The sequence below is a fragment of the Schistocerca serialis genome, chromosome 7 (assembly GCF_023864345.2).
Source record: "Schistocerca serialis cubense isolate TAMUIC-IGC-003099 chromosome 7, iqSchSeri2.2, whole genome shotgun sequence".
NCBI lineage: Eukaryota > Metazoa > Arthropoda > Insecta > Orthoptera > Acrididae > Schistocerca > Schistocerca serialis.
The window spans coordinates 287,749,756-287,893,934 of NC_064644.1; the positions used below are offsets into that span (position 1 = coordinate 287,749,756).

At 42.2% G+C, this 144,179-nt stretch overlaps 1 non-coding gene across 1 annotated transcript; it reads left to right on the forward strand.

Moving 5' to 3' along the window:
- The first annotated feature begins 52,942 nt into the window (after positions 1-52,942).
- On the forward strand, positions 52,943-53,016 carry Trnas-cga (transfer RNA serine (anticodon CGA)). The gene has a single exon. It is a non-coding gene; the product is annotated as a tRNA-Ser (tRNA).
- The last annotated feature ends 91,163 nt before the right edge of the window (positions 53,017-144,179 follow it).

Here is a 144,179-nt window from a genome sequence, read left to right on the forward strand (position 1 = left end):
GGTTTACCAGCACAGTAATTCATAAATTTTTCTAAGAGGAAGGTTCAATATAATGAAAACAAATGTTAATGCATCGGAACTAGTAAGTAAAAATTAAATCAATAGACATCAATAAATTCTGCCTGGGCCGCGCTAGAGGAGCACCAGGTACAGCACGGCAATGTTTGCCTCCACTATACAATATCTGTTAACTGCGAACTAGTGGGAGATAGGACTCTATTTGCTCCTTTAAAAAAATCCGTATGTTTGCCATTTTCTATGTAGTAATGTAAAATAGGCAGAGTACACATTTGCACTGGAATTTCTTGGCATTAGGTACGACAGTCTCTTTTATTTCGATCTATTGAACTGACAATGACCAAAAATTAAGAGTGTGGTTTGATTACCTATCTCCGCTGCGAGACTCTAACGTGAAATAGGATAAAGTACCAATCTGGCTTCAAAGCTTTTGGTAAATACAGCTCAGTGGAGACAATTCACTGGTTAAGAATGGCTGGTTTTTACATATTTTCCAACAATATTCAACCGTTTGCATTGATGCAGTTATGGCTAACTTGCATCGTCATCAGTAGCATCAAGACAGACAGCTTTCAAGGATCATAAAATTGATTTTTCAAGCTCTTCCTGTGCTCTTCCCCTTCTACGTTTCCAATGATTTAGTAATGATAGATTACTTTTATTCTTTAAACATGATCTTTCCCAAGAATCAAAATGTCCGGTTTCTTTAAGGGAGGGTGGGAGGACGAATCAAAATAATTCCATTATATACTATGATTTTTTTTTCACATTTAGTCTCAGAACCAGGTTTCATCGCATGTAACGCCCTTCAAATACACTTTGAAGTGTGATATATGTTTCAGCAGCAGGCGTTTCCTTCTTTCATGAGGAACCCAATGAAAGCGCACTACTGAAACTTACCCTCGATCTAAACATCGATGTCGGCCTCCTGTCGCTTGGTTGCCTTTGTGATGGAAGGCCTGGGTAATCAGAGCTTGAGCAACATTGGTGACAAAAATAAATTTTAAATACTGGTTATTAAAACCACCAAGTTCCTTGACAATGTAAAAATTAAGAATGTAATAAAAATATGTCGACTGAAGTTGAAAAGAATAACTTTCTACTCCGATGCCGCCGGTTAATCGGTACGCTTCTCATTCTAGATTGGTCAAGGCACTCAGACACCACCTGATTCTAAAAGACAGACGTAACCTTGAAATGCGTACAATAACACAATATCAACAGATCATGTTAACACTTTACACACGATAAAGGATCACACGAGTCTTTCTTTCGAAAACAGATTGAATTATGCTTGATTGGACTCAGTCCCAAGAATTCTTATTATTTATTTATTTATTTATTTTGCAATGCACAAGCATCAAAACGACGAGGAAGCTACACACCTTAACCAATTATGAATCAGTTCAGAAGGCAAATTAGATGTACGCAAACTTTAACAACAGTGTCACATGTGCTCAAGCAAGAGTTAGAATGATCGCTTCAAACTACTCAACAAGTTTTACATGCATAAAAATATAGTTAAAACTGATTTCAAACCTCAGGAAGTTTACTGAACACAGATGCGCTTGTACTTGAAATATGTCTTTATAGTAGGATACATACAGTCTACTGTAATAGAACATGCCGACACTTCTGTTGATGTAATCACGTCGTCACTTCTGGTTGCATATTCAACACTTGCTTGTAAATGAAGTACACTTGTAAAATTCAAGCACATTTGCTTTATTTTCCAGTATGTGTGTGTATGGTTTGTCGTTGGGGCCCCTAGACCCTACCCCAGACCTACTGTTGCTGGGTACACCTTTATACACTGCTGTGGATGTATTGTGGGCGGATTCTTCTTCGAAATCTTTCCAGGCCATAATGCATGGTGGATCCGCCTTTGAACCCTAACCCAAATGTAACGCGAGGTGGATCCACAGTTGAGATCCATCCTGGGCATAAGGTGTGGTGGATCCACAGTTGAATCTTATCCCAGATCTACCCTGTACTGAGGAAGTACCCAGTGAAAGACTGATACACACTCACACACACACACACACACACACACACACACACACACAAGAGAGAGAGAGAGAGAAATGGCGCAATTGCACTACATTTACAAGTAAATATACAATACTTGATGACAACTGACGTCATGGTCACGTGAGCGAAGTGTCAGCAGCATTGTGTCTTTAATATATACATATACTGGAAGCTTTCAAATCTGGTCGCTCTGCAACATAGTGGGTTGTCTGATGGTGATTGGCAAGTGTGTGTGTGAAAGTGCCTCTGTAGAGCTTCAAACTTTTCTTTTTTGTACGATATTTGTAACCTGTGGAGAATGAAAATACTCCTACACTCATCTCCGGAACCAGGAACGTTGTGCAGTTCAGCGTGCGATCTGTGAGAGATTAAGTTAGCTCACCCTAAGCATAGAAAATGTGGTGTGACGCTGGCATCTTTGAATAGTTGGTCTCTCAGCTTTTAAGCAAAGTCCTGACAAACTAAGTGACGATGGGTTCTTTTACAGCGCTGACGGAAATGAAACAATGTGTTTCCTTTGTTGTGGTAGGCTGAAACAGTAGGATTAATCGCACAAACCATGAGCTGACCATTTTGTGTGTTTTTCGAAGTACATGATTGTTCTGCAAAAGGGCTACTTTTATATTTGTCAGAACAATGACGCAAATATTACTGCAAAGGATGCAGTTGATATTAAACGTCCATCATATCTTCCGAAAGCAGCATCAGAACACCATGTTACTGTGAGAGCTTCTGAAAAGCTCATCTGTGTAAAACCTACATCTGAGAAAGAATGAGAGTACTATTCTTTCTCTGCAGGTTTATTGATGTTTGCATTAAGTGTGGACACCCTCTTTCTTTGAGTGCTATGTGTCACAGACTTGTTTTAGCTATAGTTACAGCATTTTTGCCGAATGCAGAAATATTATTGTTTTCTGATATATTTTTATACATAGTTGACACACCTTATGAAAAGGATAGCATTATGGTTAAGAAGCATTCTTTACTTGTTTTTTCCTACATCAGTCACCTTTAGGATTGCTCTTAATATGATAGCCATGATTACGCCGTGATCTTAACATCTCCTGGCCCACTTTGAAGAATGCTGATTCTTTTTTACCGCTGAAAGATAGAGAATACCACCGTACGTTCTGTATTTATATATCTAACTTAGTCTCCAGCACATAACATGTTGAACTGCACCTTGAAACTGAATCTGGAGATGAATATGGGAGTACTTCCCTTCTGCACAGTTATAAGTATCACACAAAAACAGAAAAAACAACAGTTTGACCCACCACATAGATACACCCACCCAACACCAATGTTCTGACCAATCGGAACATAGATTTGATACATGATACCAGCATTCTGTCAACGTATGCAGTTTCGCATGATGTTAAAAAGAACATTCCGCTCCCCGGCAGAGTACTATTGTTAAGACCTGAGCTACATAGTGGCATATGATCTAGTAACAGGGGCTACGTGACATTTACAGCCCAGTTAGTAGCGACCAAATAAAGAAAATTATTGAAAATTATGGCAGAAAACAGATTATTTGTTAATTATTGAGCAAGTTACTTAACGTCACAGACGATCGCGATGTAATAAACATTCTGAGATAAATTTGCAGTGTAACATATGGAACTTCAGTGCCCTGTGATTTTGTCGCCGAGCTGAGGACGTGAAAGTCCATTGATACTTAATTACTTTGTTTATTTATTCATTATTTAAAAGAGGGAGTCAAATGATAAGGTCACATATTTTTAAATTTTTTTATTGAGCAGAAGTGGAATACAAATATATCAGTTTTCAACATAGTCTCCTTTTCGTTCAACAGATTTCGTCCAGGACGTAGGAAGCGCACGAATTCCACCAAAAATTCCTTTCGGTCGTGTGTGCAGCCACTCGTGCACTGCCTGCTGCACTTCTTCACCAGAACGAAATTTCTTTTCTTCCTTGGCCTTTTTGAATGGTTCAGACATGTGTGAATCATTCATTGTGAGGTGTAATGTGTATGGCGGGTGCGGTATAATATGAAAGAGCAGGCCATCGATGGTTGCAAGTGTTGGGCAGGCAGTAGGAGACTGAGCATTATCATATTGCAAAACAATGTCTGTAGTCGTAAGTCCACGTAGCTTTCATCATGTCGAAGGCTGCAGCCGATTTTTTAACGTATTGGAATACGACACAATGGTGACAGTGTTTCCCCTAGTCGTTCAGTGTTCCGAGACAACGCCTCGATCGTCCCTAAAGAGAGTCAGCAATACCATTTCCAACAGACGACTGCGTCCAGAGATACTTGGGTTTTGTTGAAGAGGTATGCTGTCACTCCTTGCTCTTGCTCTCCTTGTTTCAGGTTGGTGGTAGTGCACGCATGATTTGTCTCCTGCACTGATTCTCGAGCTGAAGCCAACATACTCTGCTTCAAAGTGTGCAGTAACTTTTTAAAGACCTCAGCACACCACTCTATCAGACCTGGAGTGAGTTTCCGTGGCACCTACGTTATAGAAACTACACAAAACTGAAGCACTTCATAAACTGTGTGATGTTCTGAGCCACGGCTAACATTCCGATTCGCGGCTATTTCTTCCAAGTGTACCGACCCGGTTACTGAACATACGTCACCCTAGTAACGCCATTTGTATACTCTCAGCTTCACTCATACTGCAGTGATAGACGTGCTTCTGCTTATTGGGCCTTCACTCGGCGATGGATTTCTATAGCCTTCGCACTCGCAGTGCTCAGAAAATGTATATAACATAACGCTCTTCCACCTCGGTTCATGTAGTAAGCGAGGCAACGTTTGAACTGGCATTGTGGCCTGTCCGTATTATGCTGCCACCCGCAGTCCATTCGTTACGTCATTGGTAGCAGTACTGCCAGCTAACGAAACAATGACCAAAAATGTCGATACTTAATTACACGTTTAAGATTATTCACTTGTCTTACTCTCGTACATTCCTCCTATTTGAGATGGATCGGCAGAAATCTAGCTGCTGTTCTTTAGTCATTACTGAGTCGTCACCAGACGTCAAACGTACGTTGCAAATTGCAAGGCCAGCAGAATAGAGCTGCGCCAATGCTACATCGCAAGAATTCCGACAGCGGGAGCGCCGCTAGGCCAGCGTCATCCTGATCTAACGCGGGAAGCCGCTGTAATGGAAGAAAAGTATGTTGAGTACCACCGAGAAGAATATTGACCACCAGAAGGCAGAATCTTCTAGAACGTCAAACATGAGGCATTGGAAGACACGCTTGGGCGGGCATTCGCTGCAGACTGCTGCCTATAAGAGCGTGTTGTTTGATGGACACAAGTACAGCATGTACTGCGCAGTTTCAGTAAAGCAGTGCTTACAGGAATGTGTGAACTGGGCTTTGTGTGTGTGTGTGTGTGTGTGTGTGTGTGTGTGTGTGTGTGTACATCCGTTTCACATGCAGGCTACAGAGATGGTGTCTGTCCGTTGCACGGATAGTATCGCATTTAAAGGAAACAAACAGTGGTAGTGTGTGCGGGTTGTACACGCCATCGCTCTGTGCGAGCTTGACTATATTAATTTGCACAACTCGCAAACGATTATGTGAATGACTGATCACAACTGATTTTCAGTACAAGGTTAAAGCCGAGTTGATGGTTTACGGAACGGTGCTCAGGGAATCAAATTGCGTTTGTCTTGCTGACACGTATATGTCTGGGGAATCAAATATATAGAGTGTCTTGCTGACACGTATGTGTCTGGATAATACACTCTTAGACATGTATCAGGCATTGTGGTAATTTTACTTAATTGGAAGTGTGTAATTCAGCAGGGCTGTGGTGTCCTCTACATAAAGTTGAACTTCTTATATATTTTGTTTAGAATAATTTTATTTGGGTCTTTGCTTTTATTGACTTTGGGTGTGAGTACGCATAACTATGGAGTGAACATAGTCTACTGTGCATATTCTCAAAATCAAACTGAGCTAGTCCCACGATTATCGACGACGCTGCTTGTCTACAATTTGCAGTAATAGCGAAACTTGAATATTACACGTATTCGCCTTGTTTTATATATATTTCTACACGTTTGAGTCTTAAGAGTGGGTATGGTGCAGTACTGTCGTTGCTATAGGTGTAAAGAGAAGTATGTGAAAGGAGGACCAGTTTCTTTTCATGGATATGTACAACAAATGTATAGTTGTAAATGTCGTATCCATATAAGGAACTTTATATACTGAAAAATATCGAGACACAGTATCATATAGAGATAATTTCTGCGATTTTATGACCATGTATTTACAAGTGCTAGATTAATTTGTAAGTGTGTGTGAGTGAACTGCTAGTCAGTGTACATATGTTGGTGCTATGTTCATATACAGATAAAATTTATGCATGACAGTCTGATTAATTTCCTGCAATTTACGCAGGTTGTAAAACCACATGTGTGTACTTAAGTATTTCTGTATAATACGACACACTGGTGACGGTGTTTCCCCTAGTCGTTTAGTGTTCCGAGCAACGCCTCGATCATCCCAAAAGCGAGTCAGCAAAACCTTCCCAGCAGACGACTGCGTCCAGAGCTTCTTGCAGTGTCACTGCAACATAAACAGGTTCGACACTGTGAATCAGTGCAATAGAAAACCTAAACAAAATATTGTTGGCTGTCACTTCTTTTATTACTCCAAAATCCGAGCACTGATCATTTATTTTTTATTTTTTTGTGCATGGTGTATGGTTTTACTTTTCCGATGAGGCGGCGAAGACAATTTACGGGCATTTTATTTGTCTATCAAAAGCAAAGGGGAAATCAAGGGTAATTGAAAATAATAATGGACAAGAAGACGATACAAATCGATTACCGTGTTTACTGTAATTGCGTTGTTTTTTTTTCGTGACACTTCGGCGCCTTATACAGCGACATTGTTACTTAATTAATTAGAACAGAGATTTGACAATACGAATAAGTGTAATACGAAACTTTAAAAAACATAGCTTGGCTGTCACTTCTTATCACGTTATCGGAAAAAATGTAAATAAAGTGGCATCTGAGGTACGATGCCGTATCGTAGAAGCCCAATATGATTGCTCTTGACATCTTTAACCCAACTTCAGTTCTATGTATCAGTTTGTTAAGATGTCTCTGAAATGCTTCACGGTACTTGTGAAGGTGATCATCTGTAAAAGCAAAGTAATGACACTCAAAATGCGCTAAGCGCTACACGGGCTAAAATGCACCGTCTCAAAATCACGTGAGTTGAGCTGCAGGAGATATTTGGACAGAATTCCCGTTCTGCTCATCTTAATGCTTGCTCGATAGATATTTATACTCTCTGAGTGAAATAGTGTAAATTTATTCCCTGCTTTTAATATTTATGATTATTACTGGTTTTATTTTTTCGTGTTAGCTCGTCACTGTTGGTACATCTAGGTAGCGATTTTGTCGATCCTTCTTTACACTGATTGCATACATATTTCTCATATCCTGGGCTGATGGTACGTTTAAGTACAAGTTTATGTTGAGTCAAACATTCAACTGCAGTCTGCAGTATATTTCGTTTGCTAGTCGACAAGTATCTTTGCATAATCTTTGCTGACAGCTGAAGGTTTGGTTTGGAGAGCCCGTATTTGTTTTGTTTGCTTTCATACAATTTATAGCAATTTGGGCATTGTCAACACTAAAAGATAACGGGATTGTTGCAGTTTTCTGAAAGATTTACCAAATGATAATGATGTTACGAAAGATGCAATGATGAAGGCAATGATACTGATGAAAATGATTATAATAATCCATCAGGTTTAGGTTTTGACGAGGTTTTGGAGAAAGCTTTAGATTTTAATATAATTTCAGAAAGAATTTTGATAGAGTGTGCACGAGTTGATCTCAAAAACAGTATACCTGAAACTGTATAGTAACGTGTAACACAAAGTATAAATGACTGCTTATATGAAAACCCTCTCAGAAGTATAAAGATATTTGAGACTAATATAGACAGAAGGTGGAAAAATGGAAGAAATTCGGTGAAACAGTACAATGAAATGAACTCTGCATAACGCACTTATAAACTGTGGCGTACTGCACGCCCGAAATCTTACATTCTTGCGTTTGATTTTCATAAAGGGAAAAATGAAGATTTTTAGACGGAAACTGAAATTTTTGTGTTCGTGTAGTTTTGTTGTTCAAAAAAGTTTTGGAACAAAAACAGGAGGCAAGACTTTAAAAACTTTTTATTTTTATCTGCCTGGAGGGGAAGCGTAGGGAAAATTTTGGTTTGTGACATAACGAAGACAAATAGGAAAAGTTTCTTATCATGTATTTCATCTTGTAAGGAAGTGGAAGGAGAAGATTTCAATGTAGGATGTCATCCTCTGAAATTTGGATACTTTTTTGGAAGCCCGAAATAAAGTGTGTCTGGTTGTGAATTATCTTGGAACTAATGTAATATTTGTCTCCAGTAAGCAGAGGACAGTATTAAAATCAGCACTGAGTGATCTTGTGCAATAAAGGACTACACTTGTAATTGGGATTTGTGATCCGTATTGATAGACTTAGATCCGCTTATGGAATGGGAAGAAAATCCAAAAGGTATTTGTAAGTTACTGTGATCTGTTTAGATGGATTCCACTTCTGGAGTTTAGGAGAAATGTTGACAAGGGCTGACGGGACAGATGAGTGCGAAATACTTCAATCCAAGAGCTGCAAGCTAAGTTCTGCAAGAAAGCAATACAGGCAACAAAAGGAAGAAATTAGTGCGAAATGATTTAAGATCAGCAAAGAAATGAGTAAATTTTGTCACTTTTGTGCTAAACAGAGGAAGATTTGATGTATGCAATAAAAGAAAATTTCAGTCTGGTCCACACTTAGTCAGCCGGACGGAGTGTCCGTGCGGTTCTAGGCGCTACAGTCTGGAGCTGAGCGACCGCTACGGTCGCAGGTTAGAATCCTGCCTCTGGCATGGAGGTGTGTGATGTCCTTAGGTTAGTTAGGTTTAATTAGTTCTAAGTTCTAGGTGACTGATGACCCCAGAAGTTAAGTCGCATAGTGCTCAGAGTCATTTGAACCATCCACACTTAGCCTTTTGTTGCCTGAACTCTGAAACATATAAATTTCCCTGTTTTTTCATGAATAACAGCAGTGAATGGTAGCAAACACTGAATTTTTTCGGAATTTAAATTTCACTTTCTTATCATTTTATGAGGGGGGTACTGTTGGATACCGTCTGTCACTAGAGTGGCTATCTGACCAACTGTTCTCAGAAGAGCAGTTTTCCGAAGTGACGAAACCAAATGTGTCACCATGCACAGAATCCTGTACCGCACGTGCGGTTAAAGGCGCTGCAGTTTGGAACCGCAAGACCGCTACGGTCGCTGGTTCGAATCCTGCCTCGGGCATGGATGTTTGTGATGTCCTTAGGTTAGTTAGGTTCAACTAGTTCTAAGTTCTAGGGGACTAATGACCTCAGCAGTTGAGTCCCACAGTGCTCAGAGCCATTTCAACCATTTTTTTTTCCTGTACCGCAGGGAAGCAAAGGACAGGATGTTGTTAATGGTGGCCAGTATTCTCTTTCTATAGTAATATGCACACGTTGATTAATACGGTTCTTTATTTACAAGAAGAGCGCTCAGTTACTTGTCTTGAAAAGAGTCCATGTTTTGTGTTACATTCTCTTTATTAGTAGTCCTATTGCAGATAATATCAATAATCTTGCTATTACAAACTTTCGTCTCGCTATAGCTACTAATCTGGTAGCCATGCACTGTTGTAACCTGTTACTAAGCAAGGCCGCTCTGCAAGTGCATGACAGACGCAAACCTAGAATTAGTGATTCAGTCCTACCCTCCGGTCAGACGCGGCGGCCTAAATACATGCTGTCGAGAAGACTTTGCGACGTGTTGCTTGTCAGTGTGTCTCTAGACTCTCTCGTGATAGGCGCGCGTGATCCATCGCTTCATCTTTGCCGACCGGCGTGCTGCCGTCAGCTTACGCCAACACGTTCCTTCCCCCCCCCCCCCCCCCCCCAAAAAATGCCACACCGTTGTCGTGTACGGAAGATGCGAACGACAGCAGGGAGGGAGGCAGGACGCTGGACGTAGATATGAGCCGGAGCCATGACTGTGGAGAACGGCATAGTCCCGACCGTACACTACCACCTGGCTTGCGATGCAGCCGGAACATCCTCCGGAAAATTGGTGCCAGGGCACACATCCAGGCCTGAGGGCATGTCATGGAGCGATGACGACGATGGCGATGAAGGGTCCAGGTGCATCGGCTCGGCGAGCGGGAACGGCGGAGGCGAGGGCGCATCATGCACCCGCTCCTCCGGGGGTGCCCTGGTGGCACCAGCGTGCGGCTGCGATGGCCGCGCGGTCCCGTGAGGACTTGAATTGGAGGGAAGAAACGTAGCAGAATCACGGGGAAAATGACATGTACGGATCTGGTTCTGGTGGCGGCGCTGCAAACCATCGGGACCTGCAATGGCTCTAAGAACTATGGGACTTAAACATCATAGGTCATCAATGCCCTAGGTTTACAACTACTTAAACCTAACTAATATAAGGACTTCACACACATCCATGCCTGAGGCAGTATTCGAACCTGCGACCGTAGCAGGCAGCGCAGTCCCGGACTGAAACGCCTAGAACCGCTCGGCCACAGCGGCCGGCGATCTGCAATGAAGTACATAAAAGAACCAATGAGTTCCTGGATCACTCCTCTTTCCCAGTGCCCACTGTTGCCATAAACCATGAAAAGAACAAGATCGCGTAGCGCAAAACGATACTTGCGGACCATTGGAGGCGCTGGATGCCGCGGTGGGTGTAGCAAATGGCGACGTGTATGCAGAAGTTCCGTGATGGTCCTTCCCGTGGGTGTAAGCGATAAGAGGCGAAAATGAGTTGCAGCGCCTGTTCCCGTGCGTGGGTGGTGCGAATCTTGGCCATCTGTTGCTTGAAAGAGCGTAGGAAGCGTTCTGCTTCTCAGTTGTCGGCCGCGGTGGCCTTGCGGTTCTAGGCGCTTCAGTCCGGAAGCGCGCCACTGCTACGGTCGCAGGTTCGAATCCTGCCTCCGGCATGGATGTGTGTGAAATCCTTAGGTTAGTTAGGTTTAAGTAGTAATAAATTTTGGGGAACTGATGACCTCAGATACTAAGTCCCATAGTGCTCAGAGCCATCTGAACCATCTGCTTCTCAGTTGGACTGAAGATGAAACTGAGCACTTACTAGATGACGAATGCCATTTCGTTCACATAACTGTTCAAAATCATGTGAATTGAACTGTGGTCCGTTGTCCGACACAAACACTTCTGGCAAACCTTCTGCGCAAAATACGTTGATACGTGATGTGGAACAAGCCATAACCACAGCAAATGGGAACTCGCTGCAAGAGTCTACCACTATGACCCAGCAAGTGTTCAAAAACTGTCCTTCAAAGTCTATGTGCACTCGTTACAATGGGGAATGAGTCTTAGGACAAGCTGAGAAAGTCGGTGGCGGAGCGGATTGGTTATCCGCGCATGGGCGACACTGTGCCTTCATCTGTTCAATATGAGCGTCCATGCCCTGCCAAGTACAGTGCCATCGCGTTAACTGTTTAGTGCTAACAATTCCCCAATGTCGTTGGTGGAGCATTCGCAGGACATCATTTTGCAACACATTGGGAATAAACGTACGCGATTGTCCACTCTATTTTGAGCTAGAATCACATCCTGTTGAACTGAAAGGTTAAGCCGACGTGCAAAATATCTGTGCACAACTGAGCTGTCGATGCTACTTAACGAACTAGACAAGGCGTGCGAATGTACTGCAACAATGTCTTAAGATCTGGGTCTGCTTCCGTGGCCTATGCTATTTTTCTGTAGTGGAAGCGAAAAAATTCCAGGAATTCAGAGTCCTGCGCATCGATTTGGCGACAATATGGGGCAGATGTATAGAAATCAGATTCTGGGCCAATCGGAAGTCGAGATAGGGCTTCTGTATTGCCATGCTTTACCGTAGGTCTGTACACAATTTCATACAGATATTGAGAAAGCAACAAAGTTTGACGTTGCAATTTTTGAGCAGTGCGTGTAGAAACCGGCTTTGACGTATGAAAGAAGGACTGAAAAGGCTTGTTATCTGTCACTAAAAAGATCTTGCCACATTACAAATAATGAGGGAATTTGGTCACACCATACGCAATAGCCGGAGCTTTTTTTCAAATTGAGAATAATTGCTCTGAGTTCGAGTTTACAACTTTGAGACAAAAGCAATAGGTCTGTCTTGTGCACCAATTCTGTGCGAAATCACAGCGCCGATTAATTAGGAAGAAGCGTCGGCTTGCGAAGCTACTCGTTTGGCAGGATCGGGATGCACTAAACATCTGTCACTGAGCAAGGCATTTTTGAATTTCTGAAATGCGTCTTGACAGTCTTGACACGCTTGAATCCTGCTTCTGAAAACTCTCGAAAGAGAGTACGCGCTTTTGCAATGTGTTCCTCTGGTGTACGACCTGAGACGACAATACCGTCAAGGTAGTTTGAACAAAATGGCACTTTTACAGTCAGCTGTTCCAAGTAACGCTGAAAAATGGTGGGTGCGTGAGCACTGCCGAATGGAAAACGCAAATACTTGAACAGTCTTAAGTGTGCATTTACAACAATCGCTTTCTGTGATTCTTCATCCAATGGAATTTGCAAGTAGGCATCACGCAGATCTTTCTTAGAAAAGTGACGTCCTGCACCAAGCCTGTCCATCAGTTCCTCTGGCAGAGGTCACCGGTAACTGTCAACTACTGTATGTGGTTTATGGGACCGGAAGGCTTAGGCAACAGAGCGAATGGCCTTGCCCATTGACTAGCTTGAATGGAGGCAATCACTCTATTATCTTGCAATTCTTTCAATTCACTGGCTACTTTGTCACTTAAGGCAATTGGAGCGGAGCGGGCCTAGACAAACTTAGGCCGTGCGCTGACTTTCAGTGTAACATGCGCTACAAAGTTATTAACTTTTCCCATGCGTTCTGAAAATAGTTCAAGAAATTCTTTAAGCAAGCTTTTGCATTAAAAGCAGGTACTGAAAGTACATTGCCTTGGATGCTAAGTCCAAACAAATCAAAGTCATCTAAACCGAATATGCTCTCAGTGTCTCTTAATTTCAACACAGTAAAATTCACTGTCCTAGTGTGAGATTTGTAAGTGGCAGGCAAACTACAGTGTCCAAGGACTGGAATTTCCTGTTGGTTGTGAAGAGTGGGGTGCTTGTTAGATTTAGAAAGGCGTGGTGAGCCTAGCTGTTCGTACGTGGCACTATTAAGCAAAGTTACTGAGGCACCTGTGTCTAACCGAAAGTTAGCAATTCCTAATGAGACAAACAGTTTGTTAGAACGTCGTTGCACAGCACTAGGCGAGAAGGAAGCATAACCTTAATCTTACTTTTGTCAGAACCTGTTGTAGGTTTCGAAAACACAGCGTGCACTGCTTGTGCACGAGGCTATTTTTTTCTGGGAGCGGGAAAAATTGGCATTTTTGTGCCGTTGCAAACAAACTGCTTGGACATGGCCTTCTTTTTCACACCTATAGCCTGTTGCGTTACATGATGGACAATCCTGTCTTTTATGGCAAGCAAAATATCTAGGACAAGACCACTAAATTCACAGGCCTATTTACGACAGCTATTCGGATAGTAAGGTCCGATGGGGTGCGAAATGGAAACCACTGAAAATTTTATGAAGCGTTGCAGAGATGTGTTGGGCAGTTTCTCTAGTACGCCCATCGATCGTGTCAAGTGGCTCATTACAGTTCTGAGCACACAGAGAGTCCGTAAAGATGCTTAGAACAGTAGTGTCCCCTGCCAAGTATGAGGAACTGGTGTGAGATTTCGCCTTATATCATGCAGCCGAAATAACATAGCTATCACGATTTTCCTTCTGCGTGACAGTTCTCGAACGAACTCTACAGGGGCAATGAAGATTCTCCTTTAGTGTTTTCGATGGAAGTGTTTGATCACTTACAATAGAGTCTATAATTGACTCTCCCTGAGTTTCATCTCTGCTCACGTGAACCGCTGGCTACGAAGACAATGTTCTGGCACAGACAACTAGCTGCAGAACAGAGTAAAGAGTTGACAGGAGCCACAGACTGGTGCATTCTATGACGAGGGTATTGGAAAGTTGGTACAACGCTACCACAAATGTGTAAGTCGGAGTGGCGACTATGTAGAGAAGTACCTGGAAGCTATAGCTAACTGTTTCAAATAAACTGTTTTTGATTTTCACGGTGATTTCCATTTTACGACCGATCGGACCTTCTTTCCGAAATGGCCTCCTACATGTCTACGTGCTGTCCACGTGGCTGTGTACGCGCTCGTTGTTGCGGCTGCTTGGGGCGACTCGATCCGACAAATCGGGGCCTGGTCAAACTTATCGGCCGCTATGGCACCCGAATCATATTGCTCTAAGATTTACAATACTTGGGGAAATGATGGATTAGCTTACTTTAAGATCTGTTCCCATATTCTATTATCTGGGATACTGAATGTCATTGCATCGCAGATCATTAAATCACTGTAGTTATGCCCGTTAAGTCTATGTACCGCTGGCAGTACGTCTGTTCCGGCTTTCCCTGAAAGCGAAACAACTGACATCTAGCAGCAGCTACCTGGACTTGCTGGTCATAGTATCGAGTTAATGCAGCGATTACTTGGTCATAGCTGAGTTCTTCGGGAGACGCGGTTGTATTAACCTGAGCACAGGGGTCCCCGCAGTCGAAAGGAAGTACTGCAACTTTACTGTACCTTGAACACGATGAACTTGACAATTAGTCGCGCGGAGTTGCCGCCCAGTTTGAGGCGCCATATCACGAACAGCGCGGCCCCTCCCGCCGTAGGGTCGAGTCCTCCCTCGGACATGGGTGTGTGTGTTGTTCTTAGCATAAGTTAGTTTAAGTAGTGTGTAAGTCTATGGACCAGTGACCTCAGCAGGTTGGTCCCTTAGGAATTCACACACATTTGAACATTTTTTGACAATATGCTTGAAACTGAGTCAGGTATTCAATCCACTCCTCTTCTGTTTCCTTAACCCTTTCAGGGGCAAAATAAAAAAAAAATTATTTTTAATTTTTCCTTGTTTTTATTGTATTAATTTTCATACAGTGAGACAGAAAAATGTAAAAACTAAATGAAATATACATAAACTGAACACATACAGGGTGGTTTCAAATGGAGCCACTGCCCGTTAAATGTCATCACTTTTGAAGATACAGTAAAAAGCAATTCCTTTCTGCAGATAAGGATAAGGCTACCTGGCAGTGACTACATGTCCATCTGCTTCTGTGGGGTTCTTTCTTTGTGCTGTAGTGCACACAGCGCCTTGAGGTTCCATGTTTTGGCAGATGTTTTGTTCCGATATACGTTTCTCATGGGGAACAACAGTTTCGAATTTTTTTGCAGATGGTTCTGACGGTGGACTGGGATGGCCAGGACTATCTTTGAAGACATTACTGCCTATCAGGCCTGTGGCAACACGTCTTCGAAAATCCCTTAGCACTTGCTTCGCTGTTGGATTGCATAATCTAAACAGAATAAATTCATTTCCAATAGAAATATCAACTGTATACCAAAATAATCTTAGCCACCACCTTCGTGATTTCCTGTCTATTGCATAAAAACTGTTCATCTGCCTTGTCGACACATCCCACATTTGCATTATATGAATTCACTATTTTTGGGCAAGGTACCTTTGTGATTTTTCCATCCTTTTCTTTACAGCTGACTTCTTCAACATACACAGGCGAATCAATTGTAGGCAGCAACGTGACTACACATTTGTCTTTCCATTTGATGCAGCCAATGCCAGATCACTATCTTCAGCTAGCACATCACTTTCACTGTCACTGCTAGTGTCAATCTGTGAGTCTGGATCTGAAGGAATATCTGCAAAAAGGCACTCCAGAATTTCCTCATCCTTTAGTCTGTGAGAGTACATCACGTGAAAATGGTGAAAAAAAATTCGTCACGCCTACTAATGATGCCATTACAGGAGCAGTGGTTTCAAATGGAACCACCACAACACTCACAGAAATAAAAGCATTATTTTGGTTATTATTGCAGTAAATATAGTATTAATGTAAACAGAACGGTATTCTGCATTTAGTACATGCATAAAAGTTACCTAATACAGAAGGATACAGTCACAATTTGAGAACAAAGACGTTCGCGCACAGCGTACAAAAATGGCTATCCAACTCGCCTCACTACTTGCTCATATTTACAGATTTTGAAGCAGTTCCAGTGACAGCCTGTAGAGGGCAGCACCAACTAGGCTGCTGAATGGTGTCCCCAATTGCAGCCACTGCCATTTTGCCACAAAATGAGAAAATTGTAGGTGGTTTCAAACGAAACCACTTCGCCTGAAAGGGTTAAATTGCCGAAACGTTGGTGTACTGGTCGGCAGCACTTGTTGGCTGGTTGTTTGGTCGGTTGTGGTTGTGTGGCCGACGCAGCGTGTGCAGCCAGTAGTTGTATCGTCGTCAGTAGGGTAGCAATTTGTTGGTTCTGAAACTGAAAAGCTTGTGTTACATCCACCACATTGGCCGTCTGTGGTTGAGTCGCGTTGACAGGGGGTGAAGGTACCGAGGAATTCATGGTTTACACAAATATGTTATAGCAAAAAGCAAGCAAAGCCCTTGAAAACGGAAATCTGATTAGTTCTGCGGTTTCCCTCCTGGAATACATTCAACAACAGACAACAAGTGAGCAAATAGAAACACTTCAACAGGATCACCCCTGCAAGTTGAAATTCGATAGTCACTGTATTATCCTCGTAGCCACTGTAGCGTCTTGTACCGCAAGGAAGCAAGGGAGAATATGTTGTTATGGGTGGCTGGTATACTCTTTCAACAACACAAATGCACACGCAGACTAATAAGGTTCTTTGTTTACAAGAAGAGAAATCAGTTACTTATGTTGAATAGAATCCACCTTTTGTCGGACAAGCTCATTAGTAATAGTCCTTTTTTCAGACAATATCAGTAATCTTGCTGTTACAAACTTTAGTCTCACTGTAGTCACCAATCTGGTCGCTATGCACTGTTGTACACTGTCTCTGTGAGTGAATAACAGACGCCAAACCAGAACGAGTGACTCAGCCGAGCCCTCCAGTCAGCGGCGGCGACCTCAATGCATGCTGTCGAGAGGGCGCTGCGGCGTGTCCCTTGTCGGTGTGTCTCTGGCCTCTCTCGTGATAGTCACGCTGAATCAGCGCCTACTATCGATCTTAGCTTCGTCTTTGCCAACCGGTCTACTGCTAACAGCTTGCGCCAGCACACAATGCAATAAGGCTGCAGACCAGAAAACATTAGGAATGATTTCAGCAAAAATATTTTTATACTCACTGCAGCTGAGAAATACTTCACAAAATAAACATTTTAATTATTTGCTAGTGTCTGTTGCATTTGGCAGCTATTGAGGAAGCATTACCTAGGTAATAAATTCTTGTTGTTGTTCATATGTTCAACTGTGTGTGAATTCATAAGGGACCAAACTGCTTACACTTAAACTATCTTAAACTAACCTATAGTAAGAACAACACAAACCCCGATGCCCGAGGGAGGACTCGAACCTCCGGCGGGAGGGGCCGTGCAGTCCGTGACATGGCGCCTCAAACCGCGCGGCCACTCCACGCGTCTCTTGTTGTTCTTCTTTTGCCTAACTTGGTGACTGGTCTAAAATTAAAGCCATTTTAGTAAGTTTTTTGTAAACTGGTGCTTTGTCTGGTTATTAAATTAAATTTTGTGTTAACTGTGTCAGCGATCATCGAAGAATGGCGGAGAAAAACGAGCAGAGGGTCCTGAACACGTCCATGCCAGCAAAGGAACACTCATACGTTACACAACGATCTGCGATACATAGTAGCAAAATTAATTCATTAACTCAACTGAATCTCCATCTCATTTTCGGTTTTAAATTGAATATACTTACAGTATAGGCTCTGATGTCACTTTGTGCGTGCATAATATCCATATTCTCGATGATATGTTGACTAGTAACACTCTGAGTAATGTACTTCATCACACGGGTTTCAAGAAAGAAGTTTACCAAGAAGATACAACCATTAGGCAATTCATAAAAGCTAGGCATATACATGGAAGAGTTTCTGAATTGCCCTAATCTCATTAATGAGGATCTCCTGTTTCTGGTCTTCTTCCTGTTGTTTCTTTTCTTCCCTTTCCTGTCGTCTCGTCTCTGCCTGTTGTGTAAATTGGATGATCGGTTCTGATTTTCTAATTGTGCACTTGCAGTAACGTCCCGAGGACTAGACGCTCGCGACTCAACTGCTCTATGGCGCGTCACCTGCGAAATCGGACTGTTACTTTCCCTGACCGTTCCTCCTTCCGTATTTACAGAATCAACGTGACTTGCCGCCGCGGCATCGTTTTCACTTTCATTTCCTGAGTGAACTGAGCCCTCATCATCGGAATACTCTGCATTTGACATTTGTGCCCCGTTTGCAGAGTGATTTAAATGAGCTTTTTCCCCCGTCCTATATCGTTCTGCATCAATGACTGGCTCGTGTTCCATTTTGGTCGATAATAGTGCGCAGCCCTTTTCACTACACGCACGAACTTTTCTTCTCGTAAGCATTCAGATCAATTGCTACTTCCGCAAGCTTCCGGCTCAAATGCATCACGCGCAACAACTCTACTCTGACTTCTTCAAATAATGCACACATTTGTGCCTAAGCCCATGAAACAAATCCCACTCTAAAATGTCGTACAATCCCCATAAACAAATTAGCTCCACAAAATGTTGCACAATGCTGTTACCATAGACACAACATGGGAAAAGAAGTTGCGCCGAAGTCAAAAACAAGATACAATGAAAAACAAATTAGATGACACAGACAGTACGTACACGGAAATAAAATGAACACGCCACATTACAAATTTCTGAGATACAAAACCGAGTCTAAATATTCTCAGTGAACCATAGTCTCACTTTGGAAAAAAGGAAAACACGTGCCTGTTCCGCAAGATAACGCACTGCCTCACAAAAGTGCCATGAATTGAGATCCTGGCTAAGGGTCGCCAACTGTAAGAGGTCGCTTGCTTTATCATAAATATATGCCCAAGTGATGTTAAATGTTATTAATCTTACATATGGAGAAGAATTATCTTCTCAACAGGCTTCAAATTGTGAGCTACGTCTCTAATTTGTATGTAAGAAATTAGTGAATTTACTCATGGCACTTTTGTTATCTTAGTCTGCTTTCACTTTCAGAACTCAAATTAATAATCAAATTAACTAATTTAGTACTATATCATTCTGAATTGCTGGTGTATGCATGTATCATCACAATAAAATGAAAACAGTGAATGGCTGGAGGAGTATGAATGAGAACATTGCCGTATTTAAGATGTCAGAAGTAATGACAATTTTTTATTCATACTTTTATAACTACAACACAGCTGATAACTCATACAAAAAAATGACAAAAATAAATCAGGAAAGGTGTGGTGCTCGCTTGTCAAAGCACTCATTGGCGTGGAAACTATACAGGTTCTTCCCTGAATTAATCCCTTTTACCATGCAATCACACTTCGTTCGCATGAGTCCACTGTGAGGCCAAAGTCTACTCAAGTGCAATAAACTACGAACAAGTACACCACAAACTGTGGTTCACGCAGAACAGGGAGCTGTGAATATCATTCAGCAACGCTAGACCGGTGCAGCAATATTTTACCGTTTCACCTTCATTCAAGCGGCAGCAGGAAACGTCCCGCTGTGGGCGAAAGGCGGAGCGCGGCGGCAGCTGTAAGGTTCTGATGCGTCCACGAAAACTTGCAAACAACCCGGACTGGCGTCCTGATTATTCGAACGCGGAAACCTCCCTATCAGAGCCCTGAAATTCCGGCAGATTACAGTGTCAGGTGCATCTGTCCCTTGGTCTGGCCAACCAATTTGACTCATAGGCACGACGGCGCATTCTGGAATTGTCAAACGTCAGATGGTCGAATCAGGATGAATAAATTCACCCTCGTGACACACGATATGTCCGAGATGATACGCAGTTCCACTGTTAGTACAGCTGGAAACTGCCACTGGCTCTTCATATACAACAAGATGCATGCCGCAAGTCTCACCCACTATGGAAAGGCCTGAAGTTCTCCATCAGGGGACGACCAGAAGACTAAGAAGGCAATGAATCACAAACACTTTCCACCAAGCTCATACTGGAGATGAATTAGCAGAAAAAATTCGCCTCCACGTTGTAGAAACCAATCTAACTATCCTCCATTCATTGAATCCTCCCGCTTGACAGTTCTGCTGGCCTGGTAGCCAATTCAGGGACAGCAGCAGGCATCCAACACTGGAGGAGCGTGCCTGCCTCTGCTTTGCCTATGCTGAGGGGAGTCAATGAGTGATTCAAGGTTTATCTTTTTCGAGAAAAGAAGATTGTAGACTAGTGAGACATCGTTCTCAAGATAAGCATGGCAGTGTTTTGGTACAATGCAGCTACCTGGTCGGGTCCACAGTCCCTCATTTATGAAGAGATCTATCTTTCCTGACCGGCCATTTCAGATTTCAGAAAGAAGGCTTTTAAGCTTTCCGGTCGGTCGCGCCTGTGGAATATATATTTCTTTTCTGCTCGCTAAAAGAATCTGGCGACTTCCTGACTTTAGGGGAGCTACAGTCCTGCCACCACTAAACACATGCACCAGCCACTCTGATCGTATCATCCCAGCTTCTAACATGAGAATGCTTATGGTTTGATGGCCATCGTGTCGTTTGCACAAAAGTTCAAATTACGGCATTCCTCTTAACTGGCTTCCTTCATCCACTTTCCTTAATCTCATCGCCTTCGTGACTGCCTGTCTTCTGGCCAAGGTAAAATGTTTTGCAAGCCAGTGCCCTCCTGCTATGATGGTAAGTGGGAAGAGTGGAGTGCCATGGCCCGAGGCCCTCTACAGATACAATTCACAGAGCACAGCTTCTCCGAATCACTTGCACAGATAGGTCGCTGGAAACAATATTTATGGCCTACAATCCATCTTTATCCCTGTTCTCTGTGGCCTCCACTACAGCCCACACATGCCAAATATGGTATTGGGGAACACGGAGATCGTTACCTAAAATATAAATATTAACCTAAGCAACAAAGTGAGAGAGAGGCTTGCCACCTTTCAAGCATACAGGATGATTCAGCTGCCGGCCGGTGTGGCCGTGCGGTTCTAGGCACGTCAGTCTGGAACCGCGTGACCGCTACGGTCGCAGGTTCGAATCCTGCCTCGGGCATGGATGTGTCTCACATATGTTTATACTACAGATCTATGCAGTCCCAATCAGTTATTTTGGCCGTATAGCTTCTTGTCTGATACACCACACTTCTTTTGTCACTGTCACTCAACAGAATATCTTCATCTGTTTACAGTAATACGTCGAGAATCAGTTCTGTACCTTCTCCATCTCCTCTACAAAGTTGAAATGCACCAGCCAGCTAATCCATCTGCTCCATATATTCCCTTTTATGCCCCCAACTCCTAGCTTCCTAACATTCCCTCCGGATCTACCTCAATAACTTATAAATGCTACCAATCGTTTCTCTCTTCCTCATATAAACGTGCCTGCGTGGTGGCAGTCGATTCGGAGGTAATCTGGTTCGAATCCAGGTAGGTGGAAGAAAATACCACCCTAGTATTTTCTCAGTAATGGTAGAGGGGATGGAACATCAAGTATCTCATCATTAGACCTTGCGTCAGCGTCCTACATTAACTTGTCACCAGGGCCTGTGACACTGTTGAAGGTGACAAGTGCTGTGTCGTTGATAACCGCCTGGGGCAAATCGTCAGTCGGCCTCCCCAGAGACGCTGTGTGTCGAAGCAGCACCGCCAGGCGCCAGTGAGGAAGAAGCTGTAAGCCACACCTCCCATAGTTACGAGGCACCACACGGGACAAGTCGGAGTCCAGCCTGAGTTCTGTTCTGTCTACGAGGGTATCAACGGTTCCATCAGGAGTGCAGACAGGCGACGGAGTTCCACATGTGCCTTCAGAGGGCAGTGTCGGAATACCGTCGCTCGGTGAAGCCTAGTTCGGGCTGACAAGTACTATTTGGAGGGCCTCCAGCGGACACGTATTTGTCGTAGCTCCAGTAAGCGTTCGTGTTCACTATCTGCAGACAAGTGCGCTAATGGAACTCACTGTCTTCAGCCGCTCTACTGTATCTGAACCTCAATTAACGTGACATGCACTCACATAGCTGCAGCAGCACAGAGCTAAAGATAAGTGTATTGCTTTTGAATCAGTAAGGCGTTCTGTTCGTTGACTGTTTCATTTACCTGCTTTTAAATGTGTGCAAAGCAGGTCACAACTTGTCTGTCAGATGTCTTCGTCCATCTATTATCGCATGCATTACAGTTAGTTAGGTTTAAGTAGTTCTAAGTTCTGGGGGACTGATGACCACAGATGCTGAGTCCCATAGTGCTCAGAGCCATTTGAACCATTTGAACCATGATTCAGCTGACCATACCAATGGGTTTTATGCAATCCACAACATCTTCATATACCATACACAAGATTTTCATGTTCTCTCGCCCACTACATACAAACTATTAGTCCTACTGAAAAATGAACAGGACCTTTTTGAGGGAAATTTAATGGGGTTAAATTTTGCATTAGGATACGTTTTCACTATAGGTCGTAATTTTCAAACCATTCAAGATAAACGTACAAAAGTGACCTTCAAACACTTTTTTCTTGAATAACTCGAAAACCGCTGCATCCATGAAGAACGTATCCCAGCACAAAATTCAGCTTTGTTAAGTTTCCTACAACAAGGTCCTGTTAATTGTTTCTATATGACTAAGAGTTTGCATGTAGCGAGCGAGGGAACACGAAAATCTCATGCGTTGTTTTTGAAGGAGTCGTGGGTTGCATAAAACCAATAGGTGGGGCAGCTGAGTTAGTCTGTATAGCATTTACACAAAATTTCATAACAACGAAAACTACCAGGTAGTAACGTGTGTGTGGTTTCTGACATAGACTACAGTCGCGTTAAGATTTCTGGTCACTAAGGAAACATTCTAGTCCTTGGTCTATGGAGAGAAATATTACTAATAATAATAACATCGACTATTGCAGAGAAACTTCGATTCCTTTAGAAAGCAAACGGTGAAGAAACATTTTAAATAGCTACATGTGAACACACTATCTTTCGTATTCATAGTCTAGGACGTTAACAGCTATGCTACAGCTTCAGCATGAGAGCAACATGTGTTTGGTACAGAATGTCTAAAGGCAGAAACTACGAAAGTCGTTAGCTGATATTTGACTACGAAAAATCGTACCAAAAATGACGAGCGTTTAATAAATACTGATACTGTACACTTTCATAGCAGGTAAGTTGTAACACAAAAAGCATCAAATACGAAAAGCCTTTAACGATCGATGTGTAGCTTCTTGTCATTTTGTCATAACAAGGTGTGTCTAAAACGACGCGTTTTATGAATGCACTGGTGACTGAAACATCTTATATTCATACCAAGTACGCTATAATATAAAACCCATGAAATACGAAGTTTATCACCTTATGACTTAATATAATATGATGTCGTCTACGTTCTGTATGTGATGTAAAATCGATGCACCATCTCACTGGCCACGTTCCTCTCCATGAGGCAAAACACTGAGGTGTCAGATTCTTCCTTTCAAGCTCCGCAATATAGTCGAACGTAGAATTCCACGCTGTGACGTCACCAACTCCTCGTCCGCGAACGTTTCACGTCCCATGAGATGATGCCTTGAGAGACGACACGTGTCGCGCTGCCGCCTGCACGAAGAATGGGCCATTGTTTCCTGACGACGGGTCTGTGCGCCATAGAGACCGCTGTCACTGCAGCAGAATACGTTACAGTATGCAGGTAAACTCGCTGTGTATAGCAAAATCCCGGTGCTATTACTCTTTTGCTTTCTCCCAGGCCCATCATGCTTCTGTTCATTTCTATGACTGTAGAATATTCACTGAAAAGTATTAAGAATATATGCAGTTTCTTTTTTTTTATCAGGATTCCTGTATTTACACGACGAGACCAAATAATAGGTCGTGTTGTTGCTGCTCCCACTCATTTTGCTGGACTTTAGTCGATCCACGAGCACCAAATTCTGTCAAATCCTGCGGTGGTATCGATCCGACGCTCTTTGATCCAGAGCTTGTCTATTTCTATTAATGTGTGCGGTTATTGATCCAGAGGAATCGGATAGGTACATTAATGTCGCGACCGCAGTGAGCAATTAATCTCGTACGGAGCCCTACATTTCAGAACGAGAGCACTTAGTGACATTACTTCTAATCTTCTCGAAACTTTTTCTCGGATTTGTAGAGAGTCCTTCAGGATTTATGGTGTCAGTTCCCTCTAGCACTAGACATAAATGGAGTCTGTGCCACGTCGTGTTGCAGCACTTCTGCGTGCTCGCGTTGGCCCGACACTGTATTAGGTAGGTGTGCCAGTTTCTTTGGCTCTTCAGTGTATATGGCTAACGTTGTAAATTGTATAAACGTGACGACCTACTTTCTTGTGTGAATGGCAACAGGAACGATTCAACTTAATATGGCTCAAATAGCTCAGAGCACTATGGGACTTAACATCTTAGGTCATCTGTCCCCTAGAACTTAGAACTACTTAAACCTAACTAACCTAAGGACATCACACACATCCATGCCCGAGACAAGATTCGAACCTCCGACCGGAGCAGTCCCGTGATTCCGGACTGAAGCGCCTACAACCGCACGACCACCGCGGCCGGCTTTCAGCTTAATAGATTATGACTGTCTGTAGTACCTGGTATTTGGTACACTCTCAATTGAGCAGTAGGCTAACTTTTATTGATCTGAAGATCGCTCATCAATAAGCAGAATCTAGTAATCTGTAGAAGTAGTTTAGCGGTCTTGACGTAGGATTTTTATCCACATATTGTGGTAGTTACCGTGTAATACGACGAGCAATACTAAGTGCGTAGGCTTTTATTGAGCTAAACATCAGTGTCATACCTCATAATACATTTTTGTTTACTGGGATTTGGAAAGTTAGCCTTCCATTTGTGGCACCACATGCTGCCAATTGAGTTTGAACGTTTGACGTGCATTCACGCATGATGCAGTGCCGGATAAATTCAATCTTGTAAGATCAGTTTAAGTCTGCAATATCACTACCTGCTCTAAATTACTGTTGAAGACGTGAAAGGGCTGTCAGTTTGCTCTATAAGCAGCCACTCATTTCGAATCTTGTAATGTTCGTCCTTTATGACAGAAGTAGCTTATGGCTGTAAACTCTTCTACGTGTTCATTCACCTCTCATGATAAAAAAAAATGAGGCTGCTATTTGACAGTGATCACTTGTATAATTTTTATAGGTCGTCACTGAATATTTTTACTTATGTATATCATGAAAATTATCCAGAAAAATGAACTAATTTCACACGAAATTCATAGACGTAAGATTTATTTGGAGACGTGACACCATTTAGACGTTTGAGTGAAAATTTCTCTTGGTTATAAAGGTCTGCATAATGCACAGACGCCCGCCCACTAAATATACGTCTGAACCCTAGCGCATCTGTCACCCCACTCTGTCACTTTCCGACCATCGTCATGTCGCACAGGGACTCTGTTCTCTACCTCGAGCCTATGAGGAAGTGGACCTAGTCTCACCTTCATATAAGGGAATCTTTAAAGCAGCTGTTGGGGAATCTCAAACGTATTACTGTGTCCTTTCGCGAGATCGGCGACGCATCCAGTTCATGATAACGACACAGAATGCCACCCAGAAGTTACTCGCAAATGGTGTTCACGTAGGCAATTCTGGAATGTGTCATGATGCACAACTTTGCATGTTAATGAAAAAAATCCAAAATGTGTAACCTATTCCCCCCAATCAGCAACTTCATTTCCTGTGTAGCTAGGCAAGTTTAATATCAAAGATAGAAATGATAAATCACAAATATCACAGAACCACCCTCGCTCCTGGTGAGAGCCACCAATTTAGTTCTTTCGCTACGTGGCAAGATTACAGAGTGGAGCTGAAAACGACCGGCAAGCGGTCAGAAACTGACTGAGGTAGTGGCTGACCAGGTATGCTCCGAGCTATTCTTTCTTAACTGCTATTTTTCCTCAAACCACTCGTTCACCAAACGTGGTTCGTATGCGGAAAAGTCATGTCCCAGAATTACCAAGATGTCCTCATTACATCGACTGATAATTATCAGATACGATAAAGTTATTTATGTCTGCCTGTGTGACAATGTTCTTTACTGTGGCATCACACGATAATAGAAGCTGAATATGACAGTTTTAGTGTAGAAACGCGTTCTACTATTTCAGTGACATAGTTTTTTCCGTACATTTTATTTTAGACGCCATAAAAGAACTTTTCCATACAGGTTGATGTATGCAAATTTTGTTTCCTGATGATCGTTTCATGAAGACTGGTGGTTGATAATTTTATGTGACTAAAACCCGCGAATGTAGTTGTGTATGGTGTCTCTACTCTTTCGTCCGTAATTTCTTCCGTATTTAGGCAAGTTAGAAATTCCTTTCTTGTACTGCCTTCGATTAGAAGAACTTGAAAATCGATGTACCCTTTTCAACAGCAAGACCTGCGTCAAACAATAATTTTATATTGTTTGGTTTTCTGCTGTGGAGCACTGTTTGTGTCTACGTTTGTTTTCTCTATGTGAACTTCCTTCTGAAATTAGTAATACCACCGGAATATCTCATCTAAATCATCTGATAGTTTCATAATAAACAAAGTCGACAGTTACGTAGGCTGCATTGTTCATTTCACAATTACTACCTACCTCAATCGATATAACTATACTCTTAGTGTTAAACGCGCTAATGTTGCACATCGGTACTCGGAATTGGTGGGAAGATTTACAGATATTACGTATTCGAATTGTACTTAAAGACTACAGCTGATTACTATCATCATTCCCCATTATGGCATCGGTGGTGAGTATTAGAGTGAAACACAATTTCGATTTCCTTACAAAAACTCAGTTCTTAAGGGGTGTAATTTTACGTAAGTGATTCTGAAACTACACATGACGTGACCTTTCAACAGTATCGGAACAACTGAATTTTTAACCCAACGAAACTACCCGAAACACTGTAAATACAAGACAAACTTAGACACAGCTATAGCCCTCTTAGCATATTTACACTCCAAAACAAAGTCCCACGACGAAGGAAATACGCGAGTAGGACATATATCGGCAGATGTGATGTACTGTCTTAGACATAAAAACTGACCGCCGGCTGGCTGCCACAGAGACTAAGTCCGAATCGTTCAGTTAAGGTGGCCAATAAAACTGACCGCCCCTAACAACTATAAGTCTGGCCATCTGCACAATCTGGCAACACTGTAATATGCGGAAGTATCAGGAGGAAGTGTTGCCTACATCCGGGCTGTTGTTGGCTTGTGTGAGCCCGTCGTCTAGTAGTGCCGGCACGGTAGCTCGATCAGAGGGTTAGCTGCCATCTGTAATAAAAAAACTGAGTGAGTGGATCAATAACGAACTTCAACGGGCGTCAGGTGACGTCCGCCACGAACAATAACGAACAAAATGAGATTACAAGAAAAAAAGTGGTAATCGTCATGCATTCCAAACTTACAGTCGCCTGTTCGCGTCCAACTGTATTTTTTATTTTTTTTTACCACATTTCGGCACTCGTCTAAAGTTATGAGTCTGATTAAACGTCGAAAATAATTCACTTCACATTCTACCCACCAGCAATAACAAGTACTTCCAGAAACAATTCCGCAGGACAGCTCATGGCTGCGTCGCGATCAGAACAGCTTACGCTCGAACGTTTCCTCGCGCTGCAGCGGTAACCGGCCACTGGCCAGACGCCACACAGCGCCGGATATCCGGCGCCTTACTGGTGAACGCGGTGCGACGCTGTCAGTGCATGTATCAACTGTCATTTTCGAATTTGAAGTTCTAGTTATCACCTTACAGTTAGGCATTCGATTTTGCGTACCTGAAAATCATGAAATACGATTAAGCATTGTAGAATTGAGTCACAAGTGGAAAAAGGTGTAAGATCTGCAACACATATTTACGAGTACTTTTGGTATAACAGAGGGGTGAATGCAGACGAGGCAATTAGAAGGATTTTAACTGTGTGTGGAGCGAGTGCTTTTGGGAAAAATACGCGAGGAGAAGAAATCCTTGTTTCAACAACGATCGTTCTGGTATGAATGATTTTCCACTTTAAGGACGTCTCGACTACTGATGTATGTGATGGATTATCATTTAACCATCATGCGACATTTGCATTCAACAGGCAAAGTTCAGATGTCTGGTGTAGGACTACTGCATGCTCTAATTCGAAACAACAAAAATCAACGGAGTGACTATTATTGAACGTCATCAGGTCGCTCATTGAGCATTCCTATGCAGTACTGTTACTGGTGACGAGTTATGATGCCTTTATCGCTAACTTCCTAAGAAGAAATTAAAGGGGGAGCCCCACCAAAAGACGTAAACTCGAGCAAAGGGTAGGGTGAACATAATATTTTACATCTAATAGCTCGAAAAAATGTGTTTTGGGCTACGAATTCTGCCCCAAGATGTGTGTGCATCACAGCTGGAATTTGTTGCCAACAACTGAGACACCTTTTGGTGGCAGTGTAAGAAAATCGACCGACAAAACTACATCACCTGTGCTACTGCATGATTACGCACTCTGTTCATTTGAGAAACAAAACTATCCAGGATACTGATAGGAAATTCGTCTCTCAGGCGCTTGTATTGATAGGGAAGTCCTCTCTCAAGCACTTGTCCCTCTCGGCATATACTCGTATAATTTTACCTTTCCCCCTCTTGATCGATCAACCGTCAAGGCAGTTCATCTCTAGACGAAAATACTCTTCAAACTACACTGGCTTAATGACAAGTTAGAACTAGTAGATTTCTACGGGCGTAGAATTTGTAAACTACTTTAGCATCGTCAGATTGTTTTAGATATCGTGAAAGAAAATTCTGCTGCAGATTAATTTCTCATTGATGATTACTGTTGATTTCAGTAAACAAATGGAAAACGCAATTAAAATATTCACTGTACTAACACAAATTAAATTCAGCTTACTACAGAAACATCACGACGGCAGTCTATCTTAATAAAGCTTTAAGTATCTGTAAGACGATTGAGCCTATTTTAACACGAACTTCGGAAAGGTCTGTTTTTGCTTCATTTCCTGTACCATTCGCAAGTATTATGAAAATGTGTCGGTTCATAGATAAAATTATGTATTCACAACAACAACAAATACCGTATGTCGGCAGAAAACAAAAATTGCATTATGTATTTGGTAGCACCTTAAGGTTTTCACTCTGACACTAAGGGTTACTAGAAGTAGCAAGACGAATTTTGCTCGAGCGTTGTCCTAAGATTCCCTTATTGATTTTGTATCTGCCTGCTTTTAGCCCTGCTACAAAAGAATTGAAAATCTGGCTTTCAGCGAGTCTCGGAAGGCGAACGAAGGCAGCTTGCATCTGGTAGCCAAGCATGTTACCTGAGAACTGGTTTCTTCCAAAAGTGGGTAGACATCATTTTGAGGTTGAATTGTTGGCAAATGTCAGTTAGACGTGTTTCGATGTGTTGAATTTGTACCAATGTTTTTTTCTATAGGTTTTTACTGTCCCAAATAGAGAGTTCAAGTCTTCCATGAGTATTTTCACATCATCTTGGTGAATTCTGCTCATAATTTTTTTGAGTGTTCCAGAATTGCCGCGCGGGATTAGCCGAGCGGTCTTAGGCGCTGCAGTCATGGACTGTGCAGCTGGTCCAGGCGGAGGTTCGAGTTCTCCGTCGGGCATGGGTGTGTGTGTTTGTCCTTAGGGTAATTTAGGTTAAGTAGTGTGTAAGCTTAGGGTCTGAAGACCTTAGCAGTTAAGTCCCATAAGATTTCACACACATTTCATTTCATGTTCCAGAATTTTTCGACATTTTCGATGTTTTTCTTATTTTTGATTTTGGTGGGGGCATGTGCGTTTATGAGTGTATATTTTTTATGAGGGCTCTGAATGAGCATAGTCAAAAGTCGATTGTTGATGGGTGTGATTTCTTTGACAGAGTTGATGATAGATCTGTGTTCGAGAAATGTCATGCCGAAGGTTGTTGCGCATTTCGCTACCTTTTGTTGTGTTTTTCTCTTGAAGATGCGATGGTTTCCGTAATTCAAGGTTTCATTGTCATCTAGTCGTGGTTCTTGAAGAACAAGGGTGAGAATTTTTTGTCGGTCGGTTTCTTACACGGTTATTTAGTTTTCGTGTTTGGATCAATGTATCGATGTTTAGATTGCAACTATATGTTTTCTGCTTGTAGGGAAATTTACCAGATGTCTCCGATACTCTCTGCCGTGCTTGCCTGGACTCTCCAGGTTCCGAAAATCCAGCTGCCGCCTGTCGATGGGCTGCTTGTGTGTCACCTGGGGTAAAGTTGACTTTGCTTGCACAGTTCATGTTTGCTTGTATTTCATTGGTTTGGCCAGGGTGATAGCAGTACCTTACAGAACCAGAGGGTGTTTAAGTGTTTGGAACCAAATATTTGCAGCCGAGCTCATTGAGCTAACAGACGGTGACCAGAGTACCGGTGAGTTTCAGTCAGACGTGTCTGGATATTGGGTTCAACGGATTGAGTAGCCGTTCAGGATTGTGTTAGTATTTGGGTCACCCCAAGTATTTGATTGCCTCGGTACCACTCATATGGGGGAGGCTTTCCCCTATCCGCCACACGGGATTATCCTAATTATTATTATTATTATCATAATGTCATCAGCAAATCAGATATGGTGTATCTTCCCAACGCTGAAATATATGTCTATTGTTCGATTCAATATTTCGAACTCATAAACATGGGTTATAATTACGTTACATTGGTGTTAGTAAACACATTTTTCACATTTTCTTAGACAGTTGGTAAATGTTACTCCATAAAAGGAATTATGTGCGCAGCATTGTTGCAAATAGAGACGTTCAAATTATCCGATTTCTGTAATTTCGTTTCGATACCAGATCGTTCTAATCGGATTCAGCCAGTCAGTCTTAATGTGGATATCCGACTATGGCTGTCATCATGTGATAGACTAGGTAATCCCCATTCTTAATCGGACTGTTGAATCTAGATTGCTTATCTATGATAGGGCCCGAATTCTTGAACGCTATGGAAAATACTAATAGAATGTGCTTATTACAAATACGTTATTTAAATATAAATATATGAAGTAACGGGATAACAGTTTATTTACAGGAGCAGAGCCCCATCCATCATAGCAGAGCAGTGGAAGATTGGTTTCAGGGCGAAGAGAGGATATAGCTTTTGCCGTTTGTTCCACGATCACCGAAAATCAACCAGATATTGAATATGTGGGCAGAGGTAACAAGGTCATTACCATGTGTACCTACAAATGCATGCGACTTTTGGACGAATATAGAAAACGCGTGGTGGGAAGCAAACCGTCGACGCTACACTATCGACGACTTGATGAGAAATCAATGTCCCTACGCCTTCGAGAAATCTTACGTAATGATGGTGGGTGGGTTGGTTACTGAAAGTATACTCGTCTACAAAACCCATGTGGACAATTATCTGACAATCGGTCAAGTTTTGCTTTGTCGCAGCTCTTTAACATACAAGTCCATTTACTTTCAGTTTCCTCCTTACAATTCTTGCAAAGCAAGATAATTGAGAAATCTCATCCACTCGACGCCAGCTGAGGAATTGATTGGTGCATGTGTTGTTCAACACACAGTAGTCGTCACCCTCACTGGAATCAATGACTTCTTGTGTGTGTGTGTGTGTGTGTGTGTGTGTGTGTGTGTGTGTGTGTGTGTGTTTATGTTTCCGTGTTCACGCACAATCTCAATCAATATTATAAACATCAGAGAGACAATGAACAATAAATATTGCATCAAATAGGCTGTAAAGTATTTTAATGCAATAGGAATTTACGCCGGCGGCGGTGGTCTAGCGGTTCTAGGCGCGCAGTCCGGAACCGCGCGACTGCTACGGTCGCAGGTTCGAATCCTGCCTCGGGCATGGATGTGTGTGATGTCCTTAGGTTAGTTAGGTTTAAGTAGTTCTAAGTTCTAGGGGACTGATGACCTCAGAAGTTAAGTCCCATAGTGCTCACAGCCATTTGAACCATTTTTTGATGGGAAGTTACAAACTGAATTTTTACCCAACCCACGTCCTGCATACTACGTTAAGTATGTAACATGTATTGACTCCATAATATCGTTAGGAGACACAGTGCGCTCTTGTTGTCGCGGCTCGCGACAAGTGCAGCGATTAGCAGTGCCCAATGCCGCCGCGATTTGTTTATGTTGGCTGAGCGTGGACACTGCAGCAACGCTTCGCCATAAACAGAAAGAAATCACCTTGGCTCTACCTGCAATGAGCGGACATCACTGTCTGCATACGGTCGACATCTGTGCTGTTGTCCAGACACTTCCAGTGCAACAGAGATGCAAAGATAATTCATATAATTGTTGTTGTTGTGGTCTTCAGTCATGAGACTGGTTTGATGCAGCTCTCCATGCTACTCTAACCTGTGCAAGCTTCTTCATCTCCCAGTACTTACTGCAGCCTACATCCTTCTGAATCTGCTTCGTGTATTCATCTCTTGGTCTCCCTTTACGATTTTTACCCTCCACGCTGCCCTCCAATGCTAAATTTGTGATCCCTTGATGCCTCAGAACATGTCCTACCAACCGGTCCCTTCTTTTTGTCAAGTTGTGCCACAAACTCCTCTTCTCCCCAATTCTATTCAATACCTCCTCATTAGTTATGTGATCTACCCATCTAATCTTCAGCATTCTTCTGTAGCACCGTATTTCGAAAGCTTTTATTCTCTTCTTGTCTAAACTATTTAACGTCAACGTTTCACTTCCATACATGGCTACACTCCATACAAATACTTTCAGAAACGACTTCCTGACATTTAAATCTATACTCGATGTTAACAAATTTTTCTTCTTCAGAATCGCTTTCTTTTCCATTGCCAGTCTACATTTTATATCCTCTCTACTTCGATCATCGTCAGTTATTTTGCTCCCCAAATAGCAAAACTCCTTTACTACTTTAAGTGTCTCATTACCTGATGTAATTCTCTCAACATCACCCAACTTAATTCGACTACATTCCATTATCCCCGTTTTGCTTTTGTTGATGTTCATCTTATATCCTCCTTTCAAGCCACTATCCATTCCATTCAACGGCTCTTCCAAGTCCTTTGCTGTGTCTGACAAAATTACAATGTCATCGGCGAAGCTTAAAGTTTTTATTTCTTCTCCGTGGATTTTAATACCTACTCCGAACTTTTCTTTTGTTTCCTTTACTGCTTGCTCAATATACAGATTGAATAACACCGGGGACAGGCTACAACCCTGTCTCACTCCCTTCCCAACCACTGCTTCCCTTTCATACCCCTCGACTCGTATGACTGCCATCTGCTTTCTGTATAAATTGTAAATAGCCTTTCGCTCCCTGTATTTTACCCCTGCCACCTTCGCAATTTGAAAGAGAGTATTCCAGTCAACATTGACAAAGGCTTTCTCTAAGCCTACAAATGCTAGAAACGTAGGTTTGCCTTTCCTTAATCTTTCTTCTAAGATAAGTCGTAGGGTCAGTATCGCCACAAGTTCCCAACATTTCTACGGAATCCAAACTGATCTTCCCCGAGGTCGGCTTCTATCAGTTTTTCCATTCGTCTGTAAAGAGTTCGCGTTAGTATTTTGCAGCTGTGACTTATTAAACTGATAGTTCGGTAATTTTCACATCTGTCACCACCTGCTTTCTTTGGGATTCGAATTATTATATTCTTCTTGAAGTCTGAGGGTATTTCGCCTGTATCATACATCTTGCTCACCAGATGGTAGAGTTTTGTCAGACTGGCTCTCCCAAGGCTGTCAGTAGTTCTAATGGAATGTTGTCTACTCCGGGGTCCTTGTTTCGGCTCAGGGCTTTCAGTGCTCTGTCAAACTCTTCACCCAGTATCATATCTCCCATTTCATCTTCATCTACATCCTCTTCCATTTCCATAATATTGTCCTCAAGTACATCGCCCTTGTATAGACCCTCTACATACTCCTTCTACCTTTCTGCTTTCCCTTCTTTGCTTGGAACTGTGTTTCCATCAAAGCTTTTGATATTCATACAAGTGGTTCTCCTTTCTCCAAAGGTCTCTCTAATTTACCTGTAGGCTGTATCTTACTTACCCCTAGTGAGATAAGCCGCTGTCGATATCGTTTTTGAAATTCTTGTATTCTTTTTGCCTGCTTCATTCATTGAATTTTTATATTTTCTCCTTTCATCAATTAAATTCAATATTTCTTCTGTTACCCAATGGTTTCTACTAGCCCTCGTCTTTTTACCTATTTGATCCTCTGCTGCCTTCACTATTTCATCCCTCAAAGCTACCCATTCTTCATCTACTGTACTTCTTTCCCCCATACCTGTCAATTGTTCCCTTTTGCTCTCCCTGAAACTCTGTACAGCCTCTGGTTTAGTCAGTTTATCCAGGTCCCATCTCCTTAAATTTCCACCTATTTGCAGTTTCTTCAGTTTTAATCTACAGTTCATAACTAATAGATTGTGGGCAGAGTCCACATCTGCCCCTGGAAATGTCTTACAATTTAAAACCTAGTTCCAAAATATCTGTCTTGCCGTTATATAATCTATCTGATACCTTCCAGTATGTCCAGGCTTCTTTCATGTATACAACCTTCTTTCGTGATTCTTGAACCAAGTGTTAGTTACGATTAAGTTATGCTCTGTGCGGAATTCTACCAGACGGCTTCCTCTTTCATTTCTTACCCCCAACCCATATTCACCTACTATGTTTCCTTCTCTCCCTTTTCCAACTATCGAATTCCAGTCACCCATGACTATTAAATTTTTGTCTCCCTTCACTATCTGAATAATGTCTTTAATCTCATCATACTTTTCATCAATTTCTTCGTCATTTGCAGAGCTAGTTGGCATATACACTTGTACTACTGTAGTAGGCGTGGGCTTCGTGTCTATACAGGGTGTTACAGAAACGTACGGCCAAACTTTCAGGAAACATTCCTCACACACAAAGAAAGGAAATATGTCATGTGGACATGTGTCCGGAAACGATTACTTTCCATGTTAGAGCTCATTTTATTACTTCTCTTCAAATCACATTAGTCATGGAATGTAACCACACAGCAACAGAACGTACCAGCATGACTTCAAACACTTTGTTACAGGAAATGTTCAAAATGTCCTCCGTTAGCGAGGATACATGCATCCACCCTCCGTCGCATGGAATCCCTGATGCGCTGATGCAGCCCTGGAGAATGGCGTATTGTATCACAGCCGTCCACAATACGAGCACGAAGAGTCTCTACATTTGGTACCGGGGTTGCGTAGACAAGAGCTTTCAAATGCTCCCATAAATGAAAGTCAAGAGGGTTGAGGTCAGGAGAGCGTGGAGACCATGGAATTGGCCCGCCTCTACCAATCCATCGGTCACCGAATCTGTTGTTGAGAAGCGTACGAACACTTCGACTGAAATGTGCGGGAGCTCCATCGTGCATGAACCACATGTTGTGTCGTACTTGTGAAGGCACATGTTCTAGCAGCACAGGTAGAGTATCCCGTATGAAATCATGATAACATGCTGCATTGAGCGTAGATGGAAGAACATGGTGCCCAATCAAGACATCACCAACAATGCCTGCCCAAACGTTCACAGAAAATCTGTGTTGATCACTCGATTGCACAATTGCGTGCGTATACTCGTCAGCCCACACATGTAGATTGTGAAAATTTACAAATTGATCACATTGGAATGAAGCCCCATCCGTAAAGAGAACATTTGCACTGAAATGAGGATCGACACATTGTTGGATGAACCATTCGCAGAAGTGTACCCTTGGAGGTCAATCAGCTGCTTATAGTGCCTGCACACGCTGTACATGCTACGGAAACAACTGGTTCTCCCGTAGCACTCTCCATACAGTGACGTGATCAACGTTACCTTGTACAGCAGCAACTTCTGTGACGCTGACATTAGGGTTATCGTCAACTGCACGAGGAATTGCCTCGTCCGATGCAGGTGTCCTCGACGTTCTAGGTCTTCCCCAGTCACGAGTCATAGGCTGGAATGTTCCGTGCTCCCTAAGACGCCGATCAATAGCTTCGAATGTCTTCCCGTCGGGACACCTTCGTTCTGGAAATCTGTCTCGATACAAACATACCGCGCCACGGCTATTGCCCCGTGTTGATCCATACATCAAACGGGCATCTGCCAACTCCGCATTTGTAAACATTGCACTGACTGCAAAACCACGTTCGTGATGAACACTAACCTGTTGATCCTACGTACTGATGTGCTTGATGCTAGTACTGTAGAGCAATGAGTCGCATGTAAACACAAGCGCTGAAGTCAACTTTACCATCCTTCAATTGGGCCAATTGGCTGTGATCGAGGAAGTACAGTACATACTGACGAAACTAAAAGAGCTCTAACATGGAAGTGAAGCGTTTCCGGACACATGTCCACATAATATCTTTTCTTTATTTCTGTGTGAGGAATGCTTCCTGAAAGTTTGGCCGTACCTTTTTGTAACACCCTGTATGTGATGGATTATCATTTAACCATCATGCGACATTTGCATTCAACAGGCAAAGTTCAGAGGTCAGGTGTAGGAGGGCTGAAGGATCTAATTCGAAACAACAAAAATCAACGGAGTGACAATTATTGATCGACATCAGGTAGCTCATTGAGCATTCCTATGCAGTACTGTTACTGGTGACGCGTTATGATGCCCTTATCGTTAACTTCCTAAGAAGAAATGAAAGGCTGAGCCCCACCAAAAGACGTAAACTCGAGCAAGGGGTAGTGTGAACACAATATTTTACTTCTTGTAGCTCCAAAAGTGTGTTTTGGGCTACGAATTCTGTCCCAAGGGGTGTGTGCATCACAGCTGGACTTTGTTGCCAACAGGTGAGACACTTTTCGGTCGCAGTGTAAGAAAATCGAGCAACAAAACTACATCACCTGTGCTACTGCATGATAACACACTCTGCTGATTTGAGAAACAAAACAATCCACGAGATTGATGGGAAAGTCATCTTTCAGGCACTTCTATTGATAGCAAAGTCCTCTCTCAAGTACTTGTCCCTCTCGTCATGTTCTCGAAAAACTTTACCTTTCCCGGTTTTGATCGATCAACAGTCAAGGCAATTCATTTCTAGATGAAAATACTCTTAAAACTACACTGATGCAATGACATCGTTAGAACCAGTAGGTTTCTACGGGCGTAGAATTTGTAAACAACTTTAGCATTGTCAGATTGTTTTAGATATCGTGAAAGAAAATTCTGCTGCTGATTAATGTCTCCTGTTGCGTTCAGTAAACTAATGAAAAACGCAATTAAAATATTTACTATACTAACACAAATTAAATTCAGCTTACTACAGATACATCACGACGGCAGTCTATCTTAATAATGCATTAAGTATCTGTAAGACGATTGAACCTATTTTAACACGAATTAGTAGGATATTACCGACTTTTGACTTCGAAAGGCCTGTATTTACTTCATTTACTGTATCATTCGCAAGTATTATGAATATGTGGCAGTTCATAGATAAAATTATGTATTCACAAAAACAAAAAATATGTCGGCAGAAAACAAAAGTGGCACTATGAATTTGGCAGTACCGTAAGGTTCTCGCTCTGACACTATTGGTTACTGAAAGTAGTAAGACGAATTTTGCTCTAGCGTTTTCTTACGATTCCCTTATTGAGTTTTTATCTGCCTCCTTGAAGCTCTGTTACAAAAGAATTAAAAATCTGGCTTTCAGCGTGTCTCGAATGGCGTACGAAAGCATCTTGCACCTGGTAGCCAAGCATGTTACCTGGGAACTGGTTTTTTCCTAAAGTGGGTGGACATCCTTTTGAGGTTGAATTGATGGCAAATGCTAGTCAGACGGGTGCCGTTGGTGTAAGTGTTTCGGTGTGTTGAATTTGTAGCCATGATTTTTCTATAGGTTTTTTTCTGTCCCTAATAGGGAATTAAAGTCTCCCGTTAGTATTTTCACGTCATCTTGGTGAATTTTGCTCATATTTTTTTCTAGTGTGTTCCAGAATTTTTCGACGTATTCGGTGTTTTTCTTGTTTTCGATGTTGGTGGGGGCATGTGCATTGATTACTGTATATTTTTTATTAGGCTCTGAATGAGCATATTCATAAGTCGATTGTTGATTGGTGTAATTTCTTTGACACTGTTGATGATAGATCTTTGTTCAAGAAATGCCATGTCGAAGATTGGTGCGCCTTTCGCCACCTTTTGTTGTATTTTGATCTTGAAGATGCAGTGGTTTGGGAAATGCAAGGTTTCATTGTCAGTTAGTCGTGGTTCTTGAAGAGCAAGAATGAAAATTTTTTGTCGGTAGATTTCTTCTTAGTTTGGATAGATGTATCGATGTTTATTTTTCAAATACATGTTTTCTGCTTGTAGGGAAATTTACCAGAGATCTTCGATATTATCTGCCGTGCTAGCCCGGACTCCCCAGAATCCGAAAATCCAGCTGCCGCCTGTCGACGGGCCGGTTGTGTACAACCTGGGGTAAAGTTGACTTTGCTTCCACAGTTCATGTTTGCTTGTATTTCATTGGTTTGGCCTGGGTGATAGCAGTACCTTACAGAACCAGAGGGTGTTGAAGTCTTTGGAACCAAATATTTGCAGCCGAGCTCATTGAGCTAACAGACGGTGACCAGAGTACCGGTGATTTTCAGTCAGACATGTCTGGATTTTGGGTTCAACGGATTGAGTAGCCGTTCAGGATTGTGTTAGTATTTGGGTCACCCCAAGTATTTGATTGCCTCGGTACCACTCATATGGGGGAGGGTTTCCCCTATCCGCCACACGGGATACTTCTAATTATTATTATTATCATTATGTCATCAGCAAATCCGATATGGTGTATCTTCCCACCACTGAAATAGATGTCTGTTGTTTGATTCAATATTTCCATCACATAAATATGGGTTATAATTACAATACACTGCCGCTAGTTGACATATTTCTCACTTTCTCTTAGACAGTTGCTACCTGTTATTTCATCAAATGAATTTATGTGCGCAGCACTGTTGCAATACAGACGTTCAAATTATCCGATTTCTGTCATTTCATTTCGATACCAGATCGTTCTAATTGATTCAGTCAGTCAGTCTTAATGTGGATATCCGACTCCGGCTCTAATCATATGATAGACTGGGTAAACCAAATTCGTAATCGGACTGTTGAATGTAGATCGCTTAACTATGACAGGACCTGAATTCTTAAAAACTATGGAAAATAATAATACAATGTGCTTATTAAAAATACGTTATTTAAATATAAATACGTGAAGTAACGAGATAACAGTTTATTTACAAGAGCAGAGCCCCATCCATCATAGCAGAGCAGTGCAAGATTGGTTTCAGGACCAAGAGAGGATAAAGCTGTTGCCGTTTGTTCCACGATCACCCAACACCAACCAGATAAAGAATATGTGGGCAGAGGTAACAAGGTCATTACCACGTGGACCTACAAATGCAAGCGACCTTTGGACGAATATAGAAAACGTATAGTGGGAAGTAAACCATCACGCTACACTAACGACGACTTAATGAAATAAATGCCCTTACGCCTTCGAGAAATCTTACGTAATGATGGTGGGTGGGTTGGTTACTAAAAGTATATTCGTCCATAAAACCCATATTGACAATTATCTGATAATTGGCCAAGCTTTGCTTTGCTTTGTCGCAGCTCTTTAGCATACAAGTCCATTTACTTTCAGTCTCCTCCTTACAATTCTAGCAATGCAAAGATTTGAAATATCTCATTCACTCGACGTTAACTGAGGAACTGATTGGTGCATGTGTTGTTCAACACACAGTAGTCGTCACGCTCACTGGGGTCAATGACTTTTTGTGTGTGTGTGTGTGTGTGTGTGTGTGTGTGTGTGTGTGTGCGTGTGTGCGTGTTTTCGTTTTCATGCACAATCTGAATCAATACAATTAACATTAGAGAGACAACCTGCAATAAATATTGCATCAGATATGACTACAAAGTGTTTTAATGCGATAGGAATTTACAAACTGAATTTTTATCCAACCCACGCCCTGCATATCACGTTGAGTATGTAAGATGTATTAACTCTATAGTATCGTTAGCAGAGACAGTGCGCTCTTGTTGTAGAGGCTCGCGACAAGTGCAGTGATTAGCAGTGCCCATGTCGCCGCGATTTGTTTATGTTGGCTGAGCGTGGCCTCTGCAGCAGACTCTTCGCCATAAACAGAGAGAAATCATCTTGGTTCTGACTGCAGTGAGCGGTCATCACTGCCTGCGCGTTCTTATAGTAAACAACGTGAGACTCTACTCACAGGTCCCATGGAGCTATTGCAACGGGTATCATGTCATTAGTCATCAGAATACTAACCAATGATGAAATGTCCACTCTAATTCAATCCCAAGAATGTAGGAACCGTCTCACAAACGAATGTGAGGTGATATCAAAATTTATCCAACATACAAAAATTAACTGCAGGGCTTTCATGCACGCATTAGTAACTCACAATGAAAAATTATGTCTGGGAAGCGTATATTTCATTTCCTCTTCTCATATCAACGCCCTTGTTTTAGTATGAAGTGAGAAAATAAACACGAAAAAATAAAGCTCCTGAGAAGCATATAAGTCATTTCCTCTTCTCATGTCATAGCTTTTGTTTTAGTATGAAGTAAAAAAATAATCAGTTTAGGGTTCTGAAGCATAATATGACTCCAGATTCTTATCGTAGGCCCCATCGGAAGCGCAAAAAGCAAGGAGCTGTCCATTCTTTTGTCCAACAGACTGTGTTCTTTCATGCATTACTCCCGCTCGGAGATTCTTATTTAAGGACTTGTGGGCATCAAGTTCTTCAGCAGAATAAGCCTTATGTTATTGTACTAATTACGGTATGGAAAAAATGCAACAAAGACGAGTTCCCCTAGAGCAGTGAGGATATTTGCACATGTCTGTATTCAGCAATGACTGCCAGCTGCCACAACACTTCACAGAATCCATGCGGCAGGCATCACAACTGTGCGTGTACTTCAAACTTCATTCAGTAAGACGTCAGGAGATGGACGGAAACGTCAAATTAACGTCACTTTCCGAGTCGTATTCAGTTCAGAATGAGGTGTTATTAAGATAGTTGAGCGCTCTAGCAATTACACTTTAATAATTCCCTTATGAGTATTCCGATGGCCAAAAGAACCCGTTAGTGTGAAACCATCGGGAACTGCAATAATATCAAACTGCAAGAACTTGAGACAAAAAGTGGACTCTTCTCTTCGCTGGGTGACCTATTTCTGTTATTTAGGATTCTCTCCGTCCTAGGTGTAATGCAAATGGAACTTCACTTTCATGAGGCGCTTTCCGGTATTCTTGACAAACATCAGCAACTTGTAATCACTGCGAGTTACAACTGTGTGATGATAATGGTACAGGTTGTCAGTAGTTGTACTGGTGTTGTTGTCAATCTGCTTACTGTAACGTTAATAGTGGCGCACATAATTTAGCGTTGACTACCTACTTAAGTAAAGATAATGTTGCGGCGTCGTCGCTTCTCTTTATTTGGCATCAGCTTCAGTAATCCGGTTAACGAACATAGTACTCCATTCGCGAGCTGCTAATGATACAGTATGACTTCTGAGATCATCGTGCGTGAAATAAATTAATTCAGCAGTGAATTTCTTAACAAATATTACCCTCAGCTATGCAGCTGGAATGACTCACGATACAGGTATTCTATGTCGCACTTGGTTAAGTCATCAGTTCGCTGCAATCGTGCTCCTACTGTTCGTAAATACTTGTATACTGACCATTCGTTATTTGACTAAATATGCACTACAATCAGATCAATCTGATTCGCATGCATATGACATGGGTTAGCGGCGTCACAAAGCAATGACTAAGGGCTGTATGCCGTTGAAGTCCCGTTACACTGATGGCAAGACAAATGTTCGCGGATCACCTCTATTGCCTCAAAAAAAAAAATTGCATCTTAAATATCGAAGGACCGACGTCCACACTCTCACAGCGCGTTGAAATACAGCAACGACGGAAGATGGAAATTTGTGACCGACTGGGCTTCGAACCTGGACCTTCTGCTTACTAGACAGACATGCTGACCGCTGCACTTTTTTTTAATATGCGAGTTTCAGCACCTGGTAGGCGGCGGCAAAGAGGGCAGGAGTCGAAGATCTGAGGCCTGGCCACAATGCCTCCCCCATGAATGAGTAGCTGCATTACTCCCATGTATTCCATGTTTGTTCCCATATGTACTTCAAATTGTTGAACAAAATTGAAGTAGTAATTAAGGTAAAATAAATTACAGATTGCCGCCTCCAATGGCGTGCGTTCCTTGTACAACATAACTTATAACAGTGAAAAGGGTGACGGAAAAATACGTAACAAACATTCTTTCATAAATATATTCACAATTTAAGTTATTATGCACTGGATGCATATGAGGCCTGTAAGGAAGCCATATATTTTTCAACAAATGAAATAAATCTCGGAGCCGGAGGGGTTTTGCCAAATTAGAATAGTTCTGACTTTAAAGCCCAACATAAAACAAGATTCCCGGAATAAAAAAAAAGTGAATCAACAGTATTCTGCTTCTAATCAATAAAACTGCCCACCTCTTTGTAGCCCACATAAAGCAACAGACAAAAAATTTAGAATCCATTCCTTATATTTGTTATTCTTCTTCATCTTAAAATGTTCTTCTGTTATACAAAACATGTACTCGTCTAAGTTCGAAGTTTTGTTTGTTATGACGTAAAACACAAACTGTCCCAGAAGCCACGAATAACTGTTATTCTTTGCGGACGGGTAACATTTACAGTCAGGTTGTAAAGCTTCAGTTATCGGTATATGATTATCTGCGGTTCCGTTGATAATGCTTATTTCCTCCTAGTCCAGTTCCAAATTCTGATTCTATTTTCACATAAGAAGATGTGCACTACAGTTTCTACAAGCCGACATTTGTCGTAGTATGCAGATGGTCTCAATTTGATTTTCCATAATCATTCCGCTATGGGTATGGTTTCGTTTACAACGTCGTACCATACGGCAGTGACTCTAGTTGTTAGGATTTTATTGTTGATTGTTTTACAGACGTTCATCCAGTTTTTAGTGGGTTAATTTACCGGGATTTGGTTGTGAAGACGATGTCTGGTAATATAATCGTAGACGCTTCTAGTGTTAGTTTGTGCTGGTGGAAGTCTTTTACTGGCCCAATCGCCATAGTACTTTCGGACGTAATCTAGGCTGGCATCTATATGTGCTACATTAACAGGAGCGTTCCTATCCCCAGGATCTAAAGACAGGAACAGAAGTTTCGTAATGCCTGTCTTAGTGGCATGTGTTAGTTTAAAAGCACGTCTTTAATTCCAAGTCCTCCGTTTTGCCTCTGCAAAGTCGCCGTGTGGAAGGATACTATGAAGATATTTTGTTTCCACACATACCAAGACGCTACAACTAGTATTTTATGTGTGGTGACCTGCGGTATCGGTAATACTGCTGCGACATGATATATTTTGCTGAGTATGTATGTATTTATAAACTGAACTTTCTGCAGTCAGTCTAACGATTGCATGTCGTGATCCTTCAACAAGGTTGCGAGGACATTAAGTTTCCTCTCCCAATTGTTCGTAGCCATGCGCTTGGGATTGGCCCTTAACCACAATCCGATTTGGAGTCTCTCTTCAGTTACATATAACCAGTGCGCACGTATTGCACTATTGTAAGAACCGAGATGCTGTATTTTGGATTTAAAATTTCGTAAATTTGTGGTAAGATCTTATGTGACCAAGCTGCTTAGTTCATCGATACCTAAGCTTACACACTACTTAATCTAACTTAAACTAATTTACGCTGTGGACAACACACACACCCATGCCGGAGGGAGGACTCGAACCTCCGACAGTGGGTACTGTCGGGACACAGCAGCCAACCTCTCAGTAGCACCTATCTACACACGCTCCTCGTCAGACGCGAATTCCCATCTACATGCACGGTACCTCCCCCCACCCACCCCATCCCGCCCCACGTCGTCCATCATTTCCATTATTCCACTCGCTCGCGGCCACACTGTATTCAAGTGAGGGTTCGGACGATGACGTGCGTCTAGCACTGAAAGCTTTCGATGACCCGTCGAGACCCGAATAATTATACAAGATGTTTCAGGAAGAATAGTAAATATTGTAGGAGGTGGCAGTATAGACAAATTGCAGAAAAAATGTCATATAGCATATATCCAATTTTTATGGCTTACATATAGCTGGGTTCAACGCATTTTCGTTTCGTATGGTAGTCCTTACAGGGCCCAGTTGTCTACACTTCCTTGAAAATGAGCTTCCAGCTTTATTGGAAGAGGTTCATTTGGCTACAAGAATCCGTATGTTTCTCCAGCATGACGGAGCTCCTGCACATTCAAATCGTCAGGTGACACATTATCCAAACCTAACATTTCCCTGAAGATGGCTCAGTAGATATGGGCACATTTCCTGGCCACCAAGGTCCCCAGACAAAATCTTTTTCGATTTTTGCCTGCGGGGATGGTTAAAGGCGAAGTCTACAAATAAAAAGTAAACCCAAGAGCCGATTTGATCGTTCGGATTATGAATAATCCAGCCCTCATAAAAGAACGCAAAGACGAACACAGAAGAGCTACACATGGTGTTATCAAGAGAAGTCAAATGCGCATTGAAGTTGGTGGGGGAATTTTTGAAAATCAACTTTGAACGTCCTCATTTGCCTTTGCTTTGAGTTTGTTAGGGTTACGTACTAACAGCTGTTTCTCTGTACTCAATAAAAAGTGGACGCATCTTTATGGAATTTTTAATGCAATTCGTCTGTACTACCACCTGCTAAAATATGTACTATTGCTCCTGAAACACCCTGAATATGGATATATGTGTGGTGTCGGTTCTTTCGGACATGTCGGAAAGAAAAGACACTACGAATCCGGGTCCTAACGTGGTCAGGAACAAATTTTCATTTGACGCCGTTGTTCTATTTTAACGCCCATGGCAGCCTGGACTTCTTTCGATGTTTAATTGATTAACAAGGCTGTCTATTTCGATTCTTACTGTCTGTTCTTTCGGAAATGTCCGAAAGAACAGACACACACACACACACACACACACACACACACACACACACACTTTGGCAATTCAGTGATAGTGCCAGACTGCAGCTGCATCAACCTACTCACTTCACTAGATATAGCTGTAATTTTCTGAACAATTCCTATTTAATAAGTGACAGAGACAGTGTCTCTCATCGTTTTCTTTGTTGGAACCCTGCTTCATTCTGCCCTAGCCTATGCTACAGCAATGAGTGATTGTTCACATTCTGGATACCTCACTGGACGTGCTGCTGCAACTGTAGCCAAACATTCAAATCCCGCTGGGAAAGTATGTTTCATGTCAGATGGTTTTGGTCCTCCCCTAGGAATATTATGAAACCCCTGAGTTCATACTGTGGTGCTGTGCAGATGAAAACAGTATTTTTTCACAATTATCAGATGACAGATGGAATTCGTCAGATTCCACTACTTATGACTGCATTATTAACTGTTGGTTCACAGGCGCTTTTCTGCCGCTTACTGTAACTGTTTTTTGAATTTTTTTAATGTTAGAGCTGGAAGAATAGAAACATACAATTTTCGCCATATGGAATGTTCGAATTCACCTTAAGTCTTCACGTTTCGAGCAAGAACAGAATATCCGTCAGAAAAGCTGACAACAATAAGCCAGCCCATGCCTGTCTTTTGGCGGATGTGCCAGTGACAGTGATCTCAATAACAATATCGTACAGCAAAGATACATTGTTACCTCAACCACTGGAGAAGCTCAAAATTGTGAATTGCGTCTGGTGAACACGCTTTCAAGGTTTCTCTCCGATTAAGAGAGTAAAACACAAATACTTGACGCAGTTATTAATTTATGACATTTAGTTTGCATATAGTGCATCAATGTATTACAAGTAATTGCATTATAGACCCCTACCTAGTTACAGAAAGCCGAATAAGGCTCGTTGAAATATAATGACGATCTGGCGGCCCTTGCCACCCGCAACTTCGAGACGCACCTATAGTAACTTCCGAGGTCAGTCACAGAACACATCAGCTGGTATCTTTCCTGGCAGTGTAACTGAAACCCGGCAACAGCACAGAATGTGTCTGGCAACTCTGTGACCGACGAGTTACATCTTTGATGGCACAGAACTATCCTGCTAAATTCACTTGATATTATCGTGTCATTTCAATTGAATACTCTGAGTGATTTTCTCTTGAGATGTGACATAAAGATATCAGTTAATGCTTTTGAGTCAACGAAAGTCGTTCCACACGGTAAATACCACTACTCTCGTCTCTTATGTTGTGATTTATCTGCCATAGTGCTTACTGAGCCAATAAGTACGTCAAAAAATGCACCGTACCTGTTCGCTAGCTCCTGGGTAACGTTCTTGCCTGTCAGGTGCACGCTGCCGTTGTTCGCCCATCGAGACTCGCTGAACGCTAGATTTTTGATTCTTATATAGCAGAGCTACAAACAAGCAGATACAGACTCAATAAACGAATCGTAAGAAAACGCTCGAGCAAAATTCGTCTTGCCGGCTGCGGTGGTCGAGCGGTTCTAGGCGCTTCAGTCCGGAATCGCGCTGCTGCTATGGTCGCAGGTTCGAATCCTGCCTCGGGCATGGATGTGTGTGATGTCCTTACGTTAGTTAGGTGTAAGTAGTTCTAAGTCTAGGGGACTGATGACCTCAGATGTTAAGTCCCATAGTGCTTAGGACCATTTGAACCAAAATTCGTCTCGCTACTTTTAGTAACCCTTAGTGTCGAAGCGAAAACCTTACAGTACTGCCATATTTATAATGCCACTTTGTTTTTTGCCGACATATTTTTTGTTGTTGTGAATACGTAATTTTATCTATGAAGTGCCACATTTTCATAATACTTGCGAATGATACAGGAAATGAAGTAAATACAGATCTTTTCGAAGTCAAAAGTCGGTAATATCCCACTAATTCGTTTTAAAATAGGCTCGATCGTCTTACAGATACTTAAAGCTTTATTAAGATAGACTGCCGTCGTGATGTTTCTGTAGTAAGCTGAATTTAATTTTTATTAATACAGTGAATGTTTTAATTGCGTTTTCTATTAATATACTAAACGCAACAGTAATCATCAAGGAGAAATTAATCAGCAGCAGAACTTTCTTTCACAATATTTAAAACAATCTGACAATGCTAATGTAGTTTACAAATTCTACGCCCGTAGAAACCTACTGGTTCTAACGATGTCATTAAATCAGTAGAGTTTTAAGAGTATTTTCATCTAGAAATGAACTGCCTTGACGGTTGATCGATCAAGAGCGGAAAAGGTAAAATTTTTCTAGTATATGACGAGAGGGACAAGTGCTTGAGAGGGGACTTCCCTGTTAATACAAATGCCTGAGAGACGACTTTCCTATCAATCTCCTGGATAATTTTGTTTCTCAAATCAACAGAGTGTGTTACCATGCAGTAGCACAGGTGATGTAGTTTTGTCGGTCGATTTTCTTACACTGCGACCGGAAGGTATTTCAGCTATTGGCAACAAATTCTAGCTGTGATGCACACACTCCTTAGGACAGAATTCGTAGTCCAAGACACACTTTTGGAGCTATAAGATGTAAAATATTGTGTTCACACTTCTCTTTGCACGAGTTTACGTCTTTTGGTGGGGCTCAGCCTTTCATTTCTTCTTAGGAAGTTAACGATAAGGGCGTCATAACACGTCACCAATAACAGTATTGCATAGGAATGCTCAATGAGCGACATGATGACGTTCAATAATGGTCATTCCGTTGATTTTTGTTGTTTCGAATTAGAGCATGCAGTACTCCTACACCAGACTTCTGAACTTTGTCTGTTGAATGCAAATGTCGCATGATGGTTATATGGTAATCCATCACATATATCAGTAGTCGAGTAGTGGAAAATCATTCATGCCAGAACGATCTGGCTTATTTTTCCCAAAAGCACTCGCTCCACGTACACAGTTCCTCTGCATTCACCCCTCTGTTATAGCAAAAGTAACTAGTGTTGCAGATGTTACACCTATTTCCACTTGCTACTCAATTTTACAATGCTTAACAGTAGTTCATGATTTTCAAGTACGCAAAATCCAATGCTTAACTGCAAGATGATAACTAGAACTTCAAATTCGATAATGACAGATGATACATACACTGACAGCGTGGCGCCGCCTTCACATGGGCGGCGCCGGATTTGAGGCGGCAGGTGGCGTCTGGCCGGTGGCCGGTAGCCGCTGCAGCGCGAGGAAACGCTCCAGCGTAAGCTGTTATGATCGCGACGAAGCCACAAGCTGTCCTGCGGATTTGTTTCTGGAATACTTGTTATTGCTGGTGGGTAGAATGCGAAAGAATTATCTTCGATGTTCAATCAGACTCATAACTTTAGGCGAGGGTCGAAATGTGGTGAAAAAAATTAAATACAGTTGGACGCGAACAGGCGCCTATAAGTTTAGAGTGCACGACGATTACCACTAGCCCATGGGCTCACACAACCCGAGAACATCTCGGAAGTAGACAACACTTTCTCCTAACACTTCCGTGTCTTACAGTGTTGCCAAATTGTACAGATGTCAGGACTTAGAGTTGTCAGGGGCGGTCAGTTTCATTGGCCACCTTAAGTGAACGACTCTGACTTAATCTCTGTGGCGCCCGCCCGGCGGTCAGTTTTTATGTCTAAGACTGTACATGTACAGCCAAACAAATAATTGCAATCTAATAAAAATAAGATAATTTAGTGGTTGGATGTCCTCCTGAGGGATATCGTGCCAATTGGTGTGTTAGATCATCAAAAGATCTAGCTGGTTCGAGGCCATGCCCGTATTGTTCCAAACGTTCTCAGCTGGGAAGAGCGACGGTTTAAACCCGCATCTGGTCATCCTGATTTAGGTTTCCTGTGATTTCCCTAATTTTCTTAAGGCAATTTCCGGGATGGTTCCTTCGATAGAGCGCGGCCGCTTTTCTTCTCTATCCCTCCCTAGTCTGAGCTTGTGCTTCGTCTATCATGACTTCGACGTCGACGGGACGTTAAACACCAATCTCCTCCTTCTCCTCCTCCTCAAATTGGGGAGAGATCTGGCGACCTTGCTGGCCAGGTATTGTTTGGCTAGCACGAAGACAAGCAACATAAACTCCTAAGTTGTATGGGCAAGCATTATCTTGCTGAAACGTAATCCCAGGACAGCTTGCCGTGAAGGGGGGGGGGGGGGGTAGTATAATATCGTCGACCTACCGCTGTGCTGTTGAGGGTGGTGCCACCGATGACACCAACAAAAGCGTCCTGCTATGAAAAGGAATGGTGTGCCGTATGGTGGGCGAGAGTCAGGCTGGTATCCCACTGCTGTTGGGGGCGCCACCAGACACACCTACGACCTGGAATCACACTGACTGGAGTAGAATTGCCTTCAGTGATGAAGCTGGTTCGAAGTGAGCCCCGAGGACCAGAGGAGACGTTTCTGCAGACGCCCCAGACAGTGACCAGATACCAACTTGACTGTCGTCCGCCCTTTGCCTACAATACTCCTGCTGCAAACCGGTAGGTCGACGACATTCTACGCCCTTTGCATTACCTTTCATGGCAAGCCATCCTGGGCTTACATTTCAGCGAGATAGCGCCCGCGGACACACGGCGAGAATTTCCACTGCTTGTCTTCGTGCGTGCCAAACTCTGCTTTGGCCAGCTAGGTCGTCGGGTCTCTCCTGAACTGAGAACGTTTGGAGAATTACGGGCAGTGCCCTCATACTAGCTCGGAATTTTGACGATCTAAATCGCTAATTGGACAGAATTTGACATGATATATATCCTTCAGGAGGACATCCGAGAAATTTATCAATCAGTACCAAGCCAAATAACTATGTGTATAAGGCATAGTTGATCCAACACGTCATCGACTTACTTACTTTGTGAAACTCTTTCTCTTGAACAAATCATCTAATTTTTCGGAAACTATGATCATTTGTTTGTCTGCATATGCACATCAAATCTACGGATTTCCGTCTCATTCGGATAATTAGATCGTGGTGCGTCGTTTTTTATTTTCTGTTATTTCTATTCTTAGATTGCATGACCTATTCATCTGCGCCAGAATATTCTAGAACAAAATGTTTGCCTAATTACAACAATTTAGAGCTAAGCGTTCCATTATCACAAAATAATACGTTTTGCCTACGAAAAATTTTGTTGTTGCAAATTGAAAAATTATTGTTGTTGAAATCACTTTCAAATTGATGATCGGTAAAATCCCGAGTATATTATTTTGTTTACTTTACAACATGTATGATTTTTCGCTTAACAACATGCTTTTCACAGAAACTAAGCATTAACTTTTTTATCTCCGACTTATCCCAAAATTAAATTGAAAATAGTTCCCGTCCCCAGAGAGATTGTAGGTGTCTTCTCTTGGTTGTAAGACAAATACTGGGACAGAGAATTTGCTCCCAAATTCTCTCAACTGCCACTCTCTCTGTTTCCACTATCAGGGTGCCTGGTATTTGGTTCAAAACCTTAATGTGCAATGTATCGTTACTCAAACAGACGATTGAATTTACCGGATATGTATATATCACTACTGTTAACATTTACGAACAAATTATTTTAGTCCTACTATTGCAATTACACTTAAACACCAGAATCTTTTAAAAGCTGCCAGTTTTTAAGTAGAAATTCATTAATGGACTAGAAGGCGTGTCTAGGAGAGATGTTTTTAAGTTAGATTTAAAACTGCTGCCAGATATTTATTTCATCTTGGGTATTAATAACCGCTTTAGCTGCATTTAGTCCTTCATTATTGGATCACTACCGGTTTCGTGGCACAAAAAGCCACGTCTTCAGGTGAACATATGACTAAAACATGAGAGCGGAGAAGCTCGAAATCTCTTTACTCAACATTCGTTGTCCGTCAAAACAAACCACCGCTAAAAGACGGTATGTGTGGCTTTTTTTTGTGTGCCGAAATCGGTAGTGATCCAATAACAAAGTTCTGAATACATCTGAAGCTGTTATTAATACCCAAGATTACTACTCATAGCTGTGGCTGCCTCATCTACAAGGTTGTCTGGTTTTCTTCCTCTGAAGTCCTAAGTATGGACATCACTGTTCTTCTCTAATTGTGATGGATTATTATTTATCACAAATATCATTTGCGAATATATGTAATGTGACGGCGCATTTAAAATATGAAGCTCCTTGAAAATATACCTACAAGGCGTCTGTGGGTGAACGCCACATAATACTCTTATTGCTCTCTTTTATGCAAACAAGGCTTCCTTTCTAAGTGATGAGTTACCCCAGAAAATTTTCCCGTAAGACATTATTGAGTGGGAACGTGCCAAATTTGGTATGAGTTAGACTCGTTTGTTTCTAGGATTAGCTGTCATACGAAGAGCAAGAGTAGCTAAACTTAATTATTTGAGCTCAGTAATGTGCTTCTTCCACTTCCAGGTTTCATCAATATGTAGCTCAAAAATTGGGAGCATTCTGTCCTATTTACTGAGTCCTTCTCATGTGCTTCATCAGTTCTTGGTATGGCAATTTACTGCACAGTACTGAGTACAATGTACTTTTTCATAATTTAGGGAGAGTCCGATTTCTAAGAACCACTTTGTAATTCCTTGGAAAACATCATTTACTATCTCTTTTATTCCTTTCTTGCTAATGGGGATTATTATAACACTAGTATCGTCTGAAAAAAGTGCTAGTTCTTCTTGGTGAAAGTTAAATGGAAGGTAATTCACATATTTGAGTTCAAAACAGTCTTGGTTGCGATTTAATTATTTATTAAGAACGTGTTTCGTCGCTATAGGTCATCTTCAGATTACCTGCAGGGATAACAGGAGCAAGCAAAAATTAGGGTACGGTCGTAGTGTGCACGATTCTAAAGTGAACAAGAAATTGTTACTAATCTTCAAATTTTCTTTTTACAAGATTTTAAAAAACCATTAATCGCCTCAGTGCTTGATTGAAGCACTCATCAATCAAATAAACCCGCCGAAGCCTTAACAACTCGTCAGTATTTTATTCCGACGTTGCATGATATAACATTAGTTGTTTTTGATTAGTTGACGTGTGGTTCAGTCTAGCACTGAGCCTTTTTATGATTTTTAAAATGTTTTAAAAGGAAAATTTTAAGGTTAGAATGAATTTCTTATCCGCATTTAGAATCGTGCAGACTAGATCACACCGTAATTTTTGCTTATTTATGGTATCCCTATGGATAATCTGAAGATAACCCATGAAGGCATTGTTAATAAAAGAATAAATTGCTACCAAGACTGTTTTCAATTCAAATATTCTACGTATGGTTCTTGTACCAGACGGCCTAATGGAGTGGAACATATTGAATCACATATATTAGGAATAGGAGTTGCAATACCGCCATGTGGATAAAGCAGCGAAGGGCTGCGTTTAAGAATCTTTAACTACTATCTGTGGTGTATCTTATTCAAATAAATTAATGGTTCTTTTACGACTTCCTGGCTGCCGTGAAGGAGACACACTTCTGTTTAACCTCTAGTAAGGACTAGAGGCCTTTTCTACTTCAAGTGCGGTAACCATTTTGTAATGTGTAACATTTGTGTGAATATCGTAAAATGTATTTAAGTTGAAACTTCCTGGCAGATTAAAATTGTGTGCCGGACCGAGACTCGAACTTGGGATATTTGCCTTTCAATTTTCGCAGGAGATCTTCTGCAAAGTTTGGAAGGTAGGAGACAAGGTACTGGCAGAAGTACAGCTGTGAGAACGGTGTATGAGTCGTGCTTGGGTAGCTCAGTGGTAGAGCACTTGACCTCGAAAGGCAGAGGTCCCGAGTTCGAATCTCGGTCCGGCACACAGTTTTAATCTGCTAGAGTGTATGCTTATTAATTACCAACCCAGGTCTCCAACTGTAGGAGTTTCTTGCATGCTAATTATCTCGCTCTGGCAATCCGAAACACAATCTTCGATTCAAAGAAATTACCTTAAAGATTGCTCTTGAAGATCTGTCGAAATGTCACATGTGAACCAGGTTAAGCAAAACCCATCAAAGACACAAGTGTGTGCTTTCTAGCAGAGACATAGGGAAACCATCCGCAAGTTAAAGAGAGAATGGTCAGGAGTGAAATTGGAACTCTGAGACAATCCAAAATACCTAGGAATAACACTCGACAGATCTCTAACGTTCAAAAAGCACTGCATGAATGTCAGATCAAATATCTCCACCAGGAACAACATACTGCCGGACCACAGTGAAGCAGCCAAGCTAAAACCATCGGACCTTCTGCAATGGCGTTCTGCTACTCTGCTGCAGAGTATGCCTGTCCCGTTTCGTATAAGACAGCACATGCCAAACAGGTGAATATTGCCCCAAACGACAAGTGCTGAACTATAAGAGGCTGCTTAGCAGCAGACAGGGAAAGAGCGAAATTGGAGCAGGAAAAAGAGCATCCAGTGCATGGGCAGCAACCCTATCCACAACGACTAAGGTCAAGGAAAAGTTCTTCAAATCATCAGAGAATGTAACAACCATTGATGAAGAAGCCAGGTTGCAACAATGGAGGTTTGAAACATTCTATCCTCCTGGTTGGAAAAGAATTTCAGAATCTTTACCCCCGGATCATGATGATATTTCGCCAATCTGGAAGTCCTTGAATAGGCTGAGGTCAGGTGTGGGCAGATCACGGGCTATCCTGACAAAATGGGAATACATTGAAGAAATCAAACGATGTGTAACTGTGGGCGAGCGGTTCTAGGCGCTTCAGTATGGAACCGCGCGACCGCTACGGTCGCAGGTTCGAATCCTGCCTCGGGCTTGGATGTGTGTAACGTCCTTAGGTTAGTTAGGTATAAGTAGTTGTAAGTTCTAGGGGACTGATGACCTCAGATGTTAAGTCCCATAGTGCTCAGAGCCATTTGAACCATTTTTGTGACTGTTCAACATAAGCTTTAGTGTCGACTGTGTCCAGCCACCTGTGCAGAAGATGACCATCACAAAGCAACGGAAAATGCACTGGAAGTGGTCAAATTTTCTTCAGAGATTATATAAACTGTGTTGATTTATCAATTATTATACGATCTGTGTCTTATGTATGTTTCAGACACGGGAATAATAATAATAATAATAATAATAATAATAATAATGCGTCGGTCCGGTTGTTGGGGTAAATCAACAAGGACTGACGCCGCTCATACATGGACCCACGGTATATATGTGAATTTCTAAGTGATGCGATGAGACGGCATTGTCAGTGGTGACGTCACTACCCCACAGGAAACCTGCGCTTCTATCGTGTGTTCTATTAACCATTGGCTGACTTATGTGACTAATCGGTAACATGCCAAAAGGAAGTCAGGACCGACATTGTCAGCACGTGTCGTGGAGCTGCTCGGTGACCGAGAGCGGCGGCGGCGGAGTAGGTGGTGACTGCCTCGGTTTCCGCGGCGACGTCCATTCACCAACCCGGCGCCGGCTGCAGCCCGCTTTGTTTCCTGAGCCCGCCTCTGCCCGCGCTGTGCCGATGCCTTCGGCTGCGGCCGCCTTTTAATTAAAAGCGCCGCCCTCCGCCGCGACCGCAGACTACCGGCCGGGGCGGCGCGGCAAGAATTTCCAATAGCCGCCCCACGGGCCAGCGCCCCCACCCCCCTGCCACGCCAACACTCGCGGCCTCCACAAACTGCGCGCTCCGCTTCGTGTGGAGCCAGGATTACATGTCGCGTCTTCTGAACGCGATGGCGCTACTCCTGTCTAGCGGTCAATGCAGTCATCGAAATAAAGAAGTGCATGTGGACTTCGAGCTTTTCCTGCCGAGTACTATCTTCGAATAACTAGCAAGAATGCGTCCTGGTAAACCCGTCAGAAACCACCGTTATTTTTCCATGTAACTTCGCCATCATTTTCACCACACAAGCGGCAGTATAATCTGTTTTTCTTTTATTTTATTTCCTCGCTCCTCACCGGCGAACGAGAGCTGGTAGTGGTACAGCATGAGGCTCTCCGACCACAAGTATTTATTCAAAAGCACACAGAAATTAGCTCAAGCCTTAAATTTTACGTGTTCTAAATTCCATAATCCTACTCGCCCAGCATAGCAACCCATACAACTCCATACTATTGGTCAAATAACGAAATGCGTGTGAAGTACAAACCTTTCCGGGCGTCTAAAGTCTTGGCATAGCTCACAGGAATGTGACCCAGAGAACTGTTCTCCCCAACTCCCTTCCAACCCACCACCATTTTCAAAGCACAAACTGCAGCGTTATTTGTTTTTCTTGCTTCCATTCTCTCTCGCATCCGTCTGGCTCAAAAATTACTTGCCGCCTCTACTGAAAGTGATGCCGATATTTCTGTCTCGTTGTCCATACTACAGCATAGTAATGTTTAAACAACAAAGTAGAAATAAACTTCAGGCTTTTACTGCCGTAAAAAGTATTTTAATAACTCGTGCGAAAGCGACATGGTAAATTTGCCTAAAACTTCAGCTATTTCACCAGGTAACCTCCCCATCATTTTCAACACAGAAGCTTCAGTGTGGCCTGCTTCTCTTTCTTTTTCACTAGATTCTCGTAGGCTAGCATAGACTAGCTGTGATACTATACGCCGCTCTTGACCCACGAGTATTTTAAAAAAAAAAAAAAAAAACAGATCCACTCGAAACATTAGAATAAAAAACTAATGAAGCATTACATTACACTATCACTGGAAGGAACAGCACTAGGAGGTAATAATTTTGGAGAAAATAGATTCAGCGGTTCTAGTGGTGTAAGGTACAGGCTTTTAAGGGCGTAGGAGGGTTGGTATTTGGGGATGATTGCAGTGAGAGACGGTGGATTGTAGGGAAAAGTGATATTTGAGGAACTAGGGATGAGACCAGTCCATGATTATGAGAAGGAAAGTGTAAGTGCGGATGAGAACAGGGAGCCCTGATGTAGTAAAGCGTAGGGAGTGACTTTAATCTGGTAGGAAGCTTTAATATCAGGGCGTATTTTATTGCCTGGATGCAGGTAAGCAGTCTTAGGGAGACAATACAGAGAGCTTGTACGTGTAGGGTGGTTGGGTGTGTTAGCACACGCACGGTATCTTACCAGAACTGGATATTAGCTTGGAATCGATTTTGCAGTTTGTTTAGGTAGTTAGTTAGCTACTTGTTCCGTACACCAAATTCAGTACTAACGTTATGATGTGATACTTGTCAATAGGTCAAACACAGAATACTTATATACAACTAAATAAAAAATTTAAAAAATATATTTCCGAGATCTGTTCAAAAAATTTCGGAACATTCGTAATTTAGAGGCAACAGTGTGTTGGAGCGAGGTACTTCCCTGCGCACGCCTGTGTTTAATGTGTAACTGCAGGAAGTTTCACTTTTGCATGTCGGTTAGTTATTGTTCAGTGCTGTATTGGGTAGAACATTTTGTCGCACAGTTTGCGAATTTCGAAATGGTAGAGTTAGAGGAGCAACGCGTATGCGTTAAATTTTTGGTGAAACTGAAGAAAACCTTTACATGGAGACACGAGACGATGAAGGAAGCCTACGGTGATTAGTGCATAAGCCATACTCGGTGTTACGAATCGTCTCATGATTTAAAAATAGACGGACGGAAGTTAGAGATGGCCCTCGTTCAGGACGCCCTTCGACGTCTACCGATGACACTCACGTCAGGAATATCAACGAAATGGTGCGAGCAATTCCATGACTGGCTGTCCGAGAGATTGTAGAAAAATGCAACATTTCAGTTGGATCATGTCATGAAATCCTGACACAGCGGGTTGGAATACACCGTGTTGCCACCAAGTTCATCCCACGGCTCATGAGTCAAGACTAGTAAGACCTTCCCCTAAAAATCTGCGAAGAGCTTTTGGATCGAGCAAATGGAAACGAAACGTTCTTGAAGAGGATCGTAACTGGTGTTGAGACGTGGCTCTACAGCTCTGATACTGAGACCAAGGTTCATTTTACAACTCCGGCCATCCTGATTTAGGTTTTCCGTGATTTCCCTAAATCGCTACAGGCAAATGCCGGGATGGTTCCTTTGAAAGGGCACGGCCGATTTCCTTCCCCATCCTTTCCTCATCCGAGCTTGCGCTCCGTCTCTAATGACCTCGTTGTCGACGGGACGTTAAACACTAATCTCCTCCTCCTCATTTTACACAATGGGTCGGGAAAAGTTCTCCATGACCAGAAAAAGCTCGTGAAATGCGGTCAAATGTCAAAGCCACGTTGATAGTTTTCTTTGAGTCTAAAGGACTAGTTTATGATGAATTCGTGTCACAGGGACAAACTCTTGATCTGTGGTGCTATCGGGACGTGTTGCGACACCTCCGAGAAAATGTGAGAAGGAAATGGCCTGAAATGTGGCGAGACAATTCATGGCTCCTGCATCACAATAACGCACTCGCACGTTCATCCCTGCTACTGCGTGACTATTGCACAAAAAACGAAATCACTGTGCTGCCTCATTTTCTGTACTCTCTAGACCTGGCCCCTGCAGACTTTTTTTTTTTATTTCCAGAGCTGAAAACCCGGTTTAGAGGACGAACATTTGCAACGACAAGAGGCGTACCAACTCTGCTTCCGGAAGTGGAAACATCATTTGGAGCGATGTATTAATTGTGGAGGAGAGTAATTTTGAAGAATACCATGCACAATAAGCAAAAGGTAAGAGTGGAAAAATTTTGTGCGGAAAGTTCCGGAATTTTTTGCACAGACCTTGTACATGGCTGTATGCTAGTCATTTACAGTTTTCTTTAATGACCGACTATCTCTGTTCCAGAATTCCTCTGTGTCATGGATCGAGTTGTTAAGGAGAAAGATCATTAATCTACGTTTGAAAACACCTCTGCCTCTGCTATCTGACAAACCTTTTATTTCCATTAGTAGATTGCCAAAGAGATATGCAGCTGCTTGGTTCACGCCTTTCTGTGCCATCGTTATATTCATTAGAAGTAATGCAGATTACTTTTCATTCTAGGGGTGTACTAGTGAACATCTCTGTTACTTTCACAGGCTGATTGTGGACAAAAAATCTTATCAATGAATAAATGTGCTTTGAGGCTTTGGTTAATATCTCAAGCTGTTGAAAGAGAGACCTGCAAGATGTGTGTGTGTGAACTCGACACACAATTGTAAAAACGTTGTTTTGTGCAGTGAATCACTTTTCCCTAAGCGAAAAGTTGCTCCAGAATGTTACCGCATAAGACATAAACGAATGAAAATATGCAAAATATGTGAATTTACTGTCTCCTATAAGTATATCCCCAAGGTTGACACTTGTTCTTACGTCAAAAGAAGCCGAACCTAAACGTTTTATCAGGTCTGCTATATGGTTTTTCCGGTTTAAGTTTCCATCAATATATACACATATGAGCTTACAATATTGCTACCCTGTTTACTGTATCTTGTTGGGGTATTGGGTTAACTAGAAATCGAATATTGTTGTGAATACAGAACTGGGTGAATGGATGAACTGCGGACCCTTTTTTTTTTTAAGTTTAAAGCTAGTCCATTAGTGCAAAACCATTCAGTTACTTTCACACAATCATCATGTACTACTATTTAAGTTTTCACTTCTTTGTTCGGTCTCATAATAATGGTTCTGTCATCTACAAACAGGACTATTTCTGCCTACTGATTCAAACGAAATGGCGGAGAACTAACATAAAGCAAGAACAGTAGTGGTCCTAAGATCGAATCTTGTGGGACTCCGATGCTTTTCCCTCCCCATGCTGACGATGTGCCATTTTTCTTTCTGTTACTCGAAGAGCCTAAGGCAACTTTTGCATTCACTTTCTTAAATTAGAACTCAATGAATCATTTGATGAACTACATAGTCTATAAGAACTACTCTAATAAAATATTATGATTGACACAATCAGATTCTTTCGATAAGTCACCGAAGATCGAAATTGGTGATTTTTTATCATTCAAAGAATTTATTGTGTTCACTGTATACACTGCTGAGTCAGTAGAATGGCCCTTTGGAATTCCAAAGTGTGATTGGTGAAGTGTCCCATTACTGTATAGATGTGTGGCCATCCTAGGGTGGCTATCTTCTCAAATCTTTTAGGAAATGATGTAAGGAGTCGGACTGTTGAGTAGTTATTGACGTTTGTGGAGCCGTCCTTTAGATAAAGAGGTCTGAAAATGACATATTTCAATATTTCTGCGAAAGTATCCTGACTTAACGACGTATTGCGTAAGTGACTAAGACCGTTGCGTGTTCTGGGACCACAACTTTTTATTTTCTCATTGAAGATATTATCCGCCCACAGTAAATATTTGCTTTTTAGAGTCATAATGATCTTTCTTGAGTCAGAAGGCTATATGTGACTAATAATTAGTTCACCTTTCTATTGTTTCTTTAGTGAACTCTTTTGTTTTGACTTCTGAACTATTTTTGCCCTTTCTACCATTTGTTTTTGAAAAGTAGTTATTAAAAATATCCGATACACATAAACTTTCATTGACAATGCTCCTATTCACTTTAACAAATGTAATATCTTATGTGCCCTCTTTCTCTCTGTTTTGACAGTATTACACATTGATTTTATTTTATTATCTGATCCCTCAATTTTGACCATATGTGCAAGGTCCTGAATTCTTAACGTTTTTTTCTTAATAGGTTATAGCACTATTTAAGAAAAGAAACGATTTCAGGGTCATTACTTCTTCTGATTATTTTGTACAATTCCTTTTTTCTTTATGAAGAGACTCTGGAGACTCTGAATGATCCAAGGTTCCTTTAATGACGTGCCACTATTATAATTAATTATCATTTTAGAAAAATTACTTCCAAATATGGATGCGAACTCCTTAACAAATATGTTACATTTTGAATTTGCATCATGCTCATTGTAAACTTCACCCCAGTCAACATTTTTAAGCTTTTTTTTCATTAATCCGTCTCATTCTTTTCTGAGAGTGTTCCGAAACATACACGGAGCTAAATTATGTAATGTGACTATGCATCGTAAGTTTACAATCCATTTTACTACCGGATAGGCATGTGTCCAACATAGGTTTAATGCGTCCAGCAAGGAAAGGGAAGTCATGAGCTGGTAAAGGGCTCGTAATGGATAGAGCAAGCGGATACGGAAAGGAATGCGAAAGGACGTCCGAGGATTTGAGGGGAATGATTTAGACGCTGGCGCAACAGGGGAACTGAAGGATCGAGGCTTTGTAGGATTGCCTTAGAGCATATGGTCAATGATTGGAAGTGTGGACCACAATCTCAGTGTGGAGTTACTCCTTCTAATGGCTGACAAGAAGCAATTTTCCTAAAAGGCTGAACTTCTTGGTTGCTATAGTTTATGTAAATCTTACATTCATGAGCCAAATTTATTACGACCACAGTCAGCGACGAGAATAAACGCTGCATGACGGTGATGTGGGCAAGTCCCGCAGTAAAGGAAGTACGTGAGAGGAGAAGAAACGAATGGGTAATTATTCAGACGATGACACACGTCGCAGATGGGTAAATCAGCTGACATAAGAGACTGACAAAAGATAGGCTGCTATGACTCGGCGCCTGAGAACTAGGATCTCGGAAACGGCGAAGTACGTTGGCTATTCGCATGCTATTGTCTTAAACCTCTGATAAAGTGGTAGAAAAGGAACGGGCAACCTTTGGTGACACGCGGCCCCGATACTAACACGTGCTTCTTAAGCTTGCTGAGAGCTTCATCACGTGACGCGACAGTAGCGTTCCTACCGCATAAAGTCAAAGTCCGTGACGTTAATGTTTATTTGGTAACGTATCGATATGAATAGCACCCCTAACCCGAGACGACACTCCAACATATTATGCCTCAAAACATGCATTTTTGAGAGCACATTCATTTTATCTTCATCCGATCTTCAGATGTTTACATTCATTTACGCGTCGTGAACGTTTACAACATTTTACAATAGCTGTCTTAAAATCCTCTATTGCGAAATTCTGCAACACCGTTAATAAAGAAACAAATTTCACTACAAGTAAATAAATGTAAACAGCTGAAGATGGGTTGCGAGACACCTTGAAATATCGTCACGGAAACGTAATCGCCTTTAATCCAAATTTTGCATCTAATTCAATGTAAATAATACTGGAAACGTGTTTCTCTTTGGAAATTGCATTGCGCATGCGCGCCGGCCGCAGTCGTCTAGCGGTTCTAGGCGCTCGGTCCGGAGCCGCTCGACTGCTACGGTCACAGGTTCGAATCCTGCCTCGGGCATGGATGTGTGTGATGTCCTTAGGTTAGTTAGGTTTAAGTAGTTCTAAGTTCTAGGGGACTGATGACCATAGATGTTAAGTCCCATAGTGCTCAGAGCTATTTGAACCATTTTTTTGCGCATGCGCGGAGTAAACAAGACTTCCACTGGTCTGTCATGAGCTGCAAATACGAGGCGAACCGGCTTGAAATCAAATGCTAGTCGGATAGAGCCCGCGGGCTGCCGATTGCTCACCTCTGTGGTAGAAGAACGGTGAAACATGATCACAGAACGTGGAGGTCGCTCTGTAGTACCGAATAGGAGTAAATCTGTGACAGATGTAACAACTACGTACAACCATGGTACAGGCAAAATGTTTCGTAGCACGCCGTTCAGAGCACAATGTTGAACATGGGACTACACAGCAAATGAGCGTTACGTGTTCCGGAAAAAAAAAGGTTCCAATAGCTCTGAGCACTATGGCACTTAACATCTGAGGTCATCAGTCCCCCAGAATTTAGAACTACTTAAACCTGACTAACCTAAGGACAACACAGACAGCCATACCCGAAGCAGAATTCGAACCTGCGACCGTAGCGGTCGCACAGTTCCAGACTTAAGCGCCTAGAACCTCTCGGTCACAGCGGCCGGCTACGTGTTTCCATGTTGACTCAAAAATACCGTCAGTTATTATTGTACTGGACAAAGGACCATCGAAATTGGGTCCTGAATTAGTGGAGACGTGTCGTCAGGCAGGATGAATCAAGCTCCTTGTTATAGGCCGATGATCGTGTCCGGATTGTCATCTAAGCCAATGGCTGCTCGAAAAGTGTACTGCCATACAGGCGCAGACCAATGTGGCGTGTATTTTGTTAAGGTAGAGCTGCCATCCGTCCCGATATATCGCGATCATAACCGTTATGGATTTTCTTGTCCCCATATCCTGACATAACCCAATTTTGTTGAGATATTGTAGAACAGTGTTAAGAGCTTGGCCCAACGGACTGATGAAAGAAATCCACTGTGGAATCAATCTTATAGTATCATTTTAACTGCAAGCTGACTTGCATGGAGTTTTATAAATACGTAAAAGGGAGAAAACACTAGCTGGAAAAGGTACAGTCTTCCGAAAAATCTGGTGTACCAACCACTCTTGCCGCAACAAGTTCTTTATAATAGTGTTCTAAGTAAAAAGTAGTTATATTAAATAAATTTTTCCTTCATTTCTATATTCTCATCGAAGAGTATCCAGACGAGGTCCCAACTAGATATGGTAACCCTATGTTAGTGATACGTTCATTGATGTCTTCCATGACAGCGATGGCTTCTTCCAGCAGGATAAATGACCGCGCCACAAGCCGATCATCGTACTGCAAGGGTTTTAGGAACATTTTAGTGAAATTATTAGATGTGTTGGCCATCAAACCCGCCTACTCCGAACCCGATGATACACATTTGGTCGTTATAGGGCGCCCACAAACCACCGGTTCGTATTTTACGGGAAATGTGTGACTTGTGCCACACACCTCCAGAAACCTACCAAGGAAAAGAAGAATCGATGCCTTACAGAATCATTGGTGTACTACATGGACCAACATTCTGTACGCAGCGTTAAAAGGTTTTAGCTTATCTGTGGTTGTTCCATACAAGACAGTTTTCATCGACTGGAATATGACAAGTGGAATATCTGTCAAAATCTTGACGAATCTAGCAGCCATTCCGGGAGTTATTCGAACAACAGAATGCATAATTGTGGAATGTATGAACAAGTATGTGCTTAAGCTGAAGACTTTTAGTATGTCATTCTCGATGAAAACGCATCATTAGAGGAAGAAATGCAATCGGATGTTGCCCAAGGAAGTGTGATAGAAATACTGATACATAGAAAGCGTATCAGTAATAGTTTAACAAGCCAAGGGGATGGGTGACTAAATCAAAAGAAGAATAGTAGCGCACGTAAACATGTCGTTGCAGTTTTTTAATCCATCGGAAAAGTGGTTTCATATTGTTCTCCACAGTAGTCTAAAAAGTCAAGTCTTTTCACTTCTGCATAACTACTGTATCCTGCAACTACATGCATATTCTTACTGAATCCAAGCCTTGATCTTCCTCTACAAATTTTATCACCTATACTTCGTTGTATTACAAATTTTAACAATTCACTGACGGCTCACGCTCTGTTTCGTCAATCTATCCATTCTTTTAGTTAACCCATTAACTGCCATTTTTTTTAAATTTCCTGAGAAATACTGTTTATTTGTGTAAGAGATTTGAACCTGACATACCACTTTTATCTACAAAATACGTTTTTCAAAAGAATAGCAGCATTTTTCAGAAAGCCCCAAATGGGGATCATGGTAGATGACATGATAAAAAAGGAATAATTGGAAATAAATTTTATTTGCGACAATATTTTACAGTTCAGTTTATTTTCAATTATTTGGACATAAACTTCATTTCTTATGAAGTTATGTTTTACATTTGTGTAAGTAAAAAATTTATTGATGCCACTGTTCCATACATTCCATAAGTAAGCCTACATTACATTTTCTACATTATTTTCTTACGTTCCTCCTGCATATCACAAATTTTATTTGTTTTCCTTCGCAAGTTGTTTCTAGATAATGTACCAATGGATTTTTTCTCACTGTTTCTGGAACACGTTTCTGGGTCTTTTTCTGCAATGATGGTAACCTCTAGTTATTTGCCTTCTAAACTCTAAAAGAGGTATATTGCTGTTAGCATGACTATATAATACATAAGCATTCACTACTGCGGTATCAATTATGTTTGTAACTTGAAAAGCGTATGTATTCAGTAGCAGCGATGGCGAGGCATGACAGAATCTCTGACCAGAGAGTTGTTTATCGTTGCTAGTCTGCGCTTGACCGCGCGAGTGTTCAGTTGCGAGAAAGTAGTTGTACGTGGCGAGTCGCGAGAGCATGTAGTTCTGTTGCGAGTTAGCAGTTGCGAGTCGGAGTCATGTGTGAGGAGTCGGCGGGCGTCGACATGGGTCTCTGGTCACGATTCAGGACGAGGTATATTGTTGTCAAAGGTAATGAAGCAGCATTGCGCTCAGCCAATAACATCTGTTAATTGTAATTAATTTGTTCAAGAAATGCCCCAATAATAATTTCGTTTTCAAACCAATCGTTTTTAAGAAAAGAATCATTCCAATTGAAACAATATTTCCTATGCTTTTCCTCCCTGAATCAATTTATCAGGTTAATTATTGCACAGGGCCGAAGGTCAGCGCAGCTGGCATTATAAAATTTATCAGGTTCATGTTAACGTTAATTTTGTGAGGACTTAACATTTTTGCACATTTTTATTATCATTGAGTCTTATTACTGTGGGCAGCTAACATTTGGCACTATTTGCAATTCTATTCAATTCTTTTCATTTTCATATTATTGTGGGAAGGTTACACTTGGCTTTATTCCCATTAATATTTAATTATTGTCATTATACAAAATTCAGCGGGGAGGTTACATTTGGCGACATCCGGACCAGGATCGTATTTCGTTGAGAATCTTCTGAGAAGTAGTTGGATATCTGCTCTTATTTAATAAAATATAATTAGCATTTGGCGCAACGCTTTTACTAATTTTGTGACTTTCTTCCACAGGTCATCGGCAATTTGTTGCTGTTTGTTGTATTTATGTTTGTTGCATTTTGTATTGTCTTTGTCTCATTTGTGAATAATTGTGACTAGTGTAAAAATGCCGCAAGAGACTATTAATAGTGCATCGCGAGGTATAATGAGTGAAATAACCGAATTAAGGAACTTGACCGATAGTAATTGTGACACGCAGTGTAATGATGACAATCCTGCGTCCACTGACATTCAGTGCGTTCCAACCACTAATGACGACGTTTATCTTAATGATGAACAAACGAACTCAATTGTCTCCTCTGTTAATTTGACGACAATTGATGACGCTCGACGCTCTATTGTAATGAGCGCTGCCCAACTTAACACACCCGGTTCGGAAAATTCAAGTAACGTACAGACAAATTTTTCTAATGAAAATGGACAGTGTACTGAAAGTACGACGGACTCATTTAATTCCGAAATAGTGACTGACAGTGTACATTTGACTGACAAACCTTTTTGTAAATCTCAGAATAACCAAATGGTTACAGAAAGCGAGACAATTCCAGATCCACCATTAAACAGCACAGAAAATAGAAATGCTAATTTTGGCTTGGATCAAACGACGGCATTATTGTTACAAATTCTTGAATCAAACAAACAACTTAGAGAACAGGTCAGACAACAGAATGAAAAACAAGACAGCCTTACAGAAGATCTTAAACAACAACTTAGTGAACAGAACGTACAGTTAAATGAAAAAGTAGACAACAATTCCAGACAGCTTAGTGAACAAATTAGAGACGTTGCCGCGCAGTGTCGTGATACTAAGGAACAGTTACGCGTGGAAATTGAGGCTTGTTCAAAGAAAAGTAGCGAAGAAATTAGATCTGTTGCTCAGGAATTAAGGGATATGCAAACAGCCACAACAGAAACACTTAGAGACGAAATAAGTGCAGTCGGTATACAATGCTCTGAAAAAGCTACACAATTACGCGACGAGTTTAAACTACTGACAGCAGAACTTTCGCGCACAATGGATGCAAAGATAGACGCGAAATTCGACCAACAGAACAGTCAGTTTGACGAACGTTTTAATCACCACATACAAAACAGTGATACGCGTTTCCTCAAATTTATTCAGGATCAAAACAAAGTAAAACGTCAAGTCATGGAAACAATCACTGTTCAGAGACAACAAGACAAACGTAAAATGGTTGCGAAGGCAAAAACATATGTAGACAACAATATCGCTACAGTTTCGGACAAAATTAATACCATCGAACAGTTGAACACCGAATTACGTGATGAGATTTCTGACCTTAAATCAAAAACAGATACACACTCAGTAGATTTTCAAACAGTGACCGACAGACTCGAACAATTAGAACTAACACAGGATTCCGATGTCGTCAAAGCTGACGTTAAAAAATTGAACGAAACCACACGTAAATTACAAAAACAGATTAATGCTTCTGACACTAAGAACGATGATCAGGTAAAAATACTGACTGAAAAATGTGATGAATTGGCCAGTCGTATTGATATTATTGAAAGTAATAATGACAGCAAATCAGACGATACTGCACCGATTTCGTTTAACCAAACACCTGAATTCCAAAATTTACAGCAGACAATTAATGAGATCGATTCATCTAACAATATATTACGTAGAAAGTTGTCAACTTTACAGCAAGAAGTAACAGAGATGAAAAATATTTCAGTTAATAACACATCACAGCAGACGCCACTTTGCGAACATTTGTCAGACTCACACAGCGCGTATAATTTGGGTAATCTACAGAGAGTACGCGACTTAGATTCTGAACAGACACAGACAAATAGATTCTCTTACAATCGTGAACCTGTTCCATCATACAGAGACGATAATTTTGACTACAAACATTTTCTGTCAGTGAGAAAATTTAAAGTGTTTAAAAATTACAGAACACAGATTCACCCACTAGATTGGATACAACAATTTAGCTTTGCTTTTCCACCAACTTGGCCCGTAACACATAAACTTGAATTTATTTGTAGTTTTTTGGAAGGCGAACCGTCAACTCGTATGAGACCGATCGCGAGACAATGTTATCGGTAGAAGAGTTTCAGAATGCTTTTCTGTCAGCGTATTGGTCGAAGACGACACAGTGCGGAATTAAAGATCAGTTAATTAGTTTACCAAATTATGAGAACTCAAATTTTCCCAGTGTGACGCAATTTTTTGAGCACATGGTGCAACAAAACCAGTACGTAAGTGAACCGTACAGTGAATCTGCACTCATTCAATTATGTATTTCTAAATTGCCACGATCATTACGTGTGTCTCTTTTAACGGGTCAGCAAAAAGAAAATATTTCGGCATTCAGGGATCTGCTGCAGCTTTTAGAAGTGCAGCAATCAGACTATTCCTTCGTAAACAAAAATTTTTCATATAACAACCAAGGCCAGCAAACTTATAGTAATAACGATCAACCACGTAATTTCAATAGTAAAAGTAATAGATGCTTTAGGAATGACAACCAACAGAACTTTAATATCAGACCAAATTCTAATTATCAATATCGTCAATATTATCAGCAACAGGAACCACATTTTGCTAACAATAGAAGTTTTCCACCGTAACAGCATGAAAGTCAACCGGTTAGCATACGTAACCAAAAATGTAATGCACAAGGTCAACCCAACTTTAATGTTTCGCCGCGTGGACGTATAGTCCCTGGTACAACAAATAGTAACGCACGGCAGCAAGGGAACAACTACGTACAGAAAACACAGTATTTCAATTCCTATCTCAATGCACAGTATAGGAATGAGTATTACGACAGACGTAAAAATAATGAGGACAATTTTCAGCGTACATTTTCTAATAGTCGGTCTTACCAACAGCAAAATGATCAGCAACAACATATTCTCATGAATTAACCCGACAGTAGGTATCATCCAGAGCGTAATACGTCTGGAAGAAATAACAGAACAGTTCAAATAGTCGAAATGCCACAACATCCTCCAGAAAATAATAACACGTCAGAATCTGACTAGATACTGTACAGGTCCCATCTTCCAATAACACAAGCACTATTTTTGACACGCAGAATGTTGTTCACGAAAATGTTATTACTTTTGACGACATCAGAGACACTCTTTTACAGGAAAGACAAGTTGTTCAGAAAACTATTTCACACCCTGTCATCGAAATTAAAACTGGTTCATCGAAATTTTCAGCAGTAATCGATTCCGGATCACCTATGTCAATTATAAATGAAGAAACTTTCAACGAGTGTAACAAAGAGAATACCTATCCTACATTACCATTAGGCAAAACGAAAGTAAAAGGAGCAGTATCGAATAAAGGAGTAGACGTTAAATTACAGACACATTTATCATTTTGCATTGCAGGTCACACATTTCACTCAAATTTTTGGATTATTCCTTTATTGACAACAGACATTATTTTAGGTACGAATTTTTTGGTACAACACGACGCAGTTATCGATTTTCAGAATTCCTATTTAATGTTGAGGGATGAAAATGTACAATTGGCTTTAGAATTTCAGCACTCTTTATCTGCGGAAGAACAAACAATTAATTGTACAGAGGTCATTTCCGTATCTCGTGGCATAGAGTGTAATTCCACATTGTTCACGGATACGTACGTACATAACTATAATACTCCAGACGAAGCTGACTATGATGTAATGCAGATGATTTCTGACAAAGTTAAACAAAGCAGTGCAAATACAGACGACGAACGCACGCAACTACACAAAATTCTTTTACAGCACGCTCCAGTTTTTGACAACATTCCTGGTACTATGTCCGGTTTCATGTATGAATTTCAAGTTAAACAGCACGGCACATTTAAAGCCAAGCATTATCCCATTCCATATATCCATAGAGAGCAAGTTAACAAAGAATTGCAAGATATGCTTGACCAAGGAATTATAGAACCGGCAGTTAGTCCGTACATAAACCCGCTACATATTGTTAAGAAAAAAGATCGCTCACTTCGCCTCGTACTTGATTCACGTCACATTAATGACATTATTATTAATGAAACAGATCGACCACAGACACTAGAAGAACTTCTACAAAAATTTGATGGTACTGCTATTTATTCTACATTAGATTTAAAATCGGGATTTTGGCAAATTCAGCTTCATCCGCATTGCAGAAAGTATACAGCTTTTCTCTGTTTTGGCGACTGTTATCAATTTTGTAAATTACCATTCGGTTTAACTATTTCTTCTGCAGCTTTTATTCGCGGTTTGAACACAATACTTCCGACAGAACTTAAAGACAGAATCACGACGTACGTAGATGACATTCTTATTGCAGAAGCTAACTGGACTGAACACAACCGTTGCAAACTTTTCGTGCACAAGGACACACAGTTAACGTCAGTAAATCGCATTTTGGCAAAAACTTCTATAAAATTTCTTGGACATGTAATCTCAGCAGAAGGCATTGTGCCTGACCCGGAAAAACTTCAAGCTTTACGTGACATTACTGTTTCTACGACGAAAAAACAATTACGCAGCTTTTTGGGATTAATTAAGTTTTTTCGTAAATTTATTCATCACTCTGCTTTAGACACACCTAGATTAAGCCAATTGACAGGTAAAAACACTATTTGGTCCTGGGATAAGCAAGCACATTCTGAGTTTATGAACCTGAAACATGCTCTGTTGAATGCACCACTTTTATCGCACCCAGACCTTACCAGAAATTTTTCCATTGCCACCGACAGTTCTAACACCGCTTTAGGCGTACATATTTTCCAGGAAATTGAAGAAGATGGCTCTATAGTAATCAAAAACATCGAATTTGCAAGCCGCAATTTGTCACTTGCTGAAAGAAATTATCCCGTTACAGAACTCGAAACATTATGTGTTGTATGGGCTTTTACGAGATTTCGACATTTTCTTTATGGAAGACATACCACCGTCTACACAGACCACAGAGCGATACAATATTCACTTTCAGCTACATTCACTCACGACAGATTAAGCAGATGGAAGCTATATTTACTGGAATTTAATTTTACAATTGTTCACATTCCCAGAACACAAAATGTTATAGCAGACGCACTATCTCGTTCTCTCAGTAACAATCAGCAAGACATCGCAACCAACTTCTGCAAAGCAAATTTCAGCGTCATGTACATTCAACAAGTTGCATTTGAAAATTTCATTTCGTCGTCATTACAGGACATAGCACAAGAGCAGAATAAAGACAACGTGTGGAAAGAAATTAAACAGCTTTGGCAAAATAAGAATAATGTTACGATTAGAAACCATTACACTGTACGCAATGACATTCTGTTTCGCGGCTCTCATCCTGACAGCAACAATTGGTTATTATGCATTCCTAATGAACTGATTAACAAATTAATCTGGTACACTCATTTAAGTTACGCACATTACGGAGCAAGAAAATGTTTTCTTATACTGAGACAGAACTGTTATTTTGCCAACATGGAGAAACGTATACGTCGAGTTTTAGCGTCATGTAAAATTTGCCAGAAAGCTAAGTCAGACACAACTTCACATATTCCTCCATTACATCCAACTGTACCTGTTAAATTGAGACATATGGCCGCTGTAGACATTTTTGGTCCAATTCCGAGAACTAATAGAGGTTTCTGCTACATCTTTGTCGCTGTTGAACTCACTTCAAAATTTGTTACTTTCACTCCGTTACGCAAAGCTACTGCTAAAACCGTTGCGAAAGCATTTGTAAAGCATTTTCTATTTCATGTAGGGCATGTGTTGAAAGTAATTTCTGACAATGGATCACAATTTCGTTCTGCTATATGGACACGTATGATACGAGCTAGAAACATTTCTCCGATCTATATATCCAAGTACCATGCTTCTTCGAACCCTTGCGAACGATTAATGAAAAAATTGGTAAACTGTGTAGAATATACTGCCACAAAAGACATATTGATTGGGACACACACATATTCTCATTCCAAGATGTAATTAATTCCATACCGAATGAATCTACTATGCTATCTCCGTCTGTTATACTGAAAAATGTTGAACCACCTAACAAAATTACAGAATTAGTAAACTTTCCTACATCTCGTCGATTACGACACCACGAAATAATTGACATTGCGCTGAACAACATCAAACATGCCGCAGAGCGTCGGAGAAGAAAGCAAAAACAGGTTTGTATACGCCGTGACTTTCACATTGGACAGAAGATATTAGTACATACACACTATTTATCCAGCAGAATAAAAGGTATGTGCAGTAAATTTGAACTTCTATACGCAGGTCCATATCGGATTCGCAGCATTCCTCACCCCAATGTTGTACACGTCGAAACTCTGAGAACCAGAAAAAGTAAAGGCAACCACCATGTCTCCAATATTAAACCCTTTATTGAATGAAGACACTTTATGATTTAACATGCTATGATGCCATTTACTAATTTTTACGACCACTTATGCAATTATATTCACATGAATAATTACTGATGATTATCATATTTTATCTTGGCAAGTGCCCGGCAAGGTAAGGTTAGCAGGTCGCTTTTCTTGTCGTTACACATCAGACCGTGCATATTTTCCAGATGAATTTTCACATTTTATGACTATTTCTGCAATTATATTTATGTGACTACTTATTGATGATTATCGTATTTTTTCTTGGCAAGTGCCCGGCAAGGTAAGGTTAGCAGGTCGCTCTTCTCGTCGTTACATATCAGACTGTGCACATTTTTTCCAGAGAAACTTACGTATCTTATGAATAATTATGCAATGTTATCTAGTGACATATTAATTTCTATTTAATTTTCACTCCATTAAAGTCTTTAATTCTCGCCTCTATTAACTACACAACATACAAGCTGAACACAACGAACGTCACATTTTTTTGTCTTTCTTAGGTATATACGATTGTTTCATGTTTTGTTTGTATGCACTATGAAATGGATAAGATATAGCAAACACCAGTTAACTTTGACATTTTGCCTTATGATATCTCAACATCGTGACTACTTTACTGTTACATTGTGATACACTGAGTACATTTTTTGCCTCTGAACACTGTCTATTTTTTTTGTTTTTTGTTTCTTGTTTTGATATATTACGTTTTCTGTCATGTTATACTGTATGCTTAATTATGCTACCATAAACCAGTCATTTTTTAATGAGTATATGATTTAAATGCAAGACATTAATCTCTGTTCATCAATTTCAGAAAGAAATGATGTGTGAAAGAATAAATTAAACAGAAATGGGAATTTCACCTTCGTAATAATCGAAAGAAGATGCAAACCTCGTGAGGAAGAGTAAATGGATCAATATTAACAAGCATTAACAAGAATATACTATACACATCGTAGAATAGCAGTCTTAATTAATTTTTTCTTTCAGAATACAAGGCGATTGATGCAGGCTGTCAGACAGAACTACACATCTTAGTTTTAGTGATGAAATATGCTAGGGATAAGGAATAGTTGTGTAATGAGTAATGAAGTAATTTTTTGCAGATGATAATGAATGCTGATGAGTAATGATGAAGAATATGCTACTATGGATAATGAAGTTTTTCTTTACAGGTGATGATAATAATGGAGTTATGATAATATAGATAATGAAGTGATGGATAATGAAGTTTTTTCTTTACAGATGAGGATAATGCGGAAGTTACGGATTTATGCTATGTAGTTATTTAAGTATTTGTTGCAGTTCGCTTTGACAGCAGGTGTTATATTGCATAGTATAATGATGGAAGGTTTAGGAAAGGACAGCTATGGAACACATTTTTATACACATTTCACTACCTGTTAATTTGAAGTTCACTACTTTTCAGCATACAATCCATTTCTTCTTTCAGCTTAATAATCCATTTTTTGTATATTTTTGCAGGAGAAATAATTTATTAAATTAATGTGCTATAAGCAGCTGTTCATTAAATCTATGTCATTTATGAATGTGATTACATATACTCTACTTGTTTCATAATCTTGCAACAGCGGACTCATGACGAATGACGTTACACATTTTCATTTACAGCAACAACCCAGAAGCAAATTTTTTTCTTGCTTTCCCCTATAATTACCCAAAGCAATGCATTGCTAACAAAAAAATGTATTACCAGTCCCAAATAATGATACCAGTTTAAGAGAGTTCTGAGTAATGCTGATCAGCTATGAATAATAATATGTCACTTGAATAATGAATGCTACTGATTACGGTATTGAAATGACCAATGATTAATAATGCTTTGTAACTAGGAAATGAATGCTGCTGATTATGCCTTGTAACTAGGAAAAGAATGCTACTGATTACTGTATTGAGATGATTACTGTATTTAAATGACCAATGATTAATTAATAATGCTTTGTAACAAGGAAATGAATGCTACTGATAATGCTTTGTAACTGGGAAATGAATGCTACTGATTACGGTATTGAAATGACCAATGGCGATGTTGTCTGTAAATCAATTAATGAACATTTTTCTGTAATAGTACATACATGGTACAGAAATGTTCAATAACTGGGCTATGAATGCCGCAAACTACTAATGTAATTCCCGATGAAGACTAGTATGTGACTTAATGTCCTTCACTTTCTGACCTAACTACCCTGAATTACTGCAATATCCATTTGTCCTGTATATCCTCTTGATCATGGAGCACTATATTTGGTTTTTGCACTAATTCTACGTTGGTGTGCCTTGTAAGAGCGTGGTGTTGACACGACATGCTGTCCACCACCGTGAGCGATGGAGACGTTATTATGGTGCCACTGTTTGGTGTACCTGATGTACTGCCAAAATGATAACATGGAATATTACTACGACATTTCAGTGTCTTGGGTACGCTGATAAATACTTCTGGGAAAAGAACTTCAGATTGTTTGACTTGGTGTTGCACTTCTGTGGAAAGATATGGACTATCAGTGCAGCTGCGTGCAACCTAAAGTGTTACAACCATGATGCAATCCTTCCCTTTCCTATCCTAATTCTTGTAACATAGTGAAAATCATTTTTTGCTAACACCATTTGTATTCATGGCCTATACATTTTTTTTTTCGAACTACAGTGCGAGTGCACTTTTGTTATTTTCTAACATGATTACTACTCAGTGTATGTACATTTCGATTTGCGATATATTCTGAACTACAGTGCTTGTGCACTTCTGTCATTTTTCTAACATGATTTCTACTTATTGTATATACATTTTGTGATTTGCTGATATATTCTGAATTTCAGTCGTGTGCACTTTTGTCATTTTATAACATGATTACTACTCATTGTATGTACATTGTGATTTGCTGATATATTCTGAATTTCAGTGCGTGTGCAGTATTGTCATTTTCTAACATGATTACTACTCATTCTATGTACATTTTGATTTGCTGATACATTCTGAACTACAATGCATGTGCATTTATGTCACTTGTCAACATGATTTTTTTGCCATTATATTGCTAAAGAGTTTTTCAGTGCGTGTGCACTTATGTCATATGTTTTGTACTCATTGTATATATATTTTGTACTCGGTGCATGTGCACCACATTTACTTCATGATCTACATCTGAATATTCTGTGATTGTAAAGTTAATTAGTTAAGAAAAAAATTGTTGCTCATGGCAAGTCCAAATGACTCACCATCGCTGCCAAATTTTTGCCCCCCCCCCCCCCCCCCCCAGTGGAGTGTTATGAAACGCGTATGTATTCAGTAGCAGCGATGGCGAGGCATGACAGAATCTCTGACCAGAGAGTTGTTTATCGTTGCTGCGAGTGTTCAGTTGCGAGAAAGTAGTTGTACGTGGCGAGTCACGAGAGCACGTAGTTCTGTTGCGAATTAGCAGTTGCGAGTCGGAGTCATGTGTGAGGAGTCGGCGGGCGCCAACATGGGTCTCTGGTCACGATTCAGGACGAGGTATATTGTTGTCAAAGGTAATGAAGCAGCATTGCGCTCAGCCAATAACATCTGTTAATTGTAATCAATTTGTTCAAGAAATGCCCCAATAATAATTTAGTTTTCAAACCAATCGTTTTTAAGAAAAGAATCATTCCAATTGAAACAATATTTCCTATGCTTTTCCTCCCTGAATCAATTTATCAGGTTAATTATTGCACAGGGCCGAAGGTCAGCGCAGCTGGCCTTATAAAATTTATCAGGTTCATGTTAACGTTAATTTTGTGAGGACTTAACATTTTTGCACATTTTTATTATCATTGAGTCTTATTACTGTGGGCAGCTAACATTTGGCACTATTTGCAATTCTATTCAAATCTTTTCATTTTCATATTACTGTGGGAAGGTTACACTTGGCTTTATTCCCATTAATATTTAATTATTGTCATTATACAAAATTCAGCGGGGAGGTTACAAACTATGGGAAAGTGCCATTTCTTTGAACGTCTTTTTATTCTATATTCATTCATACACCAGTCAAGTTTGTCCACTCCACCCATGAATTTATTTTAGAGATGTATACAGTGAGCCTGGGGAATTCCCATATCTTTTTTTGCCAATCTGGACCAGCTACTTACTTTCGTCTCTGGATATATTCCTTGATGATATGAAAAGACTCGTACACGTTTATTATATTTCCATGCAGCACAGAATTTTTTGTTTTTGACATCAAATCCGTAATCCATAGCTCCATGAGGTTCCCCTATGAATTCACTATCTGACTTGAGAGGGCATTTATTTATCCGGTTTGATCGAAATATTCCTGTTACTGCTATGTTTCGGTCTGGTAAGGTTTTCATTAAAATTCATGGAGAAGAAATAAAAACTTTGAGGTTCGCCGATGACATTGTAATTCTGTCAGAGACAGCAAAGGACTTGGAAGAGCAGTTGAATGGAATGGACAGTGTCTTGAAAGGAGGATATAAGATGAACATCAACAAAAGCAAAACAAGGATAATGGAATGTAGTCTAATTAATTCGGGTGATGCTGAGGGAATTAGATTAGGAAATGAGGCACTTAAAGTAGTAAAGGAGTTTTGCTATTTGGGGAGCAAAATAACTGATGATGGTCGAAGTAGAGAGGATATAAAATGTAGGCTGGCAATGGCAAGGAAAGCGTTTCTGAAGAAGAGAAATTTGTTAACATCCAGTATTGATTTAAATGTCAGGAAGTCATTTCTGAAAGTATTCGTATGGAGTGTAGCCATGTATGGAAGTGAAACATGGACGATAAACAGTTTGGACAAGAAGAGAATAGAAGCTTTCGAAATGTGGTGCTACAGAAGAATGCTGAAGATTAGATGGGTAGATCACATAACTAATGAGGAAGTATTGAATAGGATTGGGGAGAAGAGAAGTTTGTGGCACAACTTGACCAGAAGAAGGGATCGGTTGGTAGGACATGTTCTGAGGAATCAAGGGATCACCAATTTAGTATTGGAGGGCAGCGTGGAGGGTAAAAATCGTAGAGGGAGACCAAGAGATGAATACACTAAGCAGATTCAGAAGGATGTAGGTTGCAGTAGGTACTGGGAGATGAAAAAGCTTGCACAGGATAGAGTAGCATGGAGAGCTGCATCAAACCAGTCTCAGGACTGAAGACCACAACAACAACAACAACCAGGTTTTCATTAGATCAAAACCAGTGAAAAATTATCAAAAAGAAAATATGTCTAGAGGGATTGTTCACCATAGATGTTTTGCTCATTGTAACTGATGCACCCAAACCTTGCACTTCATTGGCGTCGTTCCTTTTCGCTGTGTACAATTCTGTATGAAAGCAGTATAATGTTTCTGCACAGCACATTTTTATCTGTTTCAACCCAAATCGTTTGGCTTTACCCCGAATAAATTATTTGAAATAATGATGCCCGTAATATCTGACCATCTGGTAATCAGTCCTTATATTTTTCGAAAAACACCAAACTTCATAAAATTTTGATTCATTTTGTCAGTGAGGGGGGCGTATCGTGAAATCTTCGGTTGCCAAATTGTCGCTGAAGTGCAAATTTTTCTTTATTTCTAAATATCTGTTTCTGGAGAAACATTTTCTGACACTTCTAATGTCGAAGTCTTCATCTTCGCACCAACACATTTGCTCCTGAGGCAAAGACTGGTAACCTGTAAGGCATTAAAAGCCCACAAATTTTCGAAGACAGTCTACCGAAAACGTAGATCCATGCCTGTTATTCTGTGCAGCATATCTGACACTTTCTTTGACAGTGAAATTCATAATTTCTTGGTCAAATAGCATTTGGAAAATTTCGATCGCTGATTTTCCTTTGAGAAGTTATTTGTTCCAATGCTCTGTTTACATCGTCATTATGCCCAAATGTCTTTTCGTAATCAGGCTGAAATTTTTGCCAATCGGAAACTATTTTAACCATTTTCAAGTCACACTTCTTTGACCGTTCGGGGCGTGAAGTACTAGGGTCTTTTTTGGCCAGAGGTTCTGTATCGGTATCGGCAACTGCAACGGCACTTGAATGAACTTACAGCCTACCACGAACATCGTTAGGATAAATGCCTTCCGAAATGTCGTCATCGAATTCTTCAGCGGCGGAAACTGTCTGGGGGCTATTCTATAATATCTATCACACCATCATCATTATCTACGGTGAGAATGTTAGGATCATTTATCATATCTTCTACTTCAGCTAGTGTGAGGAACATTCTGGTTCCCATATCTAAAACAATAAAAAATAAGAAGTAAAAGATACAATTATTGCGATTGCATGAAAGTACTTCGTATCAGCCACGATCCACAAATGGATATCGCTTCAAAACATGTAATAAAACAATATTTACTAATAATAAATGAACGAAGAAACAGTTGTGAACTGCTGTAACCTACAAATTTACAATATGATCGTATCATTTGACGGAATAATAAGGATAATGCAAAAATAACACAATTGAAAATCTATGATATTCGTATTACATGACTTACCATCCGATTTATGGTTTATTCAACTTTACACAAGAAACCAAACGGAATATTTTGATTCTGCTCTGTCACTCACTTCAGTTAGGCTGTTGTCAAATATTGTAAGCTAATCAGCATTAAAACAAAGAGACTGCTGCCAACAGATGGAACAAAAACTATCCGGTCCCCAAATGGGGATCGTGGCACTTAAAGGGTTAAGTTGTATCCAAAAACTCTCTGCTTCAAATTTAAGTTCAGTAGGTCCTCATTAGTTGTTCGATCTTCACATTTAATCTTCAACATTCTTCTGAAACACCACATTTCGAAAGCTTCTAATGTCTCCTTGTGTTCACTGTCTCTATAGTCCAAGTTTCACTTTCACGAGAAGCTTCATTTCAAGCGAATATTTGCAAAAAAGTAAACTTCGAGCTTAACATTTCTTTTTATATCATTCTTTTCAGGAAAACTCTTCTTGCATTTACCAGTTTCATTCCCTATAACCTTCTGTCAACAGTTATCTCGGTTCCAAAATAGAAAAACTCGTGTGCTACATTCAACGTCTCATTCTCTATTATAGTTACATATCAGGAAGACCTAACTTGATTCAACTACACTCCATTGCCTTTGATTTTTTTTCACTTCATGTTCTTTTTTCAAAACGCTACACATCACGTTCAACTGATCTGTTAAATCCTGTGGAATCAGTGGTAGAATTACCGGGTCATTGGGAAACCTTAAAATTTCATTTTTCTCCCTTAATTTAAATTCCGTTTCTAATTCCGACTTTGGTTTCCTTTACTGCTTCCTCAGTTTGCAGATGCAATGCTATGAGTGATAGACTACAACCTGTCTCACTTTGTTCTCATCTACTGCTCCCCTTCCTCAATCTGCAGATGCAGTAATATGAGCGACGGACTACAACCTGTCTCAGTCTGTTCTCAACTACTGTTCCCATTCCTCAATTTGCAGATGCAATAATATGAGCTTCAGACTACAACCGGTCCCACTCTGTTCTCAACTACTGCTTCCCATTCATGTTCGACGGTTCCCTTGTTTCTGTGCAACTTGCAGATAACCTATCATTCCCGCTGCTTTGTGCATGATAACTTTCGGAATCTAAAGAGGGGATTCCAGTCAACATTGTCAAAGGCTTTATCAGTATCTACAAATGCTACAAAAGAATATTTTCCTTTTGTCAGTCGAGCCTCTAAATCAAGTCGCAGGGTCAGCTTGCTTTGTTCATCCTTACATTTCTTCGGACCCAAACTGATCTTCTCCATACGTCGGCTTCTGACAGTCTCCCATTCTTCTGCATATAATTCATTTATTACTTCAAGTGTGTGACGTAATAACAGTATTGGTGTTAATACATTTCTGAGAGTCCTTTGTAGTAGGCGGAACAATTTTTCCTGGCTGCTTCTCCCAAGTACCTTAGTAATTCTGAGGAAATGTCACTGCTTTAGGTGCCTTGGTTCGACATAGGCCATCCATTATCTTCTTGTAATTTACATACGTCTTCTCGGGTATTTTTCTTCCTCGACTGATTACGAACACTGGCGTAGTATTCGCGCAGTTATTTGTTTCCCATTCACAACATAACAAGTGGGAAGAATTGCGTTTCCACCCCAGCAAACACTGGTATAACCATAACTGGAAATCGCATACTTGGGGTGCAGGACGACCAGGTTCCTACAGCCGATTTCATTGCTGCTTCTTTTCTGGCTTTATTTTATGGTATTCAGTTATGAACACCTGTCTTACTGCTAAAAATAAATACTGGAGAAAATCATTTTCACACCTAACTTTGGTTAGAACTGAATGATTGCGGCACCTATGTACAAGGCGTCCTCCTGGTTATTTACTCATGTAAAACGTACCGTATACTGTATCTTATTACACCTGTGAGGACAACTATTCTAAACAGCTTTCCATACAGCATTATTGTTTTGTACACTTACTCCATGCTTTAATTACATGCTGGAGTTCTGTGAATACTTCATGTGGCTTAGTTTCAAGAAGGTCAAAGCATTTTTGAATTCAGTCACCGATTTCGTAAACCCTGAAATTTTTTTCGGTACTGTAATTTCATTACGTCGAGGCTGCGTTGGCAGCGGCACATTCATCGCTGAGCCGAGAGCATTTATAAAAGTATAAAAGCACAGTTTTTAAATATTCAAATCATAAAATATTAATGTACAGTTTAATTATTAAAAATGATTATTTTACAGTACACTACTTGAAAATCCTTTCTTTCTCTTTTTTTAGGCAGTCTTTCTAACAAGGCAAGACCACTTCATTTCACTGCATTGCATGTTGTAATCCTCGCCGGTAAATCGTACTGCAATAGATAGGTTCTTATCTACGTCTAAATATACGTCTAAACTCTGCCAACCACTTTGAAGTGAGTGGAAAAAGTTACTTAACATGGCACCACATGACAAACTTCGTTCGCGTTCAAATCACGTATAGCACGAGCCAAGAAGGACGGCTACAATGCCCCTGAGGGTGCTGCAGTTAGTCTGTTTTGTGATCACTGTCTCTACAGCAGAGACGGTTTGAGGGATATGAGGGTAATGTCGTTTGTGGGAGAGTGGTTGGTAATAGAAGTAAGATTTGCGATAAGAGTAATTAGTACAGAAGCGAGCTTATGATTATGGAGGTGGAAGACAAGAGATAAACGTCCCTTGGTCCGATGGGATTTCTGTTAGATTCTATACAGAATTTACAGCTGATTCAGCTTTTGTCTTAAACATAATCCACTGCAGAGCACTGCAGCAAAAACAAGGATTCAGTGGTAGGAAGAAAGCACAGATCACACGTCTCCCAAAATGGATCCACGAAACTACCGTCCGACATCGTAGAGAACCGTTTCTTATATGGACCCCGGCTGCTCGATTTATTGCTCAGTGACACTTTCGGCTTTGAAGTTATTTGTATTGTTAGCTGCCCCAAGCCGAAAACGAGCTTTGTTGGTGCTTCGCACTTTTGATTATGATAAACTGACGCTTCAATGTTCATCTTTAGCACTTCAGTATATGAGGGTTGTGACTTAAACGGTGGCAACTATTTACTCACATCCGTACAACAGAGTTACTTGTTTACACCTGTTACTGTCCTTCAAAATAGTCACCAGCGTTGTCTAGAACCCTTTGCCAGCGATGTGGAAGGCGTAGTATTCCGGTAGCAGAGTCTGTTTTGTTGATGGTGCGAATGGAGCGGTCTACTGCCTGTCGATTCTCTGGAACAGTTCTGAAGCGAATGCCACGAAGTGGTTCCTTCATCTTCGGAATCAAATCAAAGTCACAGGGCTTAAGTCCGGGGATTATGGTGGATAGTACGGAACTTCCCAGTCCCATCGACCGAACAGAGCAGCCACAGCTTGCGCAGTATGCGACCGCGCATTGTCGTGCAAAATGATGGGTGGGTTGCGCAGAAAGTTTCGCCGCTTCTTTCGTAAAGCTGGCCGCAGATGATGATCCAAAAACGAAGAGTAATACTGTGCATTGACGGTCTGCCGTGGAGGAATATAATGCATTAGGGTAACACTATCACAGTGGTACATGAGAATTACCATAACTTCCATCATACTGGGGCTCTGATTCACTTTCGACTTTCGCGCCGACCCATAATGACGCCATTCGTTGGATTGGCGTTTCAGTTTTGGCTTCGTCGCATTCGCTTCAGGACTGTTCCAGAGATTCGACAGGCGGTAGACCGCTCCTTTCGCACCATCAACAGAACAGGCTCTGCTACCGGTATACTACGCCTTCCACATCGCTGGCCACGGGTTCTACACAACGCTGGTGACTACTTTGAAGGACAGTAACTGGTGCAAACATGTAATTCTTTAGTATCGGTTGTGAATTAATAGTTGCTACTGTTTAAGTTCCAACCCTCGTATAATATGTCAGAGATTCAGCTAAGGAAATAATCCGTACAATTTGTGTGTTTACTTACGTATCGAGGGTGTAACGGGTCAAGGACGTAGCCAGAATTTTGTCAAAGGGGGCGGGAGGGTCCGATTTGTTGAAGAGGACATTAATAGGGATCATACTTTTCATTTATTCTGAAGACACGTTTGTTTATGATTTTAATGTTATGTAGATTATTTGCTTTTATGGGGACCTACATATAAATAGTATTGGTCCATGAAATTAAGCACCAAACCTTTTGTTAAAAAACCTGACATATACTCTCAACAGCATGTATGAATACCAAAATGCACAATTTAATATTTCTTGATTCTAATATAATGTATTGCCTCTCTGCTATCAAAACATAGCTCAGTCTTCTGATATAAGGTTCACTATTACCTTCCCGAATCCCGTAAGCAGGGTGTTGACGTATGCGGCTATCAGTCATTTTAAATAATCCATTACCATTCGTGCCATGTCATTACAAGAGGCAGGCTCTTGATTTTCTCGTAGATGTTTACTTTTCTTTCACCTTATAGGAAGTAAATTCTTGCATATTGCATACGTTGATTTTTTTATACTTAATAAGAAATGTTTTACACTTTAATCCTGCATATCAATCAACTTTTCCTGTCTCTAATGCATAATATTCCGCTACTGTGCATAATACTGCATTTTCTCAATTATGCTCCATAAAAAGTGGAATTTCCGTAAAGAATGATAAATCATTTTCTTCGACAATGATTTCGGAGTTTTCAGCAAGCAGAGTTATTACCTCGTTTCTTACGAATGCTGAATTTGGCAAACAACTGAGAAGCAGTCATGCTCTAGTCTCCCTTCATCCTCAGAGACCTTTTTTACACCCTTCTTCTTTCAATTTCAATTTGAGAGGAGGAAGGTAACAGGAAGCAACGAACGTGAGTTTTTCGGACACTATGATTATTGTTGTGTTAGACCGAAGCTAGAAAAATTTCTGGTGGCAAAAATGAGAAAGGATCTGGAATTATTCAACGTTATACTTTCTCTGATTTCCTCACATAACTATTCATGTGTCACTTCTTGCAATGGAGAAAGATAATTTTCTGCAGATAAACGCATCAGCGTAAATCAGGAGATTTGGGATTATTATTTACTCGGAGAAATGATCCTATCTGAACACAAAAAAGGCTAATATACTAATGTTTGAAAGACTGACTGGAAAGTGGGATGCCAGATGCCTCACTCTCTCTTCCTCAGCATTTTTAAATAATTTCCCAAACATTTTGGTATGCAAACATATTCGCGCTATTTTTAACAAGCAATTCACCTCTGGCTCTCACGAACTCCCCTATTGTAACGCCAACTGTACCTCTCTCATACCCATTAGTCCATCCCACCCCCAATTCCCATTCTCATTCAGTCATTCAGCCCATCTCATTGTCATTATCTCTTTGTGTCTCTCAGTCACGTTTGCCGTCTCATAGCCACAGCCTCCGTCGTTCTGTCCTACTGCTATTGTCTCCTCTCACTATCATTATCTTACTTTTGCTGTCTCTTACTGCTACTAACTTAAATAATCCTTCCCACTGGTGCTGTCTCTTCTCACTCTCATTATCTCTCTCTTCTTCGTTGCAATTGTCGTAGACTCTGTCTCTCATTGCCACTATCTCTCAACCCTTCTACTTCCTGCAGCTTTTTATTTGTCGACCACTGGCACTGTCTGTTTCACTCTTTTCCTACAACTGTTCTGTCAGTGTGAACTATGTGCCACTGCTACTGAGTCCCTCTATTTCTCTGACACTGCCATCGTCTTTTTCGCTTTTTCTGCACCAAAACCTCTGTCTACTATCGTCCAGCATTATTTCTTTTCCGTCGCTCTACCACTGCCCCTATTTACTTCTCTCTCGGCATAAAAAGTGCGAATATGTTCAAATACCAAATTTTTGTAGAAACTTTTGAAGATGCTGAGGAAGATAGAATGAGGCAGCAGATACCTGAACTTTCCTGTCAGCGCCTTTTAAAAACATGAGCATATTCACGTTTTTTGTGCTCCCATAAGATCTTTTTTCTGCTGGTTTCCACGTTTGCCCTTCTACAGCAAGGCATGCAACTCATCTGGAAAGAACGGGATGGGTCAGTAAAATTTTGATGGTTTATTGAAGTGAGACTGAAATAACGAAAAACTCATTTTACACTTCATAACGGATTTTAAGTGCACAAAAATTTTGCTTCTGCTTCATTACTGCAACATATGGTTCCCAGAACCATTCACATAATAACGGAGGCAATTAACAGCTTGTTTCTCCGTGCTGCGTCACTTTATAAACTATGTTTTCACCTCACACCGGATTTTACGTGCGTGGTTTACATCTAAAAGTTCGGTAACTTTGAATCTCTGTATCTCGAACACGGATAAAGATATGAAGAAAATTTGCAAAGTTGTTAGAGATTGAGCTCTTAGGATTATACAGCAAATATTACACCCGTTTTCTTGGACTCCGTAGCGCTGTTTTGGTATCCACGAAGTATGTTTCTTGGACTGTTTTGTTGATAAAAGGTAGTTTTGGCACTTCTGGGTAAATGCCTAGAGAATATAACGTTACAATTTGAGCTATTTATGAGTTATTTATTATTTGGAATTCGCCTCACACCAAATTTTACATGCATATTTCAAGTGTAGATGTAAGATAATTTTGAAACCTGTATCTCGGAAGTGAATAAAGATAACAAAATTGTCAAGTTTGTTGGAGATATGCATCCTTGGAATACATCGTAGAATTTTCAACCATCTGCCGTGGGTAGCCATCTTCAAAACCGCGTGTAGATTATGGTGCGAAAACTTAGCAACAAGCCCTTTGCGGGGATTTTTAAGGAACCGGCTCCATAAGCCTCTCAAGGCCTACCTAGACCCAATCAAATACAGAAAGAACAAATTCATTTGTTCCATTTGCATAAGCAAGAGTATGTGTATAATATTCATATTTTGATCCCGTACTGAAGGATAGTGACACTAAGATGATCCTCCTGTTGGAAATACAAGCGTTCACTAGCCCAAGGACTATGCGAAACACTTAACGTTACCATTCCGTCGCCAACAGAACCCGAGGTATAAGACACGAGAATCCTCTTTCTATGTGCGGTGTCTTGGAAAACAATAGGTAGCGTACGCTGTTGCGTGCGTACCGATTCATCGTAGAGATATTAGTACTGGGAATCTCCGATGAGATGTTTTGTTCGCCTTCGATGAAGCTCTTTTCATTTCATCAGAGAAGCTGCGGTACATCTTTAAGAGAACTGAAATCTGTTAGGGAAGAAAGGAATTCGGAAGGAATTGTCTGTGGCCTATATTAAGAGACCAACACCGGCATTCGCCTAAATTGAGAATGGGAAACCACAGTAACCGATTTTCAAGGTTGCCGGCGGAAGAACTCGAGCCATCTCGCCTCCGGGATCCAGGGACTCCTATCTCAGCGCCTCAACCCGCTTATCTACCGCACTTGGAGAATTTGTAAAAACTGGTTGTTGTATATTGTTTTAAAATGACATAAAGTGCATCACAACAAAAGAACGAATTACGATATTGCTTTTTTTTTAACTGTGCATGTCTGGTCATTTGATAGTGCATTGATGCATGCTATTTTAAGATTTAATTTCGTAGAAAATCGGCTTTTGTGATTCATTTACTGTGGCACATATTACAACTAACGTACCTATTACATCTAGTTTTGCTTTTGAACAGGAGTGTATATTATCTGCACTTATCGTATATTAAAACTATTTTCGAGTTTGTTAGTGGCTGTAACCTAAAAAATACTTCAAGAAATTAAACTTTTTCATCCCTGGTTTTTCTGTTACCTTAATAGAAATATAGTTTGTAGTAAACCTTCATTTCTTAAAGGTAATTAGTAACACTTTAGCTTAAAGGATTAAAAGAGAATAGCAGGCTTCCTTTAAAGTTATCTGTTTACTGTGTTCTAAAACTTTGTACCAGTCAGAATATGAATGATGTTCTCGAACAAGGGATGAGTTAGTTAACGTTCGTACATTGGTGAAAATTGCCCTTACTTCTGTCAAACAATTGGAAGTAACAGTGAATGGGTGGGTTGGAGAGCTTCCAAATGTCGTGTAACACAGATACCAAATGTACCTCAAAAAATATTCTGTATTGAGGATGCTGTGTCCTCTACAGGAAGTGCGGAATCTAAACTACTCGTCTACTTGACTGCGAGGACTGGGTCAGTGGCAGCGCTAGGCGCTATGTGTGAGATGAGGACCAGGGAAAACACAGGGTGTTACCCCCTAACCAACAAATTCGAGTGCTGTCTTGTACGCCGAATTTCAACAAAGCTCACAATTTGCAGCATTAGAACTGACTGTGGCCCTTGGTCGACGGGAACGGCTGAAGAAGAGACTATGAGGGCTCTGTGAAGACCTAGGCTGCGACTTCCTGGACTTCCACCATACGGCAGAGAACTGTAGTACCCCCAGAATGAGTCATTTGTACATCATACATCAGTATCTGCTATCACGGAAGCTCTCTGGATATGGGGTGCATACAGGGTTTTTTAGATTAAGTGACTATCCATTCCAGACATCGACAGCTGTAAGAGACCTGGCGTGACAGTATAAGATCCGAAGAAATTATCCCTACAGGCAACAAAATTAATATCCTGGTGACTAATTGCTGAAGCATTCGCAAAAAGTGCCGGAGCTTGAAACGCTCTGAAAAAGCCATGAGGCTAACATTATACGGGGCACAAAAAACCGGCTAAAACCTTCACTTGATAGCAGTGATATATCTGGGGAAAACTGAAGTGTATATTGAAAGGATAGCTAGTGGTAAAGGGATTTGTTGGTTAGATGGCTTGGGGGAGGGGACCAAACCGTGAGGGCATCGGTCCCATCGGATTAAGAAAGGATGGGGAAGGAAGTCGGCCGTTCCCTTTCAAAGGAACCATCCCGGTATTTGCCCGAAGAGATTTGGAGAGATCACGGAAAACCTAAATCAGGATGGCCGGATGCGGGTTTGAACCGTCGTCCCCCAAATACGAGTCCAGTGTGCGAATCACTGTGCCACCTCGCTCGGTGTGGTAGAGGGAGATGGAATATTTGTTGCAATGGACAAAAACTCAAATCCACTGTGAGAGAACTTAAAACTGCTCGTAACACTGTCTGGGCCAGACTCAGTATCAAGGGTGAGCATAAACTTACAATCAGATCCTACTGTCGACCATCAGACTCGCCTCCAGATGTAACCAAAACCTTGAGAGAAAACCTTAGTTCAAAAAATGGTTCAAATGGCTCTGAGCACTATTGGACTTAACTTCTGAGGTCATCAGTCCCCTTGAACTTAGAACTACTTAAACCTAACCAACCTATGGACATCTCACACATCCATGGCCAATGCAGGATTGGAATCTGCGACCGTAGCGGTCGCGCGGTTCCAGACTTTAGCGCCTAGAACCAATCGGCCACTACGGCCGGCAAAACCTTATTTGCCTAGTATGCAAGTTCCCACATCATATTCTCATCACTGGAGAAGACTTTAATCATCCAGCCATCTATTGGGATGTTAACAGTTTTGTGAGTGTTCGGCATGACAAGACATAAAACGAAATATTACTAAATTTGTTTTATAACCACTACCTGGAACTGTTTGGAAATCCAGTCTTGCCGAATATATATTGTGCCAAACAGACTTGAACCCTTTCTGGTTCTCCAGATAGAAACTGATTTTAGTGAAAATGAGGGAATTGTAGCAACAATGATTAACGAAGTACAATGGGCAACTAAAACAAGTAGAAGGATTTATACTTTCCGCCAACTGGATACGGGGTCAGTAGTTTTGTATTTCAAATAGGGTATTTTGTATTTCAAAAAGGACTGTAAACATTTGGATCTGTAGAGGAGCTTGTAGAAGAACTGTGTTTCGGGTTTAGAAGAATGGAATGGGAGAATATTCGGTGAATGGACTGGCCTGCCCTTTCCCCTGACTTAAATAATATTGAGCAGGTGTGGGATGCGTTGGGGACACGTACCGCAGTGCGTCCACATCCACAAACGACGATCCAGTAGTTGTTGAGAGTTCTGGTGAAGGAAATTGAACGCCTTATCACAACAACTCCATAGCATTCTCGTGTCTGGCATGAGCGCGCATTGCAGAACGTGATGGTGATTACACACAGCCTTCTGCGATGTCCACGGGTCCATCGTGAAGCTCAGTGATTTGAGTTTAATTGCTGTATTTCAATAAAAGTGTCATCTATATTCCTCCCAGTGCGTACTTCTTTCAATTACCCTCTGTACTGTACTATAGCTTATCTTTCCATCTATGGTCTTATATAAGTTTCATCGAGCTTCTTTAATCGACACTGGCAGATCATGCGAAAGTTAGTTTCGTCCTTAAGTTTTCATATCGGTGTATTTCGCTCCCTAGGAAATCTTCGCAAACTACTCGAGTAGGTTCAGCGTGACTGGAGTTTCGTTGTCGTATTACATAGGAACGAAAAGTTAAGTCTACCTAATATGACTTCGAGCTGCTTTTGGATCTCATTATACTTCGTTAATTCAATTAGTCTGAAACTTTGTTTCATCTGAGGAGATGCCAGCCGAGTTCATTGATGGAACGACGGCACTTGTGTTCCAGTTAGGTTGAACTAAAGTCACCATATGTCAGCTTCATCAGTTGCCTGAGTACTCATACAGTTTTTTTAGACTAAATGTTACTCTCGTACTCTCTGAGGTTTTTACTGCTGTACGATGCTGCGAGACTGTCTCTCATATTTCGCACAGCAGAAACACGAAATGTGAAACAAAAACTGAATTAAAGTTTGACTATTTACGTAATTCGGAGGGAACCCACTTAGTAAGCTAATAAAGTCATCGAAGGAATGAGGAAACATTACTAATTTCCTTCTACCGTTTCGTTCCATATGCAACATTTTGCTTGCTGTCACATGTGTTTTGAACTACACTGAAGCGCCAAAGAAACCGGTGTAGGCATGCGTATTCAAATACAGAGATATATAAACAGGCAGTATACGGCGCTGCCGTCGGATAACACCTATATAAGACAACAAAAGTTTGGCTTAGTTGTTGGATCGGTTGCTCTTGCTACAATGTCAGGTTATCAAGATTTACGTGAGTTTCAACGAGATGTTACAGTCGGCTCACGAACGGTGAGACACAGCATCACCGAGATAGCGATGAAGTACTGATTTTCCCGTAGGACCATCTCACGACTGTACCGTGAATATCGGGCATCCGGTAAAACATCAAATTCCGATGTCGCTGCAGCCGGAAAAAGATCCTGCAACAACGAGACCAACGACAACTGAACAGAATCGTTCAACGTCACAAAAGTGCAACCCTCCCGCAAATTGCTGCAAATTTCAGTGCTCAGCCATCAACAAGTGTCAACGTGCGAACCATTCAACGAAACATCATCAACATGGGCATTCGCAACCGAAGGCCCACTCGTGTACTTTTCATGACTGCACTATACAAAACTTTTCGCCACGGCTGGGCTCTTCAACACTGACAATGAACTATTGATGACTGGAAACATGTTGCTTGGCCGGACGAGACTCGTTTCAAATTGTGTCGAGTCCATGGACGTGTACGGGTATGGAGACAACCTCATGAATCCATGGGCTCTGCATGTCAGCAGTCCACTGTTCAAGCTGATGGAGACTCCGTAACGCCCGCATCCCGTGGTAGTGCGGTAGCGTTCTCGCTTCCCACGCCCGGGTTCCCGGGTTCGATTCCCGACGGGGTCAGGGATTTTCTCTGCCTCGTGATGGCTGGGTGTTGTGTGCTGTCCTTAGGTTAGTTAGGTTTAAGTAGTTCTAAGTTCTAGGGGACTGATGACCATAGATGTTAAGTCCCATAGTGCTCAGAGCCTTTTGAACCATTAGACTCTGTAACGGTGTGGGGCGTGTGAAGTTGGAGTGATATGGGATCCCTGATACGTCTAGATACGACTCTGATAGGTGACACGTACGTAACCATCCTGCCTGATCACCTGCATCCGTTCATGTACATTGTGCGTTCCGACGGATTTGGGCAATTCCAGCATGGCAATGCGGCACCCCACACGACCATAATTGCTACAGAGTGACTCCAGGGACACCCTTCTGAGTTTAAACCCTTCCGCTAGCCACCAGACCGCCCAGACATGAACATTATTGAGCATATCTGGGATGCCTTGCAACGTACTGTTCAGGAGAGACCTCCACCCAGTCGTGTCTTACGGATTTATAGACAGCCCTGCCAGATCATTGGTGTCGGTTCCCTCCAGCACTACTTCAGACATTAGTCGAGTCCATGCCACGTCGTGTTACGGCACGTATGCATGCTCGGGAGGGGCCGTACACGATATTAGGCACTTGTACCAGTTTCTTTGACTCTTCAGTGTAAGTTTTCAGTAATGAGATGTTTCATGTTTCTCTGCACCGCGAGTAGAGTAGACATACTAATCTGTCGTCGTACCACTGAACATACACTAAACTGATAGTATCTTACCCTCTGTAAATCACAAATACGAAGTGTTGGTTTTGCTGACAGCACGCAAAGAAGGGTGAAGATCAGATGAACGTTAGAAATGCTACCTAGAAGAATGAATGGCCACAGGCGGTGAGTATGACCTTTGACCGTGTGTGGCCGCGTCTGCGTCGCCCACCCTGCTTTCTACAGGACGAAAGAGCAGGCGTATTTGCTTCGTAACCACGGATTTGACCCTTCATCTTCAGCCAACTCTCCTACGCTCTGAAACTGAGTACACCTGACTCTTGTAAAACAGAGAAAATTTGTACTTAGTCTAGTGGCTATTTGATTGGACGACTTTGGTCAAGTAATTACGTTTAACAATAATTGTTGTCTCATTATGACATAGTGCCCGAAACTCCCAAGGGGGGGGGGGGGGTTTAAACTGTTTGTCCAGCGGAAAAAGAATACTTAACATTGGCTATCACGGCAATTACTTAGCGACTATCTATCCAGGCACCAATACCATAGCACGAATCTGCAGCTCATCATTTTTCAGCTATGAGTGATGTTTCGTATTAATAGTTTATAGGGAAGAATTCGCTACTCTCAGTAGTTGAGGCTTTACTTTTCGTTTTACGTAGTATTTACAATTTGGACTGTATGCTAAATTCTGACCGCGACACTTTGGATGTAATGAAAAAATGCTGTGACCAAGATATGTAATTCATATTTTATCAAAGGCACTTTCGTAGGTATAAAATTCAGGGATATTCTGTAAGAAATGCTGGAACATCCACCCTGTTGGCTAGAATTGCTGCCCCTTCTACTTGTTTCCACATTTAATAAACCTGGCTGGTGAAAAACGTTTTATTCCAATGCAGAGGTTAAGAGAGCCTCAGAGCTTCATTGACCTTTCAGAATCACTCTTCACTGGTGTATTCACCTTACTGCAAAATCCGTAAACAGAATACATACAGAAGCAAGGGAGAGGAAGACCTTCTCGACAAAAATTCCGCCATTTTGAGTAACGAGCCAAGAGCTCTACATTTTACCACCACCAGGACCGTAGATTCACACGATGTAAATGTAAATATGCCATGTCTGCAACATTACATGGTATCTGTCCACAGAGTCTGCAATGTACGCCGGCTGACAGTTATGAGCATTCTTCGCAGAAAGTTGAAACTTCAATGCCACTGGATGATGTAGCCTGTAGTGAACTAAAATTTGAGTGAGTCCCATGTGGAGGAAATGAAGGATTGAAGATGACTCGCTATGCACTAGAAATAACCATCTTCCACCAGTGAATCTTAAGATTAAACGTAACACGAGAAGAGAATAAAGAAATATACTTCATCTGAAGAAAGAAGCATATTGTTTGTTACCATTCACGACATGAAATTGAATGTTCCCTTACGTATGTTTTTAAAATCCTCCGTAGAAAAATTTGTAGCACGCAGTACAAAGACATATGTAATCCCTTTTCATCCTCGTTATCTATGTGAGTCACGATTTCTCCATCATTTCTATTCGATATAACAAAAGTTAGAAAATAAGAAGAATAGGTTTTAACGTCTACGACGAGGTCCTTAGAGATGGAACATCAACTCTAATTGGAGTAGGATATGAAAGGAAATGCGCTGTTTCCTTTCAAAGGAACAGTTCAGGGGTTTGCCTTAAACGATTGAGGGAAGTCACGGAATACCTATATCTCAATAGTCAAATGGGTATTATAATGGCTGCTCTACCGAAAATGAGACCACTGTCTTCCAGTTGCGTCACTGCGGCTGGACTAAAATTAGAGTTTACAACATCAGGCTAATGCAAAGAAAAAGTAATAAGAGATTTGAAATCAAGATACAGAATATACACTTGTTGTAGACCCAGTTGCCTGCCAAATTAACAAAGGTCATAGCTTAATATTAATTTAGTAAAGTAAAATCATTAACATTCTATAGTGAAGCACGTTATTGGAGTTTACTAATACTTCAGCATTAAGCACTTATCAATAATGTATTTCTAAATAATTGTGGACATATTTATGACATATTCGTCGGTTCTTGGAGGAACAAAGACATATTAATAACTTGAATACATGGTATCAACGATCCGCAAAAATATTTATTTATTAGGTTGCTATAAACCGTCTTACGGCTTCTTAGACCGTCGTCAGGCAGTTTAAGTTATCTGACGGTGACCTAAGAAGCCGTAAGCCGGTTAACAACAACTATTAAATATTTATTATTGTGGATTTAATATTGTATACTGAAGTTATTAGTTAAAATGTGGTACACAAGTTTGACTTTTTTAATCCATCTGTAAATGAAACATTATGCTCATAATTTTTAAACCTTTTTTCACTGAACAAGTGTTTCACAAGCTGCAACATAGTGGCGAATAAAGATAGTGTTCAAGGGGATACAGATTTTGTTTCTTTAAATACAGTTAAAGTTCACAGAAGTTACCTTTAGACTGTCAATACTTATTTCACATTATGACTCATCCGGTACTATAGCCTATTTTGCACTATATTATTCTGTTAGACAACCCCAGCTAATCTCGTTTATATCCCTCAAGGATGCCACTTTCACTTGATTATATTAGAAAAATATAAGACATTGTACGTATTATTCAGGTATGTTTCATCACATTTACAAGCTCATGTTTTCTATATAAATTACATTAAGTAAGTATCTTTATGTTATTTCCTAATTTATTGTTTACAAGATGTAGATTTTGAAATAGTAATATTCGGTTTCCCTTTCCCTGAGAGATCTGAAGATGGGTGCAATGAACTGAAATCAGACGTCTAACAATAACTTTTGTGATCATCGACTGGAATTAAAGAAAGAAAGTCTGTAACCTTGAATTATTGTTTTCATTCGTGACTGTGTTGCAGCTTGTGAGGTATTGTTCACTGACAAAAGCTTAAAAATAGCGTGTGTACTGTTCCACTTAGAGTTTGGTTTAAACTGTCAACCATGTGTACCACATTTAATTATATATTCATTCCTTATAGGAGTTAAAGTATCAATATACTACAATTACGTTTTTCGGGTAGATTGTTAATGTTTCAAATATATTAGATTATTTTAACTTATGACCTTTCTTAATCATTACTAAATGTTATTAATAGTCCCAAGGCCATATTCATACATAATACCAGCATAAAACTTTCGGAGTATTAGGAAAAAGGAAAGATTAACACAGAAGATGTTAAGTGAGCCATAAATTTCTAATTACGAGAGAAGATGGAACTGTACTGCTTCAAAAAACGGTAAATAAATAAATTGTGAAATAATAACTAGCTTGTATCTCATTTCGCAGAATTTCTTCTTTGAGGTCGTAGAGCAGTAAAAGGTGAAATTACTTTATGTTATTTAATATCTAATTAATTGATATTTAGCATCCCTTTAATTATTTAAGCAGATCTATGAACGAAAAATGTGTAATATGCCGAGCAGACGCTACTAATTGGACTAAGAGACAAGAAACGAACTGCAGAGAGCAGTAGACCGGTGCGTGGGCATAGTCTTAGCCTAGAGCTAAAATCCTGTCCTGTCTCGGACGTCTATCCAGTCATCGCCCTAAGTGATGGAGGTCCTCTGTCACAGTCACTGGCATAAAAAGCAACCGAAGGGGTTTGTGCAATGCAGACTCGGTTGACGTGGAAAATAAACACTCACATATCCGTAGTGAACCACGAGAGACTTTAACAACCCTTTTATTTCGTGAAAGGTTCACGAATTCGAAACGAGTTAATCCCAAATAATAGTATGCATACAGCAAATAAAATTTTTGCATGGTTAACGCATCAAAAAGAGTTTTGCATCACCTCAGTTCCGAGAGTTCTAGAACCTGTACAGAAAATTGGAATAGAGATGAACATAAATATCATTTCCGCCCTTTTTATTACTCATGAAAACCGCACATTGCATGTTGTACCACCATGCAGCGGACCTTTAGAGATGGTGGTCCAGATTGCCGTACAAAATGGTTCAAATGGCTCTGAGCACTATGGGACTCAACTGCTGAGGTCATTAGTCCCCTAGAACTTAGAACTAGTTAAACCTAACTAACCTAAGGACATCACAAACATCCATGCCCGAGGCAGGATTCGAACCTGCGACCGTAGCGGTCTTGCGGTTCCAGACTGCAGCGCCTTTAACCGCACGGCCACTTCGGCCGAGATTGCCGTACATATTCGTCGTGGCATATTATCCACAAGTTCATCAAGGCACTGTTGGTCCAGATTGTCCCACTCCTGAGGCTCGTAGATCCCTCATAGTGGTTGGTGGGTCACATCAACCATAAACAGCCCTTTTCAGTCTATCCCAGGCATGTTCAATAGGGTTCATGTCTGGAGAGCATGCTGACCACTCTAGTCGGGCGATGTCGCTATCCTGAAGAACGTCGTTCACAAGATGTGCACGATGGGGGAGCGAATTGTCTCTAACATGAAGACGAATGACTCGACAATATGCTGCCGATTTTGTATATATATATATATATATATATATATATATATATATATATATATATATATATATATATATATATGCTTTGTTTTAACAGTATTCGAAAGCGTTATACCACCGTACTAGTGTTATCAAGAGCGTTGAACGTCGTGTAAGTAGGCTGTTTAGGTTTTTATGTTGGTAACGCCACGTAGCGCTCTGTATGAAAATCACTGGCTGTACTGTGTGCAGTCTGAGGCTGGTCGGCATTGTTGCAATAGTCGCTATTGTAGCGTTGGGCAGTTGGCTGTTAACAGCGCGTAGCGTTGCGCAGTTGGAGGTGAGCCGCCAGCAGTGGTGGATGTGGGGATTGAGATAGCGGAGTTTTGAGAGCGGATGATCTGGACAGAGACAGTAAATTTGTAAGACTGGATGTCATGAACTGCTATATATATTATGACTTTTGAACACTATTAAGGTAAATACATTGTTTGTTCTTTATCAAAATCTTTCATTTGCTAACTATGTCTATCAGTAGTTAGTCCCTTCAGTAGTTAGAATCTTTTATTTAGCTGGCAGTAGTGGCGCTCGCTGTATTGCAGTAGTTCGAGTAACGAAGATTTTTGTGAGGTAAGTGATTTGTGAAACGTATAGGTTAATGTTAGTCAGGGCCATTCTTTTGTAGGGATTTTTAAAAGTCAGATTACGTTGCGCTAAAAATATTGTGTGTCAGTTTAGTGTTGATTAGAAAAGGTAAAGAGAGTAATGTCTGAGTACGTTCAGTTTTGCTCAGCTGTCTGAAAAGCAAATAATGTAAGAGGTTTATCAGCACAGTCATTCATTAATTTTTCTATGGGGACGTTTCGGTGGTTAAAAATTATAACATTCATTTCCACAAAACCATAGCTGGTTCAGTATCTCTGGTGACACAGGAGTTTAGAAGATCAAATATACAACACAATTACGAGGACATCTGAAGACTATCTTGTATCGAAAACATCGTGTCGATATCTTGAAGCGTTTGTGACATAAAAGTGGTGTTAGGTCTTACGCTACTTACCACGTACACTCCCAAATCTACAATACTTTTAACAAAATTATATCGTTTTTTATCGTCTCATTTTTACATTTTTACACTATGTTTTTCATCACACTCGATCATTTTACGGTCTAAAAACCAATGTGGAAAACTAAGTGTGTACTACTATTTTACAAAAGCCGAAAAGTATTAGACATGACTGTTGATTTTACCTATGAAGTTCTGTTAAAACAGTCGTGTCTGTGTAGGAGCTACACATCAACTGAGGTATACAACTGTGGTCGACGGCTTAAGTAGGTGACTGATGGAAGGAGGAAAGCAGGGAAAGAGGGGAAGAGGGAAGGTGAGAAAAAGTGATGGGATGGGAGAAAAGGTGGGGCGAAGAGGATTCTGACAGGGTAGAGAAGACGGAAGGGAGAAGTGTGTGGGGGGGGGGGGGGAGGATGTGTGGGAGTGACTTCATTAATATAATGGAAATACGCGTACGTTCGGTAAAACGTAGCACCTTGTGCCATATCGAAGGTAAATCCTTTACACTTGTGACATCCCTTCCTCCCTGCGTTCTCTCGTCTACCCCAGTCTCCGTCGGCCCACTTCCTCTCCCTTTCTTCCCCCCCTCCCTTGCACCACCTACCCATCTCTTCTACCCTTGCACTTGTTAATCTACTTAAGGGATAGATCAGATCTGCATACGCCATTATTCTGTCCTATCGAGATACAGCTGGTTACAGACGCAACATGTACATACTTAACTGTTCAATATAACTACGTGAGGCAGGTTCAACAGTCATGTTCAGTACTTTGCTACTCAACCATATGTGTTATGAAAGTGGATGTACTGATATATCTATGTATATTTGTATGTTCAACGTCTCCTCCTAAACGACTGCATCGATTTCATGCAAACTCGATACTCTATTCCTTACTGTCTTGAAATAATCGCCGTGATGGCTATGAACCATGTACCTATAAAAGGGTCAACAAAGTTTACACGTAATTTCTAACCTTTACGAAACATTTTCTCCCTGACAATCCCAACAAAATGATGAAAGGAAAAAAAATGTTATCGTTTAGTACTTTTTCGCTGTTCATGCAATAAAAGTGTCGCATGAAGCACATCTTTCTACCAAATGTATTCACAACACATTTCATAGATAGTAGCCACACGTATGACTGGATGCACATATAAAATTATGTCATAAAACAGCACACAATTCTGGAGATACAACGCCATAAAATTGAGCTGCGTGAAAGTGAATCTGCAGTTCGAAATTTGCTAGAGATACAGGTGAAATACGTGTACAAATACGTGTAAAATACGTTAAATATGTGAAATATATTCGACAACAGCGTACGTGGGCAAAGTCATGAGTAAAAAACTCACCCTAAGTCTCTCGATATATTTCAACCAAATTTGGTGCACATTGTGTGGGGATAAGAACCACTAGAGTCATGTTGGGGTGGGCGTGGTAACTTGGAGAGGGGATGGGGAGGAGGAGATAGACAGAGAGAACAAAATGTTCAAATGTGTGTGAAATCTTATGGGTCTTAACTGCTGAGGTCATCAGTCCCTAAGCTTACACACTACTTAACCTAAATTAGCCTAAGGACAAACACACACACCCATGCCCGAGGGAGGACTCGAACGCCCGCCGGGACCGACCGCACAGTCCATGACTGCAGAGCCCTACACCGCACGGCTAATCCCGCGCGGCAGACAGAGAGAGTGGTGGGGGGAGAGGAGGTCGATAGAGAAGGGATAGAGGAGGTAGGCAAGGAAGGGGGAGTAGAACACGAAATTAGAATGGGGAGGAGGAGATAAATGGAGGCAGAAGGATCAGACGGTCAGAGGGAGAGAAGCAGATAGACAGAAAGAGGGATGAGGAGGAGGAGGAGGAGATGGATAGACAGAGGAGGTTGAGGAGATAAGCAGAGAAGGGGTGAAGGAGGAGATGAACAGTGAGAGGGGGAAGGAGTAGACGGTCCGATAGATATGATACCCTGTGTTGTTAGGGAGAATGATACAATGTTCCTTGAGGTATGCGTGCATGTCCGAAGGAACAGGCACTGCAGCGACTACAGTCGTTATGAAGTACATGAAATGTATTCGCAGTTGCGAACACGAAGGACCATCGTCTATACAAGGGATTGGCGACAGTGAAAATTTGTGCCCCATCGGGACTCGTACACGGATTTCCCACTTTAAGCGAGCTGTCGTCTTGGACGCTGTGGCTATCCGTTCACATTGGTCCTGGGTGAGAACCTGTACTCGTACACACGTTATGTAATCCCAGTATAGGAGAGCACATTTTAATTGAAAGTCGCTGCCTGGTATCAAACGATAAATTACATAATACAGTGATTGTGTTATTAAGAGGAACTATGCAATGTCCTTCAGACATGGATGCATGGACGTTTCGATCTGTCCTTGAATGGTGCGCGGATAACCAAATCGGTTAAAGTGACTGATCGCGTAAAGCGGGAAATCTGGGTTCCTGTCCCGATCAGGCATAAATTTTCATTGCACAGCTGATGACCGTTCGTATTTGCAACTGTGGATGCATTTCATGGGCTAAAGCAAGACTGGAACAGGTACATACTCAGGCAACGCCGAGTATTTAGGTAGTTGAAAAATGGTTTAAAGTATATACTTAGTTCTTTTTTTACTTTTTCTTTTAGCTACGGATGTAATCGAGTGTAATCAAAACTAGTCACCCCTTAATAACCGAGCAACTTGGACTGACGACAAGGCATGTAGTTTCTTTTTAAACACACTTATTGAATTCTATCGCGCCGAATAAAAGGATAATCCCGTAAGTAAGGTCTCCTATTTTTTTATAAGTACGTAGACCTGTCTATTTCTACAGTGGTTTACATCAGTTTACAGCTTGAACATTTAGCTATTTTTCAACATAATCACCATTTCTGTCGATGCATTTTTGTAGACGCTGTGGCAGTTTTTGTATGCCCATGTCATACCAGCTAGCCGCCATGATGTTCAGAAAGTTATGAACCTCTTCTTTCACCTCGTCGTCGGAGATGAATCGCTTTCCGGCCAAATGTTCTTTTAACCTAGGGAACAGGTGACAGTCGCTGGGCACCAAGCCAGGACTATAGGGTGGGTGGATGGTTATGGCCGGCCGGAGTGGCCGAGCGGTTAAAGGCGCTACAGTCAGGAACCGCACGACCGCTACGGTAGCAGGTTCGAATCCTGCCTCGGGCATGGATGTGTGTGATGTCCTTAGGTTAGTTAGGTTTAAGTAGTTCTAAGTTCTAGGGGACTGATGACCTAAGATGTTATGTCCCATAGTGCTCAGAGCCATTTTTGATGGTCATGTTCCACTGAAACTGTTGCAGGAGAGCAAAGGTTTGCCGAGAGCGTTGTCATGGAGAATGTGTACGCCCTTGCTCAACATTCCTCTTCTCCGGTTATGAATTTCCCGTTTGAGCTTTTTCAGAGCCTCACAGTACCTGTCAGCGTTAATTGTGGTCCCAGCGATTCAGCTCCAACGACGAGGTGAAAGAAGAGGTTCATAACTTTCTGAACAGCATGCCCGCGAGCTGGTATGACATAGGCATACAAAAACTGCCACAGCGTCTATAAAAATGCATCGACAGAAATGGTGATTATGTCGAAAAATAGCTAAATGTTCAAGCTGTAAACTGGTGTAAACCATTGTAGAATTAAACAGGTCTATGAACTTTTAAAAAATATGTTGGCTATAATGAATCTTCTGTGTAGTGCAACATATAAGAAGTGACATGAAAAAAGTATCTACACTGCTTGATGTCGACTACTTTCGCTCGACACCGGTACTTTTTGCTCTATACTTTACAAGTGGTAATTTTACTAACTACGTTATAACAGGTAGTGCATCGAATGTTGCTAGTAACGGTTCTTTAATTTGTTATTCTCTACCCATAATTCTGCCACTTGACTCAACAGCGTCACTTCAAGTGACTGAAAGCACGACCACTAGCAGGCCAATAAGCGAACGAGATGTGTACGTGGGAGCGACAAGTGTGAGCGTTCGAAAATATTCGCAAAGCAACGCTCCACAAACATGGCAGTGTTTTGTTCGTACTCGTAAATTGTTACCCTTATTTGGTTCGCTGTTTCTTTTCGTATTGTTCTTCAAAACAGTTTAAATGCATCAATTACTGAATCGGCAAACAGAGTAGCGCCTACAGAAAGCGAAACTTGCTAGCGTATTGATAAACTGGATAATACTGGAGTAGGTGCAAAATCTGTATCAAAATTTTGAAGTCTTGGGTATATACCTCTACTATGAAAAAGCATTCAGGAAAACACATTACCCACTACAGTAACAAACATCATTTATTTAACCAGATAATAAGAAAAAGAATAGAGTGTTTCATATTGCATTTGTACTTCACGCAACCTAGTATCTAAGCCTCTTGATCCTTGTCTAAATCTTTCAAATTCCTCCGTTGCATATCGTCCTCCACTTCACTTTTCCTTTCTTCACAGGGTCTTCCTCTTTTTCTCTTGAACGGAGTTTACCAACAAAATACTATTTTCGGCTCTCGCTCATCCTCTAATCTCATCATATGGCGATACGATATTAAATGCTGCATTTCCATCTCTTAGGTGAATTACGCTGGAGTTTTCATTCACTTCCTGATTTATTTATTTGTAACGTTGTCACGCCTTAGAACTTCACACTTTCTCCCCATAAATTTTCCTGGAACCCTTTAAGTCTTCTTCTTTCCCATTTGGCATTTTTCCAGGATTTCTCCCTTATGAGTAGAGGATTCCCCCCATATAACCAAATGGCTTGTAGTATTGATTCTTATAGCTCTTATTTTGTCCTTTTCTTAATCTTTTGTAACCAAACGAACGAATTGAGCTTAACGATTCTTTGTTTATCTTGAGTTGTCTTCTACCATATTTCTTATCTGAGATTTTAACGCAAAGGTGCATATATTTTTGATATTCTACAATAGTTTTTCCATGTATGATAATGTCATGTTGTTTATTTCGTGTATAGAGATGTTTTGCTTTAGAAAAAAAATGTTCTTAGTCTAACCTTATTGTATGTTTATACGCTTTACTTCATCATATACTGTGTACATTAGTCATCTGCAGTCAACATCGTTGGCATAACTACTTGACGATATCGATGATTGATGAGCATAAATCAATATATGTAGCTTTGAGATTATCGAGTATCAAAAATTTTGATCTTAAAATGCTGTCTAAGTAAGTCGTATGTTCGCCATGTATTCTGCTATGATAAGCTTAATTAGTCGGAGGAATTCACTTTAAATACATTTGTAAGTACGGGAGTTATGGACTGTTTTTTGAGTTTGAGCTACACCCTCCTACTATAAATGGCCACATTTTATGGCTCACCGGTGGAAGAATGTGTGTGTGTGTGTGTGTGTGTGTGTGTGTGTGTGTGTGTGTGTATGTGTGTGTGTGCGTAATCTGATAGAAATTTTTAAAAATGAAAGTGGAAACATTGCTTGATTTAACGCTTGTATTATTATGTTTAAAACTCGGAGAAAATCGGATCCTTCTCTCTATTATGGACGTATTTTAAAAACATAAATGGAGGGATCGGAATTGATAGAGGCTGTCTACAATAATTTTTTATGAAAGATATGTTCTATACCGCAATACCGCAAAATATCGCTACTTTCCTTTCGATGCTCTTATGAGTACGAATGCTTTTTAGGATGCTATTGAAGAGTTGAATAGCGATACTTTTCGTTCGACGCCATGTTCCAACGTATGAGCATTAGCCAATACCTGACCCGAACGACTGACGGAAGATGGAAAATTAGGGAAGGTCAAGTTCGAAATTGGTAGAGAAAGTCGGTCTCGTCCCATCCAAAGGACATACACCTTATGACCTTATGTGTTTTCGGGAAATCGTGGAAAATGTAAATCGGGCGGTATGAAAGGGGTTTTGAACCCTGGTCCTCCTGAAAGGAGGCCGATCGCCTTAGCATTGGGCCGCCTCCCTCGGGCCAGTCAGTCCCATTCCATTTTCACATGGCGTAAGCATAAAAATGACACTCTGACTCATCAGTGCATATTCTAGTCGTCTTGATTTTATTTCCATGAAGCCTGACGCTGGGCAGCAGAAGTGCCTCTTGGTCGTCTTGAAATATCCACAAGGTTAAGCGATAACAATGTCACCTTTCTTCCTAACATTCCGATCAACTTCAACTAAGAACCTCTGTAAAATATCCAGAACGGGTAAACTGACCTGTTAATATTGTAGCTCGCGTCTGTGAATTCGTTACGTCTGTTGACATGCTTACGCGGTGTTGTTGTTGTTGTTGTTGTTGTGGTCTTCAGTCCAGAGACTGGTTTGATGCAGCTCTCCATGCTACTCATACAGTAAAGCTGCATGCCCATGGAAAAAATGACGGCTTTAGTTTCCCCTTGCTTTCAGCCGTTCGTAGTACCAGTCCCGCAAGGCCGATTTGGTTAGTGTTACAAGGCCAGATCATTCAATCATCCAGACTGTTGCCCCTGCAACTACTGAAAAGGCTGGTTCCCCTCTAATTCGGTACGTATTCCAAACGCTAAACTAGAACCCTTAATGTGGTCACCCAAGCGTCTTGTAAAAAAACTGTTTCCTCTATGGATGCATAAAATTGCTTCGGTAAGCTCTGAAATAGGACGAAAATCTGTATTAAGCAATGACTTCAATGATTTTAACTGGCTTCGCACACCTTATACAGCATGGCCGGCCACGTTTTGTCGAATTTCGCGCATGTCTGGTGTGCTGACCACAGGCGGACTAAGGCGCGGCCTGTCTTTGCGCTGTACTCGGATAAGCCCAACAATTCATTGAGTGTTGCAATCTAGTGAAAAACTTGGTTATCTGAACAGTAAAATGTCTGAAGCCGCAAACATTTTACCTCTGTCAATTGTTACAGTTTTCGATGGAACTGAATGGCGAGTAATGGAGACTATACATGACTGCAAAGTATGTAGTTCAACTCAAGGTGCATGTCTGGAACGATTTTTTTATTTAAAACTCTCTATGGTTGAATTTCTGAACGAAGAAGGACTGGAAGAATGGAAATTAGAATATCCGTATTGGATTGCAGACCTTGAATTTTAGGTGGACGTGAGTGCACACTGCCACAGTAGGACGTAGGATATTTCAAGGAGAGAAAAAACTTGCTTCTGATTTGTTACGGATACATTTAAAGAGAAAATCGCGTCGTAGAGGGGACATGTTCGGACAAACACAGTCCAGTTCCTTAAGCTTCCACGCGTTAACGGAAGCTCGGGGTTTCAAATGCTTCAAATGGCTCTAAGGACTATGGGATTTAACATCTGACGTTATCAGTCCCCTAGACTTAGAACCACTTAAACCTAACTAACATAAGGACATCACACACATCCATGCCCGAGGTAGGATTTGAACCTGCGACCTTAGGGGTCAAGCGGTTACAGACTGAAGCGCCTAGGACCGCTCGGCTACAACAGCCGGACATCGACAGATTATATGAGATAAAAATTATATGTCTGTACAGACGTAGAATCATCGTCAAGCATGTCTGTGACGTGACCGATGGGGAGAGCTTCTAGCTGCTTCTGTCGCTGTAAACCGTTCTCCAAACTGCAGTTTACATCCAAAACTTCTTACAAGATCTAATCAATGCCATGACTCCTTCGTGAAGCTACTATTTGGAGGTTTAAAGTGATATTGAAGACACGTACTAGTTTCATTCGCGAATATTTATTAAATACTTGTAATTGTTGTTTTATGTCATTTATAGTTCGTGTAGATTACCTTAAGAGCTTTACAAACAGCACCGTACACAAGAAACCAAGGTTTTATCACCAGAAATTGCCGCACTACTGAACTGTTTTCAGATTGACAGATATTCGCTACGAATCTTTGTCTAAAGGTGAAAGTGGGATGAATACCTTCCAAATCCCATAATGGATGTTATTCTCCGGGCTCCATCCCTTTACCGAGAGAATGAAATCAGTCACGCCACCGTGCGCAGAGTTTGTTTGCCTGAAATTCTTTGTGACTTGTTGCACGCCAAAAAATTTCACACACAGGGAATTGGATTGTGTTATACTATCAACATGTAAAACCCATCTTCCATTCAGCTGTTGCTTGCGAAACATGGAGAGCAGTAAACTAGGAATTGAGTTAAAGAGATTTTAGAACATGGGAAAGCCGTTGTCATTTGACGTTAATTTCAGTGTGATTATAATGGTTCATGAGTTCATCAGTTTACGATTTACAAATTGTGACGAAATACTTTAAGTACAATTGAACAGATTGCTACTAACTAACCTAAGGACATCACACACATCAATGCCCGAAGCAGGATTCGAACCTGCGACCGTAGCGGTCGCGCGGTGCCAGACTGTAGCGCCTAGAACCGCTCGGCAACCCCGACCGGCTCTAAATAAAAAATATGACGTTAAAAACCTTTGTAGATCTTCAGATTTTATAGTACTTCTGCTTGTAATGTGAAAACGTAAAGAAGGTCATCTTTAAGCCAGTTAGCGGTCTTGCCAGCATGCAGACAACAGTTATTCATTAATAAAACTTAAGTAATTTATGTTCACTACTGTAAATCGGCAAGTTATTGCTATGAAGGTATTGAACGGTGCAATAATTGTCTCGAAGAAAGGAGAAAAGTAATGACTGTAATTTGTGACAAAAATGTGAACCAAGTACAGGACAGGCCAAATCTGATCGCACCATACAGTCAGAAAATCACTTACGTAAGTTACACTGTTTATAAACAAGCCATAATTGCTTCTGAAAATTATTTGAATATATTTAGTGTTTACCAGATTTCTTATTCTATTCTTTTCCTTTATTTTTTTTACCTCCATGTCATATTATTTTTATAAATGTCAAACAGTCTTTACTACAGCAGAAATACTGCGGCATCCTGGTCGTAGACAGAAGGCCGCTCCTTGTCGTCTATACAACTCATAGCTGCCCCATTTATTAATGATTTCATTTGCAAATGCTATTTTTTTATTGTTCATTGTTAAAGTTCCCTTAGGTAATTATAAAATTCATACTGATTACGCAAAGATATTCTGGTTGTTCTTTCCCAAATAATAGAAGTCTTTGCGTAATCAAAAACTAGCCTCCTTCTGACAACGATCAGGAGCCGACCAGAAGACGGACGTCTTCGACTGCTTTCGTGTTTCCTGTGGCAAATCTGTGCCAAATTGGGAACACGACATTCTGGTATGAAACACAACATATATACAGGATGTTACAAAAAGGTACGGCCAAATTTTCAGGAAACATTCCTCACACACAAAGAAAGAAAATATTTTATGTGGACATGTGTCCGGAAACGCTTACTTTCCATGTTAGAGCTCATTTTATTACTTCTCTTCAAATCACATTAATCATGGAATGGAAACACACAGCAACAGAACGTACCGGCGTGACTTCAAACACTTTGTTACAGGAAATGTTCAAAATGTCCTCCGTTATCGAGGATACATGCATCCACCCTCCGTCGCATGGAATCCCTGATGCGCTGATGCAGCCCTGGAGAATGGCGTATTGTATCGCAGTCGTCCACAATACGAGCACGAAGAGTCTCTAGATTTGATACCGGGATTGCGTAGACAAGAGCTTTCAAATGCCCACATAAATGAAAGTCAAGAGGGTTGAGGTCAGGAGAGCGTGGAGGCCATTGAATCAGTCCGCCTCTACCAATCCATCGGTCACCGAATCTGTTGTTGAGAAGCGTACGAACACTTCGACAGAAATTTGCAGGAGCTCCATCGTGCATGAACCACATGTTGTGTCGTACTTGCTAGATGTTCTAGCAGCACAGGTAGAGTATCCCGTATGAAATCATGATAATGTGCTCCATTGAGAGTAGGTGGACGAAACTAAAATGAGCTCTAACATTGAAATTAAGCGTTTCCGGACACATGTCCACATGTTTCCTGAAAGTTTGGCCGTACCTTTTTGTAACACCCTGTATATATATATAATTATCAGATTAAAATTAAATAAATTGTAATGTATTTAACTTATTTTTTCTTTTATCATACTAGAACGTCTAGACAGTATGATTTACGTTTTTTCTCATTTACGGGAATGTGTTAAGGAGAATGGTATGATTCCCCATCTGAAGACGAAAGCACCATTTAGTTCAACACCTGCGCTTGTGGTCTTGCCCCAATTAATTTCCCGTCAACGGTGTGTTAAACACTAATCGTCTGGTACCATTGCAATTACTAAAAACTATATAATGAATCTTACATTTCCAACAACGACCAGCATCGCCATAAAGAACGGAGACCACTTTCGAAATTTTTTACGTTGAGTTAAATGAACAAGGGTATTTCGCTGTGCTTCTGCACTTAATTTTGCAACATCAATAAACGAAATTTTACATTATACTACGAGGAGACTTATTGATTCTTTTGTGCGTATGATGACGACACGAAAAAAAAATGCAGCAGATGAAGCACTATAGAGGTTAACAAAAAAAATGGCTCTGAGCACTATGGGACTCAACTGCTGTGGTCATAAGTCCCCTAGAACTTAGAACTACTTAAACCTAACTAACCTAAAGACAGCACACAACACCCAGCCATCACGAGGCAGAGAAAATCCCTGACCCCGCCGGGAATCGAACCCGGGAACCCGGGCGTGGGAAGCGAGAACGCTACCGCACGACCACGAGATGCGGGCAGAGGTTAACAGACGTCTGAGAAGGGAAATTGACAAGAAGAGCAAAATCAGAAAGCAAAATTAATAGAGGAACAGTGTAAATCAGTAGAAATATACATGGCTATAGAGAAACTAAATTTTTGGAGGATAGAGGTGCTCGAGCACCAAAGCAATACTACGAATAAAAGAGAAAGCTGAATGTGGAAGGAATATATCAGAGGGAACGAATCTGATGACAATATTATGGAAGCAGAAGAGTAAGTACATGGAGATGAGAGATATGATACTCTGAGAATACATTGACAGAGCACTGAAAGACATAAATCCAAACAAGGCTCCTGGAGTAGACGACATTTCCTCAAAACTGCCTGTATTCATGGGAGAGCAGACATGACTAATGTATGCCACCTGGTGGGCAAGATATATACGAGCAAAACAACCTCAGACTTTGGGAAGAAAGTACGAATTCCAATTCCAAAGAAGGTATGTGCTTACATATGCGAATATTACCGAACTGTCTCTTTCGTAAGTCATGGTTGTGAAATACTGACATGAATTATTTACAGAAGAATCCGCCGTCTGTGACAATTAGCAGGGTTCTTGGGAGAGTAGGAATACGAGATTCAAAAATGATTCAAATGGCTCTGAGCACTATGGGACTTAACTACTGAGGTCATCAGTCCCCTAGAACTTAGAACTACTTAAACCTAACTAACCTAAGGACATCACACACATCCATACCCGAGGCAGGATTCGAACCTGCGACCGTAGCGGTCGCGCAGTTCCAGACTGTAGCGTCTAGAATCGCTCGGCCACTGCGGCCGGCTACGAGGTTCAATACTAATCATATGGCGTATCTTAGAGGGTAGGTTAAAAAAGGGCAAACATACAGTTATAGCATTTGTAGACTTAGAGAAAACTTTTCACAATGTTGACTGGAATATATCCTTTGAAATTATGTAGGTAGCAGGAGTAAAATACAGGGAGCGAACGGTTATTTACAGAAACCAGACCATAGTCACTAGAGACGAAGGACATGAAAGGGAAACATATTGAGAAAGGAATGAGACAGGGTTGTAAACTGTTCCGACGTTATTCGATCTGTACATTGAGTAAGCATAAAGGAAAACAAGAAGAAATTAGGAGCAGGAATTTAAGTTCGGGAGATGAAATAAAAACTTTGACGTTCGCAGGTGACATTGCAATTCTATCAGAGGCAGCAAAGAACTTAGAACAGCAGCTGAGCAGAATGGACAGTGTCTTGAAAGGAGGACATAAGATGAACGTCAACAAAAGCAAACAAGGGAAACGGAATGTAGTCGAATTAAATAAGGCGATGCTGAGGGAATTAGATTAGGAAATGACACAGTAAAAGTAGTAGATCAGTTTTGCTAACTGACCAGAAAAGTAACTGATGACGGTAGAAGTAGTAATGTCACATTGGGTTACGGAGCTATGGCCAAGAGAACGATAGAAGCTATACTTCTTACAATAAAAGATGGATCGAAGAAAAGCAAAATTACTTTCATAACATCTGTATATTAAGATAAAATTTTTTAAAAAGGTGACTAGAACAGAGTCTTTAACATTCTGAAGTTTGCAGGGATAAAACGCAGGGAGCAAATGGTTACCTGTAATTTGTACAGAACTCGGTTAAAGTTATAAGAGTAAAAAGACATGGAAGGGAAACAGTACTTTAAAAGGAAGTGTGGTAGGGATGTACCCTATCTCCGATGTATCTCAGTCTTTACACTGAGTAATCACTTAGGTAAAAAAGGAGAAAGTCAAAAAGGGAAGTGAAATTGATGGAGGAGAGAAAAGATGTTTGACTTCTGACGAATACAAGCAAAAGAAAAGCAGGTGGAACCCTTGAATAACCATAGAGGTGCTGTATAATAATACCGAAGATTAGATTCAAATGGCTCTGAGCACTGTGGGAGTTAACATCTGAGGTCATCAGTCCCCTAACTAACCAAGGACATCAAACACATCCATTCCCGGGGCAGGATTCGAACCTGCGACCGTAGCGGTCACGCGGTTCCAGACTGAAGCGCCTAGAACCGCTCGGTCACAGCAGGCGGCGAAGAGTAGGTAAGCTGATCAAATGAATAGTGCAGAGATCCTAAACCGGACTGAAGGGAAATGAAATTCAGGGCACAACGTAGCTAAAAGAAGGGATCGGATGACAGTACACGTCCTGAGGCAACCAAGGGTAGTAAATTTGATAATGGTAGGAAGTTTTTGTTGTGGAGGGGGGGGGAAGGAGGGTGCAGAAAATGGCAGAAGGAGCCAAGGAGTTTATAGAGTTTGCAGCAGTTATGCATTGATGAAGAGGCTTGCACATGGTAGAGTAGCATGTAGAGTTGCGTGGGTCTTTGGGCTGAAGAGCTTTACAACATTGCACGTTGATGTTTCTTTAGGCACCAATCCCTACAGCGACTGTAAGCATGCGTGTAGACAAGGGCGTGGATATCTGTTGTGTTGCAGAATGGCAGAATCCATAGTCTGGAATTATTTTTACGATCTACAATGCTTCATTTGCTTTGAAGATTTGTCTGTCATTTCTATGAAATGATAAAAGAGGAAGGAAATTATAGTAATAGCAATACATTAAAAATTTAACAACTGGCTCATAATATAATAAAAATAGAAAGTAGCTGGTCTACTGCCTATGTCTACGTAATATTCGTTCAGCTGCTTAGAGCCCTTGAAAACGGATAAATGAACACGGAAAACAGTTTTTCACCCTCAGTACCCTTTCAGGTACGGAAAGCTGGCTGAAGCCGGAGATAAATTCTGCCGAAATTTTTACAAAGGCACAGACGGTGTTTAGAAAGGATGTATTGCATGCAAGCGGTGGTGGCGTGTTTGTCGCTGTTAGTAGTAGTTTATCCTGTAGTGAAGTAGAAGTGCATAGTTCCTGTGAATTATTATGGGTGGAGGTTACACTCAACAACCGAGCTATGTTAATAATTGGCTCCTTTTACCGACCTCCCGACTCAGCAGCATTAGTGGCAGAACAACTGAGAGAAAATATGGAATACATTTCACATAAATTTTCTCAGCATGTTATAGTCTTAGGTGATTTCAATTTACCAGATATAGACTGGGACACTCAGATGTTTAGGACGGGTGATAGGGACAGGGCATCGAGTGACATTATACTGAGTGCACTATCCGAAAATTACCTCGAGCAATTAAACAGAGAACCGACTCGTGGAGATAACATCTTGGACCTACTGATAACAAACAGACCCGAACTTTTCGACTCTGTAAGCGCAGAACAGGGAATCAGTTATCATAAGGCCGTTGCAGCATCCCTGAATATGGAAGTAAACTGGAATATAAAAAAAGGGAGAAAGCTTTATCTGTTTAGCAAGAGTAATAGAAGGCAGATTTCAGACTACCTAACGGGTCAGAACGAAAATTTCTGTTCCGACACAGACAATGTTGAGTGTTTATGGTAAAGGTTCAAGGCAATCGTAAAATGCGTTTTCGACAGGTACGTGCCGAATAAAACTGTGAGGGACGGGAAAAACCCACCGTGTGGTTCAAAAACAAAGTTAGGAAACTACTGCGAAAGCAAAGAGAGCTTCACTGCAAATTTAAACGCAGCCAAAACCTCTCAGACAAACAGAAGCTAAACGATGTCAAAGTTAGCGTAAGGAGGGCTATGCGTGAAGCGTTCAGTGAATTCGAAAGTAAAATTCTATGTACCGACTTGACAGAAAATCCTAGGAAGTTCAGGTCTTACGTTAAATCAGTAAGTGCCTCGAAACAGCATATCCAGACACTCCGGGATGATGATGGCATTGAAACAGAGGATGACACGCGTAAAGCTGAAATACTAAACACATTTTTCCAAAGCTGTTACACAGAGGAAGACCTCACTGCAGTTCCTTCTCTAAATCCTCTCACAAACGAAAAAATGGCTGACATCGAAGTTAGTGTCCAAGAAATAGAAAAGCAACTGAAATCACTCAACAAAGGAAAGTCCACTGGACCTGACGGGATACCAATTCGATTCTACACAGAGTACGTGAAAGAACTTGCACCCCTTGTAACAGCCGTGTACCGCAAGTCTCTAGAGGAGCGGAAGGTTCCAAATGATTGGAAAAGAGCACAGGTAGTCCCAGTTCTCAAGAAGGGTCGTCGAGCAGATGCGCAAAACTATAGACCTATATCTCTGACGTCGAACTGTTGTAGAATTTTAGAACATGTTGTTTGCTAGCGTATCATGTCGCTTCTGGAAACCCAGAATCTACTCTGTAGGAATCAACATGGATTCCGGAAACAGTGATCGAGTGAGACCCAACTCGCTTTATTTGTCCATGAGACCCAGAAGATATTAGATACGGGCTCCGAGGTAGATGCTATTTTCCTTGACTTCCGGAAGGCGTTGGATACATTTCCGCACTGTCGCCTGATAAACAAAGCAAGAGCCTACGCAATATCAGACCAGCTGTGTGGCTGGATTGAAGAGTTTTTAGCAAGCAGAACACAGCATGTTGTTCTCAATGGAGAGACGTCTACAGACGTTAAAGTAACCTCTGGCGTGCCACAATATATATAAATGACCTAGTAGATAGTGTCGGAAGTTCCATGCGGCTTTTCGCGGATGATGCTGCAGTATACAGAGAAGTTGCAGCATTAAAAAATTGTAGCGAAATGCAGGAAGATCTGCAGCGGATAGGCACTTGGTGCAGGGAGTGGCAACTGACCCTTAACATAGACAAATGTAATGTATTGCGAATACATAGAAAGAAGGATCCTTTACTGTATGATTATATGATAGCGGAACAAACACTGGTAGCAGTTACTTCTGTAAAATATCTGGGAGTATGCGTACGGAACGATTTTAAGTGGAATGATCATATAAAATTAATTGTTGAGATTCGTTGGGAGAGTCCTTAGAAAATGTAATCCATCAATAAAGGAGGTGGCTTACAAAACACTCGTTCGACCTATACTTGAGTATTGCTCATCAGTGTGGGATCCGTACCAGATCGGGTTGACGGAGGAGATAGAGAAGATCCAAAGAAGTGCGGCGCGTTTCGTCACAGGGTTATTTGGTAACCGTGATAGCGCTACGGAGATGTTTAGCAAACTCAAGTGGCAGACTCTGCAAGAGAGGCGGTCTCCATCGCGGTGTAGCTTGCTGTCCAGGTTTCGAAAGTGTGCGTTTCTAGATGAAGTATCAAATATATTGCTTCCCCCTACTTATACCTCCCGAGGAGATCACGAATGTAAAATTAGAGAGATTCGAGCGCGCACGGAGGCTTTCCGGCAGTCGTTCTTCCCGCGAACCATATGCGACTGGAACAGGAAAGGGAGGTAATGACAGTGGCACGTAAAGTGCCCTCCGCCACACACCATTGGGTGGCTTGCGGAGTACAAATGTAGATGTAGATGTAGTTTTCACCATTTAGCACTCACTCGTCGTAACGCTCAAATAGTGGTGCGATCACCGATTACAAAACGATTTTAGAACAGAGTTAGGAAAATTAGAATCAGTAGGAGAATACCGGTGATTTTTTGTAGTATTCCAAGATTTATCATTTTTCGAGGAAAGCAGCGAACGGCGCCTGGACTAATTTTTCCTTCATTTGCCTTTTAAAATTAATATTTTGATTCTGTGTATCTTGAAACCGACTGAGTTAAAATTTTCTACCTTCGCTCGATTTATACATTTACTACAGGAAAGAATATGTTTAAAAAACCAAAAATTAATTATTTTCAGTGGTTTTAAACTAGCGTGTAGGGAAACGATGTAACCGGAAATCAGTTCCTTTAGCGATAATCGCCATTCCTAGACAACTGCAGTGAACTCCTCCCTTCCCTACCCGGTGCCACTAGTGCGTGGACTGAACGACTGTTGTGCGCTTCCGTATCTACTCTAATATCTCTGGTTTTCTCGCGACAACCGTTTTGCTAGGTGGATGCCGGAGGAAGGAATATTTTGCATGAGTGGCATATAGACGTACTAAGAGGAGCACTTTGCACTTAAAAGCCATAGAGGACCATGTGATACCACTGACTTCAAGTGAAAGTGCTAGTGCGTATTGTTTACATGCAGGGCTAACGACGTCAGAATCCAAAATGACGGCCAATACTCTGCTGTTTATTAATGACGTCATTATCATTATCATCATCATCATCATCATCATCATCATCATGTGACAAGCCATATCCCTCCCTCCCCCCTCACTCCTCCCCTTCCTTCTATCTCTGCCGTTAAAACGAAACAAGTAATCGCAGGACAGTATTTTAGGGGACATTAATACGAGGCAGTCAATCAGAATGTCACTGTGAAATTATTCAAGACTCATTTTAATCGGTAAAAATGGCACGAAGTACTAAGGTGCATAGTATTTCCGAAAAAATTACGTAAACTTCTACATCTATTACATCTACATCCATACTCCGCAAGCCACTTGACGGTGTGTGGCGGAGGGAACCCTGACTACCTCTATCGGTTCTCCCTTCTATTCCAGTCTCGTATTGTTCGTGGAAAGAAGGATTGTCGGTATGCTTCTGTGTGGGCTCTAATCTCTCTGATTTTATCCTCATGGTCTCTTCGCGACATAGACGTAGGAGGGAGCAATATACTGCTTGACTCCTCAGTGAAGGTATGTTCCCGAAACTTTAACAAAAGCCCATACTGAGCTACTGAGCGTCTCTCCTGCAGAGTCTTCCACTGGAGTTTATCCATCATCTCCGAAACGCTTTCACGATTACTAAATGATCCTGTAACGAGCGCACTGCTCTCCGTTGGATCTTCTCTGTCTCTTCTATCAACCCTATCTGGTACGGATCCCACACTGCTGAACATTATTCAAACAGTGAGCGAACAAGTGTACTGTAACCTACTTCCTCTGTTTTCGGATTGCATTTCCTTAGGATTCTTCCAATGAATCTCAGTCTGGCATCTGCTTTACCGACGATCAACTTTATATGATCATTCCATTTCAAATCACTCGTAATGCGTACTCCCAGATAATTTATGGAATTAACTGCTTCCAGTTGCTGATCTGCTATTTTGTAGCTTCCCTTGAACTGACGTCATGTTCAAAGGTATTTGTTCTGAATTCCATGAAACGGCGTGATCACAAACACAAACACACACACACACACACACACACACACACACACACACACACACTTCTTTATTTTATCTGTTTCCATACTTAAAATACTATACTCCTTATCATGTGAACTCTCTCCTCTCTCTCTCTCTCTCTCTCTCTCTCTCTCTCTCTCTCTCTCTCACACACACACACACACACACACACACATACACACACATATGCAAAATTCCACTCGCGAATGGCGCGTAGGAAGGGTGATTTTCGGTAAGCCTCTGTATTATCTCGAATTTCTAGATTGTTCTCGTAGTGGTCATATCGTGTGATGCATGTTGGAGGTGGGAGGTAGTTGGGTTGGGTTGTTTGGGGGAGAAGACCAGACAGCGAGGTCATCGGTCTCATCGGATTGGGGAAGGAAATCGGCCATGCCCTTTCAAAGGAACCATCCCGGCATTTGCCTGGAGCGATTTAGGGAAATCACGGAAAACCTAAATCGGGATGGCCGGACGTGGGATTGAACCGTCGTCCTCCCGAATGCGAGTCCAGTGTACTAGATGGGAGGTAGTAATATGCTGTCCGACTCTTCCTGGAAAGTGTTCACTCGAAATTTCAATAGTAATCCTCTCTGTAACGCACAATGCTTGTCTTGTATTGTCTGCCGCTGGAGATTATTCAGACCTCTGTACCGCTCTCGCATCGAGTAAACGATCGCGTGACGTAACGTGCCGCTCCTCGTTGGATCTTCTCTATCTCTTCTGTCAGTTCCACCTGGCAAGGGCCCCAGATAGATTAACAATACTCAGGTATAAGCACCAACAAGTCCTCGTAACCAACTTCTATCTTGGATAAGATACATGTCGTTAAGATTACGTATAGATCTTACTTCGCATCTGCTTTTCCAACTACTTTTGCTATGTGGTCATTGCACTTAAGGTCGCTCTGGAAAATTACTCCTAGATACTTTACGGTCAATAGTGTTTCCAGCGCTTTATCAATAGTGTAGTTGTGCAGTAATGGATTCATTTTCCTATGCATAGGCAATATGTAACACTCAGGGTAAACTGCCAGAGCCGGCCGGAGTGGCCGTGCGGTTCTAGGCGCTGTAGTCTGGAGCCGAGCGACCGCTACGGTCGCAGGTTCGAATCCTGCCTCGGGCATGGATGTGTGTGATGTCCTTAGGTTAGTTAGGTTTAATTAGTTCTAAGTTCGAGGCGACTGATGATCTCAGAAGTTAAGTCGCATAGTGCTCAGAGTCATTTGACCAATTTAAACTACCAGAGCCTCCTTCATTCATCAATTCATTGGTACCCATTTATTGCTTTATACACCACAGCGCTAAAACACTAGATAAATACGCTTTAGTATTATATTACTATAAAGTTAATCTTCTGCTTTCAAGCACTGATAATCATTATGCAGTGGGCATATAATAGGGCAAATTATCTATAATATTAACTCTGTATCGTATTTCCAGTCAGTTGTCACTATGGTACCGATGGCGGAAGCTATTATAAAGACGATATTTAACTAAAACTTAGTAGTAAACTTTAATTATCAGGGGTAATAAGTCTAACTCCACATTTTTGTATTCAAAAATCAAGGATATTCACATTAAAATTTATTTACCAGCGCCTCCTTTTTAATAAAGTTTGAAAATAACAAATGGTTTCCCCTTCTTCCGTTCCTAGATTAAAATTTCTCCTAAACAAAAAATTCACCTGTCGACCTGTCTACGATATAGTAATTCTTTGTTCAAAATAAATTCCCTAGAATTATATCAGTGATTAATGTAAATTTCTGATAATATCATGAATATCGTTTGGCTTTAATTTCTTTCTATACAGGGTGTTACAAAAAGGTACGGCCAATTTTTCAGGAAACATTCCTCACACACAAAGAGAGAAAATATGTTATGTGGACATGTGTCCGGAAACGCTTACTTTCCATGTTAGAGCTTATTTTATTACTTCTCTTCAAATCACATTAATCATGGAATGGAAACACACAGCAACAGAACGTACCAGCATGACTTCAAACACTTTGTTACAGGAAATGTTCAAAATGTCCTCCGTTAGCGAGGATACATGCATCCACCCTCCGTCACATGAAATCCCTGATGCGCTGATGTAGCCCTGGAGAATGGCGTATTGTATCACAGCCGCCCACAATACGGGCACGAAGAGTCTCTACATTTGATACCGGGGTTGCGTAGACAAGAGCTTTCAAATGCCCACATAAATGAAAGTCAAGAGGGTTGAGGGCAGGAGAGCGTGGAGGCCATGGTATTAGTCCGCCTCTACCAATCCATCGGTCACCGAATCTGTTGTTGAGAAGCGTACGAACACTTCGACTGAAATTTGCAGGAGCTCCATCATGCATGAAGCACATGTTGTGTCGTACTTGCTAGATGTTCTAGCAGCACAGGTGGAGTATCCCGGATGAAATCATGATAACGTGCTCCATTGAGCGTAGGTGGAGGAATATACTGACGAAACTAAAATGAGCTCTAACATGGAAATTAAGCGTTTCAGGACACATGTCCACATAACATCTTTTCTTTATTTGTTTGTGAGGGATGTTTCCTGAAAGTTTGGCCATACCTTTTTGTAACACTCTGTATATTACTATTTGCGATTGCTATATTGCCACTTATTTTAAAGATTATCGCTGAAAGCGTGTTAATTCGTAAACACTGATGCTTTCGCAAGACATTATTCTGTTCCCCTTTCTTTATTTATTTTTATTTGAAATCAGAATAGGATTATTAAAATATTTATTTATTTTGAGTAGCTAAAATAATAAACCGGGCCTCTTTATTTTCTTTATCTAACGCCCACGACGAATACGGTTTATTTAAAAATAGCCAGATACGGATAATGCGCTGCAGCAGTGCGAATGCCCGCGATCCCCCAAACCTGTCAATACCCTGGCTTATTAAGCAAGAAGAAAAATAAATAAGTGAATACTAATTAGCCACCACCACTGTGACCCTGAATGAAACAGGCCTTACCAAAGATAAGCCTCTTCAGGCTTCGGCATCTGCCCTGCAGTACTTTTCCCCGTTGTTACGTTTATACGGACTGATCACCGCAGATATTTTGTAAGTGGGTAATAATACTATACGTCACGCAAGTTAATGGTTCCTTAGAGTCAATAGTAATCGACTAACTGACTTAGAACTTACTTACTGGTGGGCTAATATTTCACTATCGCCAAGCCAAAATATGACGCAAAAGGAAGGAATTATCCAATTTCTGTCCGAAATCGGTAGATGTACTGTAGATCTACAGACAAACAAATGATTATAGTTTCAGATAAATTGGATCATTCATTTAAGACAAAGAGTTTCACAAATTGAGCAAACCATTAACGTGTTGGTCCACATACGGCCCCTATGCAAACAGTTATTCGGTTTGGCATTTATTGATGGAGTTGTTGGATGTGCTCCTGAGGGATATCGTACCAAAATCTGTCAAACTGGTGCGTTAGATCGTCAAAAGCCCAAGCTGTTTATAGCGCCCTGCCCATAAGCTCCAAACTTTCCCAATTGGGGAGATGTATGGGGACATTGTTGGCCTAGGTAGGGTTTGTTAAGCACGAAGAAAATCAGTAGAAACTCTCGTCTTGTGCGGGTGGATGTTATCTTGCTGAAGTGTAAGCTCAGGATTGCTTGCCATGAGGCGCATCAAAACACGGCGTAGTATATCGTCGACGTACCACTCTGCAGTAAGGTTGCCGCGGATAACAACCAAAGGGACGCGCCTATGAAACGAAATGGAACCCCAGATCATCACTCCTGAGTGTTGGATCGTATGGCGGCCGACGATTATTTTGGTATTCCACCGCTGACTGGGGCGTCTCGAGACACGTCTTCGCTGGTAACTGGAGCTTAGCTCGCAGCAGGTATCATCGCTGAAGACAGTCCAAATCAATTCAATTAGATTCCAGCCCGAAGACATGTCTGGAGTGGTCCTCGTAGCAGTGGGATACGAACTTGGCTGGAGGCCACCATACGGCCAGACAGCCAAGTGTGATGGTTCGGTGTGTCATTTCTTTTCACAGCAGGATCCCTTTGCATGTCATCTGCTGCACCCTTTGGGCACAGTGCTGCGTCGACGATATTCCACGCTCTGTTTTCTTGCCTTTCATGGCAAGCCATCACACACGTACATTTCAGCAAGATAATGCCCGCCCAAGTACACTGAGAGTTTGTACTGCTTGTCTTCGTGCTTGCCAAACCATGCTTTAGCCGGAAAGGTCGCTGGATCTCTCCCCAATGCAGAAGTTTTGGAGCATTATGGACAGGGCCCTCTAATCAGCTTGGGATATTGACGACCTAACGCGTCAGTTGGACAGAATTTGGCACGATATGCCTCAGTATGACATCCAACAACTCAGTCAGTACCAAGCAGAATAACTGCATAAGGGTCAGAGATGAACCAAAGAGCTTTAAATCATCAGAAAACAAATTTTTATGAATATTAAAACTGCCAGCATTGGCCAACGTAAATTAAAGGAAGAGAGATTGGATGGCGACGACAAAGAGCACCTAATTTGTCCCAGAGAGAAGAGAGACGAAGTGACGCAACCTTTTCCTATGGAGGAGGGTTATAGATTAACCAGCTAGAGGAGAAGTTTTATTGGTTGACACTTAGAATATCAGGAGCCAAGCCAATCAGAATGCAGTAAGAGACGAAAAACATGGCAAAGCGAGGTTTTCTTCTAATTAACATTCAATCAGAATTCACTTAATCTCCAGCTTCACCTCCACCTACATATTTGGGGGCCTCCGCCGCCAGATTTCTTCATTGCAGTATGGACTCGATCGGCCTGCCGTACCAACTGAGCTGATACATAGGGGACTTACAAAATGCTTGGGCTGGTCTACACTTACCCGTTGGCGAGTGTCATTGGTTCCGCCCATGACTGAATCTGCGAGCGTTTCAGCCTTCACCTGCAGTATCATTGTGAGACTGAGCCGCAGCCATGACCTAATGTGTAGATACATTAAAATCATCTCATAGTAGTTGAGTTACTTCGAGTTCAACTCAGAAGACTTTTATTTGAATACCAGTGAACAGTTTACTTTCCACTCCAGCCACAGCTATGGTGTACTCCTTTCTGTGGTATATCTGTTCTGAAGTAACATTACGACAATATCTGGACACTTTGCGGTTATAATTAATTCACTTTCTCGATTATCAGCATCTTTCACCCCAACCCTCTGTGTCATAATTATATGTCAAGGTCTTATTATATTAATGTTGCTATTTGTTTTATCTGTGATTTTGTTGGAATAATATTAAATTTGGCACAGTTTGCAATTTGTTTGTCAATATTTTTATTGCCGTAAATCAAATTAAGTGTTATTTGAAGCCAGGCGGAGTGGCTGAGCGGTTCTAGGTGCTTCAGTCTGGAACCATGCGACCGCTACGATCGCAGATTCGAATCCTAACTCGGGCGTGGATGTGATGTCCTTAGGTTAGTTAGCTTTAAGTAGTTCTAAGTTCTAGGGGATTGTTGGCCTCAGATGTTAAGTCCCATAGTGCTCAGAGCCATTTGAACCATTTTGTTATTTGAATCTCATTTAGTAGTCTAAGTTTTTTCCGTTATTTCATTTTGAAGGGTAACCTAAGATGTTTCCGTGAAGCCTCCCACGATTCCATTTGATTAACCTGGAGCGTTAACGTACAGATTTTTAGAACGTCCCCCATCAGCAGCACTCAAGCCCAGAACGAGGATTTATTATTATTTATTATTGTACGAGTTCTCGGTATCCCATTCATTTCCATTTGCTTCCAGCTAACTCTTACTGCAGAGTTGTGGCAGGCTATTCGGTTATACTACTTGTTCAGTAGAAGAGATGTGTTTCCTGGAAGCGAAGATTAACACATGCTCGTAGCTCTTAAGGTAGCCGCTTTAGAGCTCCGATTACTGGACATTTATTCCTCTTTCACCCCATACTCTCAGTTATCAAAACATGGAAAGCAAAGAATTTGCAGTAGAAGAGATTTGTTTCACTGTATGAATAACTGCTCAAGCTCTAAAGGTGTGCAGTTTAGAGCTCATGTTTACTCGACTTTTTGTTTCGAAGTATCATTCCTGCCATACTCCTGAATGTTTACCATTCTTTGTGGGACACCCTGTATTATTATTTAAGTTAAAATTGAATTTTAAAGAAAAAAACTCTAATCCAAAAATAATATTTATTTAGCTACGAAATCTTCAGGGGTTATCAGCCGAGTGGCGTCGTCTTCTAGTCGCAACGTTTGAATGGATTGCTTATCGATCATCTTCAGGCGAAGATGATGGATACGCAATCCATTGAAACGTTGCGACTAGAAGACGACGCCTCTCGGCTGATAACCCGTGAAGATTTCGTAGTTGAAATACGCCGAGAAAGCCTGTAATCGAATATTTATTTATATTTATGTAAAGAGGAAAATGTTGTGCGATATTTTCTTTCTAGAAATGGACGTAGCTTTGCTTCATGTACACAGGGTTGTTGTCTTTAGAGGAACATTAGATGACGTGTAATACCATATTATTAACACAGACACGCTTGATATTCATCCGAGAATCGAGAATTTTGTGAGTCCGGCTGGCTGTGTGGTTGAAGCACGCGGTGCTCCTAACATATTGTCTGTATTCGAGAAGTTCTCAGTTATGTCTACTTGTACAAGGATTTGACCCCTTTTGGTTCTCTGAAGCAGGGTTTTGGATTCCTTGCAGTTGTCTGTTCTGCCCCCTCAGAAGCACGGTTTTCAGTGACGCGGCCATCTGTGGCCTGTCTCGCCAGGCCTTTGGTGGCAGCCAATTGTGGATCTAGAAAAAAACCCGCCTGGTTGGGCGCCTCACTTACGACCTCTTCGTCGTGACGTAAATTGTGTGCCACGGTTTAGGGGCACAGGGCACAGTTAAAAGTCCCGCAGGACCGGCAGCTGACAACGGTATGGAGATTGTTCCTGCCACGGCAGAGGGCAGACATAGCGTCAAAGCAGCCGACAACGGCGACATCGTGAGTCGACCAGCAAGCGAGAGTGACAGCAGGAAAGAATCTAGTTGTAACAGCGGATCAGCCACAGTCTGAAGCCAGGGCCGTGGTCGAGGGTGGCAACTGGAAAAATGACCGCAGACGCGTGAAGAGTGCTCTGCCCGGAATTGCTGATACCTGGGTGGGTCGAGCAGTAGCGCTATATCTACATCTACATCTACACACTCCACATGTCAGGGTACGTTGCCTGGCGGCGAGTGCCCTGTACCACTACTAGTTATTTTCTTATCTCTTCCATATGGGATATGATCACCATGCGCACGTACAAAGGCCGCACAACGGGTTAGCATACTCTGGATCAGGTGTTCGAGCAGCTGCTAGGGTATAGCCTCCCATTCTTGCACCAGTGCCTGTCTGAGCTCCTGAAGAGTCGTAGGGGTTTGAAGACGTGCAGCGATGCGTTGACCGAGAGCATCCCAGACGTTCTCGATGGGGATTAGGTCTGGAGAACAGGCAGGCCTCTCCATTCGCCTGATATCTTCTGTTTCAAGGTACTCCTCCACGATGGCAGCTCGGTGGGGCCGTGTGTTATCATCCATCAGGAGGGTTGGGTTGCGTTGCTTTGGGGAAGGAGACCAGACACCGAGGTCATCGGTCTCATCGGATTAGGGAAGGACTGGGAAGGAAGTCGGCCGTGCCCTTTGAAAGGAACCATCCCGGCATTTGTCTGGAGCGATTTAGGGAAATCACGGAAAACCTAAATCAGGATGGCCGGATGCGGGATTGAACCGTCGTCTATCAGGAGGAAGGTGGGACCCACTGCACCCCTGAAAGCCGGCCGGTGTGGCCGAGCGATTCTAAGCGCTACAGTCTGGAACCACGCGACCGCTACGGTCGCAAGTTCGAATCCTGCCTCGGGCATGGATTTGTGTGATGTCCTTAGGTTAGTTAGGTAGTTCTAAGTTCTAGGGGACTGATGACCTCAGAAGTTAAGTCCCATAGTACTCAGAGCCATTTGAACCTTTTTTTTTTTTTTTTTTTTTTGCACACCTGAAAAGGAAGACATTCTGGTGCAAAATGACGTCCCGGTACACTTTACCTGTTACAGTTCCTCCGTCAAAGACATACAGGGGTGTACGTGCACCAATCATAATCCCACCCCACACCATCAAACCATGACCTCCATAGAGGTTCCTTTCAAGGACATTAAGGGGTTGGTGTGGTGTCACCGCCAGACACCACACTTGCTAGGTGGTAGCTTAAATCGGCCGCGGTCTATTTAGTACATGTCGGACCCGCGTGTCGCCACTGTGTAATCGCAGACCTAGCGCCACCACCAAGGCAGGTCTCGTGATACGAGAGAGCACTCGCCCCAGTTGTACGAGAACCTAGCTACCGACCAGATGTACGAAGCCTTTCTCTCTCATTAGCCGAGAGACAGAATAGCCATCAGCTAAGTTAATGGCTACGAACTAGCAAGGCGCCATTGGCCATACAGTGATTGTACTTAAAGTCTCCTGTGTATCGTCAAGATCGATGTACCTCAATGTTTGAGTAAAGTTAAGTATTAAACCTGCTCCGTACTTTTCTTCCTAACATTAATTACGTATCCTGTTCCAGTACTTCACGCCCGTCTGCGTTAGTCTAGCTTGCCTTTTCAGCCATCTCAACTTCACGGTGTCGCCCAGCTACCGACACAACATTGGCGACGCGGGAAAAGAGTTCTTTCTGATTGCTTACATTTAATTGTGTCATGGCTTCGCCCCATTCTCCAGATGTACTGTCCGAATTTTATCGCTTGCAGAATCAGCAGATGCAGGCGTTATTGGATGCCCTTGGACAGCTCGTCCAGGGTCAACGTGCGCTGCACACCGATGCGGCCGCCGCCGCTTCTTCGCTACCGCTGCCACTAAACGCTGTTGCACCTCCCTTTCGACCATACGTGGCAGCCGATGAGACCTGGCACGAGTGGTCTCGCCAGTTCACCTTTCATCTAGCAGCCTACAGAATTCAAGGTAAAGAGCGGCAGCCGTTTTTGCTTTCGTGTGTCGGTGTGTCCACATACCGTGTGATAGTGAAATTGTTTCCCCGACGCGACGTAGCAACTCTGTCCTACGAGGAAATTTTGTCTGCATTAGATGCCTATTTCAAAGAAACAGTTAATGTGGTTGCAAAATGGTATACGTTCTTTCGTACAAAACGTACGGCCGGTCAAACTAATAGGGAGTGGGTAGCAACATTGCAAGGACTTACTAGGGACTGTGCCTTTGAATGTGACTGTGGTCTTTCTTATTCAGATACAATGGTGCGTGATGCAATTGCACAGAACGTTTCTGATGTTCGCATACGGGAGCAAATTTTGAAACTAGTTAATCCCTCCCTTCAACAAGTGATAGACATATTGGATAGACAGGACACACTTGACTGTGCTCAGGAATCTTTTGAAACTTCGCCAGCCGTGTGTAACATTAACCGGCCCGCTGGACGCGCTGCGCGGCCCGGTAACCGGGCCTCGCGCACGTCCGCACAGCTGCCGCCGCGCGCTAAGCCACGTGTGCCGCGCCAGCCCACACATGTAGTGCAATCGTGCCCGCGGTGTGCTACTCGACATTCGCGTGAACATTGCCCGTCACGCCAAGCTATTTGCTTTTTCTGCAATAAGAAAGGACATGTTCAAAGTGTTTGCCAGAAAAAGCTCAGATCAGACAATCACAATCATTCCAGGCCCTTTGCTTCGCGCCGGAATCGAACCAAGGACACTCAGGCTCGTGGACCTTCGCCTATGGACATTCATGTCGTCAATTCCACTTCGTCCAGTGACACTTTCTCTAACAGTAACTGTGTTCGTCCCACAAAAACTGTGCGTCGACGTCGCCGGAAATCACGTCAATTAGCAAGTGATTCTGTACCAGTGTCTATTCAAATTGCACAAAACAGTCGCTCTTGTCGTCAGCGGGACAATAAACTTTTTGTGGACTTAGACTTTGAAGGCAAAGTGATACCATTCCAGCTCGATACCGGAGCTGCAGTTTCATTGCTCAATCACGACACGTACAAACAACTGGGCAAACCTCCGTTGCGTTCCGCAAATGTTAAGCTAACTACATATTCCGGACAGACAATTCCTGTGTTAGGACAGTGCAGCCTTCTTGCAACATACAAGGGACAAACAAAACTTGTGTCATTTTACGGTCTTCGTTCTTCTTCTGCAGTGAACTTGTTTGGTCTAGATTTATTTCAGTTGTTTAACATGTCTATTGTAAATCAGGTCCTATCAGTGAATCAGACTGTGCCTACAGACAGTGTTTCTCGGCTGTGTGACGAATTTGCAGACATTTTTGCACCGGGCTTAGGTTGCGCTAAAAACTATGAAGCACATTTAGAACTGAAGGTCAACGCGCAACCGAAATTTTTCAGGGCGCGCAATGTTCCCCACGCATTGCGTGATGAGGTCGCAAGAACGTTACACGATCTCGAATCACAGGGTGTAATTGAACGTGTGCAAGCTTCTCTCTGGGCCTCACCCTTAGTAATTTTGCCAAAACCTTCCGGAAAATTGAGACTTTGCGTGGACTTTAAGGCCACAGTGAATCCACAGCTAGTGACTGCTACTTTTCCTTTGCCCCGCCCGGAAGATCTTTTTGCTAAACTGTGCCCGGGAAAATATTTTTCAAAGTTGGACCTAGCCGATGCGTACTTGCAAATACCGGTGGACGACGAATCCCAGTGCGTATTGGTGGTTAACACGCATCTTGGATTGTACCGCTTCAAAAGACTGCCATTCGGGTGTGCATCCGCCCCTGCCTTGTTTCAGCAATATTTACAAACTATTTGTGCGTCGGTCCCTACTGCAGCAAACTATCTGGACGATATAGTGATCTCCGGACAGACGGAAGACGATCATCTTGCGAACTTACGAACATTATTTCAGGTCTTGCGGAAAAATGGTCTTCGCTTGAGGAAGGACAAATGTGTGTTTTTTGCTCGTGACTTACCATACCTGGGACATGTCATTAATGCCCAAGGCATACATCCGAGTCCAGAGCACCTCCGTGCCATACAAGAATTGCCTTCCCCTCAAAATGTGAAACAGCTACAGAGTGTGTTGGGTAAAATTAATTATTACAATAAATTTGTGCGCAATGCCTCTTCCATTTCAGCTCCGCTTCATCGCTTACGCCGCAAAGGTGTTCCGTTCGTCTGGACGACGGAATGTGAACGCGCCTTTCGCCAGTTGAAATCGGCGTTGCTTTCTAATACTTGCCTTACGCCATTCGATCCCCAGAAACCCCTTTTGTTGATGGTAGATGCATCGGATTTCGGGATCGGTGCTGTGCTTGCGCACAAAGTTGGCTCCCATGATCGCCCTATTGCCTTTGCGTCCAAATTGCTCTCGTCTGCGCAAAGAAATTATTCACAGATAGAGAAAGAAGCTTTGGCTCTCGTGTTTGGTGTTACTAAGTTCCATGATTTCTTGTATGGTCGTCACTTTACCATCATCACAGACCACAAACCTTTGACATCGCTTTTTCATCCGACCAAGCCTGTACCTCCACGTACAGCGCAGAAATTCATTCGCTGGTCTATTTTCCTCTCGCAGTACCGCTACGATATCTTGTATCGGTCCACTGCTAAGCACGGAAACGCCGATGCGTTGTCCCGTTTGCCTGTTGCTGAGGATAAAGCATTCGATTCTTCCGAACTTGCTTGCATGTTCATTGATTCGGAAACCGATGAAGTGGTCGAATCGTTTCCGATTGATTTTCGTCGTGTCGCTACAGCCACAGCTGCTGACCCTGTCCTTGCTACTGTTTTACGTTTTGTTGCTACGCAATGGCCTTTGTCAAAGTCTCGGATCGAGGATCCGTTGGTTCGCCGATTTTTTGCTCACAAGGAGAGACTTTTTGTTCGACGTGGTGTTTTGTTGTTGCGTTCTGATAATGATCAGTCCAGAGTCGTGGTCCCACGTTCGTTCCAGTCCTCTGTTTTACGGCTTCTTCACCAAGGACATTGGGGTATAGTGCGAACGAAACAACTTGCTCGTCAGCACTGTACTTGGTTCGGAATCGATGCTGCGATTACGAATATGTGTTCTTCGTGCCCGGCATGTGCCGAACAACAGTCCGCACCGCCGCGGAAAGTCTTTGCGTGGCCAAAAGCCACTTCCCCGTGGCAACGCTTGCACATTGATTTTGCTGGTCCATTCTGGAATGCTCGATGGTTGGTTCTGGTCGACGCCTTCAGTAATTTTCCTTTTGTTGTCCGGATGTCTTCCACGACGTCCTCCGCCACCATCCAAGCGTTGTCTGCTATCTTTTGCATTGAAGGTCTTCCGCAGACTATTGTTTCCGACAATGGCCCACAATTCATGTCCGCAGAATTTCAGTCATTCTGCCAGGCCAATGGTATTCAACATCTGACATCCGCGCCGTTTTCGCCTCAGTCCAACGGTGCCGCTGAACGATTGGTCCGGACTTTCAAGTCACAGATGTTGAAATTGAAAGAGTCGCATTTTCGGGAGGACGCATTGTTGCTCTTTTTGTCTTCGTCTCGCTCTCAGCCCCGAGATGGTCGCTCGCCGGCTGAGTTGCTCCACGGTCGTCCTCATCGCACCTTGATGTCTTTGCTGCATCCGCCGCATCAGGTTCCTGTGCAGCGGCAGACTCCTGCTTTTGCTCCAGGCGACGTTGTATTTTATCGCAACTATCGAGGTTCACGGCGTTGGCTCGCAGGGCGCATTCTTCGCTGCCTCGGCCGCGCGATGTATTTGGTTTTGGGGGCCTCTGGTGAGGTGCGTCGGCATCTCAATCAGCTGCGCCTCTGTCGTCGCTCGGGTTCTGCCGCTCCCCGTCTGCTTTCAGCGACGGTGCCGTCCGGTCAGCGCCCTGGGGACCCATCTACTGGCTCGCCTCATCCCCAGGTGTTACCGACGATGCCTTCCATTTTGCCCCATGGCGACGCGCCGCCGCCGCCGCAGCAGCAGCAGCCGCCGCCGCCGCCGCTTGTTCTCCCGCCGCCGCCGCCCGCATTCGACGCTTCGTTGCAGCCGCCAAGCGCCTCCCAGGGTCACGCGCCGCCGATCGCTTCCCGTGACCAGCTGTCCTCCACCATGGAACTCCCGCCCGCTCCGGACCACATGACGTCATCGCGCGTCGGCTACCCCGACGCAATGGAGGTTGATCCTTCGGTCCCTCCTGTCTCTTTACGGGCGCATACACCGCATGTTGACGTGCACCCTGGACTAGTTTTTCAGGCGTTTCCTAGCTCCCCTCGGACCGAATGGCCGGGTGCGGGTGGCACAGCCTCGCCTGTTGTTAGGCTCCCCACCTCATCGCATACGTCAACATGTGGTCCTCCCCACGGCGGGCGGAAGCCTTATCACACGACCGTTCGCCGATTTGCGGGGGAGGAATGTGGTGTCACCGCCAGACACCACACTTGCTAGGTGGTAGCTTAAATCGGCCGCGGTCCATTTAGTACATGTCGGACCCGCGTGTCGCCACTGTGTAATCGCAGACCTAGCGCCACCACCAAGGCAGGTCTCGTGATACGAGAGAGCACTCGCCCCAGTTGTACGAGAACCTAGCTACCGACCAGATGTACGAAGCCTTTCTCTCTCATTAGCCGAGAGACAGAATAGCCATCAGCTAAGTTAATGGCTACGAACTAGCAAGGCGCCATTGGCCATACAGTGATTGTACTTAAAGTCTCCTGTGTATCGTCAAGATCGATGTACCTCAATGTTTGAGTAAAGTTAAGTATTAAACCTGCTCCGTACTTTTCTTCCTAACATTAATTACGTATCCTGTTCCAGTACTTCACGCCCGTCTGCGTTAGTCTAGCTTGCCTTTTCAGCCATCTCAACTTCACGGTGTCGCCCAGCTACCGACACAACAGTTGGTATCTGATTCCTGGTTCACGCCAGATGAAAACCCGGCGAGTATCGCTGTTCAGACTATACCTGGACTCCTCCGCGAACATAACCTGGGACCACTGTTCCAATGACCATGTACTGTGTTCTTGACACCAGGCTTTACGGGCTCTCTTGTGACCAGGGGTCAGTGGAATGCACCTTGCAGATCTCCGGGCGAATAAACCATGGCTGTTCACTCGTCTATAGACTGTGTCTGGAGACAACTGTTGCAGTGGTTTCGGTAACGTCCCGAGCAAGACTACTTGCAGTACTCCGTGGCCGTCTGCGGGCACCGATGGTGAGATATCGGCCTTCTTGTGGTGTTGTACACTGTGGACGTCCCGTACTGTAGCGCCTGAACACGTTTTATGTCTTCCGGAATCGTTGCCATAATCTTTAGATCACATTGTGTGGCACACGGAGGGCCCGTGCTACGACCTGCTGTTTTTGACCAGCCTCCAGTCGCCCTAGTATTCCACCCCTCATAGCGTCATCAATATGTGTTCTTTGAGCCATTTTCAACACACAGTCACCATTAGCACGTCTGAAAACGTTTGCACGCTTACTCGCTGCACCGTACTCTGAATGCAACAACGCACCTCTGCGTATGTGGACTGCTGCCAGCACCACCGTGCGACGACCACAGGTCAAATGCACCGCATGGTCATACCCCGAGGTGATTTAAACCTGCAAACCACCAATCAGAGCTTTGTTTCACCATGTGTCGGCATTATCCTTAATTTATGAGCATAAGTGTATATATCTTCGTATGAGCCCTGATTTCTCGTACCTTATCTTCGTAGTCCTTGCGCGATATGTATGGTGGCGGCAGCAGAATCGTTCTGCAGTCAGTTTTAAATGCCTATTCTCTCAATTTTCCCAATAGTCTTTCTCGAAAAGAATGTCGCCTTCCTTCCAAGAATTCCCATTTAAGTTCACAAAGCATCTCCATAGTACTTGCATGTTGTTTGAACCTACCGGTAACAATTGTAGCAGGCCGCTTCTGAATTGCTTTGATGCCTTCTTCTAAGCCCACCTTTTGGGTATTCAAAACACATGAGCAGCACTCAAGAATTGGTCGTGGTAGTGTCCTAGATGCGCTTTCCTTTAGAGATGTACCACTCTATCCCTAAATTTTAACTGTAGACCGAAGTCGACATCTGCTTTCTCTATAGCAATCCTCTCACACTCGTTCCATTTCATATCGTTTTTGCTAAGTTATATACAGATATTGAAATGACGTGACTGTGTTAAGCAGGACACTACTAATGCTGTATCCATATTACTGGTTTGTTTCTTTTACTCATCCGCATTAACCTACATTTTTCTACATTTGGAACTAGCTACCGTTGTTCTGGTCTAAGTCATCTTGTATCCTGTTATAGTCGCCCAGCTAAGACACCTACCAGTAACCACAGCAACCAACAACAATCAACCGCAGACTGCTGCCCACCTTGTCCGCCAAACCATTTAAGTGTATAGAGAACAACAGCGAACATCTTACATTTCGCTGGGTCTCTCCTGACGATACCCTTGTCTCTTGTGAACACTCGCCGCCGAGGACAACATACTTGGTTTTGTTACTTAACAAGTCTTCGAGCCATTCGCATACCTGTAAACTATTCCGTATGCTCGTACTTTCTTTAATAGCCTGCTGCGGGGCACCGTGTCTAATGCTTTCCGGAAACATAGAAATATGGTACCAGCCTGTTGCCCTTCATCCACAGTTCGCAGCATATCATGTGTGAAGAGGACAAGCTGAGTTTCGCACGAGCGGCGATTTGTAAAACCGTGCTGTTTCTAGGACATAAGGTTTTCGGTCTCAAGGAAATTTAGTACACTCGAACTCAGAATATATTCAATAGTACTGCAGCAAACAAATAATGCGGACATTGGATTGTAATTTTGCAGATCCGCTCTTCACCCTTCTTATGTACAGGAATCACTTGCGCTGTTTACCAGTCGCTTGGGACTTTGCGCTGGGTGAAACATGCGCGATAAATACAAGCTGCGTAAGGGACCAAGTACATAAAGTACTCTTTGTGATTCCATCCAGCCATGGTGACTTATTTGTTGTCAACTCTTTCAGTTGTTTCTCTGCGCCAGGGATGCTTACTATGGTATCATCCAAATTTGGAAAAGCTTTGTCATGGAAGTGGCAACACCGCGGCCAGAGTGAAGCAAATTATCCCGCCCTCCCTCATATCTTTGGAAGTAGAAGAAAAACGGACGTTTAGTAGTTACAGCCAGCAACGATATTACATCTATGTATAGCTCGCTACCACTTTACAAATATACACAAAATTAGCCAATTACAACTGTTTGTCAGAATATTTGGTAAAATACACATCGGATTAAGGAAAAGTGGTAATAAACTTTATTCACCTCGAAGAGGGACACCCATTAACATAACGCTCGACCCCTTGCACCACCCCACAGTTTCTATTTATGATTTAAAAGTCACCCCCTCTCCCGCCTCCGGGGGTGATCAGGGGGTCGAGCGTTTTGTTAATGGGTCTCCCTCTTCGAGGCGAACAAGGTTTATTACCACTTTTCGTTAATCCGATGTGTATTTCGCCAAATATTCCAACAAACAGTTTTAAATTCCTAGTGAATAGTAGACCGTTTACAAATGAAAGATATAGTCTGTAAAATTTAGTTCAGGATCCATCCTCGTTTGCTTTAGTAGGCCGATTTCTACAGAAAACTTCCGAAAATTGACAAAGGTTTCAGGGCGAACGTTCTACGGGAAGATTACGTTAATTTCGATTATATGTACCATTCATTTAAACACGGTTGTTTATTAGCTAGATCGCATAAAAGTACACAATGTTTACTAGTTTCAGCGAAATTAAATCGCCATCTTCAGATCATTTGTATAACTTTTTTTTTTCTTTTACTAGGCCAATCCATTTCTTCGGCTGTTCACATTAGCTGGGCACAACTTATAGAGACGACATTCCGTAGTACTGCTTATCGTCATAAAGTAACAGACTGACGAGATGGATAGTCGTCTGTGTAAGATGTATTCAGTAAATTTGAACAGTTCCATCATCTGCCTGGTGAATGCGGGCTGGTTCCCCTTATGCCATCTGCACAAACACTTTCTTCACGTACGCGTACACCATAATTATTCTACCACGTAAAAATTTGTGGTTACACACAGCAGGTGTATTACGATCTAAGCCACTCAGACAATTGAATATGCAATAAAGTTTTTGGTTGATTATAAGCTTATTATAATTAAAACCAGTACTGTACCTTGTCTTTCATGAGTTATATTAATCTGCTTCCTTACAGATCCAGTTATTGCCTCCTCTTCTTGCTTGTATGGTAGTTTATTTACGATATAGGTACATAAGAAGCGTCGAAACACCTGGAGATTTGCCATTATCTAATATACAGGGTGTTCCATTTACCTTATGATCACCAGAATTTTGACGACCGGAAATGTCGAAGAGCAAAGGTGGAAGTGCAGTCGGAACGAAACAAAATTTCGATGCAGACCTCCACGCGCGGTATGTCACAGGACAGCCGGCTCGTCTGAAATCAAACTTGAGTTCACGTTAGCAAAGTATATAAGATTCTTAATGAGTTATACCTCGCTTAAGTTATTTGGACCATAGGAAAGAAAACAGCGGCCATTTGACAAAAAATAGGGTTTTTTCACCGAATTTTCGACTTCGTCGGCCAAGTAAAAACGTTTTTAGATGATTGATGGGAATAAAAGTGGTACAACTCCTAGAAAATTTAGTTAGCTTCGTCGGAAACAAAGAATCATGCCAATCGGTTCAGTAGATTTGAAGTTACCATACCGAGCGCTTGGCGGACTGCGTCGAATAGAGTCCCAGGGTGATGTCCATTGTTGTCATGGTCTTGAGAGTTGCTAAATACCCTTCGTTGAAGCTGGTAGTATCAACGTCTGTGCCGGAATATTAGGTGACAGGTGTTTGGGCCCCTACATGTTGCCTGACCGGTTGACTGCACAAAGTTATCATGCATTCCTCTCAAGCTATCTGCCTGATGCGGTAGAAAATGTTTCACTACATGTTCCGCAGAGGGTATGTGAGCCGTGGCTGGCTCGTTTTATGCTTTGCATCAAACCTTGGTTGCTATTCTGTGACTAGTCTCCCGCAGTTATCATGATTATGCTGTTTTCCTCTCTCTCCGCGAGTGGCAGCAGCAGTGTGTATCGATATTCGCAACCTTGTACTATGTTGGGCCTCGCGCTTATAGTTTCCGGCTGTGCCGTGTGCGGGCGGTTCGTCAGTTGGCGTGGAGCAGCGAGGAAGTCTCCGTGGTGCGTGTGTGGCCGGGGTCCACGCGTGGTGTGACGGGCTGTTCCCAATGCTACGAAGTCCGTGGTCCACCGATCCCGGACACGAAAGCTGAGTCTTTACTTAATCTACCAGCCAGCCCCAACTGTTCACATTGTGTCGTTTGAATTTCGTTGTGGGTTGTTGGGACTTTCCCGCGAGCAACAACGTGTGTTTTCAAGTTGGCGAAATTCTAGCCACCCTCCTGTGGAGTTTAACTTGATTATTTTTGAATTGAAGTGCAACAGCGGAATCTTTCGCCATGTGGCCGGTAAAGTATCGGTTACGTATCCTGGCCGATGACGTAAATTCAGGCAGTGTATTTTCCTCAACATGTTGTAGCTGTCCAGAACGGCGTGTAGTTTGACAGCCGAATGTGTAATTCGTTGTGAACGCCCATGCCTTCTGTGTTGTTCCATTGAACTCCCTGTTGTGTGCTGGTCGTGTGCAGTGGAAATTATCCTGTCGCTTGGTCCGTTGACTGACTGTCGGTTGGGTTGCCATCGGATTGAGAATTATTGGGCCGACTGCCTGTCTCACCTAAGCGAGAGATAGTGTTTGAATTCCAGGCCGACCATTGGAAACTTCTGAGCGCCGTTTGATGTGCTGCCTTTTCGTATTTGTCCTTGTTGTTTGTTTATGTATGGCTTCTAGCCGATTTTAAATTAAATTTGTCTTGCCCTTAAGGCGTGAGATTGTTTGGGCCTTCACCCTAATGTAGAGAAATGTTTTAAGATAAGGCCTTCTGCCTTTTAAATTCATATTGTTAAGTTATAAGTGACTGGCCTTCAGCTGGTTTAAATTAAAGTTGTTTTTCCCTTGACGAGTGAGTTAGAATGGCGCATTTAGCCGGGAATTAAGTTCTGAAACTAATGTTTGGCTTGCACTGTTTGTAATTTTTTCTTTACTCTTGTAATGTTTGTCAAATGAATAAAGTACTATGTTCGAGTGCAACAGACAGCCATTCATTTTGGCTCCTTTCCAAAAATTAAACTATCTGTTCTATCCTGCGGGAATATCTGAGGATCTCAATATGGTTCCAACATGATGGTGCACCTCCACACTCTGGAATTAATGTGTGGCGGTTCAAATGGTTCAAATGGCTCTGAGCACTATGAGACTTAACAGCTGAGGTCATCAGTCCAATAGAACTTATAACTACTTAAACCTAACTAACCTAAGGACATCACACACATCCATGCCCGAGGTAGGATTCGAACCTGCGACCGTAGCGGTTACGCGGTTCCAGAGTGAAGCGCCTAGAACCGCTAGGCCACTCCGGCCGGCAAGTGTGCGACAGTATTTGGACAGAACACTTTCAGCGAAGTGGCTCGGACGAGGAGATCCAGTTGCATGTCCACAGCGTTCATCTGACTTCAATCCGCTGGATATCTTCCTGTGGGGTCACCTAAAGGAGCACGTATACTCTATTCTGCCGACGAATGTGGAAGAATTGGTAGTGCGTGTTCCTGCTGCTCATATTACTGTGGACGGACCTTTGCTGCGAAGGGTCCAGAGCTGTGTGATTCTGCTGGTTGCGCATAGTTTGGACGTGCAGGGAGGTCGCTTTGAGCATCTGTTGTTCTGAAAGTGACGTATTCTATTGTGGAGGTCATGCGGTCATCAATATGGATACTATTATTGTCACTGGATGCTAATGAACGCAATCTGAGCGCTCATATTACATGTATAAATGACAAGTAGATGTTGTTTTAGTGTACTGTACTGTCAGCTTTAGCATGTCGAAACTGATATTGTTTGTGTAGTTATTCTGACACAGACAGGTCATTAGTTTCAACTGTCTGGTTCTTATTTGTCTGACGACGTATCTGTTATGTTCAGCGTTACGAAATGTTGTAAATTCAGAATACGTGTGACCTAAGAAACGGTGTTTATTACACTATGAAATGTCAGAATGAAATTAGCAAATAAAAAAATGCGCCCCAACCCAGTATCGAACCCTCGACCTCCTGCATACTAATGGCTCTGAGCACTATGGGACTTAATATCTGTGGTCATCAGTCCCCTAGAACTTAGAACTACTTAAACCTAACTAACCTAACGATAGCACACAACACCCAGCCATCACGAGGCAGAGAAAATCCCTGACCACGCCGGGAATCGAACCCGGGAACCCGGGCGTGGGAAGCGAGAACGCTACCGCACGACCACGAGATGCGGGCTCCTGCATACTAACCTCAAACTCTATCCACTGTATTTTCTTTTTTCAGGAATAGTGGACCGATGGGGGCTCGCGGGCAAAGTGGACAGGGGTCAAAACCCGAGGCCTGGCGACAGCGTACCCCACACCACCGCCGAACCTGTGAGGCGTAGGGAAGTGGGAGACATAGGAATCAACAGAAGTGGAAGGCGTTGTTGTTGTTTATTTATTTGCATTGTGTTTTTGTAATATTCACTATTATCATGAAATTATGTAGAACACATCGGCGAAAGAGAGAAAAAATATAAATGCTGGGTAAAGAAAAAGGAAATTGAAAAAGAAATACGAGCTCTCCCATTCGTGGAGGTCAGAGGTAGAATCGATCATAGACGGCTTAAACTCAGACATCAATGGGGGTGGGCGGGGGGGGGGGGGGTGGAGAGGGTTGCCCATCTGCTTCAGGGTCTAACAAAGACCCCTCGAAGATAGTTAGCATATGATGTTCGGAAACGTGGCTTGATTTCGAGAGCTGCATGAGCTGGTGGCACTCGGAGATAGCAGGCAATGATTTGATGCACAAAGCGCCAGACATCTTGCGAAGAGGCGCATGTCAGACGGTGGTCATCAGTGCCCAGTACCTGGCAAAGGAGACAAGGAAGGGAATATGACAAGCCAATGTTTTGCAGTCGCTGTTTCATGGCAAATTTCCTGTTGACTATGTGATACCACAGTGCGCGGACGCATGTAGGGAGGAAGAGCTGGTGGACGGTAGTCCACACTATCGGCCACTGGATGGAGGAATGTTTGGTCTCCATCACAAACCGGGAAACACGGCACAGTAGCAGGCTGTTAAAATCCTTAGTGCTGGGTGGGCGTATATCCGGGAGACTGGTATGTATGTAACTGTAGTTGATGAAAAATGTCGAAATATGAGACAAATGAGGCATGATATGGCCGACAGACACCGGTGGTGAGGTGGAAGCAGGCAGGACGACCTCAACCAAGCTGCGTGTTAGAGATGTGCCTTGGCCGGTCCACTGTCTTCTAATGGTACTAATATACAAGGCCGCAGCTCACGTACGGACACTGACGAGTCCGAGGCCACCATGCCGTGGGGGCAGGGTAAGTGTCTCATAACATGGAACCAGCCATGAGATAATAGCCAAAAGCCGCCTGATGATTGCACCCAATCGCAGTAGGCAGAGGGAGAACTTGAGCGATTTGAACCATTTTTGATGCCTCGTAAAGATTAAGAAACTCAATGCGTTGAAGTGTGTACTGGTGGCGCAGGAGGTTCTGGCGGACATCGTTGCGGATGACGTGTAACAGGTGACAGAAATTCTTCGCGCTGTGCGTGAGACTGTGGGGGTAAATGTAATGCCCAGGTACCGGAAAGTCCACACAAGCGGCATTGGTGCCACTTCAACTTCCTGGAGGCCTTGTCCAATGTGCATTGCAGAAGATTTGGCTACATTCATTGCACAGCCAGCGGCAGCCCCATAACGGGTAATCAATCCGAGGACTGCTCGAATCTCAGAGCCGGAGCGAATGAGGAGGAGGTCATCAGCATATGCCTGACAGCGAAAAGTATGTTGGCGTAGTGTGAGGCCAGAGTGCTTGTTTGTCAAGACCACAGTGCGGGGCTCAAGGGCAATGGCATACAGGAGGGTAGAGAGGGGGGCACCCTTGCCGTATGGAACGTCAGATGGTCACCGGCCCTGCTAAACGTCCATTGACTTGGACACGTGAACTGGCACTGTCGTAAAGACACCGGAGGACGTCGACGAACGGAGGGGGGATGACCATTTGGGGCCGCCACCGAAAACAGGAAACGATGGCTCACTTTATCGAAGGCGCTGTCGAATTCTATAGCGACGACCGCTACACGGAGTCTGCAGGCCGCTGCCATCGAAATTAAGTCGCGGCATTCCCCTGTGGCAGTCTGTAAGTTACCTGTGCCCAAGGCGTCGTTTGCTCTGGGGAGAGGATATGAGGGAGTATTGTTCGGGGCCGCAATGCCAGTAAGTGAACGAAAATATTGTAATCGGCATTGAATAGGCAGAGCGGTCTGTAAGTCGTGACCATCGAACCACGGGCTGATTTGTGGACCGTATCTCATCAATGTCCTCCAGATCACTGGTTTGTCGTACTCCATCCACCATGTCAATGTCGAGCGGTAACGGGGAAAGCGTCGTTCGCAGGCTGTCCCAGTCTCAGTGATTTGTTGGCGACATGGCAGGTCATGCAGATGAGAAGTATTTACCAGAATGAAATTTTCACTCTGCAGCGGAGTGTGCGCTGATATGAAACTTCCTCACAGATTAAAACTGTGTACCGGACCGAGACTCGAACTCGGGACCTTTGCCTTTCGCGGGCAAGTGATCTACCATCTGAGCTACACGAGCACGACTCACGACCCGTCCTCACAGCTTCAGTTCTGCCAGTACCTCGTCTCATACCTTCTGTGAAGTTTGGAAGGTAGGAGACGAAGTACTGCAGAATTGAAGTTGTGAGGACTGGTCGTGAGTCGTGCTCGGGTTGCTCAGATGATAGAGCTCTTGGCCGCGAAAGGCAAAGTCTCGGTCCGGCACACAGTTTTAATCCGTCGAGAAGTATTTATAGTCCATGGTGCTGGGCTGCGCCATACAGACTGCGGTGGAAGGAGGACCGTACAGATTTAAGCGCAATGGTTGGAAAAGACCAGTGGCCAGTGTTCGGCGCCCCGTATCGCAGATCTAAGAGTTTGTGAGGCACATATCCTGTCTAGTAGGCTTGCAGAATGACTGGTAAAAAAGGTATGTCCAGAACGGTCGCCGTATTGAACTTCCCAGGTATCGTAAAGCAGGAGGTCCCGCACCGCTATACGTAGTTCCTGGCATGTAGTATAGTGCGGAATCTGAACTTCGGGGTGCAGAACGCAGTTAAAATCAACTCCTAGTAGGCAGCGGTCATATCGCCCTAATAACAGAGGGGCGATTTCCTCGGAATAAAACTGGGCCGTTTCACGTCGTCGGTCGGTGCCTGAGGGAGCGTAGTCATTAATGATGCGTGTCCCCATGTCAGTCAGTGCCATGCCCGGAGCTGATGAAAGAAAGGCGACGTCGATCGCAGAAATCCCGTAGCGGATGTGGATGGCAACTCGACGGCCCATAGGATCACTCACGGAGGTGTGGGCGGTATAGCCATTGATGTCCGTGAGACTGGCCAAGTGAACTTCCTGCAGAAGGGCGAAATCAATATCAGAAGCCCAGAACATCTCCTGCATAAGGCGAATTTTCAGCCTGGAACGAATGTTGTTGGTGTTAATGGTTGCTGTCCGGTAGCCCTGGTGGCGAACTGCTGGAGGATGGTCCACTTTGCCGTCAGCGCAAGGGCGTGGGCGTCGCAGTGGAACGTTATCCCGCTCGCCCGCAGGGGATTCTAGAGAGAGTGTGATCAGTGGATCGGCCCCGACGGCGCAGGGTCCCGTAATGGGTCCTGCTCCTCGACCTCCTCCTCGAGCCACGCCGTGGAAGCGGGCACCGGTGTATCGTCCGTTTTGCTTGCAGAAGATGATGTAATGGTGCGTGGTGTAGTGTCGCCTGTGATATGTTCATGAATTAGTTCAGCGTCCGCATGGGGCGTCGGGGAAACAGGCGCTGGCACACCGATGGATGTCTCCGCGCTTATAACGTTTCGTGGCAGTAGCTAAGTCGGAGGCGTCTGCTGTTCGACGGTTGCGTCATCCTCGACTTGCAACGTCTTTTCTTTGCCGGAAACGGTGCGCCGCATTCTCTTGCGACGTTTCGGAGAACTTTGTTTCCTTGTGCGACCCTCCGTGTCCGACGACGGAAGGGAGTCGCGTCGCTCTGGCAGGAAGTCCGCTGTAGGGACGATGAGCGAGTCGATCTCCATCGTGTTGCCGAGGGTAGGATCAGCGTCCAGTTGCGTCGGCATCGTCGGAGCGGCGTCGATGGCCAGCCGAGGCGGCGAGCCGTCTTAGGCGTTCTCCGTCGGTATCTGGTCGGTCTTGTTGGTGGCGTCGTTGGTGGCGCGTTGGCGGCGTTGCTAAGCGCTAGGAGAAGCTAGAGCGGCGGCGTAGGTCACCGGTAGCACTGTAGGTTGCGACGTGGGTGGTCCTTCTGCAGCTGGAAGTTGCTTAATACGCCGTTGTAGGCATTCGGATCTAAGTTGGCCTTCTTTGCCGCACCCGGAACAAGTACGAGACTGGCCGTCGTATATAGTTATTGCACAGCATCCGCCGATCTGTAAGTAGGACGGGACGTGGCTTCGGAGATCAATGGTGACCTGTCGGAACCCATTTAGGACATGATATGTCCGAAATTGTGTCCATTTCTCCGCTGTGTGGCCATGGACTGTGCCGTATGGTCGGAGTGCCGCGACAATTTCGTCAGCAGGAAGTTCGAATGGCAATTCGAAAATGCGTATCGTGCGCATACCTAAGCCCGAGTGGTCGACGGTTATCGCTCCACATTACCATCAGCATGACAGAAGTGGAGCCCCTGTTTGGTCTCACGTAGGTTGCGTTCGCACGCCTTGTCGTTAATTTTGCTATAGACAGTGCTGCTCACGATCGTCAAATGTATGCCGATAATATCGGTCGCCGGGATCTTCACTTCCTCTCACAGAAAACGCTCCTCCTCGAGTGCTTTGGGTCGGGCATAATGGTTGCAGAAAGTAAATAGGAGTGTAGATTTACGGTAACGGTTCGCCATGCATCGTATCCGGTAAGCCGGCACCTAAGCAACGGCCGTCATAATGTAAACAAGGCGAGCTCGCGCTCCGCAAGCGGTAAACAAGGACCCGTCCGCTCTGTTGCCCTGCCAAAGGCAGACTGTATCAACTGTACAGCTCATCTAATATGTGCCTGCAGAGATAGTTACAGCATTGCCAGATTGCCACTCCATAACGTCTTTTTTCTGCCGGATGTACTCGCAGGACAAAATTTTTTGATAGATATTTTTTTTTTTATCGCTGGCAAGTGAGGAGTCGCGCCGCGAAGCCCTAGTGCGCGAATTTCGCTTCATTCTGCGTAATATCTCTTACATAGTCGGTAACTCTGCTCTGTTCATTTTTCCATGGGCGAATCTAAAATGAAGCGAAGGCGTAGTACGCGCTTCTGTAAACAGGTGGCGAAGCGCACCATTGCCAAATATTAGAGTAACTGCTAGTAGTAGATGAGAGCTTATAACAGTAACTGATACTTCTCAGTCAGCAGTTGTTTCGATCTGTTAAGTTATTTTTTGCCACCTGTACTGGGTAGACGAGTGGCATATTATTGCGATCCTTTATATAGCCTTTATCGCCATTAATCGCATATATCATACAGTTGGTAGTACACGATACTAGAAGAAAAAAAATCTTGATAAACATAGATCCGCGAACGAATCGTTTGCGAGAGAATTGAGACTTTATAGTTACCAGCCACTACTGAATGATTCCGTGGTGTGGTTTTTGTTTACATTTTCGAGATTTGGAAGCGTGAAAAGAATGAATACGAGAGTACAGTACTCACTTATATCAGTTGGCCGGCCGAGGTGGTCGAGCGGTTCTAGGCGCTACAGTCTGTAACCGCGCGACCGCTACGGTCGCAGGTTCGAATCCTGCCCTGGGCATGGGTGCGTGTGATGTCCTCACGTTAGTTAGGTTTAAGCAGTTCTAAGTTCTAGAGGACTAATGACCTAATAAGTTAAGTCCCATAGTGCTCAGAGCCATTTGAACCATTTTGAACTTATATTTGTCGTTTTTCGAGCGTCAGTTGTATTGTACGAGTGGTGGTAGTAACATAGAACATTACAGTAAGGAGGAGGATTCGTGTATACATTTCTCGTATGATATGGCCAACAAAAATGGAAGAATGACTGCACCCTTATGCTAGTAAGCACACAGAGCTCGAAGGTACCGCGAGAGTCGAGCGTTTACGAGGCTGCATCAACGCCTGCACGAAACAGGGAGCTTCGTACATGGTGCAAGAGTGGGTAGGCCCGTACGAGTTGCATCTGTTCATGAAGATGCGGATCTCAAAACAGTCTAACACTATTCAGGAATCTCGACAATTAGACTTGCAAAGTAAATTCCTGGAATGAGCCACAGTAGTGTTTGGAAAATAATGCAACACAGTGTAAAGTGCCCCTAAGATCTTCAATGAATTCAGTGTCTTAGTGAGAAGGACTTTTGTTCTAGACTAAAGTTCTGTCAGTGGATGCAACAACAAGCTGTAGGCAACCATACATTTGACAATAACATTTTATTTACAAATCAAGACAGGCTCATTGGTAGTGCTTTGTTTACTTCTCACAATTCTCACTTTTGGACTCATCTAAGCACCAGTCCACATGCTGCGCAGGAGTCTCCAAATCAGCAATGTTTCTGATTGAATGCTTTGTTAGGGGTACTAAGAGACCGTTTTATTGGACCATCCAAGTTACTAAACAAACACAGTGGACAGAATTACCTTCAGTATCTGCTGTATCCTCTTGCAGAATTGCTTATGGATATTCACTGAGATAAAATAAATTATTCAGATAGTGAAGGGAGACGAAAATTTAATAGTCACGGGTAACTGGAATTCGATAGTAGGAAAAGGAAGAGAAGGGAAACGTAGTGGATTAATATGGTAAGAAATGAAAGAGGAAGCCGCCTGGTAGAATTTTGCACAGAGCACAACTTAATCATGGCTAACACTTGGTTCAAGAATCATAAGAACAGGTTGTTTACATGGAAGAAGTCAGGGGATACTGACAGGTTTCCGATAGATTATATAATGGTAAGACAGAGATTCAGGAACCAGGTTTAAAATTTTAAGACTTTTCCAGGGGCAGATGTGGTCTCTGACCACAATCTATTGGTTATGAATTGTAGATTAAAACTGAAGAACTGCAAAAAGGTGGGAATTCGAGGAGATGGGACCTGGATAAACTGAAAGAACCAGAGGTTGTACAGAGTTTCAGGGAAAGCATAAGGGAACAATTGAAAGGAATGGGGGAAAGAGATACAGTAGAAGAAGAATGAGTAGCTTTGAGAGACGAAATAGTAAGGGTAGCAGAGGATCAAGTAGGTAAAAAGACGATGGCTAATAGAAATCCTTGGGTAACAGAAGAGATATTAAATTTAATTGATGATAGGTGAAAATATAAAAATGGAGTAAATGAAGCAGGCAAAAAGGAATACAAACGTCTCAAAAATGAGATCGACAGGAAGTGCAAAATGGCTAAGCAGGGATGGCTAGAGGACAAATGTAAAGATGTAGAGGCTTATCTCACTAGGGGTAAGATAGATACTGCCTACAGGAAAATTAAAGAGACCTTTGGAGAAAAGAGAACAACTTGCATGAATATCAAGAGCTCAGATGGAAACCCAATTCTAAGCAAAGAAAGGATGACAGAAAGGTGGAAGGAGTATACAGAGGGTCTATACGAGGGCGATGTTCTTAAGACTAATATTATAGAAATGGAAGAGAATCTAGATGAAGATGAAATGGGAGATATGATACTGCGTGAAGAGTTTGACAGAGCACTGAAAAACCTAAGTCGAAACAAGGCCCCGGGAGTAGACAACATTCCATTAGAACTACTGATAGCCTTAGGAGAGCCAGTTGGGGCAAAACTCTACCATCTGGTGATCAAGATGTACGAGACAGGTGAAAAACCCTCATACTTCAAGAAGATCATAATAATTCCAATCCCAAAGAAAGCAGGTGTTGACAGATGTGAAAATTACCGAACTATCAGTTTAATAAGCCACTGCTGCAAACTGCTAACACGAATTCTTTACAGACGAATGGAAAAACTGGTAGAAGCCGACCTCAGGGAAGATCAGTTTGGAGGCAATACTGACCCTACGGCTTATCTTAGAAAATAGATTAAGGAAAGGCAAACCTACGTTTCTAGCATTTGTAGACTTGGAGAAAGCTTTTGACAATGTTGACTGGAATACTCCCTTTCAAATTCTGAAGGTGGCAGGGGTAAAATACAGGGAGCGAAAGGCTATTTACAATTTGTACAGAAACCAAATGGCAGGTATAAGAGTCGAGGGACATGAAAGGGAAGCAGTTGTTGGGAAGGGAGTGAGACAGGGTTGTAGCCTCTCCCCGATGTTATTCAATCTGTATATTGAGCAAGCAGTAAAGGAAACAAAACAAAAATTTGGAATAGGAATTAAAATCCACTTAGAAGAAATAAATACTTTGAGGTTCGCCGATGACATTGTAATTCTGTCAGAGACAGCAAAGGACCTGGAGGAGCAGATGAACGGAATGGACAGTGTCTTGAAAGGAGGATATAAGATGAACATCAACAAGAGCAAAACGAGAATAATGGAATGTAGTCGAATTAAATCGGTTGATGCTGCGGGAATTAGATTAGGAAATGAGACGTTTAAAATAGTAAATGGGTATTGCTATTTGGGGAGAAAATTAACTGATGAAGTTGGAAGTAGAGAGGATATAAAATGTAGACTGGCAATGAGAAGGAAAGCGTTTCTGAAGAAGAGAAATTTGTTAACATTGAGTATAGATTTAAGTGTCAGGAAGTAGTTTCTGAAAGTATTTTTATGGATTGTAGCCAAGTATGAAAGTGAAACATCGATGATAAATAGTTTAGACAAGAAGAGAATAGAAGCTTCCGAAATGTGGTGCTACAGAAGAATGCTGAAGATTAGATGGGTAAATCACATAACTAATGAGGAGATATTGAATAGAATTGGAGATTAGAGAAATTTGTGGCACAACTTGACTAGAAGAAGGGATCGGTTGGTAGTGAATGTTCTGAGGCATGAAGGAATCACCAATGTAATACTGGAGGGCAGCGTGGAGGGTATAAATCGTAGAGGGAGACCAAGTGATGAATACACTAAACAGACTCAGAAGGATGTAGGTTGCAGTAGGTACTCGGAGATGAAGAACTTTGCACAGGATAGAGCAGCATGGAGAGCTGCATCAAACCAGTCTCTGGACTGAAGACCACAACAACAACAACAATTCCCTGAGAGCAACACTAGAGTTTGTGGTCCTTTCATGATGGAGCATCGGCATATTTCACTGCTGTGGTGAGACAGCATCTAACGTCCCGATATGGCCAAAGACTTGTGTGGTGGAGAGTATTCCTGGTATCACTAACTGGTCCCTCTATCGCGTTCCACTTGAGAATGGCGCGTGGGAAGAGTGATTGTCGGTAAGCCCCTGTATTAGCTGCTATTTCCCGAATTTCCTCGTTGTGATCGTTTCATGAGACGTATGTGCGAGGAAGTAATATGTTGTCTGACTCTTCCCGTCAAGTGCTCTCTCTTCTAGCTTGTGGCACTTGATATTGTTAAGCATCATTATAACGCTCTTGCGCCGCCCAAACGATACCGTGACGAAACGTGCCACTCCTCGTTGGATCTTCTCTATCTATTTCATTGGTCTTCGCTGGTAAGGACCACATATTGACGAACAATACTGAAGAATCAAACGAACAAGCGCTATGTAAGCCTCTTCCTTTGTGGACGAGGTATATTTTCTTAAAGTTCTTCCTATGAATCTGAGCCTGGCATCTGGCTACCCTACTATTTCCTTTATGTGGTCCTCCACGGAAGCTCGTTAATCCTAGTTATTTTACGGTAGATACTGTGCGTCAGTGAAAAAGACCAATAAAAAGGTGTTAGCATGTGGACGTAATGTGCTGTTCCAGTCTCTTCTGTACCTAAGGTCCATCACCGTTCCCTTTGGATCCCTACGTAATTCGGTGCTCTCCGATAGACACGATCGAACAGCGGAGGAGTGGTACTCAAGGGTCAACTTTAGGTTACAATATCTCCGGATGTAATTAACATTTTACAATGCACCAAACGACACTGATTACGTATTTGTTTATATGTTCAGATGTGCTAACAAAACTAATGGGGTTCCATTTAAAAAACGTATGTTTGTGTTAAAAAACATACTTCAGTGCATTTTTTTATGGTTTGTATTAACCAATTACACTAGCCCATCTCCTCACGTTCGGTCTGTGGAATCGATTCGTCAGTATTTGATGTGGTTTACGAAATATATCCAGCGGTAATGTTAGGTGACTCACCCTGTATATATATACACTCCTGGAAATTGAAATAAGAACACCGTGAATTCATTGTCCCAGGAAGGGGAAACTTTATTGACACATTCCTGGGGTCAGATACATCACATGATCACACTGACAGAACCACAGGCACATAGACACAGGCAACAGAGCATGCACAATGTCGGCACTAGTACAGTGTATATCCACCTTTCGCAGCAATGCAGGCTGCTATTCTCCCATGGAGACGATCGTAGAGATGCTGGATGTAGTCCTGTGGAACGGCTTGCCATGCCATTTCCA